General features: G+C 43.7%; 1 protein-coding gene across 1 annotated transcript; it reads right to left on the bottom strand.

Annotated features, from left to right (window-relative positions):
- Positions 1–33,789: 33,789 nt before the first annotated feature.
- SNX1 (sorting nexin 1) lies at positions 33,790–106,903 on the bottom strand. The gene is made up of 15 exons (XM_040342921.1): positions 106,740–106,903; positions 82,260–82,362; positions 82,065–82,186; positions 79,295–79,388; positions 78,336–78,379; positions 77,543–77,684; positions 73,175–73,253; positions 72,970–73,045; positions 72,771–72,884; positions 60,338–60,431; positions 57,884–58,089; positions 57,630–57,773; positions 48,514–48,594; positions 36,509–36,580; positions 33,790–34,508 (listed from the first exon to the last, which is right to left on the bottom strand). Exons 1-15 carry the CDS (start codon positions 106,848–106,850, stop codon positions 34,458–34,460), a joined length of 1,533 nt encoding a protein of 510 aa, XP_040198855.1. The 5' UTR covers positions 106,851–106,903; the 3' UTR covers positions 33,790–34,457.
- Between the last annotated feature and the right edge of the window lie 3,615 nt (positions 106,904–110,518).

Below are 110,518 nucleotides of genomic sequence, written 5' to 3'. Positions count from 1 at the left end.
TGACAGGATGATGGAAGTCCATGGAGATTCCCCTCAGTCACTAAGCTATGGAGAAAATTCCCTTACAAAGTGAACCACCAATTTGCCTTTAGTAAATAAACCACCATGGTGAACAAAGTGCAACCTCAATAAAAGTATTGTCCGAGCACAAACACCTATTTACTGTGTTATTTTATTAAAAAAAAAAATATATATATATATATATATATATTAAAATTTGCAGGATAGAATAAACAATATACATATACAAGAGCTTAAAGCGGTGGTTCACCCTGAAAAACAAGTTTCTAGCATGCCATTCAGCATAGTAGCACAAGCTACAGTATGCCTTTATATTTTTTTTTGGCGTTGTACTCACTGTTTAATCGCGTAGTAAAGGTTCAGACTCCCCGCGGGGAATGGGCGTTCCTATGCAGAGGGAACGTGATTGACGGCCGGCTATGGCGCGGCACGCTTCCCGAGAAGAGCCGGAGTAGGACTCGGCTGTTCACGGCGCTATACGGCGCCTGCGCACAGACATCGGAGCTGACTGCGCAGGCGCCGTGAAGAGCAAAGTCCTATTTCGTCTCTTCTCGGGAAGCGTGACGCGCCATAGCTGGCCGTCAATCACGTTCCCTCTGCATAGGAACGCCCATTCCCCTGAAACTTTACTACGCGATTAAACAGTGAGTACGGCGCCAAAAAAATATATAAAGGCATACTGTAGCTCGCGCTACTATGCTGAATGGCATGCTAGAATTTTTTTTTTTTTTTAGGGTGAACCCCCGCTTTAAATAAAACAAAGTAGTTCAGTGAAGGTTACACCAAGAAATTAAAGGGGTTGTAAAGGTTAGTTTTTTATTTTCTAAATAGGTTCCTTTAAAGTGGAGGTTCACCCGGAAATGTAACATTTTAACATTAGATTCATGCTTATTTTGTCTAGGGGAATTGGCTAGTTTTTCTAAAAACGAAGCAGTACTTACCGTTTTAGAGAGCGATGTTCTCCGCCGCTTCCGGGTATGGGCTGCGGGACTGGGCGTTCCTATTTGATTGACAGTCTTCTGACAGGCCGCATCTATCGCCTCACGATTTTCCGAAAGTAGCCGAACGTCGGTGTGCAGGCGTCGTATAGAGCCGCACCGACGTTCGGCTTCTTTCGGCTACTCGTGACGCGATAGATCCGACCGTCGGAAGCCTTTCGGAAGACTGTCAATCAAATAGGAACGCCCAGTTCCGAAGACCATACCCGGAAGCGGCGGAGAAGATCGCTCTCTAAAACGGTAAGTACTGCTTCGTTTTTAAAAAAAACTAGCCGATTCCCCTAGACAAAATGAGCATGAATCTAATGTTAAAAAAAAAAATTCGGGTGAACTCCCGCTTTAAGCTAGTGTGAAAAATTGTGTTACTGCGCCAATCCTACAGCCTTATTATTGTGATGGTGAACCCAAAATAATTGTGCTATATACACAAAGAAAAATAATAATACCATATACCAAATTTCAGTGATACATTTTTAATTAAATAAACTGTGTCCATAAAAAATCCAATACTGTAAAGAAAGTCCAATAATCTAGTTCTCCATGCTGTAACAAATATGTGACTGCTACTCCACCAAATCGTGCCACCGTCACCAACTTCTGAAGTGGTCACTCACTAGAACTAAGTATAAAGTACGCCTGTAGTTTTATCCTAGGTAGATCTCTCCTCTCCCCGCTGCCAATCCGCAATCCACCTTCACCAATGCACTCCAAACAATCCTCTCATAGGGTTCCTGGTTATTACTCTTTCTTGTAAGACAATGGACCAATCATAGTGTAGTATGTCTGAACTTTTATTGTAAAATATAAAATCTCACTCACAAGGTTTAGTGCCTCCAGACCGGCACCAAGTCTTTCCAGCAGTGCCGAGTGAAAGACGCTCACCGATGTGTGGATCCTCCCGGCCGGCGTGCGCTCCACGCCTCCGTAGCACTATATTATTGGACTTTCTTTACATTATTGGATTTTTTATGGACACAGTTTATTTAATTTCATTTTTATCACTGACATATGCGTATATAGCATGAATGTTAACAATTATATTGGGTTCACCATCACAATAATAAGGTTGTAGGATAAGGTGACCAGATTTTTTAAATGAAATCCGGGGACATATTTTTTCTTTACTAGTAATGGCAACAATCAGCGACTCTCTTCCCATCGCCGCCCGCCTCACAGCCTCTCAAGTCTTACTCTTCAGGCCCCGGCTACTACTGGATGGGGAGCGGAGGAAGATCACTCCGCCAGGGAAGGCAAGGAGATAATCAGGGAGGTGGCTGGCCAGGATTTGAGCCAAGGCAGAAGAAAATGCGAGCAGAGCTGAATGGGCATGCGCCCGAAACTGAAGAAATATTCCCTCCGCTCCGACCAGCAGATGATCATCAGAAAGGGGCACAGATAATGGGCAAAATATAACCCCCCTATGGTAGTAGGCACGGCGGAGCGGGGGTGTAATTCTAATTTTTTCATTTTAATTCTGCACTGATTGTCTTTGAAATTGCCCCTGCCCCCTATTAAATCCAATCTGGGGACAAAACCAGGGACAGACTTGGTCCGGGGACAGTGTCCTTAATCAGGGGACTGTCCCCTGAAACTGGGGATGTCTGGTCACCCTATTGTAGGATTGGCGCAGTAACACAATTTTTCACACTAGCTTAAAGCGGAGTTCCGGCCACAATTTCACTTTTTAAATATAAATACCCCTGTAATACACAAGCTTAATGTATTCTAGTAAAGTTAGTCTGTAAACTAAGGTCCGTTTTGTTAGGTTCTTACAGCATTTAGACACTTTATAAAATAGAAATTGACTGGGGCCATCTTAAGTGTGGGCATCATGAAGCCAGACTGTATGACTTCCTGGATTTCAGCCTTGCAGATCTAGCACATGCTCAGTGCTGCACAATCAGTGTCAGATCAGGTTTCAGCACCTGTGCTGTCCAAGTCACATGATTCTTTGAGACTGGGGAGTGCACAGACTCCTGGAAAGTTACACCCACTACATTCCCAGGAGTCTGTGCGGTGTAGGTTAGGAAGCTTAAGCACCTAGGTGCAGGAAGAGGGAAGATTAACTATTCCGCCTAGCAACAACACTTTGAAGGCATCTAAAAAAATGTTTTTTTTTCGTAAAGGACTAATGACATTTTTTTAAAACTACTGATGTAATGTTATATTTATGGGTGGAACTCCACTTTAAAGGAACCTATTTAGAAAATAAAAAATGAACCTTTACAACCCCTTTAACTTCAGCATCATAAGAAATGATCTTATATTATACACAGGGCTTTTTTTCAGCAGGAACGCGGGGGGACGCAGTTCCGGCACCTCTAGCACTGAATGTATGTAATGGCAAGGGGTTCAGGATCTATTGATGCTAGCTGCTGGAGGGATATTATTGTCACTGGATGGGATCTATTTTTGCGGGTCGGGGGTGTCTAATATTGCTAAGGTCTATTGTTGCTGGTGGGTGATCTACTGTTGCTAGGGGTGGATCTTATGTTGCTGAGGGGTCAGTTGTTGCTGGAAGGGATCTATGGTGGTCAGTTGTTGCTGGGAGGGATCTATGGGGAGGGGGTATTTTATTGCGGGTGATCCATTGTTGCTGGGGGGGTCTACTGGTGCAGGCTGCAGTGTTGATGCAGGAATCCCTTCTACCTGGTCATTGTCGTCTCCCGGTGTGGAGGCGGGGGCCATCCCGCCAGCAGAAGACAGTGATTATCGCTAGCGGCTATAGCAGCCACTAGCAATAATCAAAAGAGAATCCAGCAGGCTGGTTGTACCCAAGTTGATCAACTTGGTAAATTCAGCCTGCCCATTAACAGTTTCAATCAGCAGGAAACGGACGATATTCGAACCTTGTTTTTTTCATTCAGCCAGATGCCTGAAAGAAAAAAGTGACAGTGTCTACCCAGCTGAAGACTCTGAATTTCATGAATACAGCATTAAGCTTAGGTTCACTCTTGTGTGGTGTGGCGAACTGCATGTGATTCTGACAAGAATTGCACCAACCACAGTCCTGTTCAAATCACATGCGATTATTTGCAATGTGAGACTATTCATTTTGTATTGCTGAAATCGCACTGCACCTACATGAAAAAGTTGCATGCACTGCAATCCAATCGCATGAGTGTTCACACCATGTGATCTGATTCTGCCAATAGCACTGCATTTTGTGAACCGTTTTTGGGGTGTCATTAACTTAACATTAACACCTGCAGCGGTTTGCATGAACGGAGTGCGATTGTGAGCAGGAAACGCATAAGAATCGCTGCGAATACTGAACTGCATCAGTGTAAACCTAGGCTCAATGAGAAGTTTGGGATTTAAAAAAAATAAACAATTATATTCACCTAGGTGGATACAGCATCAAATCAATGCTAAATGTGTTCTCTGCTGGCCCTGTAGTGAGAACTGAGCAAATAAACACCACTTTTCGCACAGTACCCCCCACCCCCGCTCTAAGCAGAGTCATGACTGTCAATCACTGGCTCTCTGCTCTCCCCCTCCAGCACTCGCTGAAGCACTGAGCTGTGGAAGGGACAGGAGGGGCTGGCTCAGCCTCTCAGCGGATCAATGAGAGGCTGAGCCATGTGCCGATCCAGGCATCTGGGTGGATCCCGACCATATGGTTGGGATCTTTCCCGAGCCTGGACTAGCTCAGTGACGTCAGTCGATAGCAGGCTTCAGTATGCATCTACATTTTTTTTGCCTTCCTCTGGATCAACTGTGGGTATAGGATTGTGTATATGGGATTGTGTTATTTTTTTTAATTGGTTGAACTAGATCTAGGTCTTTTTTTTCAACCTGATTATGTATGATAAAACTACTATGTACCAAATTGTGCACAATAGTAATCAATGAGGCCATACACACAGCTATAGTCAGTACCAAAAAAAATAGGACACCCCTGCATCAAGGGCTGCACAGATTTGCAGATTTAAGCATCTACATGAATAAACACATGTAACACCTAGGTTTTAGAGGAGGAAAACAAGAAAAAAAATTGTGAACCAAATGGTGTACTAAAATATTTACCAGTGCCCATGAAATGCAGCCTGACCTGTGGCAATATAATGCAATCTTACCACTGCCAATGAAATGCAGCCTTACCAGTGCCAATGAAATACAGCCTGACCTGTCGCATGAAATGCAGCCTGATCAGTGCCAATTTAAAGCAAGCCTTACCAGTCCCATAAAATGCACCCTGACCTGTGCCCATTAAATTCAGCCTTACCTGTGCCCATTAAATGCAGCCTGACCTGTGCCCATTAAATGCAGCCTGACCTGTGCCCATTAAATGCAGCCTGACCTGTGTCCATTAAATTAAGCCTGACCTGTGTCCATTAAATTAAGCCTGACCTGTGCCCATTGAATGCAGCCTTACCTGTGCCCCTAAAATTCAGCCTGACCTGTGTCCATTAAATGCAGCCTTACCTGTGCCCCTAAAATTTAGCCTGACCTGTGTCTATTAAAGCGGGAGTTCACCCGAATTTTTTTTTTTTAACATTAGATTGAGGCTCATTTTGTCAAGGGGAATCGGGTAGTTTTTTTAAAAACGAAGCAGTACTTACCGTTTTAGAGAGCGATCTTCTCCGCCGCTTCCGGGTATGGGCTGCGGGACTGGGCGTTCCTATTTGATTGACAGTCTTCCGACGGTCACATACATCGCGTCACGAGTAGCCGAAAGAAGCCAAACGTCGGTATGGCGTCTGAGCACCGACGTTCGGCTACTTTCGGAAAATCGTGACGCGATAGATGCGACTGTCGGAAGCCTGTCGGAAGACTGTCAATCAAATAGGAACGCCCAGTCCCACAGCCCATACCCGGAAGCAGCGGAGAAGATCGCTCTCTAAAACGTTAAGTACTGCTTCGTTTTTAAAAAAACTACCCGATTCCCCTTGACAAAATGAGCATGAATCTAATGTTAAAAATTCACATTTCTGGGTGAACCTCCACTTTAAATGCAGCCTAACCTGTGTCCATTAAATGCAGCCTGACCTGTGTCCATTAAATGCAGCCTTACCTGTGTCCATTAAATGCAGCCTGACCTGTGCCTGGCGACTGGTGAGGACGTCACCACATTTGCCTGTCCTGTCACCCAGAAGACAGAGAAGCCCGTGCAGCAGTACTCCATTCGGCCGCTGGGGCTGCTCTGTCTTCTGTGAGTGACAGGAGAGCGCCAGGTGTTCGCAGGAGACGGCCGCCCTGTATTGTGACATAGCGGCGGAGGTGGCAACGACAACCTAGCGGGGGGGCTGGTCAGTATTCGCTCCATAAGACCCACAGGCATTTCTCCACATTTTTGAGCCGATTCCCCCATCCACACATTTAATGTGGAAGGGGGAATGATCCCTGCCACACCAGTGATCAGTGTTGCCGGCTATGGCCAGTGGCACTGCTTGATTGTGCAAAAGCTGATAGGTTGGTTGTACATGGTTTGAAATGTGTCTGGTCCTTGCTGAACTGGCTAAATGTTGATCCATGTATTAGGATACACATTCGTTTCCTGCACCCTGCTCTATTGATGGCAATTTGTACACGGGGGGATTGTAGTGACTTGGCTACAGTTGCAGCGCCAGGTTCTCACTTTTTTATGCTTTTTATTATTTATGTATAGCAGTGTATGTTTATAGGTGAGTGGGATGTTGTTGCTTTTAATTTATACATGAGGAGTTTTTTCAACAGAAGAATTTCACTGTAATTTGTTTTGAAATGCCAATAAAGTATTTATCTATTATTCCTAACTGAAACAAACATACAGCCTGACATACGCTATATTACCAAAAGTAATGCCTGCCTTTACATGCACATGAACTTTAATGGCATCCCAGTCTTAGTCCGTAGGGTTCAATATTGAGTTGGCCCAACCACTGGTCCAAATCATTTGGTGGAGGGGGGATTATGGTGTGGGGTTATTTTTCATGGGTTGGGCTTGGCCAGTGAAGGGAACTCTTAAGGCATCAGCATACCAAGACATTTTGGACAAGTTCATGCTCCCAACTTTGTGGAAACAGTTTGGGGATGGCACCTTCCTGTTCTAACATGACTGCGCACTAGTGCACAAAGAAAGGTCCATAAAGACATGGATGAGCGAGTTTGGGTGGGGGGGGGGGAGGAAATTGACTGGCCTGCACAGAGTCCTGGCCTCAACCCGATAGAACACCTTTGGGATGAATTAGGGCAGAGACTGCGAGCCAGGTCTTCTCGTCCAACAGTGCCTGACCTCACAAATGCGCTCCTGGAAGAATGGTCAAACATTCCCATAGACACACTCCTAAACCTTGTGGACAGCCTTCCCAGAAGAGTTGAAGCTCTATAGCTGCAAAAGGGGGGCCAAATCAATGTTGAACCCTACAGACTAAGACTGGGGTGCCATTAAAGTTCATGTAAAGGCAAGTGTCCCAATACTTTTGGTAATATAGTGTACATGTTAACCTCTTGACCACTGGGCACTTAAACCCCCTTCCTGACCAGACTAATTTTCAGCTTTCGGTGCTCTCACAATTTGAATGACAATTACTCAGTCATACAACATTGTACCCATTTGAAATTTTTGTCCTTTTTTTCACACAAATAGAGCTTTCTTTTGGTGGTATTTGATCACCTCTGGGTTTTTTAATTTACTGAAAATTCCGTAAAAAGAAAAAAAAAAAAAAAAATTGTTTCTGTCATATTAGCAGGTTATTTCTCACACACAGCATATGCATACCACAAATTACACCCCAAAACACATTCTGCTATTCCTCCTGAGTATGGCGATACCACATGTGTGCGACTTTTACACAGCGTGGCCACATACAGAGGCACAACATGCAGGGAGCGCCATCAGGCGTTCTGGAGCACCCAGACCAATTCTGACATTTCTCTCCTACATGTAAAAATCATAATTTATTTGCTAGAAAATTACATAGAACCCCAAAACATTATATATGCTTCTTTTTTTTTTTTTTTTTACAAATTCTTTATTTTTCATTTTTCAACATATCACATTGCCTCAAACCCAGGTTCGTATCACATCAAACAATATAAACAGCTTCATTCTCTACATTCTTATGTTTGTCCTTTTCCTTATTTAGGTTTCCTCTATTTTTATCTGCCGCTCTCCCTCTGCACCTCTTCTACCCAAATGCTTTTTCTCCTTTTCCTCTTTTCCTCCCTTTTCTTTCATCTTTGACGTGATCTTCCCCCGTTTAAGGCACTAATACCCCATCTTCTCCCCCCCCCCCCCCCCCCCCCCCGGGTCTATTACCCGGCACAAAAAAAAAAAAAAAAAGGAAGGCCTGAAGCTCTCCCTCCTCCTCCTAGTGGACTCTCCTCCTCACCCCTATCCCTCCCCCCCCCTCCCCCCGCGCTCTATATCTGACATATGGTGCCCATATTTCCTCCACCCTCTCCTCCTCCTCCCTCAAAGAGGCCGTGAGGTTCTCCATGCTTTGCATTTCAGTAATTTTGGCTATCCATTGTGATTTGCTTGGAGAACATGTGCTCTTCCAAAGAACCGGGATACACGATCTGGCTGTGACCACTAAATGTCTCACTAGGGATCTTTTAAATTTTTCTATTGACATGGGTAAATCTGATAGCAGATATGTCGCCGGTTCATCCCCTAATGATATCTCAGTTATTTCTTCTATCACTTCAGATACCATTTTCCAGAAGTCTTTGACTCCTTCACAGTTCCAAAAAATATGTAGCAGAGTTCCCTCTTCTTTCTGACATCGCCAGCAAATATTTGACACTTGGGGAAGATCTGATTTAAGACCTCCGGTGTTCTGTACCACCTGCTCAGGATCTTATATCCTCCTTCTTGGAATTTAGATGCTATTGATGCTTTATGATTAAATTGAAAGATTTTTTTCTTCTGAGTTTCCGTGAATGTTACCTCTAGGTCTCTTTCCCATCTCTGAATAAAACCTATTACTCGTGGCGCTTTTATTTCATTTACCATTGAATAGAACAGGGAGAGTGAATGTCTTACTGGTTCTCTCTTAAGACACATTTTCTCGAATTCCGTCAGTATTTCTCTCACCCTGATTTGTCCTCGAATAGTTCGAAGAAATCCCCCTAACTGTCTTCTCCTATAAGGGTCTAAATGTTCGGCCAATTCCCTTTCTATTTCTTCATTAGACATTACCCGATTCTCTCTCTGAAAGTGTATCAGTCTAGTTTGACCTCTATTTTTTAAATTCCCAAAGCCTGGATCATTCAGGCCAGGGGTAAACACTGGGTTCCCTAGAATTGGTGTCATCGGGTTAACTTCCGTTTCGTCCTCTAGGTTTTTGAGTATTTTTTTAACAGTACTAATTGTCGTCCCTATCGTTGGGTGTCTCTTGACTGTCTGTGGTATGACCGATTTAGAGAGCCATAATAGCCCCTCCAGTGGGATATCCGTCATTGCTTGTTCTAAGAGGATCCAAGGTTTGATCTTTGGCGCAACGCACCAGTCAAGTACTCTCGACAGGTGAACTGCCTCATAATAGGCTAGAGGATCTGGAAATCCTACTCCCCCCTTTTCCTTTGGCAGTGTTAAGATATCTCTTCTCACTCTTGCCGGTTTCCCTGCCCATATGAATCCCGCAAACTTCGCTCTGATTCCTTTAAGGAATCCCTGCGGTATCCTTGTTGGGAGTGTCTGTAGTACGTACAATAACCTCGGCATTGCATTCATCTTTAGGATGTTAATCCTCCCGAACCAGGTAAACACCTCCTTGTCCCATTTCTGTAAGTCTTTTTTCAATTGTCTTACCAACGGGGCTAAATTTAACTCTAGTATTCTGCTTAGTTTCTTCGGAATTTTAGTCCCCAGGTATCCTACATGTGAGTTCGTCCATCTAAATGAGAAGCAGTTCGCTAATTGTTGTTGTTGTGTATTGTTCATCTCTACCCCCATTGCCTCTGATTTGTCATAGTTTACTCTAAAGTTTGAGATTTTTCCATACTTATCTATCTCCGCTAGCAGTGGGGGCAGAGATAGCACCGGTTCTGTCACAAAAAACATTAAATCATCGGCAAATGCCGCGAGCTTCTGCTCTCCCCCCTTTACTTTTATTCCTCTAATGTCTGTGCTTAGCCTTATTGTCCTTAAAAAAGGTTCTAGTGTTAAAACAAAGATCAATGGCGATAGAGGACACCCTTGCCGTGTCCCATTGCATATATCGAAGGGTTCTGACATAATGCCATTTATCTTTATTTTCGCTTTTGGTCTGGAATATAAGCTCATAATCCATCTTTGCATTCCCTCCCGCAGTCCTATATGTTGAATAGTAGATTTTAAAAACTTCCAATCTACCCAATCGAATGCTTTTTCAGCGTCCGTAGATACTAATACTAAGGGCTTTTTATGTGACTGCGAGAGGTGGATCGCATTTATCACTCGTTGCGTATTTTCCCTACCTTCTCTTCCTGGCGTGAAGCCTACCTGGTCCTGATGTATCAGGCTGGGCGTGTGTGGTAATATTCTGTTTTTTTTTGCGAAGATCTTCAAATCAACATTCAGTAAAGATATTGGGCGATAATTTGCACATTGCGCTGGGTCTTTCCCCTCTTTCTGTATAACCGCTATGTGTGCCATAAGAGTTTCTTCTGGCATCTCCTGTCCTTCTCGTATCGAGTTGAAAGCATCTAAAAATCTCGGCAGCAACTTTTCTGCATAGGTCTTATAATAAAGAAGGGTAAATCCGTCTGGGCCGGGTGCTTTACCTGGTTTTAACTGCTTAAGCGTGTTTCTAACTTCTTCTGCTGTTATCGGGCCTTCTAGGCTTCTCCCTATATCCTCTGATAACTTCGGCATTCCTGACTTCTCTATGTATTCTTTTATTTTTCCCTCCCTCTCCCCCATTTTCGCCATCCTCTGCTCCCCATCTAGTTGGTACAAACTCACATAATAATTTCTAAATATTTCAGCAATTTCTTGTGGGGATTTCGTTATTTTGTCCCCCGTTGTTTTGATACCCTCTATATGGTTTTGGGATCTTACTTCTCCTAAAGCTCTCGCTAGCATCTTACTTGGTTTGTTGCCAAATTCATAAAACGCTTGTTTACACCTTCTTAATGATGCTTTCGCTTTATCCGTTAATAGTAGGTTCAATTCCTCTCGTGCCTTCCTCAGCTCTTCCTCTACCTGTATTGCCAATGATCTTTTATGTGTTTTTTCTAGTCTACGGATTTCTCCCATCAAAGCATCCATCTGTGCTCCTATCTTTCGTTTCCTATGTGTTCCCAGAGATATCAGTATTCCTCTGATATAACACTTATGTGTTTCCCAAATGCACATTGGGGTCACTTCTCCGTCCTCATTATTGTAGAAAAAGGTCTCCATTTCCTGTTTTATCTTTTCCTCATACTCTGGGTCCCTTATAAGGGACTCATTGATTTTCCAGTGCCACTCACGTGCTACAGCTTCCCCCCATTTCAATGTACATTTTATGGGTGCGTGGTCAGATATTGAAAAAGACCCAATAGTAACTTCGTCTATTCCCTGTAAATAATTTTGTGATACAAATATATAATCTATTCTGGAATAGGTTCTATATTTCGCTAAAAAAAAGTGTAGTCTCTCTCATGTGGGTGGGTGGTCCTCCAGCAGTCTACTACCTGTGTTTCTTGTAGGAGTCTATTTGCTTTGCTTAGTTTGCTATATGCTAGATGTGAGGTTCCCCTTGATGTGTCTAAAATAGGATCTAGAGCAATGTTTAAGTCTCCTGCCATTATTACAATACCTTCCATAATCTGTTGTACCCTGTTTGTGTATTTCTCCAATGCTGCTATTTGACCGTCATTGGGCAAGTACACATTTACCAGGGTCACCTTCTGCTCATTTATGTATCCTTTCACAATGAGGAGGCGTCCTTCCTCTTCCTTTATTACGCTTAACTCTTTCCATAAAATCGTTTTTGAGAACATAATTGATACTCCCTTTGTCTTTGTTGACGATGAGGAACTGTGATACACCTTTGGGAATCTGTGGTTCTCTAGCTTTGGAATTTTATTTTTTTTGAAATGAGTCTCTTGAAGAAATACTATTTGTGCCTTTGATCTCCATAGTTCTGCCATTAATTTTGATCGTTTCTCCGGTTTATTTAGCCCTTTAACATTATAGGTCAATACCGTAATTTTTGACATTTTGAAATTTTGCCTAGGTTATCCCCCACAGCTCTTCTTGGGAGGGGAAAGGGATCGGGGGGGTAAAATAATAAAATGACAGGGGGCTCCACCCCCCGGCCAAAAAGGATGCGCGAGAGGAAGCGAGCGAGGAAGGGGGGGAGAAAAGGAGTGTCCGGGGAGAAAAAAAAAAAAAAAGTGACCTGATCTGGTTAATCCCCTGGGATCTCAGACCCGGAAAAAAATAAAATAAAAAAAATAAAAAGAAAAATAGACACAAAAAAAAAAAAAAACAATCAAAAAAATTCCTACACCCTCCACCTAGCGTCTCCGACTTCCCTCCACACGGAGGAGAGGCGCTCTAATGGGGGTCGGTGTATGAGCATCAAGGAGAATCGCGCCTTCACGCAGGTCCGGGTACCCCTCGTCTATTTGGTCTCCCTCCCCTCCAGAGAAGGAGAAAAACAAAGACCAAGAGAGGAGAGGAGCAAGAAAGGGGGAGAAGGAAAGAAAAAGAGAAAAATCCTCCCCCCCCCGTCCACCCCCCCCCCCCCTCCCCATCTCCCTCCCCCTACTTCCTAGACAGCTACCGGCCGTTTTAATATCTGGGCCTTTTCATCCCTCTTCAATAACATCGGTATCCACATATTTACAGTATTATACATACATATCACATACATATCATTCTATATATACATAACGTTCCTGTCATCCCTCCTCTTCCCTCCTCCCACTTCTTTCTCTCTTATCTCTTTCCCCTGCCTTAGCCCAGAGATCTTGCAATCTTAATACTTTTGCATTATTCCCTAGCTCCACAGATTCCCTATCTTAACATTTTGGGTTGCTTGTTTATTCTTCCCCTCCACCCCTCCCCTCCTTCCTCCCCTCATCCCAAATCCCACTAACCAATCCCCTACCACCCCCCTCCCCAAATCCTTCCCTTCCTACCCCCCCCTCCCCGTGTCACTTCTTTAAATTAGTCCTCTATTGACTGTGTTATCCCCATCCTCTGGTGTGTCTAGATGTACTAGACATAAGTGTCAAAATCATCCATAATTCAAGTGCTCTTGTTTTACCCCTGTGAGCAATTCCTTCCTTATTACACTGCATCTCTACTCTTCCCATTCCCTTACTTATTCGTGTCTCACTCTTACCCATCCTTGTTCACACTTGATACTTAAACCCCTTATAATGTTTATCATACTTCATTTAGTGAAATAGTGTCCACCTCTTAACCACCGAACCCCTACCAACCCAATATCATACAATACAATATCATACACACAAAAACAGAATTCCCCTCTAACCCAACCCCAGCCCTTCTCCCTATTCCCCTTCCCCCCCCCTACCCCCTCCCATCTCAGCCCCAAATTCCCTCCCACCCCTATGGTGGATGGGGAAGCCGATCATATCCTATATTGTTTTCTGGATTCCCATTCTGGCCTCTAATCCTCTATAATCATGAACATACCCAAAATACATATACACCAAATCCTACTACACCGGCAGTAAAACACCAATAACCAGCCAGCGTTTGGATATGGCCTAAAAAGGGCCTTCAAAAAAAAAAAGAAAAAAAAAAAAAACATAGGGAGAGAGATGTTCTCAGGATACCCCCAAAAAACAAAAAAAAAAGGCACTAGAATTCCTCGTTGTTTCTGTGCTTAACCCCTATCTGTGTTATACTGCACACTTTACTCGAACTTTTCCAAAATCCGAAATATTTTCCCAGCCCTAAAAAAGAGAGGGCTAAAAAAAAAAAAAAGGAAGGGGGTGTATATTATTGTCAGAAACCCCCCTTAACTGGGGGCAAGTGATTAGCTTCCTCTCCCTTTCTTCCAATTTTTGAGGGATGACTCTCCATGGTATCAATGTCAATATTACTGTGGACCTTTGCTGTCTATATCCTCCCTCTATTTATCCGATACTGTGTCTGGTAAGTCCAACCAATTCGGTACTTCTATAGGCGTTGCTTCCAGAAATTCAAAGAGAGCGGGGAGCTGAGAGGGATCTCTTAGATTGAAATTTCTTCCTGCCCTTTTTATATTTACAGCCAGCGGGTATCCCCATCTATATGTAGCTTCTTGACTGCGTATATATTCAAGTAGCGGTCTCAGCAAACGTCGTCTTGCTTTTGTTTGCCAACACAAATCTGGAAATAGCTGTATACTTGCCCCCTCCCATATCACAGTTCCTTCTTTCCATACCTCCTTCAGAATATCCTCCTTTATTCTAAAGAAATGTATTCGGCATAACACATCCCGAGGACTGCTTTGATCCGGGTTTCTTATTGTAGGGACCTTATGCACTCTATCCAGCTCTATTAGGGACTCTGGATTTTTTTTTTAGTATTTTGTTGAAAATAGATACGACAGCTTCTCTTAGCGCAGCGCCCTCACAACTTTCCGGTATACCTCTAATGCGCACATTATTTCTTCTGCTTCTATTATCCGCCTCTTCAGCCTTTAATTGCAGTCTAACCAGCTGCTGTTGCTGTCTACAAACTTTTTCTTTCAGGACTTCTAACCTACAGTCACCTGTAACTTGCTGGCTCTCTAATACAGCTATTTTTTGTTCCCCATCTGACACTCTTATCCGGACCTCTTCCATCTCTTCTTTCAGTGTACATGTCAAGGCCGTTAACATTTTCTGAATGTCCTCTTTGGTCGGAAGGGCCTGGATAAGCCTGCTTAATTGTCTAATGTCAGGAGGCTGCTCTTGTACAGGTGTGTTCGCTGTGTCCCCTCTATTCTGTGGGTCAGGCTGTGTGTCCTCTCCTGCTGAGTGTATCTTTTCCTTTACCCTTGACATTTCACCTACTATGGCCATTTTCACACTTTTAATTTCTAGTGTGGGTAGCGCAGTCAGTGTCTCTGTATGCGTTGCGATATTAGCCCCCGATAAATTCCGTATATCTGGCGTTAATGGTAATGGTAATGGTGACTTTACCTCTGTAGATGGATACGGGATACCTCTGGTCAGCTCTTCCGCTATCCACTCCACCTCGGGGGCTGCTACCGTGCTTCCCGTCCGGTTTTGATCCTCCTGTGCCGTCAGGATCTTTGCAGCAGGTCCTACTGCCGTGGTACCCTCCGGTACTGCTGTCTGCCGTTTTCCTTCTGCCTCTGCTGTGACCGCTGCGTATGGTTTCAATGTTACGGCGGCGGCTTGCAGAGAGCTTTCTGTCAGGGATTCCCTCCTCAGCGCGGCACTTCCACTGGCGTCCTCCTGCTGTGCACTGCCCCTTTGTACCGTCATATATCGGGTAATGTACGAGTGGCCGGGCGTGTGCACTCCTCCTGAGCTACCGCTCTTCTTTCCCCGCCGCGACATCAGCTGTTCAGAGCAGCATACTAGGCGCCACTCTCCCTCACTTGACGAGAGGGGCGAAGGGAGAGGGGGGTCTCAAAACAGCCGTTCTCCTGTCGAGGCGCACCACGGACCTCCGCTAGACCAGCGCGCTCACTCCTCCATGCTCACGTCACCACCCCCGGAAACGGAAGTCAACTACCATATATATGATTGTGACGGTATCGGTATGATATCCCCGTCAACGTTCCCTTCTTCCCATAACGACAATCACCCCAATATTCCACGAGGAGGGATATCCCTGGAATCGCCCAGAAAGCCACACATGAGACAAGCTTACTGCTAGAACAAGACACTTTATTGACACAAAAAACTCAGCTTATATGTGGTTACAGCCTGTTAGGAACGCCCCCCTCACACAGTGGGGTTTCCCATACAGATTATAGGAGACAAGTCGGAGCCGACCATGCAGACACGTTTCTTTAGATAAAGACATCAGCGGAGTTAATTACTAGGTGTAACAGCCTGACCACAATGAAGCAATCAGAATAATTAACATGAGCCCCTTATCTAATCATTGTAAACAGTAAGGCCGGTCTCCTTCCCACACACAATAAATCAATTACCATTTGAACTAGGGAGCTGGCTGAGGAAGGGTCATTAACATGTCAATAGCTTGTGACACATGAACCAAGCAGGGAGATTTACACTGACATCCTTCACAATGCTTCTTTAGCAAAGACCCTAGAGAATACAATGGCGGCCGTTACAACATTTTATCTCGCATGGTATTTTCGCAGACATTTTTTAAACGCGTGTTTTTTTTAAAAAAACAGTTTTGTGCTTAAAAAACAAAAAAACAGTAAAGTTAGCCCAATTTTTTTTCATAATGTGAAAGATGAAGTTACGCCGAGTAAATAGATACCCAACATGTCACACTTCAAAATTGCGCACACTCATGGAATGGCGCCAAACTTTGCTACTTAAAAATCCCCATAGGCGACGCTTTAATTACTTTTATTGGTTACATGTTTTTAGTTACAGAGAAGGTCTAGGGCCAAAATGATTGCTCTCGCTCTAACGTTCGCAGAGATACCTCACATGTGTGGCTTGAACACCATTTTCATATGTGGGCGGGACTTACGTATGCGTTCGCTTCTGCATGCGAGCACACGGGGACAGGGGCCCTTTAAAAAAATAAATAAAAATTATTGTTCATTTTACTTTATTTACTTGATTTTGACACTTTTTTCCCCAAAAATACATTTTTTTATCACTTTTATTCCTATTATAAGGAATGTAAACATCCCTTGTAATAGGAATATAGCATGACAGGTCCTCTTTACAGTGAGATACGGGGTCAATAAGACCCCACATCTCACATCTAGGCTGGGAAGACTGCAGAGTATCGCGCAGGGTATTGGGGTATTGCAGAGTATCGCACAGGGTATTGGGGTACTGCAGAGTATCGCGCAGGGTATTGAAAGAGTATTGGGGTATTGCAGATTATCGCGCAGGGTATTGCAGAGTATTGGGGTATTGCAGAGTATCGCGCAGGGTATTGCAGAGTATTGCAGAGTATTGGGGTATTGCAGAGTATCGCGCAGGGTATTCGGGTATTGCAGAGTATCGCGCAGAGTATTGGGGTATTGCAGAGTATTGCGCAGGGTATTGCAGAGTATTGGGGTATTGCAGAGTATTGGGGTATTGCAGAGTATCGCGCAGAGTATTGGGGTATTGCAGAGTATCGCGCAGGGTATTGGGGTATTGCAGAGTATTGCGCAGGGTATTGCAGAGTATTGGGGTATTGCGCAGGGTATTGCAGAGTATTGGGGTATTGCAGAGTATTGCGCAGGGTATTGCAGAGTATTGGGGTATTGCAGAGTATTGCGCAGGGTATTGCAGAATATTGGGGTATTGCAGAGTATTGCGCAGGGTATTGCAGATTATAGGGGTATTGCAGAGTATTGCGCAGGGTATTGCAGAATATTGGGGTATTGCGCAGGGTATTGCAGATTATAGGGGTATTGCAGAGTATTGAGCAGGGTATTGCAGATTATAGGGGTATTGCAGAGTATTGCGCAGGGTATTGCAGATTATAGGGGTATTGCAGAATATTGCGCAGGGTATTGCAGATTATAGGGGTATTGCAGATTATTGGGGTATTGCAGAGTATTGCAGATTATAGGGGTATTGCAGAGTATTGCGCAGGGTATTGCAGATTATAGGGGTATTGCAGATTATAGGGGCATTGCAGAGTATTGCACAGGGATAGCTGAGCTGGGATGGATGGATGGATGGCTGGATCTGTGACTGCAATAGTCACAGATCCAGCCACAGCGCTGCTGCTGACACCCGCTCCCCCCTCCCCTCCTCTCCTCTCCTCTCCTCTCACACTGTACCGAACGGTACAGAGAGGAGAGGGAGGAATCGGCGTCATCAAATGACGCCGGTTTGTTTACAAGTGATCGCTCCGTCATTTGACGGAGCGATCACGTGGTAAACGGCCGCGATCAGCGGCAATTTACCGTGATCCGTGATGCGCCGGGAGCACGGACACTTCCACGAGCGCGCCCCAGGGGACGCGCAAACGCGGAAGTGCACGAGGACGTCCCAGGGACGTCCTGTCACTAACTCGACCGCGCTGTAGCAGTATTTTTGCTATAGCGCGGTCGGCAAGTGGTTAAAAATAAAAACAGAGCTAGGTAAAGCACTTTTCTCCCTGGGGTTCTTCCTAATTCTAAATCCTTGAATGAATGGATGGACTGGGGTGATAAATCTGTTTTAATTTTAGGCAGATGTCTATGTGAGGACAAAGGGTAAAGTTCCTCCTAGGACAGTAGTTTGATATTAACCTAGGAAATTGGTTCAACTTGTACCATAATATTATCATACCAGACTGCAGGAATTTTGTGTGGGAGTATATTAATCAGAAAGGACATTCTGATCAGAGTTTACACTGAATTTCATTCTTTGTGCTGCTCCATATGAGAAGGTTAGACAGTATCTATCTGTCTGGAAGACTTTTTGGTCTGCTGAGCAGTAGCTGCATTTAGAAGACACATAAAGGGTGTATGGCAGAATGTCACAGTGCTGTTTACCTTCCAAATATAACTAATAAATGACTATGTGAACATTGGCATGACACGATGATTGCTGATACTTGTTCAATGAAGATCAACAAGTTTTATTTACTTCAATTTGAAATTAAACCCATTCTGTTTATTTAGTTTTTTTAGACATCAGTTACGAATAATATACAATTAATTTTGGTTGTGTATCCTAAGTGTAGCATTACCCCCATTGGAGCTGCTGGATTTTTGGGCAGCGTGTTATCTCGTGGCTCCTCCGAATACTCTAGGGGCGAGTGATGCGTATGTGCATCACTTCCTGTTTCTCCTCAGTAAGCTTTCCACCATCATCCGAGTGGTGGAAAGTCATTTAGAACAACTTACTGAACACCTTACTGAGGAGGAACAGGAAGTGAGAATTTCAGACAAAGAAAAATTTAGAAGGGAAATCGAAGGAAAAGGTAAGTGAACCAACAATGCACTAGCTTACAGGAACCTATTTAGAAAACAAAAAACAAACCTTTACAATCCCTTTAAGCTAATGGAAATAAAAATTTAACTGAGATAATTTTTTTTTAACCAAAGTTACCAGTTGTGTTGGAATCGCTACCCAGTTTAAAGGGGTTGTAAAGGTTTGTCTTTTATTTTCTAAATAGGTTCCTTTAAGTTAATGCATTGTTGGTTCACTTACCTTTTCCTTCCATTTCCCTTCTAAATGTTTTTTTCTGTGTCTGAATTTCTCACTTCCTGTTCCTCCTCAGTAATTTTCCCCCCATCATCGGAGCCATTCTGGCTGGGGGTTAGTCAGCGTGCTCGCCCCCTCCCTTGGGACTACATCCCTGACGCTGGCGGTCCCCCCGCAGGGATGTAGTCCCAAGGGAGGGGGGGGGAAGACTAACCCCCAGCCAGAACGGCTCGGATGATGGGGGCAAGCTTACTGAGGAACAGGAAGTGAAAAATTCAGACAAAGAAAAAAAACATTTAGAAGGGAAATCGAAGGAAAAGGTAAGTGAACCAACAATGCACTAGCTTAAAGGAACCTATTTAGAAAATAAAAAACAAATCTTTACAACCCCTTTAACCATACATATACAGTACATCTGCTATTTATGCAATGTTGGGTGATCTTACCTCCACACCACCCAGTCCAACATGGGACATGATTATTATATTTTTTTTTAGGGCTGTGGAAATTAACTATTAATTCATCGATTAATCTTTATTTTGATTTGTACTCACCTCTCCGCCGGCTTCAGGGAGTTCCGTCGGAGATCCGGTGACGCCACGGCCACAGGCGGGGCTTGCCGTGTCCATCTGAAGGGCTCCTTTGCTGTGCCTTCATCTCTGAATGTCGGCGGGACCTTACTATCTGCCACAAGCAAGGGCTGTTACACTTCCCTCTATCAACCTGGGATTCTACAACCATCCACTGGGAGTTGCGATAGTTCCCTTCACGGGACATCTACATGCCGAAGGACTGATGTTAACTTCTCCTCATCTGGATTCAGCAGTGGCATCGTTGTACACATTTTTATACCAGTATCATACTTAGCTACATGTTTTTATGACTGCTTTTGTTACCGTTTGGTATAACTCGCACCCTTTTTACAGTTTATGTAGCTACATCGATTTTATCTCCAGAGCAATATTTATTTTGTTACCTCCTTGAAGACTATAAAAGTTTTAATGCTATTCCCATGGAGCGCTGCCTTTGTGTGTTTTTTGTATCCTGCTATCCATTTTTCCAGTGGTTGGTAGCTGCACTGGTAATCAGCCTGCAAGGAGGAGATCAGCTAAAAGTAGTTGGATCTGTATGTGCGTTATAATTAATCAAAATTAGTCGATTAATCGATAAAAAAAAAACGATTAATCGAACACAAACATTTTGATCAGTAACAGCCCTAAATTTTTTTAATTGGACAAAACATGCCAGCTCACCAATGCCCTGTGATGCCAATACCATGACACAAGTTCCTCTGCTATATTTATCCCCACTGGCTATTTTGGGATTGTTGCATAATTGCTGTGAAATAGCTTGTATCATGCAAAAACCTCATTCCTTGTAAAGCTGCCTTCAACACTAGGATTTTCAGTTGATGACCCTGTGTATTCACGTAGACGAAGGTGCTGGTGCTACCAAAGAACTTCTTTAACGGTGTATTCCAGGAAGAAGGGAGCGCAATTACATCATGTTGTATTGGAGTTCACCATTTATTTGAAACACAGCTTAAATACATGTGCCTTTCTTTTCGGATCGATGCACCCACTTCTCTGCCCACATGTCAAACCTTGACATATGATTGTGTCCGTGCAGCCGCTGCATGTGCATCCACTTCTATAAGCTGCCTGAACGCAGTTCCGAGGTGTAAGCACTTGCATCTGCCAGCAGCCCTGCACAGAGGATGGGCTTAAATCGCTCATCTGAATGAGCCCTTCATGTCAATGAAAGACATCAGTACGCTGCACCTGATCTGCCTGGACGCAGAAGTGGAGTGGTTACATGCATACAGCAGCAGCATTCGACATTATATGTACAGAGTGCTGCTGTTCACACACAGTATGTGTAGGCAGTGTTTAGAACCGCTGCCAAGAATCTGATTCTTGCTGGTAGCTGCCCCTGTGCGGTATGTGAATATAACCTAATACTATTATTATCAAAGTGCTATACAGTGGGGATCGAAAGTTTGGGCACCCCAGGTAAAAATGTGTATTAATGTGCATAACGAAGCCAAGGAAAGATGGGAAAATCTCCAAAAAGGCATCAAATTACAGATTAGACATTCTTATAATATGTAAAAAAAAGTTAGATTTTATTTCCATCATTTACACTTTCAAAATGACAGAAAACAAAAAAAAATGCGTCTGCAAAAGTTTGGGCACCCTGCAGAGTTAATATCTTGTACTGCCCCCTTTGGCAAGTATCACAGCTTGTAAACGCTTTTTGTAGCCAGCCAAGAGTCTTTCAATTCTTGTTTGAGGTATCTTTGCCCATTCTTCCTTACAAAAGTCAGTTCTTTGAGATTCCTGGGCTTTCTGTCACGCACTGCTCTTTTAAGGTCTATCCATAGATTTTCAATAAGTATTTGATACATCAGAAAAGCAAAAAACTTAAAGTGGAATTCCGCCTAAAAAAAATATTAAAAGTCAGCAGCTACAAATACTGCAGCTGCTGACTTTTAATAAATGGACACTTACCTGTCCATGGTGCCCGCGATGTCGGCAGCCGAAGCCGATCAATCGCTCAGCTCTCGGCTACCCCCACCACCATCATTGGTGAGGGAATCAGGAAGTGAAGCCTTGTGGCTTCACTTCCCAGTTTCCTATTGCGCATGCGCGAGTCGGGTGTTTCCCAGAAGACAGCGGGGGAGGACAGTGTAGGTGCCAGACATTTTTGGGTGGAACTTCACTTTAATATTGGTACAGAAACCTTTGTTTGAACAGGTTTGCACACTGCATCAGGAATTTTGGCCCACTCCTCCATACAGAGCTTCTCCAGATCCTTCAGGTTTCGGGGCTGTCGCTGGGCAATACAGACTTTCAGCTCCCTCCAAAGATTTTATATTGGGTTCAGGTCTGGAGACTGGCTAGGCCACTCTAGGACCTTGAGATGCTTCTTACAAGCCACTCCTTAATTGCCCTGGCTGTGTGTTTCGGGTCGTTGTCATGCTGGAAGACCCAGCCACGACACATCTTTAATGCTCTTACAGAGGGAAGGAGGTTGTCAGCAAAGATCTCTCTATACATGGCCCCATCTATCCTCCCTTCAATATGGTGCAGTCGCCCTGTCCACCTCCATGCTTCAAGGTAGGATGGTGTTCTTGGGGTTATACTCATCCTTCTTCTTCCTCCAAAAATGACGTGTGGAGTTTAGACCAAAAAGCTTTATTTTTGTCTCATCAGACCACACAACCTTCTCCCATTCCTACTCTGGATCATCCAGATGGTCATTGGCAAACTTCAGACGGGCCTGGACATGCACTGGCTTGAGCAGGGGGACCTTGCGTGCACTACAGGATTTTAATCCATGACGGCGTAGTGTGTTACTAATGATTTTCCTTGAGACTGTGGTCCCAGCTCTCTTTAGGTCATTGACCAGGTCCTGTTGTGTAGTTCTGGGCTGATCCCTCCCCTTCCTCATGAACATTGATGCCCCATGAGGTGAGATCTTGCATGGAGCCCCAGACTGAGGGAGATTGATGGGTCATCTTGAACTTCTTCCATTTTCTAATAATTGCGCCAGCAGTTGTTGCCTTCTCACCAAGCTGCTTGCCTATTGTCCTGTAGCCCATTCCAGCCTTGGGCAGGTCTACAATTTTATCCCTGATGTTCTTACACAGCTCTCTGGTCTTGGCCATTGTGAAATCTTTCTTGATCTACCTGGCCTTGGCTTGGTATCAAAATATCCCCAAATTTTCCACTTCTTATTAAGCGATTGAACAGTACTGACTGGCATATTCAAGGCTTTGGATATCTTTTGATATCCTTTTCCATCTTTGTAAAGTTTCATAACCTTGTTGCGCAGGTCTTTTGACTGTTGTTTTCTACCTCCTCATGGCTCAGTGTCTAGCCTGCTTAGTGCATCCATGTGAGAGCTAACAAACTCTTGACTATTTATACACAGACACAAATTGTGATTTAAAAAGCCACAAATGTGGGAAATTAACCTTTAAATTGCCATTTTAACCGGTGTACGCCACCTTCTATATCTATATCAAGGACAAACATTCCAGGGTATGTAAACTTTTTATCAGGGACATTTGGGTGATTTCTGTTATTACGATTTAAAAAGCATTCAAAAACTATGTGATAATAAATGGCTTTATGTGATTGCTATCCTTAAATAAAAGTCATTTTTTTGGCATGATCAGTCATATTTTCAATATTAATGCCAACATTTTTCAGTTTTTGCCAGGGTATGCAACCTTTTGAGCACAACTGTATGCCATGGAGCCACCAAAATGGAAAGTTAAAATTGTGGTACACCTCAGATAGGAAATATAAAAGCATATCCTTCTATAGTGTGTACTTGTCTGAATTGAGAGCACCAAATCTCATTTCTGTCTTCTGCTTCCTTCCTCTGAGTCACTTTTGAAAAGTTTTCCTGACACCAAGAGAAAAATGGTGATGGGGAGCTCCAGCTGATTGACACTCAGCTCAGCGTCCCTTCCCTCCAATCAGCTGTCAAAGCTCCCCTCCCTGAGCTCTGCAGAGTGTAATTTCAGCACCCTTCCCCCTTTTTTCTGACATCTCAGATAAGCAGGTAAAACTTATGTAGGAGCATTTGTTTCATCTGTGTGCATCACTTGTGGCCAGTCATTTCAATGGGTATATGTAGGGGTTTACAACCACTTTGGAGCTGGTTCACACTGTGACGACTCGTCAGGCGACTCAGCCGCCTGACAAGTCGCGTCCCATTCTATTCAATAGCTTCGACTTAGAAAAAGATTCTTGTACGACTTCGGGGGCGACTTGCATTGACTTCTATACAGAAGTCATTTTGCAAGTCGCCTCTGAAGTCGTCTTCAGGTCGTCTTTCCGAGTCACCCCCGCCCCAGCGTGAACCGGCTTTTAAAACATAGGCACAACATATGATTTGATCTTTTGATAAATATGTACCTTTCCACAGCCAATGCAATGATGAAGGGAAATTCACAAAATTTTGAGCTGTGAACTTGTATACTTTTCAGGAATTGCTCTCTGCTGTACTTGTAATCAGGAGGGTACCTCCTGCCCATACAGCCCCTCCCCACCTGAAATGTTTTCTCTGGGCGGTTTGCGTAAGCTAATTTTTGCATCTGACATAGGTGGAAACAGGAAGGAGGAGAGGTGCACTGCACATAGCTAATAAACCCACATGCACGTTCTTAGGAATTGCATTGAAGAAGCTACGCATACTGGGCATCCATGAACACTTGCATACATGGCTTTCCAAAATACTGTATTGTATATTTTTATAAAAGGAAGAACTATATGCATTATAAGACAGTCGTAAAGCAGGCAGTTTTCTAAGATGCCCATCCATGTCTGTGCCAGAGCTGGTAATTGGGGGTGAGCCACACATACACTATCCTCTCTGTGTGTGAACTGAGAGCGACGCCAAGGAATAAGGCGCTTACTGTTTACTTATGTCCGGCAGTAGAGTGGGTCAGGAAGGGAATTGCTGTTACTGGCAAAGAAACACTGGACACTTGTCTGCAGGTGTGTGTGTTCATGTGCACAACTGAATGCTGTTTAGCACATTTCATAAGTTCAAATTTCTAGTGCAGATTTCTACATTGAGAAAAGAAAACAATGTTTTCAACAATTGGTGAAAAATGGGAAAACCAGCTAGTAGTTTTCTTTATCTGTTTTTAACATATGTTAACAATTTAGGAAATACTGTAAAGTAGGAGAAATGGACACATTTTACACGGTATATGTATATGATAGTTCCTGTACTTTAGCTCTCTGTATACGTTATTAGCTCAGGCATCAGGTGTAAGGTCACTGCTGGAATATCCAGTGATTTTGAGTCAAATTCAAAATAGCGTTTAATCCCAAAAACATCTGATTGATCATGGATTTATGCAACCCATCAATAATTGTTTAGATTCTTTCAGTAGAAACATCAGTGGAAGTTTCCCTAAAGAATAATCACCAGAAGTTGAAAACCTCTGTTGAATCCCACAGGGGACTCAGTGCACATCGCACTTGGTCCTGTTCAAATATGTGCCGTTTTTCTTTGTACTAAACTTTGAACCAGACATTCCCACCAGTTGCTTGCTGGTTCAGAGGAGATAGAGACTACAGTAGTAACTTCTTGTGTTGTTGTGAATGACCATACTGGAGAGGAGTGCCATCATTCTTAAAAACACAAACACACAACATATGCCAGCTACTACATCAGTCTCTCTTGGACAACTGAGCCCATACCTACTCGCCTGCTTTTCTGGGGGAGAGTGTGTAGTGTAGTTAGCTTGCGTTTGTCATTTGGGGCTGGTGTTTTTGTGAATGACGGTGCTGCTAGCAAAATTATTCATAACAACACAAGCCAACAGTTACTATATTAGTCTCCCTCCACTGAAAAGCTGGCAGCTGGGTCTGGGCTCAGTCTTTTCTATAAATATTTGGAGGTCTTATAGTCTTTCATTTTCTATACAAGGAATATATCAGACGAGGCCAAGGACTGCAAGTTTAGACAGGGGCCAGAGAATAAAAATGTTATGGTTTCACTGCTGGCTGTATCTATCCTATTGGAACGCCTATCATTTAGACTTCAGCCTGGTGATGGCCCTACAGCCAGCAAGGACTTTTTAAAATCCCTCCTGGTCCCACAGACTTCTGCAGATCTAAGCTGGGTTTAGAACTGGAACCAAGGCGAGTTGATCAGCTCCTAGACTTGTGATTCAGCTAAAAAGGGCTCAGTAAAGTGACTATATTTGGCTGGTTCAGCAGGGACTGACTAAGTTTTGATTAGTGTGTGGCCCTTCCTGTTCGACAGATGTCAATCGTTGGGTTATTGGCACTTCCTATGCTGAGCTCCAACAACAATCTTTATATATGGCAGAGCTGGATCAGCTAAAAACGATTAGTAATAGGTCACTATTATATAGAATTGTTGGATGCATAAATGCCTGATTTTCCTGACCAGATCCAGACCTCCACCCCATGAAGACAAAGGGCAATGTAACAGTGGTGATTTTGTACCAGTGATTATTGGCTACCACAAATTGCTAATGCCAGTGATTACAAGCAATTTGTAGTTTGCTATTCAATTGCTAGAGCTGCTGGTGATCTGTCGTTGTAGAAATGTTTCCCCATAGAAATGACCTCTACACATGCATGCAACTCTAAAATGTAAGTTGTTTTGTTTTTTTTCAGATGAATTAGGTTAACCAATTATCTGCATAGCAGTATGCAGACACCTACCTTCTTGTCTGCAGGTGCATATATGTGTGTCTAGACTGACTTGCACAACTGGCCAGTAAAATGTCCAGCAAGTGCCTATGACTCAGATTTCAGACTACAGTGCAGTCACAGGGTTGGTTGTTTCAGAGCTCCTGACTCAGCTAGACACAATCACCATAAGCTCTTTTTGCTGCATCAGCACACATTCATAGTAAAAACAACACAGGGTAACCGCGCCAGAACACTGGTCAAAGTGGTGTCATTTAAAGGGTCAAATTGTGGGGCTAATCAGTGAGGCATTAAGGAATGTGAGCAGGATTCCACAGCAACTAATCCACAGTAACCATCCTTTTTGTCTGACTGTTCTAAACCAATGAATCCTAAAATCAGTTTGGCTCTTTGCTACTGCACTTTGTTCATCATCACTGCTGGTTGCATTGCCTGCTCAAAAAAAGCATAATTCATTTTTTGCTTTGGTGTGGTGTCTATACACATACTTAAATTTTACAACTAGGGAAATATCATAAATATATTTTAAAATCCTTTGTAAAAATTGTTGCGTAATAGTTCTTTTCTGTATTTTTTATTCAAAACCACAGCTACTTAGGATGTAAAATGTTGTGAACTGCAAAAACTAGCTTTGCTTTTGTGAAGAACGACTGTTATTAATTCAAATGAGGAAAATACAGCATTATGACTGCTTCATGGAGCTGAGAAGTATACTTATTTTCTATGATCCTCAGTGCCATCTAGTGGCCATAATGCCGTATTCTCTTATTTCACACAGATCCCCCCCCCCCCCCACTGAATGACACTCAATTGGCAAAGAATATAACCCAAGAACATTTGATCTAACAGAATAAATTTACACGCAATTTCAATCAACCAGCAGCTTTGCAAATTTTTTAAAAGTGCACCCCTAATATTTTATCACACACATCTTCCATTTCCCCAGCAGTCCCACAAATAATTTGTGGTGAGGGCAGCTATACAAGCATGCTGAAAAAAATTGTTTGCCGAGTTAGGTTTACATAATTGTTTGACAGCTTAGTAATGTGAATATAGGGCGCTTATTGATTGAGAACCCACGAACACAACGTGAGAGATTCTCAGGCCAGCCCAGCACTGGGTAGTGTATGATATATTCAAAAACCTTTAAAATGAATCCATTGCACAGATTTTCTTTTGCCACCTTGTAGAATGACATACAAATGAGATCTTCCAAGAGGAAATGCTCTATTCTCTAAGAGGGAACAGAAAGTAGCTGTTTCCTGTCATTACCGCCTTCTCCTCCTCTTCACATTAGTTCCTTCAGATGTAATAAAAATATATGTGCTGACCATGGATAAATCTAATTATAGGAGGCAAAATAGGCATCATAAACTAATTTATATTAGAGAGAGCGAAAGAGGTTCAAAACACAGTCAATTCATAACAAATGTTGCAAATTACTATTTATAATACATTACTTGCATGTGACTGCATGGCATTGTTTTCAGTAGGCTATTCTCCATCATCCTGATGGTAAAATCTCTTAACTGCTTTGCCTGGAGTTCAGCTTTAACACATGTAGCACTAGGGTCATTGGTTCAAATCCCAACCATGGCACTACCTGCACAGAGTTTGCATGTTCTCCCTGTGCCTGCGTGGGTTTCCTCTGGGCACCTCGGTTTCCTCCTACACTCCAAAGACATGCTGGTAGGTTGATTAGCTCCTGTCTAAAATTCCCCTAGAATGTTTATGTATGAATGCGAGTTAGGGACCTCAGATTGTAAGCTCCTTGAGGGACTGATGTATGTGAATGTATAATACATATGCAAAGCGCTAAATTGACAGCGCTATATAAGTATCTGAAACAAATAGATAAAAATAAATATAACGAGAGTAGTTTTAGCTGCCAAAAACATTGGTTTTGTGTCCATTGATTCATGAGACATACACAGTTCTACCACGTCACGGAACGGCCTGGCATTTTTATCTGCTGTAGCATAGAAAACACTTTCGGGTCCTCTCCCCCACCCTGGGACTGGACAGTGAAAGAAAGGAGTAGTACAGTGATACGCTTAGTCTCTCTGTGCTTTCCTCCTTCAGTAAGCTCATTGCACTGTATCACAACTAAAGGGGATGTAAAGGTTTGTTTAAAAAAAAAAAAAAAAAATGTAATAAACCTTTGCGCTGCTTCTCACCGAGTCTGAACCTGGCTGTATTGCAAAGTAAAAGAGGCTCTCAAAAGTAAACACAAAACTACCTCCCAAAAATCGAATATGACTCGTGTGCCTCTGGCCTTAGTCCTAAATGAAAGTCTTATTGGCACGTGTAAAAATGTTTGCAGTGCTTTGTACCAGAATCATAATTTTAGTGTCATAAATGGGACAAATTATAGAACAAAATGTATACTTTCATCAACAGTAACAAATATCATTTTAAACACTGCTCAAAAGCTTTGTTACTTTTTTGTCTTTGGATTGCAAAAATAAATAAATAAAAATGATAATCCTTGCAAGACAATATTACCAAAATAAAGCAAAGTTTATCCAGGCGACTACTTTGAGTTCCATAATGTTGATGGGACGCTTGGCTTCACGCAATAATTACGTTGCTTGGACTGGCAGGAATTGAACACTTCACTTCAGCCTGACAGACTTGTGTCTGTTATTATACAGGATTTATAGCGCCAACAGTTTGCGCAGCACTTTACAACATCGGTGAAGACAATACAATTACAATTTAATACAGGCGGGATCAGAGGGCCCTGCTCGTTAGAGCTTACAATCTAGAAGGGAGAGTCAGGTCGAACAAAGGGTAGTAGCTGTGGGGGATGATCAGATGGACAAAATGAAAATACAGCTGTTGGGTGTTTTACCTTTCCAACAGTTAGGGATGGGATAGTTATTCACAAAGATAGGGAATTCCTTGCTTGGCTGGACAGGGGCATTGGCAAATTGAGAAAATGAGCCTGCTTCAAATGAGACTACCATTAAGCCTAGAACTCTCATGGAGAATCTCAATGTAGGATGTCTCTTGGATCTCAGGAATCAAGCACGTGCTCTTGGAGAAAGCATTTTATTTTCTGGAATTTAAGACTATCGTCTTATTTTTTTTAGATCAAGGACCAGCCCCTCATATTCTAGGCGAAGGGAAGGCTGTAGAGCAGATTTGTTGAAATGAATCATCCAGCCAAAGCAGATAGCTGCAAGGAAGAGGAGTCCTTCAGAAGAAGGTCATTTAGACCTTGGATGGGCCAAATTCTAAGTTGGGCAAGCATAAATGCTTACATATTAGTGAACACTCTGGGAGCCAAGGCTAGGTCAAAGAGCAGTGCAACAAACTTGAAGTGGTTAAATGGTAGGGGTGCTGAAATTAATCGCTGCATTGATTTGGGTGTCCTAGATCAGTGTTTCTCAACTCCAGTCCTCAAGGCGCCCCAACAGGTCATGTTTTAAGGCTTTCCATTATTTTGCACAGGGGATTTAATCAGTTTCATTGCCTTAGTAATTACCACAGCCATTTCATCTGAGGGAAATCCTGAAAACATGACCTGTTGGTGCGCCTTGAGGACTGGAGTTGAGAAACACTGTCCTAGATGCAGCATCGATGCATGTGACCGGGTGAAGGCATCCCAACTTTCCCCACCCCTCCTGGGAGAACGCTCCGAGCATATAGCTCAGGCATCACTAAATGACGGTCTGCGTCCAGCCCAAGCCGCTGCTCTTTATGGATTAGCAGAGTAAAGAGTGGGAGGCAGGAGAATTCTGGACTGAGGGCAGAGCCAGCACTGCGTGGAGAGAGGTAGCTGCCTGTCACCTTAATCAGGAGATGAAGGGGGGCAAGACTGTGTGGGGGGGATATGTAAAGAAGGCAATACTGTGGGGAGGGATATGTAAAGGGGGCAATACTGACCTCCCAGCAGCATTGTGTGTGAATGCCTGTACCCTGTAGTGCACCGGATTAGTGCACTTTTTAAGAGAGTGAGGTTATTTAATTCAAAACAGTGTTCCAGCAATTTTTTTTTTTATCAAGTCAGCAGCTACAAAAAAAGTGCATCTTCTGACTTGGGGGGGGGGGGGGGGGTCTTTATCATCTATCAGTGTGTCGTGTAAAAATTACCACCTGCATTAGACCAAGTGATGAAGAAACACAACACTTCCAAAAACCAAATCTAGGAGGACCATGCTGCCATCCCATGTTGTGCTCTTCCTCCATTCCCATCTTTTTCATCCCATGTCCCCCTCATCCTGCAGTCCATACAAACACTGGCTGCTGTTCCAACTCATAAGACCAATGAGAAAGGACTAAAACACAGAGAGGGGCGCTGTTCTAAATTAGAAGAAACAAGGATAAATACAAAGCAGATAAACAACTTGTTAAAAAATCATCATCATGGTCAGATAATTGTGTACATGTTTGACAAAAGGCGCTTGGAGCAAATAAAGGTGGCGATGTGCAGGAGAATTAAATAACTCAGAGATGGAAAGGTGCACACTGCCAGGTCAAATAGATGGATTGCTCAGCCCCTGGACCTCCCGAGTGCAGGAGATAAATGCAGGATGTAAATGTAATTTTTTGCAAGTGAGCGCTGTAATATTTTGTTCTGTTTGATGGTCTTATGGCCACCGTCTTTAATGCATCTTTTAGGGTTTGCACCCCAAATCTTTGTCTATTTAATGGATTGTGACCAAATCCCTTTGGGCTGGAGAACCCCACTCCCCCATCATGCCTTGCCTCTTATTATTGTCCACCTGTGTTATAGGAGTTGTCCTATAGAGGAGTGTATTTCTCCCATGGTTTAGAGAAGCAGGATCTTCCATTCTATGAATAGCGTAGGACCCACTGATAATGGGGTACTTTGACGCAGTAAGTGGGCTTAAGCACCATGCAGCTATATGGTGTGACTAAATCCCCATATTTTTTTAAAATGTTCAGGTGTTTTTAATGCCCTTGCATGAGGTAAATGTCATTTTTGCATGTGTGCGCTATGATATTTTGTTCTTTTCTTCAGGGTTATAGGAGAGGCGCCCAGGGGGTGTATACACTAAAGCTTTGCCAGCACCCAGTCACTTGAAGGTGCACGCCTATAACCAATGATTTATAAAATATTCTGCCTACATCTTTTACTGTACAATCAACATAGTTACTTTAAGGACATTTCCAGGTGATGAGGCATGTTGCATTAAGCAGCCAGTTCAAAAATAGGATTTTGGTACTCACTGTAAAATCCTTTTCTCCGAGTTCATGGACAGACACAGCAGCATTCTTGACTGTTTTTTTTTGTTCCTGTGATCCGTCGCTCCAGGGGTGGCCAGTGAGCTACACGCTCCGGGGCACACATTTGACGGGCTACATGTCAGAGTCACAGCGTGCCGGCCGACAGTCGCCTCCGTAACTGCGCGGAAGATGGTCTGTCTGGGATGCTTCCAGCATAATCCATGCAGAACGGGCAAGTAGCAGTCATCCTGCTCCGACAGGAGGACATAGCTGGACATTTCCGGGGAGGTCGAGTAGGGGGTTTAACCCTTCCTTTCTTATCTCCCTTCCTTCCCTCCTCCCTGGGCTCTGTGAGCTAGGCTAGCTGCGGGTGGCCAGGGGTCTGCCTGGGGGGGGGCTCCATCTATGGCGGGGAACTGCGATGTGGATACGTTCCTGGGGTGCTAGTGGGCTGCCATTATAGGGGTTGTTTTGCATACCTGTGTGTATTTCTCCCTCCATGCGGCCGACGGCCACTTTGGCCGTGCCGTTTTGCCTCCATCTGCTGCTTGGCGGCCATTTTCTTGTGGTGCGCACCCTTTTACAGTGCGGCCATTTTGTTGGGGTGTTATGGCCTCTAGCATTCATTTGAGCGGCGCAACCTAGCAGATACAAGCTGCTTAGTGTCAGACTGACATGGGCGGCTGTGGAGAAAGCACCTCAGGCGGGAGGTGGACAGCAGCTGTGACCGTTCTAAGGTGGCGAGTCCTCTGGGGGGGGGCCTCGTCTCTGTGGCAGTTAGGAGGGGGGTTGTTGTTACCTTGCCTTGAGCCCCTGTGGGTGTCAGGCGCGTGGGTCAGCATGGCGTCGGACGCTTTTCCCCCAGAAACACCTGAGTTGGCAACTGGTGCCCCTGCACTCGCTGTATCGGTGGACGCTATGTCGGCAGTCCTGAAGGCTTTTGTTGCCAGGGTGGAAGCGGCGTGTAGGAACAAGGGGGGTAAAAGCTCCCCCTCCCCCGCCATCTTCCGGGGACAACTCTGATGCGGAAACAGGCCCAGCTACGGCTCATGGCCCTGGTTCTGACGTGTCCAAAGATGCGGACCGCGACTGGTCGGACAAAGAGGATGACTCTGGGTCCAGGTCAGCACGCGACAGGGCTCTGGTAGGTGATCTCATCTTCGCAGCGCAAGATACTCTAAAGATGGAGGAGTCAGCGGAAGAGATGTCGGTCCCTTTCCGGTTCCGTAAGCCGACCCGCACTGTTAAGGTGTTTCCTTGCGCGTCTTATCTAGACAAACTTTTAAACAAGGAGTGGGACAAACCACAGAAGGTATTTTTGGTCCCTAAAAGTTTGGCAGTTTGTTACCCCTTTGAGGAGAGTTTCCTGAAGAAATAGACCTCTCCCCCGATAGTGGACCCCCCCTGTGTCCAGATTAAACAAGGTAACAGGCGATGAGGCATGTTGCATTAAGAAGTCAGTTCAAAATATATAGGCTATTAGGTATCGAATGAACAAAAATGCTGGTATTGCTGCATTTTTCACAGCACACCTCAATGTACATTATGTGCTGTGGACCACTGAAGTGTATTGCTTCAAGTATGTTCTAGGGTGCCATTAAAAAGAAATGGCCTCACAATGCAGGTAGTGTGAATGGGCCCCAAGCTAAATATTGCGATACCCACTCAAAATATGTTTTACTCGAAAATACCCTATACCATTTTGTATAACACCGTAAAGAAAATCTGTCTACCATAACTGAAAGGTTGATGGGCACATACATGTATACTAGACACTCCGGGTTCCAAACAGTACAATTTGTAAGCTATGCCATCACTGCAAGACACCATGTAATGTAGGTACTTAAAGGGTCATAAATTCCATTATCGATAGTGCTGGACCACAAAAATACATAGTCAAACCAGAAGTCGGTAACAACATGGCTCAGTGAATGTCATGGTAGAGACAGAGCTTTGGGGATTGAAGGATGCTTGCCAAGACAGACAGCATAGGACACCGACAGGATGAACAAGCCCTGACCCACACCTCTCTTAATCAATGGAGTTGCTCTCTCAACATAACAGCAAATAGTGAAGAGGGCAACCAATGCATCTATCCAATTGCATTGTCAACTTAGTAATACTTCCTAGGAACAGGAAGGAGTGTCAATATAATTCACACACAAAAAGGTATACATACATCAAACATACTAAAATACATCAGAGGGCTTTTCAAAGTTTTATTGAAGAACTGTGTACTTCTTGCAGAATAGAAAGGCTCCATTCCCTGTGTCTGTGTCACAGCCAAAAAATATACATTATATATTTATATTAATAAACCCACCCCAAGAAACTCTCATTCATTTCATTTGTTGTTGTAGTTTTCTCGCAGAAAGCCCTAAAAGCCCTAATTATCACTTTATAGAGTTAATAAGAAAATATATGTGGAAGTTAAATGAAAAATATACACAAGAAATGTTAACAGAAAAAAATGTGTCTAAGTGCTGGGACAGAACCGTCCTTTTTTAAAGTTAACTCTTGCCTGTCAAACCAGTCTGCCATTGTAGTAAAATGTTTGTAGGCTGATCTGGCAGTGAAAGGTGAAATGTGGAAGGGGGTCCAGAAACAGGAAACAGTCGGTAATCCCGATTATTCAGCTCTGAGACAAAGATCCAAAAATGCGCTGCACAGCAATGCGCAACAGACCTCATTCAAAACTGAAGGAGTAAAAAGAGTCTGACAACATCAGGCAGATGTAGAAGCAGAAGAGTGTGACTCTATAGTCTCTAAAAGGCAAGAGGTATAATATTTATATATTAAAAAAAAAAAAAAAAAAAAACACATGGCAGGAGAGAAGTAGCATAGTCCGGCCTGTAACTGTGTCCCTTGGCAGTTAGGATATAACTTTTGCTTCTGGTAAAAATGCTTCCCAATACTTAGCCAGCTGAAACAAAAAAAATAAAAATATTAAAGTCAGTATCTGAAAGAAAAGGTTAACAGGTTTATTAGTTAATACTTGTACACAAATTATACTGTATGTGCCAATGTGCGCCAAATAAAATGCATGCAAGCTTTTTGTTTAGTCTTGGACAGAGCACAAAATGGTTATATCTCCTGCAAGGAAGGTTTTTAATTTAACTGTGCCCAGAATATGAACATTAAAGTATTTATAGATTCCCAACAAGCGGTAGAGCTCCAACAGCTTAAAGCGGAGTTCCACCCAAAAGTGGAAATTCCGCTCATCTAATTCCTCCCCCCCTCTGGTGCCACAATTGGCACCTTTCGTGGGGGAAGGGGGACAGGATACCTGTCTATGACAGGTATCCTGTCCCACTTCCGGGAGTCCCTGCCGTGGAGCTGTGACATCACCGCGGGGGCTCCCTCCTTCTCCCCTGGCCAACGGGCCAATAGAGAGGAGCGGGGCCTCGCGCATGCGCAGTAGGGTTCCCGGCATGTTCCCCTTCCCACAATGGCGGAGGAGCACCAGACAGCTGATGTAAACATCAGCTGCAGGTGCCGACATCGCTGCACTCCAGGACAGGCAAGTGTCCATTTATTAAAAGCCAGCAGCTGCAGTATGTGTAGCTGCTGGCTTTTAATTTTTTTTTCTAGGATGGAACACCACTTTAAAGAAATAACTGAAATGTATATTTATTTACTTCTTTATTTACAGATTTACCTGCATTCAGCCAGTCTTGATTCACACAGCTATGCCATACTACAAAGCCAAGACGATCACGGTTCCTTTCTGCCTCAGCTCTAGTGCCTTTTAAAACAAGAAATTGGTGGCACACTGGAACTCCAACTTATCTTGATGTCCTCTTCATTGTCAAAAGGGTCAGACAAATACAAGCAATGGTAGACGCATTTCACAAGCGAACAAGCAAGATATTGCTTGTGAAACGTGTCTACCATTGCCTGTATTTGTCTGACCCTTTTGACAATAAAGATGACATCAAGATAAGTTGGAGTTCCAGTGTGCGACCAATTTCTTGTTTCATTCGTCTTCCACGGTGGTGAGCCGAGGTCTTCACCTGTGATCTACCTTGCACCTGATTCTGCCTGGAGCGGTGTGCTTCTCCTTGTTCTTTGCTAGTGCCTTTTAAATTTGCTTCCCTGATTGAACAGAGTTGATTATGCCGATTTACTATTCAAGGAGCAGGCTAGTGAAGGAGAGATACCATAAGAAGCAGAACCAGGGAACAGGAGTGGGACTTGCAGGTTCGTAAATCACAAGACTGTCTGAGCAAAATGACAAATCAGTTATAACGGTACACATGAATGTATTTTAATTATGCATTAAGCCATTTCATTGGAGCCCCACTTTAAAAATATTCAGTACTGTGGTCCCTTGATATTACATAGACCACCATGGGTTTAATAAAAGGATTCCGATAAATTATTCAGATTTTGATTAAAGTATGTAAATGCAATGCAGACATTTTCATTTTGTTCTTACCACCACGACTACGAATCATTTACAGGTTCCTTATCGCTGGAGAGACTCAAAAGAGAAAAAAAAATATTTTTAACCTTGCCACCACAATGCTCCATTTAAATGGCAAGCAAGGGAGTCCCAATACCTCTTGATGCATTTTTAATCCAATGAGAAATGCAAGACCCCTTACACTAGCAAGAGTTTGTAGGCAGAGCTCAGGAGTTGCTGACAGATAAAGAAGCCAGAGAGTCCTTCATTTGATAGCATCCAACCAAATATAAATAGGAGATTTAAAGTAACGGAGGTGAAGAAAATCCAAAAATTGCATTAGCCTCATACTACACATTCACAGCTTGGATTTTTTTTTTTATCTTCTCCAGCTACAGATTTATGACACAAGATGGAGTTTTTCTGGCGCTCCTAAACTTTTCCAACGCACACAACTATTTTCAAGTATAGTTACTAAACTATGAGACTACAGGACAGCTCACAAGTCAGGGTCTTACTTTGTGCTGTGAATTCAAGAGTGTTTCTAGGTATTTCACAATATGGCTTTTAAAGTCCTTCGATTTTTCTTTCTGTAAGAATAAAAAAAAAAAAAAATGGTAAATCTGATAGTAAAAATATCATATCTTAATTAAAGTGTTCTTAAATCTAAACATTTTACACAAAAAAAGAAAGACCTCAGGTAAGAAAAGTATTTAAAAGAAGAACGGTCCATTTTTCTCCATAGCAGCCAGGGTGACTTCTACCATTTTCCAACCAGAACTAACTATGAAAGGAAGATTTTAGGCAGCACAGACATAAGGTCCATTAGTCATTAGAACTAATTATACATCAGACAGGAGGCTCATATCTTATGCATTAATCCTTCTTTATTAATGCTCACAGCAGAAATGTAAAAACCATCTTAACGTAAGTCTTAAAAAGAAAACTGTAAGAACTACATATCCCAGCAGCCCCTGCGCCTTAGCCACTCCTATCCCAGTCTCTATAAATGGGCTGCTCTCTCCTGATTCCTCCTCTTTCTTTCTGCTCACGGCAGAGCATCTAAGATAAGTAGCTGATTTAACTTTGTTAACATCGATAATAATATACACTATTAATATATATATATAATTTCTAATGGTAAATGATGATTTTTGTATGTATTTGATGAAGTGTTACTGTTGCTGGATGGTATTTGCTAGCTTTATGAGTGACAATTGCATGGTACTTTTGCCAGGGATCTTTACCCCTGCACTGCCCATCGCTTCACTGTGTTTATTCCGACAGTGACACCCTCTACAACCCTCTAGTAAATACCTAGGGACGCTGCGATCAGCGGTGACCCTCATCCACTTTCCACACTTCCTTTCCCCCCTCGATCGAATCCGCGCCATTTTGGCATCAGGCTTCTCTCCCCTCAGGAGAGCTTTGGCGCGCGTACAGGGAGGCGGATCCCGCGCCTCCCTGTAACCAATCCACAGCGCCGTTCCCCCGTCCAATCGCGACGCGCGCAGGACCCGGGGGGCGGTCTTCACTTCCGTCCTGACCAATAGGAGCCCCGGGATCGTAGTCTCGCGAGACTTCGTCCCTGGAGGGCAATTTCAGCAGGCTCTCCTCCCACCGCAAGCCAGTCAGCGCTGATGGTCGGAGGGGGTGCCTGCTAGGAAGTAGTGAGTGCATAACTGATAATATACAACATTCCTGGGAATTTATTCCCCTCTCTCATCTACCTATCAGTTAGCCTGAACCTTTCTTTTACCCAAAACGTTTCCCTGCATAATATAACATGTCAGAGGAGGGCTCCCCCCCCACTACAGAACAGGAGCTGCTGCTGGAACCAGCACAAATGTTAAATGCTGCCCAGCTCCAGGACATCATAAATAGGTCCATCCAATCAGCATTAGCTGCAGCCACCAGCGCATCTAAAATTACCCAAAATCCCCCCCATGAGCCCACACCACAGGGCAATATACCGGCCGTAAAAAAGGGTAAAGCTTCCCAAAAAAGGAAGCACACGGCGACAGGTTATGACTCCCCGGCAGGGGAAGCAAATAATATGCTCGGAGCAGATCCTTACACGACCTGCCACCCCACGCATCCGTCAGACCCCTTTCAACCCCTGGGCCTCAGGGAGTCATACAAGAGGCATGGGTCCGCTAAGCGGACCAAACCAGACTCATATGTCATCGAGTCGGACGACGACTCGTCCGCTGAGTCGGACGGGTCCGAGGTCTCAGGGTCTGACTATAGTGAAGAGGATGCGGGGGCACCGGCACTCCTACAGGATGCCAACCCTGACAATCAGGGCAAAGACATTATGGACGCCCTGGGTGAACCACTATTCAACCCGGACGCCATTTCCCATCCACGATCTGGGGACTGGTCCCCCCTCCCCCACGTGTCACAGTACATCGAACTCTGGGCACGTAAACCCCTAGAAAAATCTAACCGCAATAAACTCAGGGCAGAATGTCCTCGCCCCCACATTCCCATGAAAGCGGTCATTACACCCGAGGTTGATCCCATCCTAGCAAAATATTTGCTAAAAACGGGAAAATTCCCCAAGAAAGGGATAGACAGGTCTTTTAAGAACATACAAGACCGCATTCTGGATTTGTTCGGTCCCTTGACCAAAATCCTAAACCTCGCAGAACAAGCCGCTGCGACTGGCCAGTCAGTCGACCTACCACAATTGCGTGGCTGGGCCCAAAGGGCCATATGTCTGACGGGCAGCGCCAACACCGCATGCTCCGTCGAGCGCAGGCGCTCAATCCTCATGCGGCTTGATCCGCAACTGGCCCATCTGGCGGAATCTGAGCCAGGCCCCTCAGCAGAGGGCATGTTGTTTGGCGACTCCCTCGTGAAGGATATAAATAAATTTGTGGGCATGTTTAATAGCCTCGACAAGGCACAAACGTCCCTCAAAAAAGCGGGTAGCGCTAGAGTTTTTCCCCGGGCCGGCAGAAGTAGGGGCCGTTCTGCCGGCCGCTATAATAGCGGCAGACCATTCCAGAGATCAACCGCACAACCTCACTACAACCAGGCTCCCACTCCGTACACCACCACGGCACAACCTGCACCCTTCTTCCCGCCACGCGGCAGACCCTGGAGGGGACGCGGTCAGAGAGGATACCCTCGTTCCCGACCGTATTCTGGTGAGTACCACGCACACCCCCAGACCCCTCACACCTGTGGGGGGCCGTCTAAAATTTTTTACCCACGCCTGGTCTGCGATTACGGCAGACTCATGGATACTGAATACGATTGCAGGGTTCCAGATAGATCTTGTATCCCCACCGAATCTGGGAATAATACCGCCCCCTATCCAGTTTGCGGAACAAAATGTGTCTCTGATAGACACCGAACTCCACGAACTCATATCCAAGCATGCAGTGATCGAAGTCGACCCTTCTTCCCCGGGGTTCCTCAGCAACCTCTTCTTAGTCAAGAAGAAAGGGGGGGGCTACCGCCCGGTCATAAACCTTCGGGGCTTGAACCAACATGTCGCATATCGACACTTCAAGATGGAGGGCATCCATTGCCTCCGAGATCTCCTCGTCCCGGGAGACTGGTTGGTGAAGGTCGACCTAAAAGACGCATACCTCACCGTCCCCATGCACCAAGAATCTCAACACCTTCTCCGTTTCAGATGGTGGGGACGCACTTGGCAGTTTACATGCCTTCCATTCGGACTGTCATCCGCCCCATGGTGCTTCACGAAGCTCCTGAAACCGATCGTAGCATCGCTGAGGAGCACGTCTAATCATTTATTTGGACGACATCCTCATAATTGCTTACTCCAAGACTCAAGCACTCCGCCACATGACTTGGGCGATCAGCCTGCTGCAAGGCCTAGGTTTCCTGATCAATCAGGAAAAATCGGTTCTCGTCCCAGCTCAGGAGATGGAGTTCCTCGGCTTCTCGGTAGACACCAAGCTTGCTGTCCTTCGCCTGCCCAGCGAGAAGTTGGCTCTGATTCGCAAAGAGATCAGAGCAGTACTTCGCAAAGGGTTCTTATCCTTACGCGTACTGGCCCGCATAGTAGGCCTGTTAGCAGCATCCATTCAGGCCATATTTCCGGCCCCCCTGCATTACAGGGCACTACAGAGACTGAAAATCCTACACCTACGTCAGGGTCTCCGATACGCGGACGAAGTACCCATTTCCACGGAAGCCCAGGTCGAACTCCGATGGTGGCTCAAACATGCCATCGAGTGGAACGGCAGGACAATCTTCAACTCTCGTCCGGACGTCGTCATAGAATCGGACGCGAGCCGCCGAGGTTGGGGCGCCCGCATAGAGGAGACCTCGACGGGAGGGACCTGGTCCAGAGAAGAATCCCTCTTACACATCAACGCTTTGGAACTCTCAGCAGCACTCTTCGCTATTCAGAGTTTCCTAGCGGAACGATCCAACTGTTGCGTTTTATTACGCATGGACAATATTGCAGCGGTTCAATACATCAACCGCTTAGGTGGCACCAGATCCAAAATCCTGGCAGACATCGCTACAGAGATATGGCACTTCTGTCTGTCTCGAGACATCATCCTGATGGCGGAGTACATCCCGGGTACGTCCAACACTGTCGCAGACTGGAATTCCCGATACCTTATCGACTCCAGCGATTGGTGTTTGGACCGTCCAGTCTTCGTCCAATTGAATCGGCTTTGGGGCCCCCTGGACATAGACCTTTTCGCCTCCCGCCTCAATCACCAACTGCCCCAGTTCTTCAGCTGGAGACCGGACCCAGGGTCCGCGGCAGTGGACGCTTTCCGCCAATCTTGGACAAGGGGAACACACTACGCGTTTCCCCCATTCTCGATGATCCCCAGGGTTCTGTTGCAGATTGCGAACCAGAAGGCGACTGCGGTTCTGATCACGCCATGGTGGCCAACACAACCATGGTTTCCTCTCCTACTGGGATTGGCCATTGACTATCCCAGGCTTCTTCCCCAGTTCCCACACATCCTCTCCCATCCGACCAAGGGCATTCATCCCCTGGTGGAGGAGGGCACACTGACACTCCTAGCATGGTTGGTCTCGGGGTGCCAGACACTCACGACGGCCTTTCAAACTCGGCTAGAGATCTCCTCGCCGTGGCCTGGGCCCCCGGGACTCGGGCAGCATACCGATCAGCATGGAAACTTTGGGTACGTTGGTGTGACCAACGGCAGGCTGATCCCATGCGTGCCCCTGTAACCATCATAGCAAATTACCTGGCAGAGTCCTTCAACTCCGGCAGGTCATACAGCTCCATTAATATTTACAGGTCGGCCATTTCGGCCTATCATTACCCAGTGGATTCTCTGCCAATCGGCAAACACCCAATGATCTGCAGACTGCTACGAGGCATCAGGTTCAAACGACCCCCTCGCCCTAAATACCAATCCACTTGGGATGTCTCCAAGGTCCTTGACATGTTCTCAGGTTGGGAGGACAACGATTCACTGTCTCTCAAGTTACTGTCTTTTAAACTGACAGTGCTGTTATGCCTGATCTCCATCAAACGTGTCTCAGACGTTAGGGCCTTGGACATTTCCAGACGCCAATTTTCACCTCAAGGGGTGAAGTTCACGGTAGTCCGCAGAACCAAAACGGGCCTTCACTCGGTGTTCTACCCCTGTTTTTCTGCACACCCACGACTCTGCGTGGTTAGATGCCTACAGACTTACGAGGCAAACACGAAAGATCTACGACCCCCGGGGTCTTCTCAACTCCTAATATCTTACACGAGACCGCATCACCCGGTCACCCCGGCTACCTTGGCACGTTGGGTTAGATCAATCATGGCAATGGCGGGTATAGACGTTACCCTGTTTGGAGCACACTCATCCAGAGGTGCCATGGCCACCAAGGTGGTGGCGACCGGAGGTTCTCTTTCGGACCTATTACTGGCGGCTGACTGGTCTTCTGAGACCGTGTTCCGCCTGTTTTACTTCAGACCGGAGGAACATGTTGCTATGTCTGTTTTATGATAATATGTTCTGAAATATCATATTTGTTATAATAATACTGTGAATATCTTGTTAAGCTTTGAACTTGCATAAGATATGAGCCTCCTGTCTGATGTATAATTCGAGATTTTCCTAGCTTGTGACGGAAAATATTGATTATATGAAGACAGGAGGCGAGTATCTTCCCTCCCTGCCCAACACTCTCATGGTCTTGGGTTTTCTGTTTCAGGTTATTGACGGCGTTCCTGTTTGGTACACGATGGCGACCTGTCGTTCGGGTGATGTTCCCCGGCTTCTGGATGTCCAGTGGATCAAGGGCGCTCAGTTGGTCCATCCTGTTGGGACCTGTTGATATTACCGCAGAAGTCTTCAATTAAGAAGTCATGGGCCGGCCGGCCGGCCGAAGAATTGACAGTTGACGACACGGTTCACGTAAGGATCCTGATAAAGACACCTCAAGGTTCACACAAAGAAAGAGGAGGAATCAGGAGAGAGCAGCCCATTTATAGAGACTGGGATAGGAGTGGCTAAGGCGCAGGGGCTGCTGGGATATGTAGTTCTTACAGTTTTCTTTTTAAGACTTACGTTAAGATGGTTTTTACATTTCTGCTGTGAGCATTAATAAAGAAGGATTAATGCATAAGATACTCGCCTCCTGTCTTCATATAATCAATATTTTCCGTCACAAGCTAGGAAAATCTCGAATTATTCTAAATCAGTCACAAATTGGAAAGCACAAACTAAGAGCAATCAACTGCACTGACAATAGCAACAGCAAAGCGAGCTACAATCTCAGTGATCGCTCTTAGCACTCTGCACATAATGGAGAGATCCCACAAACCAATCATCCACAACACTGCACTGAAGCAAAGTTATGATGGAGAAAACCAATTTGCTCTACAAGAATTTGCCATCAAACATGATATAAATGTTATGGGGTGGAAAAGTCTGGAGAGTGCCTTACAGTGGAGAAGGACACGGGTGGGCTTACTACTACAAGCAAGAGACTGAAGTGAGATCCCAGCCACTAATAAAAATATGAAAAAAAAAAAAAAAAGGACCCTAGCACAAACTCGGGATGTCCCCGAAAGTAAATTTATCCAGGTCATGGCATAGAAGTAGTCACATGTGTAGGATATTTCATCATTTCTAAGTTCTAATGAGCGTCTCCAACATTACAGAACAAGTCCAAATGAATGTTACTACTTGCTTGTAATATTTGTCATATAGGTAGAACTATAAGCTTCCATTGAAAATATAGGACACAGTAAATAAAGTGGGTGTAGTAACGGCTGAAGGTTTTTTTACCAAAAAGCTTAAAAAAAAAAAAAAAAAAAAAAACAACCACACACTTCAGTGTGTAGCTCCCCTCTCAGCCCCAGTGTGTAGCTCCCCTCTCAGCCCCCCAATACCTACCTGAGCCCGATTTCGATCCAGCGATGTCCACAAAACCCGAGGCTTTAGCAGGTCTCTCCCTTCCTTCCTGATTGACAGCAGAGGGAGCCAATGGCTTCTGCATCTCAGCCAATCACAGCACGTGGGGCAGGCATGGCTGAGCCACATACTTTCTTATGAATGCAGAGAGCCGGCTCGGGAGCGAGCACGCACGAGTGCCCCCACTTAGTATATGGGGGGGGGGGGACTCGGCGGCGGGGTGGCCGGGGGTAAGTATGACCCGTTATTTTTTTTAGTAATAACATGTTTTCCTTTACAATCACTTTAATTATGAGTGCATCAACGCTTAGGTTTCCTCTGAGTCTCCCTGCAATGTAATATCTACTGTTCGACCTCGTCCCCAGGGAATAGACTGCATTTCTGAAAGATGCCATCAATGCTGAGATAGCATGGCCCACAGTGCGTCAACTACCAATGTTTAACCACCTTTTGTAAAAAAGTGTCCTAAAGCCAATCCACCAGCACAAATGTGTTGAGTATGGGTGGTGTACAGAAATCTTGGAGAGTGAAGGAAACAGTGATGGAACGAATAGTACTCAAGCGAGATCAGACACACATGCCAGCTATGCTGGTGAGAGAAGCTTGTGCTGTGAATTATACTGCTCATCCCTATCTTATGCATTTGGTGCCCAGAGGGATTCTCAGGTTCTGGTAATACTTCCTTAAAGGGATTGTAAAGGTTCAGGGTTTAAAAAAAAAACAAAAAACACAACACCATGTCATACTTCCCTTTGCCGTGCAGTTGGTTTTGCAGAGTAGGGTTGCCACATCATCCATTTAATCCAGGACACATATGAGTAACACCGTTTCTAAGGCCGATTTAATGCAGATGAGGCACCGAGTTTAATTTCAACCTTAATCAGCCACCGAACCTGTGTAATAATGTGTGTCCTGGATTAAAGGGACGATGTGGCAACCCTATTGCAGAGTGGCCCCGATCCTCCTCTTCTGTGGTCCCTCATCAGATCTCCTGGCTCCTGCTCTTCTGGAGTGCCCTGTCGGAGAAGCACTGTCCTTCGTGGACACCCGTGCGGGTGCAATCGTGTTCTGCTTCTATCGACACAGAGCAAGACTCGCCCCCGCCCCATGCGTCATTGGATTTGATTGACAGCAGCGGGAGCAAATGGCTGCGCTGCTATCAATATATCCAATCAGGACACAAGACACCGGCTGGAGCTGGTGTGCTTGTTCCCATCGTGGGAAACGCAGGACTCAGGTAAGTATAACAGGGCTTGGGGGGGGGGGGGGGGGGGGGGCTGCTGAGTGACATAGAATGCATTAAAGGTGAAAAAAAAAAAAAAAAACACACAAAAGTTCTACAACCACTTTAACTCTGCCACTGAAGCCAATCTTAAGAAGCTTCCTATGATTGTGGCAATAATACTGCACTACTCCTGAATTTAGAGCAGAGTTGACACTCATGTAAGCTGTTCTTGCTTGAAGTACAGTGGCTGTACCTGCGGCTCATCAATCAGCAACTGGCCACCGCTTTCTGGATTGACAGCACTGCTTCTGCTACTGAAATCTCTGTGAGCTGCCTTTATTGCAGGCTTATTCATCACAGTAACTGGATTTTGTGCTTGTTTAAACGGTCATACATAGTTGTATTTTTAGTATTACAAAATTTTCATTCAAGTTATTTTAACATGCTGAAAGAGCAAACAATGAAAATCACAAATTGGCTGGCCTAACTCACAAAACTTCAATCTTAAAAGCACAATTGCTACAGCTTTTAATGATGCATAGAACACTTTAAAATGTTGCCAAATTTAGCTGTAGATATTTTATAATGCTTACCAATTCAGTTACATACATCATACAGAAAATAGCACAGGTACATCTTCTTAAGTAGACATGTTGACATGGTTGGCTGCAATCATTCAGAAGCTGCACTTTCAACGTGCATGCAAATATACAGATATTTTTACAATACTAGCAGCAATTCAACCATAATAGCAGCTTAAATTGTCATGCAGTTCCCAGAAGTGGTTTAAACACAGTTATTACTGTCCCTTAGGAAATTACTAGGTTTATCTTGATTACTGCTCAGGATTCAGCTTGTTCCACCAATTCATTTAGAAATGCTGAGCTCTATACAGAATAAAACATTCTATACCATCACATTGGTTTTATTGTCCTTGGAGAGGATTTACATTTTTTTCCAAGAGAATATGGAGCAGCTTTTAAGCTGTGCAGCCAGTTTGTGTCTGAGGACATAGTATTTACATGAGCAGATTGCATAGGAGCCCAAAAAGGACTCAACTTGTAAAAAGGTCATAAAGTGTATGTGTCAAGCCCAAAAACTTTTCTAGCTTTTTAATTTTCATTGCTTTTCATGACACTGTTGGCAAGATTTACCTTCACTTACTGTCCTGAAGACAATGATTTCACCAGACAGAAGTGAGTGAACATTTGCAACTGTGACACAGACAGAAATAAAAAGCTCACAGGGCCCCTCACTAATGTGAGGTTGGTAGATACAACTACTTATTATTCCATATACCGGGAGAATGCTTAATCGTACGGCCATATAATAGTCCACACACACACACACACACACACACACACTCCTATTCCCTTTCTTTTGTTTCTCTTTTCCCTTTTATCACATAACTTAGACATGTTTTCACTACGTCAAACACGATGCTTACGGTTGATGTATTTGCTTTTACTGTATGTAATGTTTGAGACGATATTTGTCTTTCTATCTCTCTTTTTTCTGAATAAAATAAGATTGAATTAAAAAGCTCACAGGGGTTCTAGCCTTCCCCTACTCAACAAAAGAAGGCATTTTCATTTCCATCTGTGCTGCTGTTCCCCTTAGGTAAAATATCAGCTGAGCAAGAAGTATAAATAAAAATCTGGGGTTAAAAAAAAAAAAAAAAAAAAAAAAAAAAAAAAGAATTCTAATCCTTTACACATTATCCAAATCTCTGAAAAAAAAAAAATAAGTTTTGGCAGCACCCACACTCCAAAATGACAGTTAAGCATACAGTGTATCCAGAAAGTATTCACATCACTTCGTACCACATTTTGTTATGTTACCGCCTTAATCCAAAATGGATTAAATTGAAGTGGAAGTAAACCCAGAAAAAACAAAAAACAAAAACAAACAAACACACACACACACACACACACACACACAACAAAGACATAATGAGCTAGTATGCATGGCATACTAGCTCATTATGCAATACTCACTTCCGATCGAAGCCCCCACAGCCGTCCTCTTCCAATGCCCGGGCAGCCGTCATCTCGCCCAGGGGTTACTTCCGCGTATTGCAGCTCCGATTGGCCAGAGCCGCGATGACGTCACTCTGGCGCATGCGCGCGGGAGGCGTCAGTGACAGCCCGGCCTCAATGAGAAACGGCACACTACAGTGCACCTGCGCCACTTGTCAGCGGTGCCCGTGATTATAGTAAATACAGCACCTACAGGTAAGCCTTAACAACCACTTTAAATGATCTTACTGTAAATTCTACAAAACATACCCCATAATGACAAAGCAAAAGAAGTTTGTTTGAAATCTTTGCAAGTTTATTTAAAAAATAAATAAATAAATCACATGTACAGTACATAAGTATTCACAGCATTTGCTCAATACTTGTCTTTGAAGCACCTTTTGGCACCAATTACAGCCTCAAGTCTTTTTGCGTATGATGATAAAAGCTTGGCACACCTATTTTTGGACAGTTTCTCCCATTCTTTGCAGGACCTCTCAAGCTCCATCAGGTTGGATGGGGAGCATTGGTGCACAGCCAATTTCAGATCTCTCCAGAGATGTTCAATTGGGCTAAAGTCTGGGCTTTTTCTGGGCAACTCAAGGACATTCACAGAGTTGTCCGGTAGCCAGTCCTTTGTTATCTTGGCTGTGTGCTTAGGGTCGTTGTCCTGTTGAAAGATGAACCTTCTCCCCAGTCTGAGGTTCAGAGCACTCTATCAGGTTTTCAACAAGGATGTCTCTGAACATTGCTGCATTCATTTTTCCCCCTTGATCCTGACTAGTTTTCCAGCTCCACTGAAAAACATCCAACAGCATGATGCTGCCAACACCATGCTTCACTGTAGGGATGGTATTGGCCAGATGATGAGCGTTGCCTGGCTTCTTCTAGACACGACGCTTGCCATTCCGCCCAAAAAGTTCAATCTTTGTTTTGTCAGACCGGAGAATTTTGTTTGTCACGGTCAGAACCCTTCAGGTGCCTTTTGCCAAACTCCAGGCAGGCGGTCACGTGCCTTTTACTGAGGAGTGGCTTCCGTCTGGCCACTCTACCATACAGGACTGATTGGTGGAGTGCTGCAGAGAAATATCCATAGAGAAATGCTGAAGCTCTGTCAGCATGACCACCGAGTTCTTGGTCACCTCCCTGACTAAAGTGCTTTTCCCCCCGATCGCTCTGTTTGGCCAGGCGGCCCACTCTAGGAAGAGTCCCGGAGGTTCCAAAGTTCTTTCATTCACGGATGATTGAGGCCATTGTGCTCATCGGGACCATCAAAGCTGCAGACATTTTTCTGTAACCTTCCACAGATCTGTGCCTCGATACAATCCTGTCGTCGAGGTCTACTGACAATTCCTTGGACTTCATGGCTTGGTTTGTGCTCTGACATGTACTGTTAACTGTGGAACCTTATATAGACAGGTGTGTGCGCCTTTTCAAATTATTTTCAATTAACTGATATTACTACAGGTGGACTCCAATCAAATTGTAGAAACATCTCAAGGATGATCAGTGGAAACAGGATGCACCTGAGCTAAATTGTGTGTGTCACAGCAAAGGCTGTGAATACTTATGTACATGTGACTTTTTTTTTGTTTAATAAATTTGAAAAATCTTTGCAAAGAAACGTCTTTCACGTTGTCATTATGGGATATTGTTTGCAGAATTTTGAGGAAAATAATTTAATCCATTTTGGAATAAGGCTGTAACATATAATGTGGAAAAAGTGAACTGAATACATTCCAGATGTACTGTATTTCCCCCTGTACATGAGCAAATAGTAGAAACAGCAAGTTATTCACTTTACACTGAATTCTTTTGGCAAACTGTAAACTGTAGGTAATCGTGGTTATTTGTGATCAATATCAAAATGTTCAGAAATAAAGTGACCTTACCTCAAACCTTGTGACCTCTTTCCGAACAGTAATAGAAATTCTTTCAAAATCCCTCTCATACTGGGTGACTCTGGACTCCCACTAAAACACATGACCAAGGTTTAGAATGTAAATCTAATGTAAGCAGCAACATAGAGATAAAATTACACAGTTTAGAAGTTTATGTATGAAAATTGTGCCCAAAAGAAAAAAAAAAAAAAAAAATACATGAAGGTTGGAAGATGCATGGTTGCTATGGGCAATAAAAATAGTTTTTCTTGACTGTAAACTATCCACATATGGTGAGTGGCTTGTAGATACAAACACTGGAGGGATTATAGGAATGTCCATTTGAGCAATGTCATACAGATAAGAAAAGTATTAAAACATTGTAAGCGGACTATAGGGTTGATTTACTAAAGGCAAATCCACTGTGCACTATATGTGCTCTTGGAAGTGCAGTAGCTGTAGATTTGAAGGGCAGATCTGAAATCAGGGAAAGCTATGCTGATCTCTATCATCCAATCATGTGCAAGCAAAAATGCATTTTTTTGTCCTTGCATGTCCCCCTCAGATCTACAGCGACTGCACTTCCAAGTGCACTTACGGTGGATTTTCCTTTAGTAAATAACCCCCTATGTATGTAGGTGGCAAATGCATTACCTTCTTTTTGGTGGGGCTGTGCCTGAAGCGTTGGTCACCATAAATCAGTATTCTGATCACAGCCTGTAGCATACAATGGCTTGGGCACATAAAATAAACTCAATTGTTTCAGAACAGGCAGAACACTCACAGCAACCAGTTTGTGTACACTTGGCTACTATCTAGATGCACATTGGTAGTATCCCGTTCTATGTTAAAGTCAGCTTAAAACACATCTAAACCAAAAAAATAATTATTTGCAGCTTACAAGGCCTGACGTATGGTGTCTACATCATTTTTCACCTTCATTTTTACCAGGGGATCCTAACACATTCCCTATAAGAGGGAAATAAGATGCTTACTCACTGCATCGTGTCCATGAAGCAGCAGCATTTTCACGCAAATGGCCCCCCCATTATCTCTAAAATTGGAGGAAGGTGTTCCATAGTCCAGGTAGTTGAATTATATACAGTAGGCAGCACGAGCGGCAGCTCCCTGAATGGCCACTTAATCATGGAGCTCCGTCACGCGCCGACCGAAGCCCAGTGCCGATACACCTGCCCGCAAGCCTAGGGACCATTTCACTGCTCTTGGAGCAAGTGAGAAGAGTTTTTCGGCAATTGAAGCCTGCATCTCCGACCATCCAGGCCTCCAAGATGGCGGCCTCAACACAGTATGGCGAGGCAGCCACGGAAGAGGAGGTGGATATCACACCTCTGGACAGCTCAGTCCCATCTAGCCCTGCTATGGGCACCTTTGCCCCTGCCTTCCTCTCCCCAGCTTCTGAGTCCTTGCTGGAGAGAACCCTGGACGAACTGCTCCAATCCCCCACAGGGGACATATCTGCCATGCCAGGCTCCACAAGGGGACTTCCAATACACTGCCCTCCCAGCCCAGCTGACCCAACTTCTCCAATGTCCACCTTTTCTAAAATTGCTTATAAGTATGTGGATTGCTAGGCCTAGTAAGTATTTGGAGAGAACTCAACCCTTAATCCAAAGACTAACTCATCTCCCCATCAAACGCACACCAGTATAGATCACATTTAGGTCATCCCACTCTCCACTAAATCCCTCAGAGACACAGCCCTTTGGGACCACGCTATAGTCCTCCTTAAGCTCACACGGCCACCAGGCATCAAAGGCCCCTTTCAGTGGCGACTCCATACTTAGCAACCCTGTCCAATGCACGGTCAAGGAGGGGGAACTTAAGGAATATTTTTGCACATACGACTCCGGAGAAATTTCTCCAGAAACCCTGTGGTCTGCCCATAAGGCTGTGATCAGGGGTACAATTATTCAGATTTCTTCTAAACTCGAGAGGTAGTCTGAAATAGACAAACTGGAAAAGGATTTTCAAATACTGAGCAAATCACATAAGTGAAACCCCACAAATACTTTCATGGCCCAATTAGACACGGCTCATCTCACTCAGAATCTGGCCCTGACCACGGACGCTGAAAAGAGTCTCCAGTGGTCTGGCGCCTAATTCTACTCTCAAAAAGAACAGAATTGGTCCCAAAATAGCTTCTAAACTGAACCCCAGACATAGCTCCTTCTCCTTCCCTAAAATTTGCACCACTTCAGGAGTCCTATCTCAAAGTCCCCAGAATATCATGCAATCTTTCCAGGACTACTCCTCAAAACTTTAAGACAGACAGCACTGCTTCTGATCGCCCAAAGTCCTTCCTCCAAGACATCCCTCTTCCGAAATTGGTTTCTCTAGGTTAGAGCGATTGTTGAGAAGTCAATTTTGGAGCTGGAAGCATTGGACGTGATAAAATTTCTTAAAAGGGGTTCTGCCCTAGGCCCTGATGGATTTTTAATCAGTTATTATAAATCCTTTGCCTCAACCCTAGCCCCATATCTGACCAGATTCTTTAACTCTCTCCGTGATGGCAGCTCTATCAATAAAGCCTTGCATCTAGCCCATGTGACAGTCATTCCTAAACCAGGGAAAAACTCCAGTGAGGTTAGCAATTATAGGCCAATCTCGCTAATTAATAATTAAAAATCTTAACCAAGATTCTTTCCAACAGACTTTCAGCCTTTATAGATAAATATGTTCACAAGGATCAAACAAGCTTCATCCCGGGGGGGGGGAGGAGACAGGGCCCTGACCAGACACGAAGAGCAATTGGTGCAATTTCTTTACCCTTATTTGTGGTGTCACCGGCGCTCATCAATATTATTTTTATCAATATTTCCAAATGATCTGCCGCAGTATTGGTGAAACACTTCTAAGAAAAAAGTGTACAATTGCGAAGAAAAATATATATATATGTGTGTATGCATATATTACTGCGCTGATCCTATTAATTAATAATGTGAATATGATATACCAGTGAATTTATATATGCTCCCAAAAAAACTCTGTCAACCAATATGCATACCCAATTTAAATAAATAAATCAATAATCAATCAATATGCAATAATCAATATACACCAAAACAACAAGAAGTGCTCCAACCCATATAGTCCAAAAAATATTCAATAAGTGAAAAGTGCAAATAAAAAGTCAATTTCTTTTCAAAGTGCAGCTATTGCAGATTCCATTAGGTTAAATCGATCAAATATTTGTGACTTTTTCACCAGTTGTGTCACCACCACCTCTTAACAGAAAATGCGCTCACCAGACCACACTTTAATTAAAGCGGAGGTTCACCCTAAAAAACAACTTTCTACCATGCCATCCAGCATACTAGCGTCAGCTGCAGTATGCCTTTATTTATTTTTTTGCGCTGTACTCACAGTTTAATCCATTAGTTTTGTTTCAGACTCCCGCGGGGAGTAGGCATTCCTATGAAGAGGGGAACATGATTGCCGGCCGGCTATGGCGCGTCACGCGTCCCGAAAATAGCCAGAGTAGGACTCGGCTCTTCACGGCGCCTGCGCACAGACTAGGAGCTGACTGCGCAGGTGCCGTGAAGAGCCAAGTCCTATTTCGGCTATTTTCGGGAAGTCTGAAACTTAACTAATGGATTAAACTGTGAGTACAGCGGAAAAAATAAAAATAAAGGCATACTGTAGCTGACGCTAATATGCTGGATGGCATGGTAGACAACATTTTTTTTTTTTTTTTTTAGGGTGAACCCCCGCTTTAAAGCCTGTAACGGGATCAGCCTGCAATTCCCCAGATCTGAGAAGTTTCTCCTTTTTCCGCAGCTCTTTCCCCAAATGAGGTAGAGTAACTTTTAGGCCGGAATCACACTTGTGCGGTGCAAATTTCAGCTCTCTTATCTCTGCAGAGAGATAAGAGAAGTGTTCAGCAGATTAGCAACGTTTTAGATGCAAATTTGGAGACCTGGGAGAAGTTACGGGTGAGAGGAGAGTGGGGGAGAAGTGTATTGAGCTGAATGAGAGAAATTCCTGAAGAGAACTGAACACATCTGCGAATTCAGCTGCGTACCCATAGAAGATAATGGGCTTGAATTCGCACCTGAGCCGCACCGCAATGCCTAAAAGACGCACACGGTTTGGCGGCAATGCGCAGTGCGAATGCATCGCACATATGTGAACCAGCCCCATTGAAAACAATGTATTTTAAAATGTTCTGCGAATTGGATGCGGTTCAAGCCGCATAGGTGTGAACCTGGCCTCAAAGTAAAAAGGCTTGATATGGTGTAGTATGTTCAAAAATCGTAAAAAATGTATTCACACAAACTGTAAGAAGTTTGCACTCACATGATCTAGTGCCTATCCTGACCGGCACTAGTCTGTCCAGCGTTACCGCTCTCTGTATCGCTCCGCCAGCGTTGCGTTCCACGCCTCGGTACCTGAGTGGTTCAGCGTCCGGAGGTGTTTGTGTGACGTAGTTCCGCTTGTTTGGATTACCCAGAAGCCTCTACGCGTTTCGCAAAACGTGGTTGTGTCATAAGTATATATATATATATTTCTTTACAACTTCTTTACTCTGCTCACAATGGGATGGTAGAACTCCGCAAGAAGGCTTCCTATTATCAATTGATCTACAGAAAGCGTTTAGTTGGCATGACCGTTCTTCTTTGAAGTCCTGGAGAGATGGGGCTTCGGCCCACATTTCTTGGAACGCTGTACTCCAATTCTAGTGCACAAGTACGCCTCCTAGGACACTACTCCAATCTCTTTAACATAGCGAAAAGCACACATCAAGGTTGCCACTCTCGCCGCTCATCTTTGCTATAGCAATTCAAAACCACCCTGACATCCGGGGAGTATTTTGCAGCCCTACAGATCGTAAATGCGTTCTATTTGCTGATGACCTTCTCATGTTTGTTTGTCTCCTTGCCCCTTATCGCAGTACAACATTTTTAAACTGCTTAAAGGACTTCATTTTAGCCTCCCTTTTCTATACAATATTTTGATGGGACGAAGGCATCAATTTAAATAACGTTGATATACCCTCAGCACTAAACATTTCGGTAGAACCCTCTTTAGTCGACCGAATACAGACACATTTCTCTTTCTCCTGGAACACGGACTCCATCTCATACTTGGGTGTACACCTGACCCTAAAATCGATCGGTTGTATAGGGAAAATTATACTCCCCTCTACAAAAAGCTTGACAAGGACTTAGATTCCTGGGCCAGACACTATCTATCCTGGATACTGGAGCTGCACGATTTTTGATAAAATGAGAATCATGATTTTTTTGCTCAGAATAAAGACCACGATTCTCGCGGTATAACATCATCTTTCACATTATAAAAAATAAAATAATTGGTCTTACATTACTGTTTCGTTTTTTTTTAACTCATTGCAGTGGACTGCTGAAAGAGTTCCCTTGCACCAACTCCATACAAGCGGGCCTAGGAGGGTGCTGTGAACTCTCATCTAAGCCCCTCTTGTCCTCGCTGGGAACTAGATTACATCAATGTCTCATGTTAAAACTTGATCCCTGTGCCTCCTAGAATAGCAACTTGATTACCTAGGGGTGCCCCGGCACACCCTCATCCTAGGATCTATAGATTTCCCGCTGGGGAGGAAACCTGAGAACCGTATGTTTCGCAACCACTGCCCAAGTGCACTGCGCTCAGGATCCCTCACCCTACACATCACGTTTCCCGGGAGGTGAATCAGGGCACTGGGATCTACTTATTTCTCACAGTGATCATTTTCTCCATCCCATGTTCCTCTGAAGTTCTGAATATATTATTCTCATATCGCTGTACTGCATGCTCCCTGTTTATAAGGTTCATTAGTCTTGACAATGTTCAATACAAATTATTAAAATAAATATATACAGTATATACACACGGCACTGTGCTAAAGTTTTAAACCGGTGTGAAAAAATGCTGTAAATTAAGAATGCTTTCATAAATAGAAGTGTTAATTGTTTATTTTAACCACTTGACTTCCAGAAGATTTACACCACTTCACGACCAGGCCATTTTTTGTGATACAGCACTGCGTTATTTTAACGGACAATTGCGTGGTCATGCGACACAGTTCCCCCCCTCACAAATAAAGCTTTATTTTGGTGGTATCTGATCACCTCTGTGGTTTTTATTTTTAGCACAAAAAAGTACTCTGCTATAAAACACATAAAGAAAAACGATAAAAATAAATAAATAAAACAAAACACATATATCTGAAGTGTTTCATGTTAAAGGGGTTGTAAAGGTCTTTTTATTTTCCAAATAGGTTCCTTTAAGCTAGTGCATTGTTGGTTCACTTACCTTTTCCTTTGATTTCCCTTCTAAATGTTTTTTTTCCTTTGTCTGTATGTCTCACTTCCTGTTCCTCCTCAGTAAGCTGTTATGGTTGACTAACCCCCATGGATGATGGTGACAAGCTTACTGAGGAGAAACAGGAAGTGAGGAATTTAGACAAAGCAAAAAAAAACATTTTAGAAGGGAAATGGAAGGAAAAGGCAAGTGAACCAACAATGCACTAGCTTAAAGGAACCTATTTAGAAAATAAAAAAACAAACCTTTACCATACCTTTAACCACTTGACCTTTAGGGTTTAACCCCCTTCCTGACTAGGCCATTTTTTCTGATACGGCACTGCGTTACTTTGAAAATTGCGCGGTCATGCAACTAAACAAAATGTATGTCCTTTTTTCCCCCACAAATGGAGCTTTTTGGCAGTTTTTATTATTTGAACACATATAAAAGAAATAACATTTCTTCAGTGTAGGCCAATATGTATTCTGCTAGATATTTTGGTGATGGATAACGGCTACAATAAGCGACTTATAGAAGGACTGCAATATTGCAGGGAGGTCTGTCGGGACACTTTTTGGGGACCAGTGACACCAATACAGTGATCAGTACTAAATAATATGCACTGTCAATGTACTAATGACACTGGCAGGGAAGGGGTTAACAGGGACAATCAAAGGGTTAAACGTGTGCCGGATCAGTGCTTTACTACTGTGTGGGAGGTGCTTGTATTAGGAGAAGGCATGGATTGGTGCTTAGCAGAGACACGTCTCCTGTACTGACAGAACAGCAATCTGCCTTTTTTACATAGGCAGACTGTTGTTCTGCCTGTGTACCGAAGCATCGGCAGGTGCTGGCAGACATGCTGGATTGCATACTAGGTATGTGATCCAGTGCAGGAGAGCTGCCCTGCCATCATATTTACAGTATATGGTTGTCAAAATGGTTAATGTACAACCAACTCCCACGAAGATGCATTTTATACGGTTTGTGAAGCCATTTGGAATATGCCTTTTCTTATCCACTTATTTTGTAATTTTTGGATTAATACGCATTTTACATTGTGGAGGAACAGCATATTGTCATACCCTTTGTATTCTCTTTTTTGAAAATGCTTTAATAAAAATATTGAAACCAAAAAAAATAATTCTTCATAAATTTAGGCCAAAATGTTTTCGGCTACAACCCCAATAAAGCGTATAACCGAAGGGTTTTAGCTTCTACAAACCATGGGAATTAATTACATTTTTTTTCTTACTAATAATGGCGGCGATAAGCAACTTAAAGTGGGACTGTGATGCTGCAGTGAATATTCTGACACTTTTTGGGAACCAGTGACACCAATACAGTGATCAGTGCTAAAATTATGCACTGTACTAATGACACTGGCTGGGAAAGGGTTAACATCAGGGGCCATCAAACGATTAACTGTGTGCCTAGCCACTGTTTTACTATACTGAGTGAGGTTCTTTTACTAGGGAAACAAGCTTTGCAGGGACACAAACTATTGACAGGATTCCGCTGTCTGTAATGGCAGTCGAAACAGGCCACCGGTGTCGCGTATGTGCCCCCCCTACCCAGAAGTGTTGGATTACGTACACACACGCCGCCCTGTAGCAGTAAAACTGCACTAGGGCAAATGGGAACTGGTTAACCAATTAACAAAATAGAAAGTAAATAAGCAGAAGAGACATCAAAATCAAATCAATATTCGGTGTGACCACCCTTTGCCTTCAAAACAGCATCAACTCTATCTTCTATCTACACTTGCACACAGTTTTTGAAGGAACTCAGAAGGTCGGTTGTACCAAACATCTTGAAGAAATAACCAAAGATTTTCTGTGAATGTAGGCTGCCTCAAATACTTCTCTCTTCATGTAATCCCAGACAGCCTGGATGATGTTGAGATCTTGTTCTTCTTTAGGCTGAAGATCGTTCTTAATGACATTGGCTGAATGTTTGGGCTCATTGTCCTACTAAAGAATACATTTGGGGCCTGATAGTATGGCACGATGGATAAGTATTTCCCTGTATTTCTCAGCATTGAGGACACCATTGATCCTGACCAAATCTCCAACTCTATTTGCAGCCCCAAACTTGCAAGGATCCTCCCCACCATGCTTCACTGTTGCCTGCAGACACTTCTCTCGAGCCCTTTGATTAATAAACTGCCTCCTTCTACAGCCAAATATTTTGTCAAACATTTTGCCTCATCAGTCCAGAGCACCTGCTGCCATTTTCTGCACCCCAGTTCCTATGTTTTCGTGAAATACCAAATGTATTCTGCAGCAGGACCCCAAACATACAGCCAATGTCATTAGGAACCGTTAATCGGCATAAAGAAAAGCAAGAAGTCTTAGAAATGATGGCATGGCCCTACAGAACCCTGATCAACATTGAGTCTGTCTGTGATTGAAGAGACAGAAAGATTTGGGGCAGCCTAAATCCACAAAAGATTGTGTATATATAGTGCTCCAAGAATTTTGGAACATCCTACCTGCAGAGTATCTTCAAAAACTGTGTGCAAGTGTACCTAGAAGAATTGATGCTGGTTTGAGGCCAAAAGGGTAGTTGCACCAAATATTGATTTAGACTTTTCTTCTGTTCGCCGACTTATAAAAAAAATATAATTTTTTGAAAGCATTCTTCACAGGATTTCTTCACACCTGCCCAAAATGTTTGCACAGTACTGTATACCTCAAATTACAGTTTGTTGGCTTGGTTATGATTAAAGACAGATTGTCTGAGAAGTTTCTTCTTCAAATAAGTAAAGCTCACACTTGTAAAACAAGTAAAGCGTACACTTGTAAAACAGTCTTCTGCATGCACCATTCCTTTTCATTTCTTACCTCAGAGATTTCATCCTTGGCTTGCTGTAATTTATCTGGTTTGTTGGCCCACAACAGTCTGGCCTCATTCTCCCTTTTTTTTTGTAATGTTGACTGGGCATCCTGCCAGCGCTGCCAAGCCTTCATTCGCTGGTCAAAAGCACCCTTCAGTACGTAAAATACAGCAGTTAATAACTACATTAAAAATTGAAATCACAGTCTATATGAAAACTAGGAAGGCAAGAAAGAGGAATATGTAAAGCCAAGCCACTCACCCGCACTGCTGACAGTAAGCGGATGTAATCTGCTAGAAGCTCAGCTAGCAGGTAGAAGTCACTATTGGCTTGTTCCTGATGTAGCTGCTCGATCTTTTCTTCCACCTCTGCTAACTGGGATAGAGCTCTGGAAAGAGCCGTGTTATCCTCTGAGCTCCCCAACATGGCCAAGCTTTTGGCAAACTGAGCAGTATTCACCGCCAGCTCTGTAATCAGAAACAGTACATTTAAGGTGGAGCTCAAGTCCATATTTATTTTACAGTTGGATAAAGTGGTGATGGGTTAGAACCTGTATAGATTTTTTGCCCCCTACTCCACCACAACAGACAACCAAAAGACTCCTCCTCTCATCAGGACTGGAAACGCAAAGAAAATTAAAACTAGAACTATAGGCAAAATCTTTTCTTTTTATTTTGAATAGAGTAAGGGAGGGTTATAACCCGTTAGATTTTTTATTTTTTTTGCCATCTGTGTATTGTTGAGACTTCCCTTCACTTCCTGTCCCATAGCCAAAACAAAATGTCCCCATTGGAATATCCCCCCCCCCTCCCCCAATTACTTTTCTGGGGGCAACACAAAAATTTGAGATTTTTTTTTACTTCCACCAATAATGATAAACAGGACAAATAGAGAGGTGACAAACACCGACAGGCATTCTAATCCCACTCCACTCTATTCAAAACTAAAAAAAAAAGTTTGGCCTTTAGTTCCACTTGAAAATCCCCACTATCACCTCCTCTGGTTTTCCTTTCTCTGTCAGGATAGAAAGTGAGAAGATTATCATTGGTCCATGATTTTTAATTTTATTTCTAGGCTCTTCTGGGAGTCACAGGGTTTTCCTGTTGAAAGATTTTAGGGCTTACCTAGCCAGTATGCTCTTCAGGTGAGGACAAACCTTACAGTCTTCACTCAGGACTATTACCAAGAATAAGAATAAGCTTGGCTGTTTAGGACCCTGAAGAGTAATCTCATAACAAAGAACGAACAAGGTAGGTTCTGGGGCTTGGGCACCTAGGCTCTACACATTAACTACATAATCAGAAAATGCTCAGAGACCCACACTAGTGAAAATAAGTCTTCCAATTTTGATGTCAATTTTAGCAGGAATAAAATTCACAAGCTTTTAACATGGTCAGGCTTACAGAATCCAAAATGCTTCTGTCTTTCAGAACCTGGATTACAACAGTCTTGCCACCTGTCAAAGCCACCAACCAAGGAACAGGGTGGAAGATCAGTCCCTAAGAGAACTAATCTGGCCAATCTAAAAGAGGACATGGAATGTCAGATGAACGTGGTCAAGTACCAAAACTCTCCAAACCCAGTTAGAAGGGATTATAATTTCTTTAGCCGATATGTTTACCAAAAAACGCCATCATGAACATTTTTAACCACCAAAAGGTTTTACCTCCTTCAGGTGGTCAAGTAGATAACCACTTCCTGCCCGGTCAATAGCAAATTGACGGTGGGAAGTGGTTCTGTTATCCTGACAGGACGTCCATTGACGTCCAGCAGGATAACATGCCGACGAGGGCGCGCATCGCGGCGAACCCAACGCGTCAGTCTGATACGCTGCATCTCCGATCGTGATAAGAAGCTGATCATCACCTGAACCAGGAAGTGTCAGTAAACTGCTCGGTTCATGCTGACAGGGCGAGCCAATCAGGGTCTCTCCTTGTCAGGGGGGGGGAGACTGTGCTGATAATCAGCACATTGATCAGCACAGCCCCCTCCAATGTACCAATCACCTGCCCCAACCAGTGCCCCCATAATAAAGCATGCCAGTGCCAATCAGTGCTCATCAGTTCTACATATCAGTGCTCGTCGGTGAAGGAGAAAACAACATTTTATGACAAACGAAAAAAATCATTTTTTTTTTTTTTTTAATGTTGGCTTTTTTAGTTTGTTTAGCAAAAAATAAAAACCGCAGAGGTGATGATCGAACACCACCAAAATAAACTTCTATTTGTGGGAAGAAAATTATAAAAATTTAGTTTGGGTACAGTGTTGCATGAACGCGCAATTGTCATTCAAAATGTGACAGCGCTGAAAGCTGAAAATTGTGCTGGGCAGGAAGGGGCGCAAGTGCATGGCATTGAAGTGGTTAAAAATGTTCATGATGGCGTTTTTTGGTAAACATATCAGCTAAAGAAATTATAACCCCTCTGCATAAACCATATATTAGGATTCTGGAGGACATAGTCAAATTGAAAATTTCTGCCATCTTGTTAAACCTAGTGGCTTCAAAATGCCATAGGACTGAGAAATATAAAATCCTTTTTACTTTGGTCAGAACCCTGCTGGTGAGCTGCAGCAAAAACTATACATCCCATTTGTTCAGTTTGAATTTCCTTAGATCAAAGGCTTTAAATATACCTTCATAAAGCAACATTCCCCTTTCTAATGCTTATTTGTTGAATGTTCAATGAAAAACACTACTTTTAAATATAAAATTACCTTTTCTGTGATTTACCAGAGTCTCCACCACCGCATGTAGTTTCCGCAGATGCTGCTCCTCACATTCCACCTCTTGCAATTTGTCCTCAAACCACTAAGAAAAAAAACATTCATTTTTTTATTAAATACAGGTTTTAAAGAATGGTCAGAAGTAAGAATTAAGTAAAGTAAAGTTGAAGTAAAGATTTCCATGTTTAGCACCTGGGAAATGGAATAGGTACCGTAAATAAGCTCTTGTTTGCTTTGCTAAGGTTCCTTCACAACATCAATGTAATAATATATATGGCTGTTTGAATACTCAATTCATACACATAACAGTAAAAGGACTCTTATTTCTAGATTTGTTTCAAGCCAAGTAAATGGTTTTAGACTCTATAAAGCTTGTACTGACAGCTGCTTATAAAAAAAGGCACAGTCAAACTTGGCATGCTTCAAAAAGGGGTTTGATTAATTTGTATTAATATGCTATGCAATATGCCCAAATTAGAATTTATATCCACAGTAAGTGCATCACAGTGCCATAACCACTTCAATACTGGGCACTTTCACCCCCTTACTGGACGCATTCAGCACCGTCACACTTTGGGTAGTGTTGCTTGACCGAGCATTTTTCAAATACATCTTTATTTTCTGCACACAAATAAAGCTTTCTTTTGGTGGTATTTAATCACTGCTGGGGTTTTTATTTACAAAAGAAAGACAGAAAATTCTGAAAAAAAAAAAAAAAAGTTTGCTTTGTTTCTGCAACTACGTAATATTTTTCTCCTTCACTGATGTGGCTGCACTGACTGGCATCACTGATTGTCACCGATTGGTGTCACTGCGGGGCTTTACTGTAAAAAGGGCATCGATAATCAGTGCCCCGATTACCTGTCCGGGTGTCCCCTGTGAGCATATGCTGCTAATCGTCTTTCCTTGCCACACACCGAAGGTGTGAGGTGATAAGAGCCGATTACCATCACTTCCGCATTTACATGTGACCGGCTGTGATTGGACACAGCCTATCACATGGTTAAAGAGCCGCATCATCAGCTCTTTACATAGATAGGGGTTGTGCCATGTCTGCAAGAGTGTCCGTTCTGGGGCGACGCCATATGACGTCCATGCACAACGAGAGCCGCACCGCTCCTCCGTCAATTGACGGGTGGGTGGCAAGTGGCTAAAGTAAAGACAAAACGACTTATTTTTTTTTAGGCTCTCAGATTATTTATAGATACATTTTGAAATCGATGGCAACACACCTCAAAAAAGTTGTGAGAGTCATGTTTAGTACCGTATTTTCTGGCGTATAAGACGACCTTTTGTACTTCAAATTTTACCTCAAAAGTCGGGGGTCGTCTTATACACCGGTACCTGTATGCGTGGCAGGCGTCCATTGTTCAAAAGCCGCGCCTCCTCCTGGTGCTGTTCCGTGATAGGCGGAACACCGTTTCCCAGGAGTGCCTCTGTTCAGTGTTCCACCTATCACGGCTGTCTTCTCATCTTCGGCCTCGGACAAGAGGACATCCGTGATAGGCGGAACACTGAACACAGGCACTGCTGGGAAACTGAGTGTTCCGCCTATCACAGAACAGCACGAGGAGGAGGCACGGATTTTAAACAATGGACACCCGCAATCTGAATGAGACTGCATGTCAGGGATAAGGTAAGGGATCGTCCAGGTGAGGCATGTAAATGGCACGGGAACAGTGAGGCATGTAAATGGCACGGGAACAGTGAGGCATGTAAATGGCACAAGAACAGTGAGGCATGTAAATGGCACAAGAACAGTGAGGCATGTAAATGGCACAAGAACAGTGAGGCATGTAAATGGCACAAGAACAGTGAGGCATGTAAATGGCACAAGAACAGTGAGGCATGTAAATGGCACAAGAACAGTGAGGCATCTAATGGCACGAGAACAGTGAGGCATCTAATGGCACAGTGAAGCAAGGGGGTCGTCTTATACGGCGAGTATATACCAAACCAAGATTTTAGCTGGAACATTAGGGGGTTGTCTTATACGCCGGCAAATACGGTATCCCCTCTTTCACTAAACACTCTGTAAAGGTCTGGGAACTAAGGAGACCAGTTGCTGGAGTTCTGGGAAAGGAATTTTGTCCCATTCTTGTCCGAAATAGGATTCTAACTGATCAACAGCCCTAGGTCGTCTGTCGTATTTTTCATTTCAAGATGCGTTTGGTTAAATATTAAGTATGGTGAAGTACCTATATTCAAAATGGCATAAATAATAAAACAGTAAACATAACAAAACATAAAAATGTTCCAGTGAACTCACACACAAAATGCAGCTAATATACAAATAATGAACCAAACGGTTAAATGTCCATATATAACTGTATGTGACAAAACATCCACCACGTGTCACAGGTGTGATTATAACTTAAACGTTGAAGTGATGAGACGTAAATCTGCTAAAAGTGACTTCTCAAGTGCAGTAAAATGACCCTCCACCGATAAAGATGCAGGCTTACCAGAAATCATGGACTCAAAGAAATGTATATTTCATGAGTCAAACAGGCTTAGGGACCGATATAAACTCCAAAGGGACCTCTTTAAGAAAGCAAGGAATCGACCAATGGCTCTTCTACAGAGATGCATTCACCCAGATGATGAGTAAGCACTAGTTCAAATGGTTTACAGCTTGCCCACAGGTATATATTTTCAACAGTAAGAGGATATGGAGAAGGAGAAGAGGCAACATAGCGTGATAAATGCTGAGATTTAATAAGCAATTGCACTTACATGTAAATGGAAGTTACAGCGCATATAATAAATATAGATGGAGGTGGCATTTTCTATTCGCTTTTTTTCAATTAGCTGAGTTAGCAGCTTGACTTTAGTACTAGCAGCGCAGAGTTACCACAACACTATCTTCATTTCAAGATGAGCCAGATATTTTCAATTGGTGAAAGGTCTGGACTGCTGTCAAAGTCAGTCAGTCAATCAGGAGAGAGAGGGGGTGGGGCAGTGGCTCTGTGCCTGAATGGACACAGGGACCTGTGACTCGGCTCAGGTGCCCCCATAGCAAGCTGCTTGCTGTGGGGGCACTCGACAGGGGGGAGGGGCCAGGAGCACAGAAGAGGGACCCGAGAAGAGGAGGATCCGGGCTGCTCTGTGCAAATCCATTGCACAGAGGCGGTAAGTAGAACATGTTTGTTATTTTTGTTGGGGAAAAAAAAAAAAAGGATTTTACAATCACTTTAACCACTTAAGGACCGCCGCATGTACATATACGTCGGCAGAATGGCACGTACAGGCACAATCACGTACCTGTACGTAGCTGCCTTCCCGTGGGTCCAAACGGACCCCCAACCCCCCCGGGAACATGCGGCTGTCCAGTTTGCTGTGGGAGGGATCCAAGATGAGGGGGCGGCCATTCGTTTCTGGCCACCCCCTCGCGATCGCTCCCAGCGAATCACCTGCTTCCCCTGCCTGTGAACGTAAACACAGGCAGGAGGAAGTGATGTCATCTCTCCTCGTGGCAGTCTTTTTGTCCGGCGAGAGGAGAGAAGACATCTAACAGTGAGTTGCACCCAACAGCACACTGACACCAGGTACACATAGGCACACTAACCCCCCCCCCCCAAGCCCCCAGTCACAGTGTCACTGATTGCAGTGATCATTTATTTACTGATCACTGCATTTAGTGTCATTTGTGACAGTAAAAAGTGTCAGGGACATTAGCTTTAGGCCCCTTTAGGTCCAGGGTAGCCCCCTACCCCCCCTAATAAAGGTTTAACCCCTTGATCGCCCCCCAGTTAACGCTTTCACCAGTGTCACTAAGCGATCGTTTTTCTGATCGCTGTATTAGTGTCGCTGGTGCCGCTAGGTAGCCAGTTATTTTTTGAGGTTCGCCGCCAGGTTTTTATAGCGTTAGGTACACCCATACATTTTCTAAATAAAGGTTTTAACCCCCGATCGCCCCTAGAGTTAACCCTTTCACCAGTGATCACCATATAAGTGTCACTGGTGACACTGGTTAGCCAGTTAGTTATTTAGGTTTGCCGCCAGGTTTTTATATAGCGTCAGGTACCCCCATATATTACCTAATAAAGGTTTTAACCCCCCGATTGCCCCCTAATTAACCCTTTCACCAGTGATCACCGTATAAGTGTTACGGGTGACGCTGATAAGTTAGTTTGCTGTTTATAGCATCAGGGCACCCGCCGTGTATAACCCAATAAAGGTTTAGCCCCCTGATCGCCCGGCGGGTGATCTCAATAAAATGTTAGCGTCAGTCAGTGTCTGCGTCGCCCCAGGCAGCGCAAGGTTAGTGCCAGTAACGCTTACACCCACGCGCAAAGCATACACCCCCCTTAGTGGTATAGTATCTCATCTATACTAGCCTACCCAGCAGTTAAGGGTTCCCAAAAACGCATAGTTAGCGGGATCAGCCCAGATACCCGCTAGCACCTGCGTTTTGCCCCTCCGCCCACCCAAGTGCAGCATCGATCGATCACTGTCACTTACAAAACACAACACACATAACTGCAGCGTTCGCAGAGACAGGCCTGATCCCTGCGATCGCTAACAGTTTTTTTTGGAAGTGTTTTCTACATTTGCCGACAGATCAGGTGCTTTTTTACCTGTGAATTCTTACTAGTGTACCACTAAATTTAGAGCCCATGGCAAAGCGAATGTACACTAGTAAAGAGGCCTACGATTTTCTGAGCATGACAGATAGTGAAGAGGAGGTCACGCATCTGTCAGATTCTGACTCAGAATACATCCCCATAGAAGACAGCGGCTCCATGTCAGATAGCTCTGTCGACCAAGTTGTGGTCCCTGCTAAGGGCAGGTGTACCCGACCCCATTCTGATGTTGTTGAGGAGCAAGAACCGCAGGACCCTTGTATGAAGCAGAGAGCCAGTACTAGCGCCGCTATTCCTTCTGGTGAACTGGCAAGCACCAGCGGCCTAGTACACCCTGGTCGTTCATCCAGCACTGCAGTATCACGTGGTGACGTGGCAAGTTCCATAAGTGCAGTTCAAGCTGGCGAGGTGGCAAGCACAAGTAGTGTCCCGCTGCCACAAAGAAGACGACAAAGACAGGCCCGTCGTGCCCTTCCTGCAGAATTCGCCTATCCTGATTGGGTCCCCACCACTGCTGCAGAACCCGTACTTCCCCTATTCACTGACCAACCCGGTATTCAGGTGGAAACAGCTGATTTTACGCCACTTAATTTTTATTCGCTGTTTTTCACGGAAGATCTCTATAGATCTATGGTGGACCAGAGTAATTTATATGCTGGTAATCACATCGCCGCTAATGCCCAGTCCGTCCTTGCCAGAGAATGGAAACCACTTACGGTTTCCGAATTTAAAACCTTTCTGGGCCTCAACATGGGCATACACAAATTTCCGAAGTTGCGGACTTATTGGTCCACATGACCATATGCCCGTGTTCTCTGCTTCCATGGCCAAGAAACGATACTAGACTATCCTGCGGTTCTTGCATTTCAATGACAATGAACTTTGTCGACCACGTTAAAACCCTGAATACGACCGGCTCTACAAAATTCGGCCCCTCATAAACCACTTCAACGAACGTTTTGCAGCCTTGTATAATCCCCATCAAGTTGTCCGCGTTGACGAGTCCCTAATTAAATTTACTGGCCGCTTGTCCTTCAAGCAGTACCTTCCCAGCAAGCGTGCCAGATACTGGGTCAAGCTCTATAAGCTCTGTGACAGGGCAACAGGCTATACATGGAGGTTTATGAGGGCAAAGATAGTCAGGTAGAGCTGGAGGACTGCCCAGATTACATAGGGAGCGCTGGCAAGATTGTGTGGGACTTTGTGTCACCCTTTTTCGGAAAGGGGTACCACTTATACGTGGACATTATTACACGAGCGTGCCACTTTTTAGTCACTTGTTTGATCATCAGATTGGAGCATGTGTAATAATTTGCTCGCTGTGAAGTGGCGGGACAATAAGAATGTTTTTGTTCTTACCACCCTTCACGCAGACACGACAGTACAAATTCGTACGGCGGCTGGTGTTGTGGAGAAACCCCTCTGTGTTCACCAATATAACAAAAATATGGGAGGGGTGGACCTCAACGACCAGTTGATAGCACCGTATCATATTGCCCGTAAGGCGAGACGCTGGTGCAAAAAAGTGTCTCTGTACTTATTTCAATTGGCTTTACTGAACGTTCATGTCATATACAGAGCTCTAGGACGGACTGGATCCTTCCTTAAATTCCAAGATGAGATCATCTTAGAACTCCCGTAACCAGGCGGTTCTGCACCTCACCAGTCCCAACCAAATGCAGTAAGCCGACTGCTTGAGGCATTTTTCTTATGTCCTCGAGAGTACCCCTACCCAATGAGCCCCGCAAAAAAGATGTCGTGTCTGTAGCAAGCCGGGATATAGGTGTGACACCCGTTATTTTCCCCGCTGTCCTGACAATCCTGGTCTTTGCACTGGCAAATGTTTTGAACGCTTCCACACACAAATGAAGTATTAGCGTAGGGTTAAGCATTTCACAGGCTAGGCACACTTACACAGGGTCTCCCAAGATGCCATCGCATTTTGAGAGACCCAAACCTGGATAGCAAGGAGACTTGGGGCAAATGGCCAAGTTTTACATCCATGGGAGCCCCATAGGCACCATCCTACACATGCTTACATTAAGGCACGTGGGAGGAAACGGTTGCCTATAAACTATCATCGCTTGCCAAGTCAGTTGCCCTCTGGGTACGTTACACATTGATGATATTCTGGTGATCTGGAGAGGCCGGGAAGAGGAATTGCACAAATTTATGGAGGAAATGAATTTGAATGAATGATTAAAATATTAGATTAACGTATAGTTTTGATCAAGTTGAAATTCCCTACCTGGAGCTCCAGATCACAAAAAAAAAAAAAAAAAAAAAAAAGGGTAGTGCCCTCAGTGTACCGGAAGCCAATGGCTGCAATCATGTTATTGCGGGTAGACAGCTTCCACCCAAAAGGCCTTAAAGGGGTTGTAAAGGAAAAAAATGTTTTCCCTAAATAGCTTCCTTTACCTTAGTGCAGTCCTCCTTCACTTACCTCATCCTACCATTTTGCTTTTAAATGTCCTTATTTCTTCTGAGAAATCCTCACTTCCTGTTCTTCTGTCTAACTACACGCAGTAATGCAAGGCTTTCTCCCTGGTGTGGAGAAAGCCTCTTGAGGGGGCGAGCAGGAGGGCCAGGACGCTCTATTCTTTGCAAATAGAGAAAGGAGCTGTGCGTTAGTGAGCGTCCTGACACTCCTGCTTGCCCCCTCAAGAGGCTTTCTTCACACCAGGGAGAAAGCCTTGCATGACTGTGTGTAGTTATAGACAGAAGAACAGGAAGTGAGGATTTCTCAGAAGAAATAAGTTAAGGAGGACTGCACTGAGGTAAAGGAAACTATTTAGGGAAATATTTTTTTACCTTTACAACCCCTTTAATTGAGGAGATTCCAACGGGTCAATTTCTATGGATTCGAAGAAATTGCACTAAACAAACGGATAAAAAAAAAAAAAAAAAAAAAAAAAAAAAAGGGAGGCTGTGGAAATGTATGACAGATTTGAAGAAAGTGGTTACCCCCAAAAGATCTTAATAAAGGCCAAAGGGAAAGTCTTAAGAAGAGACAGAGTGTCCCTGCTGGGTGATAAGCCCTCACGTTTGACTACTCAGGATAAACATCACGAACCAATACAATTCATGAACAGCATGGCGTTCAATAGTGTAAATTAAGGGAGATCTTGAATCAACGCACGGGGACGTTCACTGATGCGGATGGCTCGACTGTCTACTCCATCAAAAGTTTGATCAAACGTACCCACTACACGTGCGATCTATTCTATAGCATAGAGTGCCCATGGAATAAAATTTACATAGTCAAGACGAAACCGCCAGTTACGCATCGGTGAACATCTCAGGGATATTAAGAAGAAGGAACCTGAGAGTCCTCTGGCACAGCATTTTCTTCAAGATCATCAAGTGCCAGAGGCCTTAAAGGGAAAGGCATCTATGCCCTCATATTTAGCAATAGACGTGGGGACTTTGATAAGATCCTCCTTAAGAAGGAAAAGTTCTGAATCTATAAAATTAAATATTCTCTTGCCTTTGGTCTTGAATAAAGAGCTTAAAACGGAACTTCAATAATTTTTTTCCATTTGTCCATCTATTAAATCCTCTGCCCTTGTTTTAACTTTGGATAGTAAAACATTTTTCTGTCAGTAAATACATTATACAGCCCACTTCCTTTTGTTGTCTCGTAAAAAGCATAGGCTTATGAAATCATGCACAGCTCTCTCTCTCTCTCTCTCCTGAAAGTTTGCCATAAGAGGGCAAAAGAGAGCTGCAGAGCTGGAGGTGTGCGCCTATGTAAATCCTGGAACTGAACAGGCAGCCGCTTTAGCTGCCCACAGTTAAAATGGCTGAAGCCAGACTCAGTGGAGGGAGATTTCTGCAGCATATTTGGCAAGTACAGAATCACAGTATATATAAAATATGCAAAGTGGTTGGAGGGAAGCTTCCCAATGGCAAAGATGTTTTTATTACGTGAGCAGACTGCAGTTCCCTTTTTAATCTACAAGTCTTTCTTGTATAAATGATCCTCAAGCGTCTAAGATGTTGATCTACTGTAAGCCCACAATCTGCCTTTTCTATTTTCTTTGGGTGTCTATTTCTGTATTTATTCAGTTTAGCCATTATGTTATTTTGCATTACTCTAATTGGGTCAGGGTACGTGATTGTTTTTTATTTAATTTGTATTTAAATTAGTATATGCTAATGGAGCTTATGTACTTTTAAAAAGAGTTCAGTTCCCCCTTAAGTTTGTTTAGGGGCTGGATCAGGTGGTGTCATAGTACGTCCCAGCTAGGGGGCGCTACATCCTGAAGAAGCTGGGTTTCCAGTGAAATGTGTTGACATCATGTAGGCACATGCCAGCCATTACTAAGCACGTCCTTTACTTTTCCATCTACCCAGGGAGCCGCGGCATCACCCCAGCATACAACCAGACACGTGGAGTGGAACGCAGCCATCCCAATTTTCTGTGTGCCGTGATCGTTTACCAAATCAGAACATCTGCTATTATATGCACACAGATATCAAAGCACAGTCATCTTGTTTAGCCAACATGCACAGCACTACTTAGTCATATTCTGCTAACCTCTTCCGGAGCAGCTTTGAGCAGTGTTCTCCGATGAAAGAAAACCTCCAGGTTTGAGACATACATCTATACATTACACTGTATGATGAACTTATCTGGCCATTGCACCTTGCATCATTGAGCATGGAGGCGGGACTTGGTCCTTGCCATGTGATCCATCCACCCGGCTGATTTCCTCCACTCCTAGTGTACCGGTGCAGCATTCTACACTGCATATTTATTTGCTGCTTTTGTCCTGCTTGTTAGACCGCTCCATGTGCTCATCGCCCGATATTCACTTTCTGACCTACAATCACATTGTCATGTACAGTCCAGTCCATCACACTGGAGTTAAGCGCAGATAGATTGGCCCATTCAACTATTTTTTTTAACCAGCAGCACAGTCTCCATGGTCCAGTTTGTTAAAGGGGTCGTAAAGGTTTGTCTTTTATTTTCTAAATAGGTTCCTTTAAGCTAGTGCATTGTTGGTTCACTAACCTTTTCCTTCCAAATGTTTTTTTTCTTCGTTTTCTTTGTCTGAATTTCTCAATTCCTGTTCCTTCTCAGTAAACTGTTGTGGCTGACTAACCCCTAGCCAGATGATGGGGGCAAGCTTACTGAGGAGAAACAGGAAGTGAGAAATTTAGACAAAAGAAAAAAAAATTTAGAAGGGGAAAATCTAAAGAAAAGGTATGTGAACCAACAATGCACTAGCTTAAAAGGAACCCATTAAGAAAATAAAAAACAATGATTTTGAGCTGCCCAGATCCTCTAGTTGTGAGTTTACTCGAACCTGAATCCTACGAAGTGACTCAGCTATCTTAACTATCTGTAAAATGTGTTGTCTGATGGAGAATTTGGGCTCCGAGGGACTTCAATATCTAAATATTGGTCATTGATTGGCCTTCAGTATTAGTTATGTTATGTAGAGGGGCCGCAATTCAGGATCCATCCCTCAATTTGGGTCAATAATGGTTCTATATTTAGTATAGCAAGCATTTGTTGTACTGTGATATTGTCTATATGCTTGGATGCCTGCTCATATGTTACCCAGTATCATTTTCCCTCTTACTTTTGTTTGTTATGATTGAAATTATATATATATATATATTTTTTTTTATTATTTATTTATTTTTTTCTCTGTTTTCCCCCTTTTTTTGTTTTACTTTCCTTTCCCCCTTTTTTTTTTTTTTAATTACGACTTACTATGTGCAGAGCATGCGAGGATTGTTCGCTGCTCTCTGTGTTGACGCATATAATCTTTACTTGAAAAACAAATAAAAATCATTGAAACAGAAAATAAAAAACAAACCTTTACAACCCCTTTAACACAGCAACGTACAGTTATGCCGCGTACACACGATCGGTCCATCCGATGAGAACGGACCGATTTCATCGGTTAACCGATGAAGCTGACCGACGATCGGTCGCGCCTACACACCATCGGTTAAAAAAACGATCGTGTCAGAACGCGGTGACGTAAAACACGACGTGCTGAAAAAAAACGAAGTTCAATGCTTCCAAGCATGCGTGAATTTTTAACCGATGGTCGTGCCTACTAACGATCGGTTTTGTCCTATCGGTTAGGAATCCATCGGTTCCAATTTAAAGCAAGTTGGCTTTTTTTTAACCGATGGTTAAATAACCTATGGGGCCCACACACGATCGGTTTTGACCGATGAAAACGGTCCATCAGACCGTTGTCCTATGTTTAACCTATCGTGTGTACGAGGCCTTAGGGGGTTTTTCACCTGTGATTTAGTCAATCACCAGGCATTTTTTCTGCACCCATGTACTCGTGACAAGGGCGTAGTGGTAGCCATAAATGATTTGTTGACCCTACAGTGACCCGTCATTGTGTCCTTGGGGGTTTCTTATTTTCCATGTTGCCGCTCTGTCAGGTCAGAGTCATTTTTCAGGGAGTCCACTTATTACATAGTTCCCCCAAGTTTATTGCTATTTGTATAGCTCTATTGGGCATGTATGAGCTGTGTATATGCATGTATAAAGTGTGGTGTCTGGCGCATAATTTTTGGTTTATAATAGACAACTTTGTCTTTTTTTTTTTATTGGTGATGGAGGGTGGTTTCCATTTAATATTTTAATGTTGCAATTTGAATATGTTTTGTTACAATAAAATTGACACAGTTTTCAATATATATTTGTTGAATCTCTTGACTGTGTAACCAGACTCTAGTGGCTCATAGGTATGGTCCTTGGGCAACTCTGTCTGTTTGCCTTTTCTTTATATGTAAATGGCTAAGTTTTACGGTTACTGGAAAAGTAAACTTTTGCAAATAAATTCATTAATCTATAACTTAATCAGAGAAGGTAATTTCCGCATATGCATTTCTACAGCATATGCTCAGTTTGTGTATGTTTGTGGTGGGTTTAAGGTGAGATATGCATTAAGGTGAAAAAACTTCTGGCAGTGACCGCCCCCCCCCAGCCCCTCAGTCAATCAAATCCAATGACGCGGGCACCGGGGTGCGGGGCCGAGTCCTGCATTCGGTGGCTATGGACGACAAATCCTGGACATGGGAGCATGCCCACAAGGTAACCCCAGGGGAGAGTGCTTCTCCTAGGGGGTTATCTGATGCGGGGAGGAGCCGCGAGAGCCACTGGGGGACGCCAGAAGATGGTGTTTGTGGCCACTCTGTAAAACAAACTGCACAGTGGAGGCAAGTATGTCACGTTTGTTATTTGAAAAAAAAACAAAAAAAAACCCGAACGTGTGTATGCTCCACCGCAGTGTTTCCCATAGGAAAACTGCTGGGAAAAAGACAGCCGGGAATCGCGGCAGAAAAAAAAAAAAAAAAAAAAATACGTTCTCATTTTTCCCCGCTGGGAAAACTGCCTGCCATGGAGCATACACACGGCCCGGTTGTGTGTACGAGGGCATAAGGCCCCTTTCACACGATAAGCCCACTCGGATCCGCCTGTCCATTTTTCAGGTGGATCTGAGCGGAGCACCTATTGACAGGTGGATGTCAGCGGAGAAACAGACGTATGGCAATACGTTCAGCCATCCGTCTAGCGGATCAGATGAAAATGGAAATGCCGTCAGTTTTCATCCGATGTCCCATAGAAAATCAGCGGGGCTCTGACAACTCCCGTCCTGTTTCATTAACGGAGTGATCTCCCGCTAAGTGGATCTGCCCCTTGTGAAAGGGGCCTTATAGCAAGAGTGAAGGTAAGACACAGCAGGGAGAATTGTGCTCAGCTTTTGTTTCAACTTCTACAAAAAATAAACCTATTTTAGATCTTACTGCTCTAAGTGGTCAGGAAAAATGTCTAAAGGGACCAATTTGGTACTTACAACGTCAGATTCATTCATCTTGATGGTCATTTTGTTGACAGCATCAGTAGCTCTATTGAACATCTTGAGGAGTCCAGCTCCACTCAGAGCCTGAGTGCTGACAGCACGAGGAAGCTAAAAAGAGAAAAACGCCACTTGTTTTTACCTCTTGCAAAACATTCTTCACTCTAACCTAATAAAAAAAAAAAAAAAAAATTACCTCATCCTTTTCTAAAAATTCACGAACATCCGGGTCTTGTAATAGTGTTGGGTGGCTGACAATTCTCTGCAGGTACCTGTGGCAGACCATGTGATGGTTTATATACAATCCATCAATGTGACAACCTCGAATATAAAAGTCGTCAGAGGTCCCTCTTCTATGACCAAGAAATAGATGTCGCTATACTAAAATTTAGGTTTCTTACCTCTCCAGAGCAGCTCGTCTTCGCTCCAAAAAATCAACTGAAGAGGAATCCTCTTTCCCAACTTTCACTTTTGTCATACCTGAATAAAGTATAATAGACATATAATGGAGGAGGTTCACATATGTGAATCAGGCAAACTGCTAAATATCTGTACCTATACTCTCTACACAGCATGTATCAAACACAAGGATACAGGCAAAATCCAGCTTGCCAGGCCATTTCATGCATGAGACCAAGATAAATAGACAGATGGAGTCGGCAACAGTGTGATCCGTGTAGCATGTTTATCGATTACATAATAGTGACAATAAAAACAAAAAAAACAACGCGTTTCAGCACTAGCCTTAGCAAATTGAACCACTTCCATACAGGGCATTTTCACCCCCTTTCTGCCCAGACCAATTTTTAGTTTTTAGCGCTGTCGTACTTTGAATGACAATTGCGACAAGTTTTGTATATATATATATATATATATATATATATATATATATATATATATATATATATATAGTTTATTTTTGATTTAATAAATATCAATTTTTTTTTTCCCCCTCAGTTTAGACCGATACGTATTCTACATATTTTTGGTAAAAAACAAAAATCGCAATAAGCGTATATTGATTGGTTTGCGCAAAAGTTATAGCGTCTACAAAATAGGGGATAGATTTATGGCATTTTTTATTTTTATTTTATTTGTTTACTAGTAATGGCGGCGATATGCAATTTTTTTATTGTGACCGTGACATTGCGGCAGACATAGAAGAAGGAAAATCACCGCTCAAGGTGGGTCTGCTATAGGGTCATACACAGGTGTAGGATTCCAAGGGTGCTGGCAGTGCACTAGGCAAGCATGGGCGTAAAATGAAGGATGGATGGCCGCACTCCAAACCAAACAGGTTGTCTTTATTTAAACGAACAGCAAAACATACCAGATCACAGCAACAGAAACAGGAGGATAACCGACGTTTCGCACTGACTTAGTGCTTATTCATGGCGGCAGACATATTGGACCCTTTTGACACATTTTTGGGGGGACCATTCACATTTATACAGCAACTAGTGCTATAAAACTGCACCGATTATTGTGTAACTGTGACTGGCAGGGAAGGGGTTAACACTAGGGGGCACTGAAGGGGTTAATATGTTCCCTATTAAGCGATTCTAACTGTAGGGGGACTCACAAGGGGAGGAGACCGATGTGTGTTCCCAGTACAGAGGAACACACATCGGTCACATCGAACACACATCGGTCTCCTCACCTCTGACAGGAGGTGATCTGTGTACACAGGGTCATGTGCGGGGCCGCCAGTAGCGCACACGCGCACCCCCTAGATGGCCGGAAGGGAAAGGACGTCATATTGCTATAGCCCGGTAAGGAAAAGGTTAAAATTGTAAAAAGGTAAAAAACATTTATATCTGTACAAACTCCACCCAAGAACAAAATTGCCACATTTATCCAATAAGGTGGTTAGTACAATGATAGCAAAAGCAGACAGAAAAATAAACCGCACTCGCCACATCACTTGCGTGTATTCTACATATACTCTAGTTCAGTTGTTCCATTTATATGTAGACAATTTTTATACAAGCATGCCACTTTTAATTACAAATTGGCGCAAGTGGCAACGTGCAATCTAATCGCCAGAGCTTCCCCCCAACCCAACTTTGTCGGTGGGAAAAGAGCCTGCTTGAGGTCCAACGAATTGTTTGCTGTGAGAAAGAAGGACAAACAGAACGTTTTCATTCGGTCTTCCATTCACGCAGACACAGCAGTCCAAATTACCACGGCGACTGGCGCTGTTGAGAGGCCCCTCTGTGTCCACGAATACAACTTTAAAATGGGCCGCAAGGTCAGACGCTAGTATATAAAAAAAAAAAGTGTCTGTATACTTATTCCAATTGTCAAAGTGCACTTGAAATTGCACTTGGAAGTGCAGTCGCTGTAGATCCGAGGGGGACACCCAAGGAAAAATAAAACAGCATTTTAGCTTGCACGATTGAATAAAATCAGCAGAGCTTCCCCTCATTTCAGATCTACCCCTCAGATGTACAGCGACTGCACTTTCAGTGCAATTTCAAGTGCAATTTGCACTTGTAGTGCAAAGTGGATTTCCCTTTAGTAAATAACCCCCATTGTCTTGATTCAAGTGAAATCTAGACAATTCTAGGTAAAAAAATGGATCAGGATGCAACAGCACCTTATGATGCGAGACCAAGAACTGCTCCTTGCATGAAAGAGCCAACTCTGACACTCCATTTAGTGAAGCGATAGCCAACAAAGAAGCCACTTTCCGACATAAAGGACCAACAGAATCCCCCGATTGGTTCAAAAAGTGGCCTCTGCATGAGCAATCCAGTTCCAGTCATAAGGACACAAGAATGGCCTGACAGGCGAGACTGTCTATGTTACACACAGTATGAATCAAGGAGTGGGAAACAATGGCCTCTGGGGAAAAAAAAAAAAACGTATAGGGACTAACTCTGACCCTTAACTACGCCGGAGCAAGTACCCAGCAGACGCAATGACTGCCAGGCACCCGCAATCGCTCGTGACAGAGCAAGAACCAGGATCTTTGTGTGTAAACACATAGATCCTGGTTCTCTCAGGGGGTGAGGAGACAGATCATGTGTTCATACAAAGTATTCTCTCTCTCTCTCTCTCTCTCTCTCTCATAAAAAAAGCCATAAGTCTGTCCCCTATTTTGTAGATGCTATAACTTTTGCGCAAATCAATATATGCTTATTGCAAAATTTTTTGCAAAAATATGTAGAAGACTACATATCGGCCTAAACTGAGGACATTTTTCTCAAAATTGTTGCTGTACTTTTGTTTATAGCAAAAAAATGCAGAGGTGATCAAATACCACCAAAAGAAATCTCTATTTATGTGAAAAAATAAAAAAGCAGTAAAATTTGTTTGGGTACAGCGTCACACGACCACGCAATTGCCAGTTACAGTGACACAATGCCCTATCACAAAAAATGGCCTGGGCATTGAGCAGCCAAATCTTCAGGGGCTGAAGTGGTTAAGGCCAATCTCCTTTCCCTTACCGACAGGAGAAAGAAAAATAAAACTCTCCCACTCACATATTTCTGCGGGTGCCACTTCCTGGCTTCATCCCAGGCAAAAAATATTTCCAAGTCCTGTAATAGAAGTTCCCCGAAGCCGACTTCCAGGGGCTCAACAGTGCTGAGATACAGAACTCAAGACCACGAGTTCCCGCTATGTCAGTGTACCAAGCCCTCCTGGGCCAATTCGGCTAACATTATCAGTGTTACCCCCTTACGGATACTTCACAAAAGATGTGGCAGAAGTCGAAACAGAGGGAAATCGTCAAATAGGGGAGAACTGGTCTCTAAGGTGTTACCAGTGCATTAACCCCTATTACCACTGGGACCCTCGTCCCAGACACAACCTGACCCTACTTGGAATCTAGCATAGTCACTGCAGAGTTCCCCCTGCCGCTTGTCTATACCAGGAATATGCACAGATGATAGAGAGGTACACCTTCCTGAGCCGCATTACTCCTGGTGGTCGATATATATGCCCCTCCAGAGGCTTTTCCGGATAGAACCTACAACTGGTTTGTACCATAATCTAGAGCAAGGCGTACTGGCCAAACTCTCCAAGATATCTATGGGCAGTATTCACTCCTGTGGAGACCAAGTCCTCAAACCAAATGGCATCAGTGGTTCCAATACCTGAAAAGGAAGAATTCAACCTTTCTAGATTCCGAACCATCAACCACCAATCTTTAGCTGTGCACTGCTAGGGGTGTTTTGACTTACAGTTGTACAGGCCCCCCGGATTAAGCAATAAGTGTTACTAAACATCTTCGCAGAAAGATCAGGACTCCTGCCTGACCAGAGGGCACTGTACTGTGTGGCAGAGCTGTGTAGATCACATATCTGAACAAACGAAAATTCCTAGGTGGGTAAAGCGGCTCCCTTATGCGTGTTCTATTTATTTAGTTAAAGAACAAAGGATGATTTTTACTGTTTTCAACACAAGGGACACATCCTACTCACTGTATGTCCCTTGTTCTGATACTTCCATTTGTGATTTTGGCTGAACTTAAGCTTTAAAACCATAGCACGGCCTTTGCTGAACTAGAACACCTACCCAGAGATAGTTGGGCTTTGTCTGGCCATACATAACTGACTTTCTCCTTCTGAAGGCAGATGTTTGCACACATTTCACTGCACTCTTTGAAGTCTCTTTACTAATACTTTGTATTCTAGAGCTGCGGACTACAAAAACACAGACTACGACAGAATGGGATCATTACATTGCAAACAAGATGTCATTTTTTTTAAATCTAAAACATAATATTGGAAACACAATGTTCTCCAGTGTCCACTACCTACCTATGAGGTTTTTCTCAGGAGGTGGAGCGACAATGAACCCACTCTGGCAATGCTTCTCTGACAGCTTCTCATACAGGCCCAAGAAGTCACTGAACCTTCTCTTCACAGTGAAATTTTTGCTCCGAAACATTGGTAAATTGGTCTGGTATAGTAAAAGGGAAAAAATAAAATAAAAATTGAGGGGAAATCAAATACACATATGCGATTACTCAGATTAATAATGTTACAAACTGCTCAACTGTCCATTTTACAAATTAAATTTCAGGCCATTTTTACACTGATCAGTTTTTCTTCCGTTAGTGTGTTAAAAAAAAGTGGAAGAAAAATGCATGGGCATTAAATCCTATGGAGCGGTTCACATTGGTAAGTTGCAAGACTGTTGTGTTATTCAAAGCCCTGCTTGTTGCAGGTTTTGAGACACGTTCTTTTTCACAGGTGCAAAATGCACTGGAAACGCGGTAAAAACCATGTCAAAAATGCATATGCGTTTTTACAGCCTTACAGTAACTAAGGATGCCTACCAGTGCAAGTAAATAAAAGTGCAAGGTATGTTCACATAGTAAAGGTTAAAGATACAAAATTATACATTATTCAAAAAATTTGAACAAATGATGAATGAATACAAAAATTAAAAAGTGGTGAGTAAAAAACAAAATAGAGCATAGGCCATATGCTCAATTTAAGAAAAAACACAACCATAAAGAATTGTGTAATTTAAAATAAAACAACACTTTTGCAAAGTGGAAATTTAACTAGAACTTTATATTGGAGAACCTGGAATTCTGCTGCTTACCCGGGTTGAAACTTGATAAGCTACATATGCATTCATGCCATCACCTGAGGATAAAATTTGCAGTTATTACTCTAGCACAGTAATCGTTTCAAGTATCAAACATTGATTAAAATATCAGTTCTCTTGTTAAAAAAAAATAATATCAGTAGAGCTGTTTATTAGCTGTGCCTTGTTGGCCATTAAGCTGTAAAATATTGAATTTTCAATATGGTTACTAGGGATGAGCTCCGGTGTGTTCGCACTCCCCGTGCAAAGCCCGCCAGGAAGACGGCACGGTGCTGCGTTAATCACAGGCAGTGAGACATTTCCCGTTCTCTGCAGCCAAGCATCGGGACAATGTCTCCCTGCCTGTGATTAGCGCAGTGCCGTGCGGTCTTCCTGGCAGGCTCTGTACGTGGACTGTGCGAACACACCAGAGCTCATCCCTAATGATTACATTTAATGAAGGTACAACATTTAGCAACATATTGCTACACTTAGAGGCGCCTCTCCTCTTTTATACCTTGTAACTCCTGCTGGATTTTGCTTTTAATCCCCTTGTGGATAGACATTTTATAGTTACATTGCTATAATCTATTTATATGGACTATATACTGAAGGACCTATAAGAAATGGTTATGGAACAAATTCATTTGCGTTTCCATTTTTTTATGGGGAAATTTGTTTTGATATACAAGTGCTTTGGATTACAAGCATGTTTCTGGAACGAATTATGCTCGCAATCCAAGGTCTTACTGTATTTATATTTTTCAGAACATTTACAGGCAGAATGATTGAAGCAAAAAAGGTAAGGCTGCAAAAAAACAAAATGTCAAAACACTGAAAGACAGAGGCTGAATATTTCTGTTTACCAAGTGCTGCTGGATAAGTTAAATTAGGTTGCCTGACATCTCAGGAGGATACAAGATTTAACCACATGTTACACAGAATATAATTAGTCACTTTGAAAAAATGCTTACCAATCTTCTCAGGGTCTGTGATATTGATGTTAAGCTCAAACTGGTCCTCCTCCTCTTCTTCTTCTTCTTCTTCTTCCTCCTCCTCTTCTTCTAACTAAGAACCACAAATAAATCAATTATTTAATTTACATGCACTTATGACCAACTTAAAAGCGGAGTTCCACCCAAAAGTGGAACTTCCGCTTAAACCACTCCTCGCCCCTTACATGCCATATTTCACGGCTACAGGGTGGCCGCTGTGTGCGGATCTCCTATTTATACGAGATAACGCACTCACACCTGCAGGGGGCATGCAGCTTCTGTGGTGATTATTCACTGCAGAAGCCAACCTGCGGGTGCCAGGCACTCTGTCTGTCGGCACCCACCGATCACAAAGCCAGTATATAGTATACAAACTATATATCCCATAGTTTGTAACCGCTATAAAGTTCGCAAAAACCAATCAGAATAGATATTTGTCTAAAATAACAAAGAAATTTGATGTTTTTCCAATTCTTTTATTGAAGCAGAAAGATAAACGTTGGACAAAAAAAATTGATCAAATACCACCAAAAGAAAGCTCCATTTGTGTGAAAAAAATGACAATTTTATTTAAGTACAGCGTTGCACAACCGCACAATTGTCAGTTAAAGTAATGCAGTGCTGTGTTGCAAAAAGGTGACCTGGTCATGAAGAGGGGTAAATCTTTTGGAGGTCAAGCGATTAATGACAGAAAAAAAATATGCCTAAAGGACCAGGTCTATGAGCCTCCCGGAGGCTCGCAGTCTTGGTCCTTAAGGCAATTTTTTCTTTCTGCCATGTGCAATTATTTTTTGGCCATAGAGACCCACTTTATTTAGTGAGTGGGTGGGTAACAAGAGTTTTCTCCTTTATTATACCTCTTAATTTGGAGGCTCCCCTTACTTTTGTTTAATGACAGATTCTCTTGCATGAGGACATAGTTCCAAGATTAGCTACAGATTTACCAGCATGTTTGATCGTTTCTAGGGCTGAAACAACTGATTAAATCGACAACTAATCGATTATGAAATTATTATTCGATTACTATTTTCATAATCTATTAATCGGCCAGTAACATAATGGGGTTAAAAAAACTAAAATTGGCCCCTTATAGTAACAAAAAGCAACTAAATCGCTACTGTAAATATTACTTTCACTGTTCCACAGTAAAAAAAAAAAAAAAAAAAAAAAATGAACCCTTTACAGTAGCGATTATTTTCTCTTTTTCTACTATAAAGGGCTAATTTTTATTTTTAACCCCATTATGTTACTAAACGTCATAGACCTGGTTCACAGCCAATGTGTTTTTTGCAGAAACACACTACAGTTAATTTAACATGATTTCCTATGGGACACATTTCACGCCTATGCTTTTTTTCAACTGCTGCGTTATCTGGAAAGGATCGAGGACTTTTTTCAACATGAAATGGTGCTTTTTTTGGTTCAATATACTTCAATAGAGAAGCTGCAAAAAAGCACGTAATGCGTTTTTGCAGCAATGTGTGTTTTTTAATCTGCCCAACAAAAAATTGGCCAAAAAAAAAAAGCAAACGTGCAAATCGCAGCCAAATCACGTGCACAATAGTCAAAACGCACAGCAAAACACTGCAGAAACAGATCAAAAGCAAACTGCATAGGTGTGTACTGAGCCTTATGCTGGCCAGACGCATCAATTTTCAGACAATATTAATACAAAAAATCTTTGTACATTCGCTGAAGATTTTCACTTGCTTAAAGCGGTGGTTCACCCTCCATGACAACTTTTTAGCATAAAATGAGGCATAGTAGCGCGAGCTACAGTATGCCTGTCTTTATTTTTTTAGCCCCGTACTCACTGTGCACTCGTAGCGACAAGATTACGACTCCCCGCGGGGAATGGGCGTTCCTATGGAGAGGGAAGGTGATTGACGGCCGGCTCTGGCACGTCACGCTCCCCGAAGACAGCAGGAACAGGTCTCGGCTCTTCACGGCGCTATACGGCGCCTGCGGACAGACTATGCGCAGGCGCCGTGAAGCGCCAAGTCCTATTTCAGCTATTTCCGGAGAAGCGTGACGTGCCAGAGCCGGCCGTCAATCACCTTCTCTCTCCATAGGAACGCCCATTCCCCGCTGGGAGTCGTAATCTTGTCGCTACGAGTGCACAGTGAGTACGGGGATAAAAAAATAAAGACAGGCATACTGTAGCTCGCGCTACTATGCCGAATTTTATGCTAGAGGAAAAAAAAAAAAAAATGTTATTAATAGGGTGAACCCCCGCTTTAACATTCAGTTTAAAATGAATGCAATTTCTGAACAAAAACCACATACACTGTCTGAAAATTCCTTTCACCAAGAAGTTTTTTTTATTATTTCTAATGATATCTGATATTTACCAGATTCACCCTCTAATAGTATATCTAATCTGTCAGTTATTCTCAGAGTGAATTAGAGATTTTGCTGCCTAACCATAGAATTGGTTATTTATATTTACCACTGCATAGAGATATTTAAGTATAAATTGCCTTTTTTTAAACTTTACATATTAACTAAAATTATACACCACACTTTTTTAAAAAGGTAATTAACCGATTAAATTGGAACAAAAAAATCGGCCAACTAATAGATTATGAAAATAATGGTTAGATGCAGCCCTAGATGTTTCTATGAAATTTAAGCAATAAACTAAACCGTTGGTTGATGGCTTGAAAGGGGGTGAAACAGTTATCTTTCAGACTTATTTTTAAAAGTTTTATAAAAATGACAGGTTTTGTCGTTTCTCCACCTAAATTACCTCTTCAAATGACTTCTGCTTTGGGGGTGCAGAGGCCGCTGCAATGAGCATAGGGGTTGTGAGTTGAGGCTCCTCCTTCTGAGTACTTTGAGAATTGTCCACTGACAGCTTGACGGTAGATTCTGCAGGATAGGAAAGACTGTCAACACAGTGACCATAAAATGCACAAGAGATGCAATAAACGCAACAGTGTACCTGCAAAAATATCCTGGTCATCATCATCCAGGAAGAGGCCATTTTCTCTTGAGGTTTCTTGTGGAGTCTCTTTCTTAGGCTCTGGAGTGATTACTTGTTTACTCTAAAATAGAAGTGAGATTAGGAGCTTAAGCCAAATGAGGACAGGGATCATGGATACAATAGAAGTCTGATGGTAACGTTACAGATAAGATCCCAGTATCAATTTTCCACTAATCAACCTGGAAGCAAGCCAGCATGAGATGTCCATTACACTGAGCCACACGCTAAATCTACCTATTTCATCTGCTCTAGAAGATATAAACTTTACAAGCATTTCGGGCATCACTCTTAGCCCTCATGCACACTGGACATTATTGGATGTTTTTACAGCAGCTGTTTTTGGGAGAAGACTTTTTTCTAGTCATTAAACTCTCCATCATGTTATCCTATGTGTCCATGCACACATAGGGGCAGATCCACAGAGATCTGCACCCACGCAGCGTATCGGAGATACGCTACGCCGCCGTACCTTACCTGGCTTTAAATCGAATCCTGGAAGAATTTGCGCCAGAAGTTACGGCGGCGTAGTGCATCTCTGGCGGCGGAATTCAAATGGGCGATTAGGGGGCGTGTTTCATTTAAATGAAGCGCGTCCCCGCGCCAAATGAACTGCGCATGCGCCGTCCCGAAATTCCCCGCCGTGCATTAGCGCAAATGACGTCGCTAGGACGTCTTTTTTTTAAACATAGACGTGAATTACGTCCATCCCGATTCACGGACGACTTGCGCAAAAAAAAAAAAAATTTAAATTAAACGCGGGAACGATGGCCATACTTAACATGGCAAGTATAACTATACGCCGCAAAACACCAGCTTTAACTATACGCCGGAAAAAGCTGACTAGAGACGACGTAAAAGAATGCGACGGCCACGCGTACGTTCGTGGATCGTCGGAAATAGCTAATTTGCATACCCGACGCGGAAAACAACGCGAACTCCACCCAGCGGACGCCGAAGTATTGCATCTACGAAGCCGTACGCCTGTCGGATCTAACCCAGATGCCGTTGTATCTTGGTTTGAGGATTCAAACTAAAGATACGACGCAGGTAATTTGAAAGTACGCCGGCGTATCAGTAGATACGCTGGCGTACTCGCTCTGTGGATCTGCCCCATAGGCTGTTATCAGCAGTTTTGGGAAGTGGCGTCTGAGCAGTAAAAAAAAAAAAAAAAAAAACACACAACACTAGTTGGTTCAGAGACGTGCTCCAATGGTGATAAACGTCGACAAATGCTCAAAATCGTCGCTCACAAGCTTTTACCGTTTTTGATGCATTGATAAATATATATATATATATATATAAAAAAAAAAAAAAGCTATTGCAAAAACTTTGAAAAAAAAGCAGAAAATTTTGGAAAAAACTCACTGCAAAGCTCCTGGCGTTTTTATCAGGGCTGTGGAGTCGGAGTCGAGGAGTCGGAGTCGGGGGAAATTTTGGGTACCTGGAGTCGGAGTCGGCAAACAATGCACCGACTCCGACTCCTACTAAATTTAGATTGGAATAAAAAATAAAAAAAAGCAAGTTTAAATGTCCCAATTCACAAAAAGTTATAATTAATGACTTCTCTACTGTAAGGCCCCATACACACCATAGAATCTATCCGCAGATAAATCCGTGCAAACGGGTTTCAGCGGATAGATTCTATGGTGTGTACACTCCGTGGGATATTTATCCGCAGATAAATCTCCCCTGGGATGGATTTCCAGCAGATGGATATTTGCTGACATGCTCAACAAATCCATCTGCTGGAATCCATTCCAACGGATGGATCCGCTCGTCTGTACAGACTTACCGGATCCATCCGTCTAAAGGGATTCCCCGCACGCGTCGTAATGACTTGACGCATGCGTGGAATTCCTTATATGACAGCGTCGCGCCCGTCGCCGCGTCATAATAGCGGCGACGGCGCGACACGTCATCGGCAGAGGATTTCAGCGCGGATTTCAATGCGATGGTGTGTACACGCCATCGCATAGAAATCCTCTGAAATCTTTGAGAGGATTTATCCGCGGATACGGTCCGCTGGACCGTATCTGCGGATAAATCCTCTCGTGTGTATGGGGCCTTAGAATAAAGACCAATGCATGCAGTGCCTCACGTAACCGCAAAACGAACACGTTAAGTGACCGTGAAGAAGCATGCTTTTCATGTGCTTCACTATATGGCACGCAACGCACAATTAGGAGCGGCAATACTTATACTTTCCATAGTGTTGTGTTCTGCTTTTACAGGGAACGCAGCGTCCATGTGTAACCTAGCCTCTCACTGATAAGGGATTAAATAAATATGTTTTTTGCAGGACTAGAGAGTGAGACACTTGTATAAGAGTGAAGGGAATGGAGGGCCAATAGTTCAGGACTGAAGCTGTAAACCATTGGAAAAACTGCTGTCATTTAGCTAAGGCTATAAAAACTTGTAAACTCCGATTGTTAGCTTAAACTTTAAACATGACTATGGGATTCTCCTAGGAAAATCATGTTTTAGAATAAATGCCCCTTCCTGGATCCTCCCACTGCCCTATCTTCAGCAGCAGATAAGCACACAAAGGAGAAAGCAGCAGCCCAACTACCTCTCTAAGATTATTTTTAGCCCTAAAAATAATAAAGTCTGACTTAAGAGCCTCTATGAAAGAGGATCTGGCAGAGGCAATTCTCTTCCTTAGAACTCTACATTGAATTGATTTGCATTTGCTAAGCCTATAACTACATTTCAATATTAATATAAACCATTTCTAGGCTTTACAGATTTTGTTTTTGGTTCATTATAGATAAGCTTTGTTTTTGTTCTAAAACAACCAAATAATGTGGTTTGTATTTTTGAACTGGTAAAAATCCTGTTCCTGATGTTTATGCCTGCTGCTACTATCCAGCCACTTGATTGATTAATACATTTTTTTTATAAAACGTTGTTTTCATTGTGTTTGTCTTTTTCTTAAACTGTGCAATACAGTAGACTGTTGGCTTCCCAGCCAGTAGTCCTGTGGTAGGTTGCGTTTCTTTCCCTCAAGGAATGTATAAAATACATTTGCATATTAATACAGAGGAGTCGGGGAGTCGGAAGTACATAAAACTGAGGAGTCGGAACATTTACCTACCGACTCCACAGCCCTGGTTTTTATAACGTTATATCAATGTACAGTGTGCACAAGGCCTTAAAATGTGACTGAGCAAAGAATATATTGTGTCCCACAGCGACTAAAAATTCTTCCACTTTATTTTTTTTTACAGGATTGGCAAATGAATGATAGGTTTGGTTGAAATAGAAAAAAAAATTAAATAAAAGTCTTCCTTCAAAGGCTGCTAAACACAAAGGAGGAAATTACCAAGACTGGAGCAGACATGCATGGCAAACAATTGGCTTCTAGCTTTTATTTTCAAAGCTTAACTAAAGCTAGAAGCTGATTAAACAGAGGTTTTTCGAACCCGGCATTGTGACCCCTTCAGGGGAGTCTGTCTCTTCTCTACCAGCTATACTGGTTACCTTTTTTACAATACTATTGCTCCCTTTACACCTCCATGCTGCCTTTGGGTTTTCAACCTCAGGACCTTGCGGCCTGGCTGGACCCACTGGCACTTGGTTGGCTTTCAGATAAAAGAAAGAGGCCTTGATGAGATAGATGGACTAGCCCAGAGGAGATTTTGGTGGCGATCAGGTCCCTCCCTACTGGGAAATCCCTGGGCCCAGATAGCCTCCTCATGGAAATTTGTAAGACCCATGGGGATCTGCTTGCTCCTAAATTGGCCCAGTTATACTCTGTGCTCCAAAAGACCCTACTTCATTTGCCTCATATAGGCTAATTGCTCTCCTCAACACAGATCATTAAAATCCTCACTAAATTGCTCACCATGAGATTACAGCCCTTATTACCAACCATCATGACGATATCAGCTTTATGGCCTATAGAGCAACTGACATAAAATTTAAGGAGACTGTTCACCAACATGCATAAAGCAATATCTCAAGTATTCTAGGGTGGTGGTCTCCCTAGACTTTGAAAAGGCCTTCGATACAGTGGAATGGCCCTTTCTTTGGGAAGTCCTCCGTACAATGGTGTTCCCACTGATATTAATGAAATGGTTGCAAATACTATACAAAAAACCCACATCAGCTATTCAGATATAGGGGGGGGGGCGCTTCCTTCTATGCAGGGATACTCGGCAGGGTTGTCCCCTCTCTCCAGCCTTATTTGCCATTGCAATGGAACCAGTGGCGGAGGCACCTCCCTACACATCAAAGGGTTGTGTGTTGGATGGCTGGAGGAGAGGGTGGCTCTGTACGCAGACGACCTACTTTTTCTTAATGATGCCGACTCATCTCTCAGGGGGGCCATACAAGTCCTTAACTTATTTTCATCTGTCACAGGCCTTAAAGTCAACTGGGCCAAGTCCCTACTGTTTCCTATAGACCCGCACCAATGGCTCACACAGATGTAGTTGCAGTGGCTTGAGAGCTTCAGGTACCTCGGGGTGGTGGTTTCCAGACAGGCTTTGGATTATATATTACTAAATTTATCCCCAGTGTTACAAGAGGTTTGGCTAAAGCTGAAGGCATGGGAGTCACTACCCCCATCACTTTTAGGACTTATGAATCTGATAAAAATGAAAATCCTACCAAAATTCACATACTTATTTTGGCATTCCCCGCAATGGATCCCCAAATCCTTCTTTACCCGCCTAAATCGCCTCGCTTATATGGGGGCCTCAGTCCCCTTGATATAGATGGTCCACGTTAATCCCAAGGAGGCCTGGCATGTGCCGAGGTTGATATTTTTTGCCCACCCAGTTAGTCACCGCTGCCTGGTGGCTCAGCCCAGACACAACCAATCCCACTACGCTAGTTGAAGCAGTGGTGAATTTCCTAGAAGCGCTGAAATTCCTATTTTCCACATGTTACCGACACCCTCCACGCACACTTTACTGTGTGCGTGGGGAGCTGGACTTAAGATTAAAAGATACCCCAAACAAGCAATCTCTCCTAATGCCCCTTTATGGTTAAACCCCACCTTGGATCACATTTACAAACTACCAGAACCACAAACCGGGACTAAATTTTAGCATCAAAACAATTACCCAGGTAGTCATCAACCAATTCCTGGCCCCTTTCTCCAAATAGTTTTCTGATTTCAACGTCCCCCGGTCCTATTTCTTTCATTATCTCCAGTTCTCCCGTGCCTTCAGCTGCCAATTTCCCCACTCTGCCCCTCAGGTAGTCCAGTCCGCTATGGAAGATCTCCTCAGATCAGACTTTGCAAATAAGCCCACCTCTCAATTATATTCTTATCTGATAATGACCTCCCTGCCTGCTCTGGAGAGAAGTCAGTGGTCACAAGACATCCTAGACCTGGATAATGATGACTGGGATTTCCCCTTTAGTTCCCTTGTCTATCTGAGAGATTGTTTAATCCAATTTAAGATGGTCCATCCGACATATTTCTCCCCATACAGATTACACAAAATGAATCCTGATTCTCCCCTTGGGTGCTGCCGCTTTGTCCATGTTTTTTGGACTTGCTCGGCTATTGTTGGGTACTGGGAAGAGATATTGTCGTTCATTAACCAGGTCACCGCCATACCATTACAATGCTCTATGTCAATCTGTATGCTGGGCTTAATTGAAAAACGAATTCCTACAGTTGCAGGACGTAGTGGGATTGCTCTTCTATGCCCGTAAAGCCATAGCTCTCTGTTGGCGTAAACCTACTCCCCCCCCCCCTCCTCTCTCACTCTGGAAGCAACTGGTTAATAACAGTTTACCCCCTTTACAAAAAGATATGTATACCAATAGAGGCTGCCCTCAAAAATAAGACAAGGTCTGGGCCAAATGGCTAGCGGAGCCCTTAACAGCTTCTGAAGTACCCTCAAGTTAAATTTGCATTTCAGATACCCTTCACCAAGTGCAAGTCAGATGCCAATGATGAAAGTGTTGTATTGTTTAAATCTATATGCTCAAGGCCTATGTTGACCCTTCACCTTAGGAGCCAGTTTGTTACTAATGTTGTGGTGACCAAAACTGTTTAACCATGTAGGAATAACATCTTCTGTACTATGCGTGTAGTTTGTGAGGGCCATCTCATTTGCCCTTCACAACCACTGTACATAATTTTGTATTTTGTGTTGTTAAAACCAATAAACAGATATAAAAAAAAAAAAACTAGAAGCCAATTAGTAACCAAGCACAACTGCTCCAGTTTTGGTAAATTCCCTCCAATGTCTTGTACATCACAAATTATCAGCACTTTCAACTTTCAATCAGGTTTCTTTTGTAGATCGTCACTTGAGTGCTACATAGTCTATGAAGACAGTGATATTTCTGGGAACCTAAAAGGTCAGTTACTGGCCGAGTAAAGTAGTATAGGAAAAATGATGCTTTTAAAAAAAAACTATTTTGTTTATTGACAAGCCACAGTGAACAAACAGTTGACGCATTTCTGCCTATAAGGCCTTAGTCATGGTGGTTATGACTAAGGCCTTATAGGCTGAAACGCGTCAACTGTTTTCATCTGCGTTTGTTCACTGTGGCTTGTCAATAAACAAAATAGTTTTTTTTTAAAGAGCAACAACTGGAGTGCGGATCATTTTTCCTACATTACTTTACTCTGCCAGCGACTGTGGATCGAGCACTCGAGAGCTCTGCCATCTGTGTGTTGTATGGGTAGTAGCACTGACTTTTCTGTTTATACTAAAAAGGTCAGTTAGAAAACTAAAGTCCTGCTAGATCACGTTGGGCTGACCCCTTTGCAGCTATATCTATGTTAAACATTCAAATATAAAAATGTCTATACTGTTTAAAATCCAGTAATACACTGTCTCACCCTGCTCTGCACATGCACAGTTGCTCTTCATTTTTAGGCAGTGCCAAATTTGTAGACTCCGTTCTGCTGACATTCCTAAAGCAGAATTAAACCCTCCTATTCTTTACAGCCCAGGAAGCCGCTTCTGTTTGATCTGCAGCTGCCATAGTGCTGCATACTTGATCAGTTATGACACCTGCCATTTGATGTTTTGACAGTTTGGTTGAGGACACAAAAAAAATTGACAGTTGGCAAATCTGACATTCCAGGAACGCAACAGTTTTTTTTGTTAAACTGTTAAAGAGTATAGTTCCGCTTTATGATTTAAATCTGGTCACTTACTCTTTTACAATCCGCCGCCGATCCGCATAGATATTCAAAAAAGATAGTTTATAAAACTATATCTACACCGTTGTCATTTTGCTTGTGGGCATTGTGAAGCCTACAGGCACTTACTTCCTGGAAGTCTTGGATGGGGAGTGATAATTGGAAAGCGCACTGCATCCTGGGAAATGATGACACACATTTCCCAGGAGCATTAGAGGGAGATGTCAGAATCCTAGGTGGTTTCAAAGGCAGATTTTGTGGGACAGCATAGCAACAGGCATTTACAGATGAGTAAAAAAACAAAAAATATTTTTCTTTTTTAGTCGTAAGCTACAATTTAAAGCAAAATAGTTTTGTTGATGGAACCTCCACTTTAATGCTGTTCAGGGCATCAGCAAAATGGCAGCCTCCAGCAGGAAGAAAGGGGGAATGCTGGAGGCAATTTACAGCACACGCTAATTTTGGTAGCATAATTATTAATGTGGAATGTATGTTCCTTGCTAAAGAACATTATTTTTTATCAAAGTTGTTATAGGTAAAGTTCTGCTTTAAACACTGGCACCTAAAATATGCAAATTCAAGGCACCCAACTGACAGTGGAGTATAACAGACGTAGTGCCGTTTCCTCCAAGAGACAGCAGAGTACAACAGATGTAGTGTTCGTTATAATGGTTTCAAATCTATTCTGACAGTTTTAGAACCGACAAAAAAACTGCTGCTAACTGGAATTAAGGGGTTGGTTGGCCTGCTTACCTGGCAGAAAAGACCTGTCAAGCAAAATAAACAGTCTCCCAACAGTGTGAGTAGAAACAGGTATGCTAAGGGAGTTCTAAGTAAACAAAATTCTTTTGTTAGTGAGAAAGTTAAATCCCAGACATCAGGTAGTGATGGTGCTTATAAAAGAGGATCTATGTGTATGTTATACATACAGAATTTAATTTAAATTGGCACAGATAACAGTAAGTGACTCACTTTTCTTCCTCCCAAGTTACAGCGCTGGTGCTTGGCAGATTAGGCACCCAGTTCTATATAATGAGTAGGGGAAGTCCTAGTCATGACTTGCAGCTTACACATGGTATCCTCTCCTTGCTTCCAGCTAACAGGGAGGCAGGGGAGTGAAAGGAATAGGGGTGCAACGGATCATGCCCGATCCGCGATCCGAACGGGTCGACCTGTTCGGATCGGAACAGTATGCGATCCGCGGAACGCACTGCTGCCACGGCCTTAGGAAAGACCGCGGCTTCGGCCTAGCTCTGGAGCGGTCGGCCATCTTGGTACACTCGGCGGCGGTGCGCGCTGACGTCATCACCCCTCCCTCTGCTCGTGGATTTTTTTCTATTTTGCAAGAGCGCGCTGCGCCGCTGACTCTGCATGTAACCTGGAGACGGACCGAGTACATCAGTACAGTGAGTTGGCTAATGGCTTAATAGCCATTAGCCAACTCACTGTACTGATGTACTCGGTCTAGTAAAACAGTAACACTGTAATTACCATTTTTGCCACTGTAATAATAGTCATAGCCAACATTGCCCCCACCATAGTAAACAGTAACACTGTGTATAGCCATTTTTCCCACTGTAATCAGTGGGAAAAATGGCTATACACACAGTATTACTGTTTACTAGTGCGGGGGCAATGTTGGCTATGACTATTATTACAGTGGCAAAAATGACAATTACAGTGTTACTGTTTTACTAGTGTGGGGGCAATGTTGGCTATGGCTATTAATAATAGCCATAGCCAACATTGCCCCCACACTAGTAAAACGGTAACACTGTAATTGCCATTTTTCCCACTGTAATGGTCCCAAAATTGTCCGATGTGTCCGCCATAATGTCGCGGTCACGAAAAAAAAAAAAAAAAAAAAAAAAAAAAAAAAATCGCTGATCGCCGCCATTAGTAGTAAAAAAAAAAAAAAAAAAAAAAAAAAAATAAATATATATATATAAATAAAAATGTAAAAAGACAAAACCTTTGTCTTGTGTTTTTTTTTTTACTGATCCGAAAATGATCCGATCCGTGACTCCTGATCCGAGGATCGATCCGTGAGTTTTTTGATCCGTTGCACCCCTAGAAAGGAAGGTACGTTTATACAATTGGAGATGATGGCAGCAAAGTGAGCTCATGGCTTTACCCTGCATGGACAAAGTACAGTAGGTTCACATTGCTGTAATACGATTTTGATCCAGCTTTCAGTGCAATTATATAGTGCTACTTGGATGCAACTTTGTTTCTGCAGTCTCCGCTCTAAGGCTGGATTCACACCTATACATTTTTAGTGCTTTTTGCAGATTTGGACTACAGTCCATTCAACATGGTTTTCTATGAAACACGTTCTGTAGTGCAAATCTGCAAAAAGCACAAAAAATGCATAGGTGTGAATCCAGCCTAATTCATCCCAAAGGTGTTCTATCGGGTTGAGGTCAGGACTCTGTGCAGGCCAGTCAAGTTCCTCCACTCCAAACTCTCTCATCCATGTCTTTATGGACCTTGCTTTGTGCACTGGTGAGCAGCCATGTTGGACCAGGAAGGGGCCATCCTAAAACTGTTCAAAGTTGGGAGCATGAAATTGTCCAAAATGTCTTGGTATGCTGATGCCTTAAGAGTTCCCTTCACTGAAACTAACCCAACCTCTGAAAAACAACCCCACACCATAATCCCCCCTCCAAATGATTTGGACCAATGCACAAAGCAAGGTCCATGAAGACTTGGATGAGCAAGTTTGGGGCGCAGGAACTTGACTGGCCTGCACAGTCCTGACCTGACCTCAACCCGATGGAACACTTTTGGGATGAATTCAAGAGGAGACAGCGAACAAAGCCTTCTCATCCACATCAGTGCCTGACCTCACACATGCACTTCTGGACGATTGGTCAAATATTCCCATAGACACACTCCTAAACCTTGTGAACAGCCTTCCCAGAAGAGTTGAAGCCGTTATAGAACCCTATTGCCCAAGACTGGGATGTCATTAATATTCATGTATGTGTAAAGGCAGGCGTCCCAATATTTCTGACAATATAGTGTGTATATAGAATGGTATATTACAGCTCACAGAGGAGCAGGGAAGGATTAGGACTCTGGTCTTGTTTTTACTGCTACCTGGGGTTCAATTAAGCTGGCCAAAAATAATTCATTTTCATTCATCCAGTGGGCTGAGAAAAAATGATTCCTACATCCACACAAATTAGGTGAATGGAGAAATCCCCTCCGACAGGACAATGTATTCAGACAGCAGTCAGAATATACCAATCAGCAGCTGTAGCCTCTTCCCGACAACCCTGGTCGTTGGTTGTAGGGGTCTAAGGGCAGGGGGGCTTTTCGGAATCTGGGAGCCCCCTTTAATAAGGGGGCCCCAGATCCTGCCCCCCCACCCTATGTGAATAAGTATGGGGTACATCTGAAAAAAAAAAAAAAAAGAAGTGTCAATAAAACACACTTAAAGTAATTTATTAGGCAGCTCCGGGGGTCTCTTCTGCCTTCTCCCCTCTCCGGCCTCTTCTGCCGGGTCTCCTCCGCTTTCTTCTGATGTTGACACAACGCTCTCTCCCGCTGCAATGCATTGTGCAACGACTTATATTGGCATGGGGCGGGGTCACCGGGTGATGTAATCTGGTGACCCCGCCCCTTATGATGTCACTACCCGGGGCATGATGGGGTGGTGATGTCATAAGGGGCGGGGTCACTGGATGACATCACCCGGTGACCCCGTCCCATGTCAATATAAGTCGTTGCGCACACGGCATTACAGTGGGAGAGAGCGTCGTGTCAACATCCAAAGAAGAGCAGAGGGAAGAAGACAACGGAGAAGACCGGGCAAGAACGATCAAACGAGCGGGCAAGAGAGCAGAAGCAAGCGGAGGAGACCCGGAAGAAGACAACGGAGAAGACCGGGCAAGAGCGAGCAAACGAGCGGGCAAGAGAGCAGAAGCAAGCGGAGGAGACCCGGCAGAAGACACCAGACAGCGGGAGAAGAACCGGAGAGAGCAGAGAAGAGGTCAGAGAGGGGAGAAGGCAAAAGAGACCCCCCGAAGCTGCTGAATAAATTACTTTAAAAACCTGTGTAGTGTGTTTTATTGTTGACACTTATCCCAGGTGAATGGGTAGGAGTACAATGTACCCCATGCTCATTCAAATATGGTGGGGGGCCGGGATCTGGGGCCCCCTTAATAAAACGGAGCTCCCAGATTCCGATAACCCCCTTCCCCCGCCTGCAGACCCCAACAACCAATGGCCAGGGTTGTCGGGAAGAGGTCCTTGTCAACATGGGACAAGGTGCTTTGGGGTTGGGAGGGTGCAGGGCTCCCCCTGCCCCAAAGCACGCCCCCCCCCCTTTGTTGAGGGCATGCGGCCTGGTACAGTTCAGGAGGAGGGTGTTCGCTTGTCCCCACCCCCTTTTCTGACCTGCCGGGCTGCGTGCTCGGATAAGGGTCTTGTATGGATTTTGAGGGGACCCCGACACGGTTTTTCGGCATGGTGGGTTGCCCTTAAAATCCATACCAGATAATACCGGGATCCGACTTCAGAAAAAAAGTAGTGCAGGAACTACTTTGAAATCGGCACGACTTAAAGTCGTGCCAATATGAATGGTAGTCATTGAAAATCGTGGAGAAGGACTTGTCATGCGATTTTGCAGTCCAAAATCGAGGGACAAGTCGCATAAGCGTGAAAGGGGTCTTACACTGTATTTTCAGGTTATGTGATGCCACATGGAAAATGTTACTTCCTATCTCTGTGACACCAGGACATGATGGTACAGACAATAAACATGGTCACACGTTTGAACCCTTCCCCATGCTATCAAATGGTGTTTTCGTTTTTATTGGAGGCTTTTAAAAAATATATTTTCCATCACAATTTTCTTACAGGAAGAAAGGGGAAAGTCCCAAATACACATTCCTACATTACCTATTTACACCTTCACCACTGTCTAAGGTTTCTAGAAACCTACAAACAGCGAACGTCAACCAATGTGTATCCAGTACAGTTTTATCAATCTCCTAAACTGTGGTGTAATAAGTCATCACCTGTACAATAGGGATTCTGTACGACAACTTTAAGAAAAATAAACAGGAGGTGATCTCACAGATGTCACGCTATATGTATTACAGCAGGCTGCCACCTGCATGCTTAAGTGAATCTGTGCCGCTGACAATGACATTTCTCCAACACAACCTGGAGGCACTTCCTTGTTGTAGAAGACGTGCAAGGAAAGATAAACTTTACCCAGAGCAGAAATTCAACTATTTACACGCCCGCTGTATCCTGCTTGCAGCTCTGGATTTTTCTAGTAAGGTCAACTATTCATCCACCATACCACACCCTACAATTCAATCATCAACATACTAATTTTATACCCTACGATGCCCTTTAAAAGTGATGAGATGATGAAATTACACTTTTCATGCATTCAGTTTTTTTCGGCATCGTAATTTTTGCATTGGTCCAGCTTTCAAAGCAGTCAATGATCCTGTCCTGATGACACTGCCTGTGCCTCTGAAGACAATGCAGCACTGAGTGAATGCTCCCTTCTCTCGCTTCCCTAAGTGTGCCATAGGCTTCCAGCCTTCCATGTGCAATAGTGATCCTTCTTGCCTTTCATGTACCATAGTGGCAAAATGAGGTTTCGCGTAGGGCAGGGATCCTCAAACTACAGCCCTCCAGCTGTTGCAGAACTACACATCCCACGAGGCATTGTAAAACTGACATTCACAGACATGACTAGGCATGATGGGAATTGTTCCTGAACAACTGGAGGGCCATATTTTGAAGACTCATGGCCTAGGGTTTCAAAAATCCTTGCACCAGCCCTATTGTAATGTCAGTTGGGTGGCAGCGGGAGCGTGGTGCTGCAACGTCCTTGGGGTGCTGGCATCTTCACATGGTGAGTGGGTGGCCTCGTATAAGGAGGCTGTGTCCGTGTGGAAGGTGAACACTGAGGGCAGCTGGGAGCCCAGTAGAGAGAAGAGCTTCACAGCCTCCTTGACCTCCAAAGTGGTGCGCACAAGCATCCCCGGAGTACCAAAGCCTGGACTCCATCTCTCAACATCCTCTCCACTCCAACATCAGGGCGTGCAGAGGAGGGACTGTGGATAGGGACAAGGCTAGGGGGGGGGGGGTCTGTCAGCCCCCCTTCCTCTAAACCTCCCTCTCTGTCCCCCACCCACTCAGCCCCACCACTCTAGTAGAAATGGAGTGCTCTGCAGTGTGTAGAGGGGTATCTAGGGGTGTAATCTGTGTGTGTGTGTGTGTGTGAGAGATATCTGGGGTTGTAATCAGGGTAGGGGTATTCTGGGGGGTACTGTGATCAGGGACCATCTACTGTAGTATTCAAAACAAGGAAGATGCCACTCCAGGTGAGTAGTCACTACAGTCCGATGCGCTGGGTGCAAGCCACGGATCGCCACTGATGAGCGATAGGAATAAAAGAACTACTGCACACCAAAGAAACGTTCCAACGATTTATTTCCAAAAATACAAAATGACAGCAAACAAAGACAGAGTGTCCGAACCCAGAAGGTGATGCGTACGTTTCACACAGACCTCAGTGCTTCTTCAAACCCTGAGAATCCTTTACTGGCAATGACCGCCTGAAATCTGGAACCCATGGACATTACCAAAGACTGGGTTTCTTCCTTTCTGATGCTTTTCCAGGCCCTAACTGTGGCCGTCTTCAGCGATGCCTTCCGCAAGAGAAATACATGCTTAATTGGGTTGAGATCAGGTGATTGACTCGGCCATTGCAGGATATTCCACTTTTCCTTTAAAGCTCCAAAGTTGCTTTTGCAGTGTGTTTTGCATAGGGGCAAACCTCAAGACCCACCTCTTCTGAAGGATCAGGATGACACCGGATGGAAAAAAGTGCCTTGAGGCGATTTAGTTCGCATTTGTAGCGCTATACAAGTTATTCACTCACTCACATTGCCTCCACTATGTTTTACAGATGACGTTGTGTGCTTTGGATCACAAGCTGTTCCAAGCCTTCTACCTCCTGTCATTCTGGTACAGGAGTAATCTTAGTTTCATCCGTCCAAAGAATGTTTTTCCAGAACTGGACTGACTTTTTTTAGATGTTTTTTGGCAAAGTCTAAACTGGCTTTTCTATTCAAGCCTATGAATGGTTTGCACCTCATGGTAAACTCAAATTGCTTGGGCGCAAGGTAAAAAATTTTACAATAATAAAAAAAAAAGTTTTTACCTTTTTTTTCCCCATTTTGATGACAGTTTCTTTAATGAGAAATCCAGGGTCCAAAATACACTGGATGTCTTCCCTGTGCTTCACTTAATGCCATGCACATCACACTGCATTACATTCTTTCCCGATTATGATGGCTGGTGAAAGGTCAAGGGGGACCCGGAAGTGACGTCCCAATAAGAAGCGCAGGAGATCGGATGTATGTCCACTCTCCTCCCTCCCCTCTACCTGGGCCTGCTGATGGGCATGGGGTGTGTGGAGAATTTGGGTGGCAGAACAGGCACCAGGACGAAATTTGTCGCCATGAGGGCCGGGGGTTGTCGAGCCCTAGCACACAGTATAAAATAAAACATTTTTTTTTTAAACCTTTATAAAATAGTATATACTCGAGCCTAATATAACAAGACACACATAGTAAAATACAGCACCACCATGCTCATATTCCCCATGCTGTCTATTATTCTCAATTAGAACACTCTTCTAAAGATCCATTTATAGCATGAACACTGGACCCTTTTTCAATTCGGACAGCGGCCGCCCCAGACATGTGTAAACTGGCTCTACGGAGAGTCAGTCACACTTGCCTGTCATGCAAATTGGATGCTGGGAAATCTGCATTTAATTTCACATCTGTGTAAACCCAGCCTAAGTGAGTGCCCACATTTACACAGTAGACCCATGATGGCTTTATGGGCGAGACATTCGGCCGACACCCGATCTGTCATGGTTCAGTCTGGAAATTAAAAATACAGCCCTTTTCTGGACCTGGACAGACTCAGAGCTAGGCGGATGTAAATGAACACAAGACTGTTTACAACCACCTGTCTATAGGGATGCATGGAGCTTCCATCAGGTCCGCCTGATAAACTTACAAGCATACCTGATCGGAATGCCCATGTGAAAGGGCAAACTGTATCCTTTATCAGGTACATTTTAGTCGTCTAAAATCGAATGGGTTTAGGTAAATTGTAATGCATTATTGAAACTTTTCTCTACAAGTTCCGAACTCAAATACTCCTGGAGTTAAAAAAAAAAAATAAAAAAAAAAAATCGAATATGTTATTTATGGTATCAAGGTTTGAACAAACTCACAGTCATAATGGGGCCAAGAATACACAGTGCTCTGGATGGTAGTCTGAAGGGAGGCATGTAATGCTGCAGAGTGCTCTGGACGGTGGTCTGAGGGAGAGGCCTGTAATGCACAGTGCTCTGGATGGTGGTCTGAGGGAGAGGCCTGTAATGCACAGTGCTCTGGATGGTGGTCTGAGGTGGCCTGTAATGCTACGCAGTGCTCTGGACGGTGGTCAGAGGCGGCCTGTAATGCACAGTGCTCTGCATGGTGGTCTGTAATGCTACGCAGTGCTCTGGACGGTGGTCTGAAAGGCCTGTAATGTTGGACAGTGGTGGATGGTGGTCTGAGGGAAGGCCTGCAATGCACAGTGCTCAGGGACGGTGGTCTGAAAGGCCTGTAATGTTGGACAGTGGTGGATGGTGGTCTGAGGGAAGGCCTGTAATGCACAGTGCTCTGGGACGTAGGTCCGAGAAGCCTGTAATGCTGCATAGTGCAGGATGGTGGTCTCAGGTCTGAAAAGAGGCATGTAATGTACAGTGCTCTGGATGCCGATGGTCAAAGGAGGCCTGTAATGTACAGAGTGGTCTGTACGGTAGTCTGAGGGGAGGCTTGCAATGTACACACTCACAGTGCTCTGCTGTGAACAGTCGTGAGTGGCACTCTTGTCATGAGGCCTGTAATGCACAGTGCTGCTCTGGACAGTTGTCTGAGGAGGCCTGTAATGCTGCAGTGCCAACAGCTAAGTAGTACACTACGGACTCACTTGCTGGGACCGGAAGCACTCACGGGCTCTACACCGGTGGAGCTTCATGGAAACAGGAAGTTCACAAGGGCAAACGTCCCTCCCTCACATTTTCGTTTAACTAAAATGGAATTGATTTTCGTCATAGTTTTAATCAGTGGACGAAAATGTGGTGTACTTTTCCTTTAGCTTTTGTCACAGTAAAAAAGGCACTGACAAAAATTGCCGAAAAGTTTTTATTTGACAAAATGAACACCGATTCACACCAGTGCGACTTCAAAGTCAATTATCAGTGCAATTTCCTCTCCTGATCACACTTCCCCACGTGCACGGCACACTCGGATCACCATGTCCTTAGGACAAAACTAAAATCAGATTGAGGTTAAGAACCAAGCACAGTGGCTAATTGCCATACAATCTGTTGTGTCTAATCACAATGCCAGTTATCGGCATACCTTTCCTCACGCCGACAATGAGGAGAGGAGAGCCGGTGAAGGGACATCTACACTGATTATCAGAGTCCCGATTACCAGTGCAGTCCCATCAGCGCCCACTGGTGCAGCCTCTCAGCGTCCACCCGTGAAGGACAAAAATTAGTTATCCATTTGCAAAATTTTTGAACTATGAAAAACGTTTTTTTTCCTCCAAATTTTTGGTTTGTTTTCATGTATTAAGCAACCGCTTCAATACCAGGCACTTACGCCCCTTCCTGCCCAAGCCAATTTTCAACTTTCTGCGCTGTCGCTGTTTAAATGACAATTGTGCGGTCATGTTACACTGTACCCAAACATTTTTATAATTTTGTTCCCACAAATAGAGCTTTCTTTTGGTGGTATTTGATCGCCTCTGGGGTTTTTAATTTTTGCTATACAAATAAAAAAAGACCGAAAATTTTGAAAAAAATACCTTTTTTTCTGTTATAAAATGTTGTAAATAAGTACGTTTTCTCCTTCACTGATGGGCACTGATAAGGCAGACGCCAATGAGGTGGCACCGACGATGGGCACTGATATGCGACACTGATGGGCACTGGTAGGCGGCACTATTGGATGGCACTGATATGCAGCACTGATGGGCATTGGTAGACGGCACTCATGGGTGGCACTGGTGGTGGGCACTGATGGGCTGCAATGGTGGGTACATATGGGTGGCATCAATAGGCACACTGATAGGCAGCACTGCTGGGCATCGATACATGGCACTGATATCCAGCACTGATGGGTATCCCTGGTGGCACTGGCAGAGATTTTGGGTGGGCACTGCCACTGGTTGGCAGCTGCCTGGGCATTGATTGGCAGCTGCCTTGGCACAGATTGGCATTCCATGGTGGTCTAGGGGGCATACCTGGTGGTCCAGTGTGGATGCCCATCCCTGGTGGTCCTGGGCGGCATGCTGGTGGTCCTGTGATCCGAGGGGGGTCCTGCACTGATAAACTATCAGCACGTACCCCCCCTGTCAGGAGAGCAGCCGATCGGCTCTCCTCTACTCGCGTCTGTCAGACGCGAGTGAGGAAAAGCCGATCAGCTGCTCTTCCTGTTTACCATGTGATCAGCCGGAGGCTCTTTACTGAGATCGATGTAGCAGTGTGTCAGACTGACACACCGCACCAACGATCGCCGTGATGTGCACACCCTCGGGCGTGCGGCGGCTGTTATCCTACAGGACATCAATAGACGTCCAGTCAGGATAACGAAACCACTTCCCAGACGTCAATTTACTATTGACCGGGCGGAAAGTGGTTAAATACCACTGAAAGAAAGCTCCATTTGTGCAAAAAAAAAAAAAAAAATCATATGGGTACAATGTTGCGTGGCCACGCAATTGTTTTTGAAAGCGTGACAGCGCTGAAAATTGGTGCAGGCAGGAAGGGGGTAAAAGTGCACAGTAGGCAAGTCGCACAGAAATAGTGCAGGAACCTTATTCTAAGTCTCAGCAATTTAAATAGTTCCTTTGAAGCAAATGGGGTGCGACCTGTGATGCGACTTTAATCAGTCAAGACGCATGACAAGTCGCACTGGTGTGCGCCAGGACTTTGTTCTGCTTTGTTTAACTAAGCTGGACATCAGCTTAGGTTTCAGCAATAAAAAGCAACAAATGATAACAGTTACTTTTCTATGTTGCTCCTACTGATGAAGCATGTGAAGGCCAAATGCGGCTGGTGACCTCACATGTTAGGCTCTGGATAAGAAATGGAGGTCATATTTGCAGAGGACGCCAGTGAAGATATTTTATCTAACAGTACACATTTGTAACATTAGAAGACTCAGCCATATCTTGGCACATATATACATTTACTAGAAATATATTTTTAGTAACTGTACCATGGTTAATAATATGTACCTCAGGCATAAATAGGATATCCATAGCCCCTCAGATTTAGAAGTCACCGGGGGTGAACTGGATCTTTTTTGGAGTTACAGCACACAGCATCATATATGGGATGTTTTAGTCATGTGCTTTCGATGCTGGGTGGGGGAGGTGGTCTGTGAGGTCAGAAAAAGCTGACTATTGTTTTCCAATGAAGAATGTCTGACTTGTTTGATAATTCCTGCATCCCACTAAACGGCTCGCATCAGCAAATGCTTTGTAGTATTGCGAAAGTTCAGCTTATGAAGAAATTCTTTAACCATGTAACTTGTTAGTAATATAAACAGTTGTACAGATGGCGACAATACAATTGGATTGGCTTCAGGCAGTCCCTAGTCGTCACTTCCAACAATGGAATTACTAATTTCATATCCCTGACAGCAGAGATTTTTTTCTCAGAAAATAGGTGCAGGAACTCAACCACGACCCCGTTAAGATTTCACAAACAGTAGAAGGGTCTTAAAGGGGCATTAAATACCAGGATTGCATTACATACAGAGTGCAGAGTTCAGGGGGGGTTACACACAGAGTGCCGAGCTGTCACTTGTAAACACAGAAACCAGACTTCTGTGTTTACAAGTGATTGTGGTGAGCAGGCACCAAGGGGGTCTGAGCCAGAGGTGGTGGAACTGAGTTCCCCAAGTTCCCCCTGAAAAAAAGCCATGCCTGACAGTAATTACATCTTCACAGAGATGCACATTTACTTAAAGGGCCAGTTCACCCAAACCTGATTTAGTTATAGGTCAAGTGACATGGAAAGGTCACCCTGCTGCTCCCAATAACAGTGCATGATTTCCGTCTCAGAGGGGAGTTTGCACCCCACTTATGGCTTTTTCCTTCTCCTCGGGAATAATCCAGAAAACTGACTGAAAAAAAACTGAGACAGTTGAACCCTCAAGGCCAGACTGGGCAAAGCAAAGGACAAATCTGCAAATTACATAAAAAAACACTTGCAGTTGACTCCTTTAAAGGTTAAATGCTTGTTAACCACTCGAGCTCCAGAAGATTTTAGCCCCTTCATGACCAAGCCATTTTTTCCCATTCGGCACTACGCTAATATATACAGTGCCTTGCGAAAGTATTCGGCCCCCTTGAGCTTTGCGACCTTTTGCCACATTTCAGGCTTCAAACATAAAGATATAAAACTGTAATTTTTTTGGAAGAATCAACAAGTGGGACACAATCATGAAGTGGAACGAAATTTATTGGATATTTCAAACTTTAACAAATAAAAAACTGAAAAATTGGGCGTGCAAAATTATTTAGCCCCTTTACTTTCAGTGCAGCAAACTCTCTCCAGAAGTTCAGTGAGGATCTCTGAATGATCCAATGTTGACCTAAATGACTAATGATGATAAATAGAATCCACCTGTGTGTAATCAAGTTTCCGTATAAATGCACCTGCACTGTGATAGTCTCAGAGGTCCGTTTAAAGTGCAGAGAGCATCATGAAGAACAAGGAACACACCAGGCAGGTCCGAGATACTGTTGTGAAGAAGTTTAAAGCCGGATTTGGATACAAAAAGATTTCCCAAGCATTAAACATCCCAAGGAGCACTGTGCAAGCGATAATATTGAAATGGAAGGAGTATCAGACCACTGCAAATCTACGAAGACCTGGCCGTCCCTCTAAACTTTCAGCTCATACAAGGAGAAGACTGATCAGAGATGCAGCCAAGAGGCCCATGATCACTCTGAATGAACTGCAGAGATCTACAGCTGAGGTGGAAGACTCTGTCCATAGGACAACAATCAGTCGTATACTGCACAAATCTGGCCTTTATGGAAGAGTGGCAAGAAGAAAGCCATTTCTTAAAGATATCCATAAAAAGTGTTGTTTAAAGTTTGCCCAAGCCACCTGGGAGACACACCAAACATGTGGAAGAAGGTGCTCTGGTCAGATGAAACCAAAATCGAACTTTTTGGCAACAATGCAAAACTTTATGTTTGGCGTAAAAGCAACACAGCTCATCACCCTGAACACACCATCCCCACTGTGAAACATGGTGGTGGCAGCATCATGGTTTGGGCTGCTTTTCTTCAGCAGGGGCAGGGAAGATGGTTAAAATTGATGGGAAGATGGATAGAGCCAAATACAGGACCATTCTGGAAGAAAACCTGATGGAGTCTGCAAAAGACCTGAGACTGGGACGGAGATTTGTCTTCCAACAAGACAATGATCCAAAACATAAAGCAAAATCTACAATGGAATGGTTCACAAATAAACATATCCAGGTGTTAGAATGGCCAAGTCAAAGTCCAGACCTGAATCCAATCGAGAATCTGTGGAAAGAACTGAAAACTGCTGTTCACAAACGCTCTCCATCCAACCTCACTGACCTCGAGCGGTTTTGCAAGGAGGAATGGGCAAAAATTTCAGTCTCTCGATGTGCAAAACTGATGGAGACATACCCCAAGCGACTTGCAGCTGTAATCGCAGCAAAAGGTGGCGCTACAAAGTATTAACTTAAGGGGGCTGAATAATTTTGCACGCCCAATTTTTTGGTTTTTTATTTGTTAAAAAAGTTTGAAATATCCAATAAATTTCATTCCACTTCATGATTGTGTCCCACTTGTTGATTCTTCAAAAAAAAATTACAGTTTTATATCTTTATGTTTGAAGCCTGAAATGTGGCAAAAGGTCGCAAAGTTCAAGGGGGCCGAATACTTTCGCAAGGCACTGTATATATTTTTTCCATAATAAACACAAATGTACATCAGCAAAGCCAATACCTGGCCCCAGTAGCATAAAAAATGTCAAACATTCTACAGATATCCTGGGGTGACCATCAACAGTTAGCTGGCAGGGCTCACCCTCCAAGGGTAAACCGGTATTGACACAACTCGCATGAGACATTATGCTGTAAAGGGAACGATTGGATCCTCAGGGGTGGCAGTCAAGTGGTGGGAAAGCATCCTAATCGGCGGTAGAGGATTCTGTCAACCACTTAGTCCATACTGTGTCATATTTTTTGGACAGCCTCTATGTATATAGGTGTCCTTGTAAGCATTGCACTATAACTGGTAATTGCGTGATCATGCGATACTGTACCCAACATAAAGCTTTCTTTTGGTGGTATTTGATCACCACTGGGGTTTTTTTTTTTTTTTGCGCTATAAACAAAAAAGAACGAACATTTTGCAAATAACATTTTTACTTTCTGCTATCAAACATTTTTTTTTAATCTAATTTCTTGATAAATTTTGGCCAAAATGGATTCTGCTTTACAAGTCTATTGTAAAAAAAATAATCAATAAGTGTATATTGATTTGCATCAAAGTTATAGCGCCTACAAACTATATTATACACATACAGGACTAGCAATGGCGGTGATTGCAATAGTGCGGTGGACAATCTGACACTAAGTGGCGCTGGGGGGGGGGGTGTTGTCACCGACATCACCTGTGACATTAATACAGTGGTAAGAATACATACTGTGACTGTAATGGCTGGGAAGAGGATAATTAGAGCTGGGCAATTTTTTCCCTCCCAAAAAAACTGAATATATATATATATATATATATATATATATATATATATATATATATATATATATATAAAAAATGCAATTTAAAATTCAAATCGAGTTTTTTTTATTTATTTTATTTAGATGGACACCGCGCCGGTCCTGAGGAGTTTTTAGGCAAGGCCGTGACTTCCTGCCTCGCGGACTTGCCTAAAAACTCCTGCCTGCGGGTCCTCAGGATCGGTGCGGTGTCAGCGCCGGTCCTGGGGAAAAACAAAACAAAAAATTGGAAATCGATTTTCTGAAAATCGGAATCGATTTGATGTCGCAATTCGATTCAAAACGATTTTTTCCCAGCCCTACTACCAATGTGTGTACTGTGTGTTGTTTTTACCAAGAGATCTCAGTTTCTCATCCCTGCTTTGCTTTTAGCTCTGTATAGAGCTCTGTGTTGATCAACGGACCAATCAGCATGTCTGGGCCATGACTGGGGGTGTCAGAGGCAGGCTGCTGAGCATTGAGAGCTCCACATAAAGAGGTTGTAAAAGGAAAAAAAATGTTTCATAATAAGCATCCTTTACCTGCAGACATTCCTCTTTTCACTTCCTCATTGTTTGTTTTTGCTCAGAAGTTGCTCTATTTCTTCTCTGTTCTGTTCACTTCCTGCTTGTCTGATTGTCACTCACCACCGTGAAGGGAGGCTTTACTGCGGTGGTCAGTGACGTGATCGCCCCCTCCTGGGAACTACATCTGTGCGGCAGGACGCTCTCTACGTGTTAGAGACTTTAACCACTTGCTGCCCGCCAATGACATATTGACGTCTGCAAAGTGGTTGTAGAATCCTGACTGGACATCATATGACGTCCTCAGGATTCGGGGGCGCGCATCGCGGCGATCGTTGTTGCGGGGTGTCAGTCTGACACCCCGCAACACCGATCAAGGTAAAGAGTCTCTCACGGAGACTCTTTACCACGTGATCAGCCGTGTCCAATCACGGCTGTTCACGTGTCTGTCAGACGCGAGTAGAGGAGAGCCGATCGGCTGCTCATGTGACAGGGGGGGGTTTGTGCTGATCGATCATCAGCACAGCCCCCGAGGATGCCCACTGGACCACCAGGGATGGCCATATAGACCACCAGAAAAAAAAAAGAAAAGAAAAAAGAGGATGCCACTCTAGATCACCAGGGATGAGGACACAAAAAATGGACGGCAATCAGTGCCGCAATGATGCCAATCAGTGCCCACAATGGGCATCACTGATTGGCATCCATTAGTACAACACATGCAATAGTGCCCATCTATGCCCATCCATGCCACCTATCAGTGCCCATCCATGCAGCCTATCAGTGCCCATCCATGCCGCCTATCCGTGCCGCCTATCTCTAGCTCTATTTGTGGGAACAAAATGATAAAAATTTAGTTTGGGTACAGTGTAGCATGACCGCGCAATTGTCATTCAAAGTGCAACAGCGCTGAAAGCTAAAAATTGGTCTGGGCGGGAAGGTGTATAAGTGCCCTGTATGGAAGTGGTTAAGGAGGTGTGAATTACTGGGCGTGTCGCAATGCATACTGGGAAATGTAGTTCTTACCCGAACGAGCGCCGCAAACCAGGAAGTGAATGAGAGAACAGAAACTAGAACGCCGGAGGTGATATAGATGAAGGAATTTAATAGGTATTTACTTGTTTTTTAGCAGAATCATTACACTATTCTGTCTCTCTACCTTGCAGACATTAATTTTAGGCAAAACATTTTTTTCCCCTTTTTAACTCCTTTAACCCATTGAACCCACTTTAGCACGCGTGCATTGCCCATGGTTTTGGTTGCTTGCAGAGTGGTCACAGTTACTTGAAAAGGTTGGAATGGGCAGGTGCTATGCCAACAAAAAGTGACAGTGGGCCTAATCGATGCAGCAAAGCATCGTGGTCATGCCATGTGTACACCATGAGATACTGCAGCCAACAGGGGGGTCTGGCGGTAAAAAACATGGCTCACCACATGGTTTTACCACTCCTCATGTGAAGGAGCCCTATAACTGATCTCAAATGCAGAAACAATCAAGCTGCCTAATATGTGTCCCCCACAACCAGAATCTGATGCATTGTGGGTGTCACATGTGTACAATCATAGTACGGGGACACTGACATTGTCCTTTATTTACACCGGTCAGCCTGCACACCTTCTATAATCAGAATACAGCACTCATCAATACTGCAACAGCCGTGCATGGCAACCAATCACCTTCTAGCTTTCATTGGAAAACCTCACTGAACAAGCTGAAGCTAGAAGCCGATTGGTCGTCATGCACAGCTGTTCTGATAACCCCTTCCCCAGTATTGTACACTATAGTGAGGACACGCCAGGGCTGTCCTGTATGACTCCCATATGTCAGTCCTGTACACTCCTCTGCCTGTCAGGGAGGGACTGAGCCCAGCCCTGTCATAGGACCCTCACATTCCCTGTCACCTGCTCTACTCACAGCGCCGGTGAAGATATCCTCCCCCTCGGTGTCGCTGTCAGTGCCCGCAGCCTCCTCATCCTCATCTAGTTCCGGGGGATCCCGCTGCGCCGCTCCACTTTCATCCGCCATCACTCTAGCAGCCGGAAGCGGGAAGATTACACAGGAACTCCGGTGAGTAGCGGACAGGGGGCGGCGCCGGACTGACGTCACCGAGAAGAAAAAAAATAAACCCAAAACAAATGAACGACAGCGGCCACGTGCGGTCGGTATGGGGAACAGCATGTACCCGGGGCTTTCACAGACCTCCGCCCAACTTCCATTCTTCCAGTTCAGAGCTCAGTCAGATGAGCTCATAGTGTCAGAATAATTATGTAATATTAATGATTGTATATGAGCAACAATTATCACTTCTTGCCTGGGTAATTTTTTTATTTTTTGCACACTTTTTTTGCTAGAAATGACTGTACTATCCACCCCCTCCCAAGGAAGTATATATTTTCTGAAAGGAGAGACCCTGTAAAATAAAATGGTGGTAGTTGCAATTTATTTTTCTCACTCAATATTTACGTAGTTATAAGTCAGTTTGATGAAAGCACACAGCGTTTATTAGGGTCAGTTAGGCTGCCAGGGAAATAAGAGGGGCTTTTAATCAGCTATTATCTGGAAATAAGAGCGTGCATAGCAAAAAAAAGCCAAATCGAGCCAATCATGTCCTGACACATCTAACACATAATCATTCAGCAGCGTTCCCAGCAGCCTACGAAGAGGATTGCTGTGACCATCCAGGCACTTTACTTGCCAAGGTCTGGATTTTGTTTGCTTCTGTTTGTTGCCAGGGACTGCAGATAGAGCAACAGGGAAAAAATGACCATATACCAAGAAAGGATAATTGATGGACAGTGCAGTACTAACCACAGATGGTTATGATTGGTTTTATGTTCATCTAATCCTTACTTCTGGTGAGTGCATCCCCTAAAGGGGAGTCCCCGTCCCCCCCCCCACGTGGTGAACATCTCTTGGTGAAAGGAGCACTGTGCACAGATTGACGAATAACCACATCCATCCTCTCCTGCATTACTACTGTTTCCTATATGCAACACATATATTTCAAACGGGTGTTTGATTGGAGCACTGCTACAGTGCTATTTTGAACTCTGGGACTTTGGGAGTTTTAATAATACTGTTTTATTCATTTTTACTGGTTTTTAAAGTGGAGGTTCCCCCTAAAAAAAAATTCTAACAATACATTGAGAAGACTGATTACACTGCGGGTATGCTGTTTTTTTTTTTTTTCATACATACCTCGATATCGCCGTTTCATCCCTCGGCTTCTGGGTATGATTCTTTCGGGTCTGGGAGTTCCTAGTTGGTTGACGTTCCTCCGACCGACGCATACTTGACGTCACGACTTTCTGAAAGAAGCCGAACGTCGCTGCGCAGGCGCCGTATAGAGCCGACTCTATACGGCGCCTGCACATTGACGTTCGGCTTCTGTCGGAAAGTCGTGACGCGCAGTATGCGCCGGTCGGAGGAACGTCAATCAACTAGGAATGCCCAGTCCAGCAAGAATCATACCCGGAAGCCGAGGGATGAAACGGCGATAACGAGGTATGTACGAAAAAAAAAAAAAAACCCCAGCATACCCGCAGTGTAATCAGTCTTCTCAATGTATTGTTAGAATTTTTTTTTAGGGGGAACCTCCACGTTAAGCAGCTGCTTTATGTTCTAGTAACCACATCATATTGTTATATTATCTATATTGCTTTGTCCTGAGCGCTGAGCGGTGCTCTTTTTAGTTAGGGCAGTTTTAGCACCATCCTCGTTTAGTTATTTGTCAAATGCAAATTTTCAGGAGAAAAATATACTAAAAGGAATATAGTACACACAAACTTATTAAATTGGGGTTGCATCGAGTAAAATAGATACCAAACATGTCAAGTCCTAAAATTGAACACACCTGCGGAATCACAAAAAACGACAGTACCCAAAATGTTCCATAGGCAATGCTCTAAAAGGCCCTAGAATTATTGCTCTCACTCTGACGTTCACAATGATACCTCACATGTGCGGCGCAATTGATGTTCACATACACATGCTCACCCTACGCTGTGCTTTTAATTTGGGGTGTGTGGGATTGACAGTGCTTTGGTGTTGCTTTGCAGCCTGAAATTAAGACAGACAAAGTTTCTGTTTTATCAAACTGAATTTACTCAGCGCAACTTATAACATCCAAGTGAAGGATGTAACACCAACATTTGGCGTTGGAAAAAGGATCACCCCCTCCCCTCCTAAAAATAACTTGTAAACTCAGTCTGGTTTAGGTAATCACCTTCTCAATGGCACACAAAGCCATTTCACTTTCAACTATGAGCAGCTGTGGTCATTTTGATTAGCTCAGCATGAAAAGAGCTTTCCTGGAACATTTCAGTCCCTGGTAGTGCAACTGAAGCAAACAATCAAGTATGGGTGCCACCAGGCACTGTCAAAACATCCACAGGGCAAAGTTGTGTGCAAAAAATAAAAACCGCAGCAGTGATCAAATACCACCAAAAGAAATCTCTATTTGTGGGAACAAAATTATAAAAAAAACTTGTTTGGGTACAGTGTAGCATGACCACGCAATTGTCATTCAAATTGCAACAGTGATGAAAATTGGCTTTGGCAGGAAGGGGGTGTAAGTGCCTGGTATTGAAGTGGTTAAGTAAATAATAAATGAAAACATCCACTATGAATCATGTGCATTAAAACATGAAAGTGAAAATCACACACATAAAATGCACGAATAAAGTAAAAAGTCTTTTAACTCCAGAAATCTGTTTATCCTATTTTTTCATCCGTCTGCAGAGCGGATCGGGTGAACACTAACAGACGTCCGTGTTCATCCGATCCCCCCATAGGAGAGAGCGGAGATCTGACAGGGCGGTCCCTGCACGATGTGCAGGGACCGCCCTGTCATCTGCCAGCTCAGCGGGGATCAACAGGGTGATCCCCGCTGAGTAAGCGGATGAGACATGTACGGATCCTCACGGGATCCGTACATGTAAAAGGGGCCTTAAAAAGAAAATCAATGCAGCCACCACCAGGGCTGCTGATAGGCCAGTACAACTGGCCCTGTTGTACCGGGCCCGGCCAGCAGGGGGGCCCGGGAACCTGATCAGATGAGTAATTTAATGTAAAAAAAAAAATCATCCAGCCATGTCCCTTAACGTCGATCTGCCAAGCCGCCTACCAACCCCTCGCCCTGTTTATATTTTACGTTTTTTTATTTTTTATGTTCGCTAATTGAAGTCTTAGGTGGCTGCAGAAATATTTTGTGTATTTTGGGAGGGGACGAATTCCTCGTCCGCGCCGCTCCTCCTGCTGGCTCAAGTCCCGGCCAGCGCGTAGTCTGGTGCTGCGGAGTGATTCCTTCCTGCCTCTGACTCTGAGTCTCTCCGCGTGACTTGAGAAGTAGCAGTAAGGAGACTCAGGCGAGCAGCGGCAGCAGAGGATATCAACAGCCTGCCTTAAGTCCAGGCAGCAGCAGCCATCAGGGAAGAAGTGAATCCTTGGGACCAGGCAGCTAAAAATTACACAGGTGTGTGCTTGGGGGGGGGGGGGGGCGGCTTCAATATCTACATGAGACCGGATCGCTCTTACTGTAGATCGCATGGCACTGTACACACACCACCCCCTTCCACATTTGTTTCTGCTGGGAGGTGAGCAGGGGCGGACTGACCATTGAGTCACTCGGGCACTGCCCGAGGGCCCCATGCCACTAGGGGGCCCCATCCGGGTTGCCAGGCTCAGTAAAACCA

This window comes from Rana temporaria, chromosome 3 (genome assembly GCF_905171775.1).
Source record: "Rana temporaria chromosome 3, aRanTem1.1, whole genome shotgun sequence".
NCBI lineage: Eukaryota > Metazoa > Chordata > Amphibia > Anura > Ranidae > Rana > Rana temporaria.
The sequence above is the reverse complement of the archived record's forward strand: the minus strand, read 5'-3'. Positions and strand labels throughout refer to the sequence as shown.

Coding starts and splice junctions, on each gene's coding strand:
- SNX1 (XM_040342921.1), bottom strand. CDS start 106,850: ATGGCGGATGAAAGTGGAGCGGCGCAGCGGGATCCCCCGGAACTAGAT. Junction 73,254..77,542: donor TCCTGAGAAAAACCTCATAG/GTAGGTAGTGGA, acceptor TACTTTATTCAG/GTATGACAAAAGTGAAAGTT. Junction 72,885..72,969: donor AATTTTTAGAAAAGGATGAG/GTAATTTTTTTT, acceptor TTCTCTTTTTAG/CTTCCTCGTGCTGTCAGCAC.